At 38.5% G+C, this 123,678-nt stretch overlaps 8 protein-coding genes across 17 annotated transcripts in view; 3 read left to right on the top strand and 5 right to left on the bottom strand.

The window, feature by feature from the left end:
• Positions 1-13,111: 13,111 nt before the first annotated feature.
• On the bottom strand, positions 13,112-35,498 carry rnd2 (Rho family GTPase 2). Its single transcript, XM_047801189.1, has 5 exons — positions 35,076-35,498; positions 32,532-32,619; positions 20,072-20,181; positions 17,771-17,905; positions 13,112-13,587 (listed from the first exon to the last, which is right to left on the bottom strand). The coding sequence occupies exons 1-5, from the start codon at positions 35,187-35,189 to the stop codon at positions 13,327-13,329; spliced, it is 708 nt and encodes a 235-aa protein (XP_047657145.1). The 5' UTR covers positions 35,190-35,498; the 3' UTR covers positions 13,112-13,326.
• Positions 35,499-42,606: 7,108 nt separating this feature from the next.
• Positions 42,607-72,311, top strand: vat1 (vesicle amine transport 1). Its single transcript, XM_027139039.2, has 6 exons — positions 42,607-43,381; positions 51,740-51,947; positions 60,296-60,466; positions 62,298-62,387; positions 65,325-65,560; positions 67,791-72,311. The coding sequence occupies exons 1-6, from the start codon at positions 42,926-42,928 to the stop codon at positions 68,094-68,096; spliced, it is 1,467 nt and encodes a 488-aa protein (XP_026994840.2). The 5' UTR covers positions 42,607-42,925; the 3' UTR covers positions 68,097-72,311.
• Positions 72,312-74,724: 2,413 nt separating this feature from the next.
• Positions 74,725-80,261, bottom strand: si:busm1-163l24.3. 2 transcript variants are annotated; one of them, XM_027139161.2, is made up of 6 exons: positions 80,079-80,261; positions 79,675-79,858; positions 78,827-78,930; positions 75,935-78,700; positions 75,635-75,849; positions 74,725-75,185 (listed from the first exon to the last, which is right to left on the bottom strand). In XM_027139161.2, the coding sequence occupies exons 2-6, from the start codon at positions 79,853-79,855 to the stop codon at positions 75,110-75,112; spliced, it is 3,342 nt and encodes a 1,113-aa protein (XP_026994962.2). In that variant the 5' UTR covers positions 79,856-79,858; positions 80,079-80,261; the 3' UTR covers positions 74,725-75,109. The 2 variants fall into 2 exon arrangements, with proteins under 2 accessions (XP_026994962.2, XP_026994963.2); XM_027139162.2 differs by having other exon boundaries at positions 79,675-79,855.
• A 1,239-nt stretch (positions 80,262-81,500) lies between these two features.
• asb16 (ankyrin repeat and SOCS box containing 16) lies at positions 81,501-85,439 on the top strand. Of its 4 annotated transcripts, none has more exons than XM_047801022.1 (7): positions 81,501-81,731; positions 82,196-82,553; positions 83,008-83,275; positions 83,877-84,312; positions 84,564-84,647; positions 84,928-85,041; positions 85,120-85,439. In XM_047801022.1, exons 2-7 carry the CDS (start codon positions 82,217-82,219, stop codon positions 85,303-85,305), a joined length of 1,425 nt encoding a protein of 474 aa, XP_047656978.1. In that variant the 5' UTR covers positions 81,501-81,731; positions 82,196-82,216; the 3' UTR covers positions 85,306-85,439. The 4 variants fall into 4 exon arrangements, with proteins under 4 accessions (XP_047656978.1, XP_026994946.2, XP_026994945.2 ...); XM_027139145.2 differs by having other exon boundaries at positions 82,175-82,553; XM_027139144.2 differs by having other exon boundaries at positions 81,502-81,731; positions 82,172-82,553.
• A 967-nt stretch (positions 85,440-86,406) lies between these two features.
• On the top strand, positions 86,407-89,659 carry tmub2 (transmembrane and ubiquitin-like domain containing 2). The gene is made up of 3 exons (XM_027139151.2): positions 86,407-86,565; positions 87,853-88,332; positions 89,008-89,659. The coding sequence occupies exons 2-3, from the start codon at positions 87,863-87,865 to the stop codon at positions 89,399-89,401; spliced, it is 864 nt and encodes a 287-aa protein (XP_026994952.1). The 5' UTR covers positions 86,407-86,565; positions 87,853-87,862; the 3' UTR covers positions 89,402-89,659.
• Positions 89,660-91,039: 1,380 nt separating this feature from the next.
• On the bottom strand, positions 91,040-100,454 carry atxn7l3a (ataxin 7 like 3a). Of its 3 annotated transcripts, none has more exons than XM_047801024.1 (13): positions 100,276-100,454; positions 99,055-99,169; positions 98,836-98,968; positions 98,134-98,305; positions 97,644-97,741; positions 97,507-97,529; positions 97,376-97,421; positions 97,143-97,180; positions 96,144-96,212; positions 95,946-95,989; positions 94,734-94,757; positions 92,767-92,903; positions 91,040-92,183 (listed from the first exon to the last, which is right to left on the bottom strand). In XM_047801024.1, exons 2-13 carry the CDS (start codon positions 99,103-99,105, stop codon positions 91,897-91,899), a joined length of 1,122 nt encoding a protein of 373 aa, XP_047656980.1. In that variant the 5' UTR covers positions 99,106-99,169; positions 100,276-100,454; the 3' UTR covers positions 91,040-91,896. The 3 variants fall into 3 exon arrangements, with proteins under 3 accessions (XP_047656980.1, XP_026994949.1, XP_026994950.1); XM_027139148.2 differs by lacking the exon at positions 94,734-94,757 and adding an exon at positions 94,118-94,189 and having other exon boundaries at positions 100,276-100,453; XM_027139149.2 differs by lacking the exon at positions 94,734-94,757 and having other exon boundaries at positions 100,276-100,453.
• A 138-nt stretch (positions 100,455-100,592) lies between these two features.
• On the bottom strand, positions 100,593-114,986 carry ubtf (upstream binding transcription factor). 3 transcript variants are annotated; one of them, XM_027139138.2, is made up of 21 exons: positions 114,389-114,986; positions 111,642-111,693; positions 111,350-111,528; positions 111,108-111,191; positions 110,652-110,807; positions 110,426-110,490; positions 110,161-110,287; positions 109,933-110,043; positions 109,553-109,686; positions 108,496-108,637; positions 108,276-108,317; positions 108,058-108,168; positions 107,799-107,954; positions 104,572-104,718; positions 104,331-104,441; positions 103,982-104,070; positions 103,689-103,878; positions 103,264-103,311; positions 103,099-103,164; positions 102,900-103,004; positions 100,593-102,648 (listed from the first exon to the last, which is right to left on the bottom strand). In XM_027139138.2, exons 2-21 carry the CDS (start codon positions 111,676-111,678, stop codon positions 102,538-102,540), a joined length of 2,211 nt encoding a protein of 736 aa, XP_026994939.1. In that variant the 5' UTR covers positions 111,679-111,693; positions 114,389-114,986; the 3' UTR covers positions 100,593-102,537. The 3 variants fall into 3 exon arrangements, with proteins under 3 accessions (XP_026994939.1, XP_026994941.1, XP_026994940.1); XM_027139140.2 differs by lacking the exon at positions 114,389-114,986 and adding an exon at positions 113,458-114,299; XM_027139139.2 differs by lacking the exon at positions 114,389-114,986 and adding an exon at positions 113,863-114,298.
• A 2,127-nt stretch (positions 114,987-117,113) lies between these two features.
• Positions 117,114-123,678, bottom strand: part of slc4a1a (solute carrier family 4 member 1a (Diego blood group)) — a 12,784-nt gene continuing 6,219 nt past the window's right edge. The window contains exons 8-21 of one of the 2 annotated variants that reach the window (XM_027139153.2): positions 123,469-123,535; positions 122,828-122,870; positions 122,550-122,734; positions 122,017-122,224; positions 121,696-121,893; positions 121,446-121,594; positions 120,994-121,188; positions 120,614-120,790; positions 120,272-120,361; positions 119,316-119,482; positions 118,431-118,672; positions 118,064-118,233; positions 117,728-117,901; positions 117,114-117,282 (exon numbers count right to left, since the gene is read on the bottom strand). In XM_027139153.2, the coding sequence (XP_026994954.2) occupies positions 117,205-117,282; positions 117,728-117,901; positions 118,064-118,233; positions 118,431-118,672; positions 119,316-119,482; positions 120,272-120,361; positions 120,614-120,790; positions 120,994-121,188; positions 121,446-121,594; positions 121,696-121,893; positions 122,017-122,224; positions 122,550-122,734; positions 122,828-122,870; positions 123,469-123,535 (2,143 nt within the window). In that variant the 3' untranslated portion in view covers positions 117,114-117,204. The remainder of the gene's footprint in view (positions 117,283-117,727; positions 117,902-118,063; positions 118,234-118,430; positions 118,673-119,315; positions 119,483-120,271; positions 120,362-120,613; positions 120,791-120,993; positions 121,189-121,445; positions 121,595-121,695; positions 121,894-122,016; positions 122,225-122,549; positions 122,735-122,827; positions 122,871-123,468; positions 123,536-123,678) is intronic. The other variant, XM_027139154.2, reaches the window with a different exon arrangement.

The raw sequence follows: 123,678 nt of genomic DNA, 5'->3' as shown, positions 1-123,678 counted from the left end.
TCAGTAGGTGATACATGTTGGTGCAGACATCACTCAGCTGTTCAGTGATACCAGCCTGCATTTCACATCCATGGCTTCAAAAAGCAGCTTTCAGTAAAACAATATTGGCTTTAAAGACTGTCCCTTCTCTGCGACACCACAAATTTGTTATATTGTGACGTTTTTAACTTATTTGTACAAAAGATAAAATATTCCTTCCACTGACAAATATGTTCATCAGGTTTTATACAGACTTGTGGAGTCTGTGCCAGCTCAAGTGCAAAAAGAAAATCTAAAAGGGAATATTAAATTAACTGCTTTTCTAAAATTTGAAATGAAATAAATAATTAAAACAAAAGTCAAACCAAATACAAACTTTTCAAACGCATGTAAATGACATTTTAACGTTCACTGAAGTTATTGCTGATAATGTCATTCATAATTAAAAATTTTTTATTATATTTGTAAAAATAGTTTTCTTTAATGGTCTCAGACTTTTGGGTCCCACTGTATGTATTATTATGAGACCTTAACACAACCTTGAAGCCTTAAGAAACATTGGTTTATGGGTTGTTTTGTCTGAGTTATTGTCTATGTTTTTAATTAGCATTATATTAGCATTATATACCACTCTTACACAAAGAGGTGGAGTTTCTTTTCTTCACAGCAGGGAGAAGTACTGGTTGGAAACTGGCCACATTTCCATGCATGGGAGCAAAAACCACACACTCCCACATGTATGAGAGCAAAAATTCCAACTAACATGTATGAGCCTAAATACCACCACTCCTATATGCATGATATTTGATATTATAAGATATAATAACTACTTTCTCCCATCTATATGAGAGTAAAAACCATTCAATCCAACCTGGATGCATGAGAGTAAATATGGCCTCCTCTTACCTGCATGACAGTAAATACCACCCCCTCCTGCATGCTTGATTACTCCTGTATGCATGAGAGTATATTATGTTTATCATCATCACCCCCTTCCGACTGCATGAAGGTACAGACCTCCTGCTCATGTATCCTTTTTATTAGCACTAAGTTTGATGTGGATGTGGTAGTGTTTAAGGTGCTGGATTACAAATCGGAAGGTTGTGAGTTTGATTCCCATGTCCACCAGGCTGCCTCTACTGGCCCTTGTTGCTCAGTTGTATAAAATGTGAGTTGCTCTAGATCAGGGCATTTGCTAAATGCTGTAAATGTACCCTCAACATCACATCTTTTGTTTTTTAAAATGACAAGCTACATGACTTACAGGCGAAAATAAAGATCCAATGGTCATGTTTGTTTAAGGAGAAGCATCGACAAATATTCTAACTTTCAGTAAGATCCCTGGCAAAACTTACTAAAGTAAACGGAAAACTGATTAACAGATTAAGACACTGACTGTTCTTTTTGTGTCTGCAACAGTAATAAACAAACTGCCTCAAAAACACTAAGGCACTGACTGACGTTCACCACAAGGGGGCAGAATATACTTTCCAAGTTAACTGCCCTTTCTATAACTTTTTACTGTAATGGGCTTGAAATGAAATTCCATTGCTTTAAATAATGTCATTACTCCAAATACATAAAATGTATCTCTCTCTCTCTCTCTCTCTCTCTCTCTCTCTCTCTCTCTCTCTCTCTCTCTCTCTCTCTGTGTGTGTGTGTGTGTGTGTGTGTGTGTGTGTGTGTGGTGTGTGTGTGTGTTTGGTGTGTGTGTGTGTGTGTGTGTGTGTGTGTGTGTGTGTGTGTGTGTGTGTGTGTGTGTGTGTGTGTGTGTGTGTGTGTGTGTGTGTGTGTGTGTGTTTGTGTCCTGACCTTGCAGCATTTTCTCATTGCAATGTCACCATAAAGAGATGTGTGTTTATTCGAGTGTCATGTTATTCCCTAATCTCAAAGCAAATCAAACAGAAGTGCTTGTTTCAGCAATGCACTGCTGTAGCTTTCACTGTACTCTCTCGCCTTTGCAGCCAGCCGTGTGCTTTCGCAGGCATGTTATTTCCAAACTGCCATGTTAGCCATGTCCGAGTTCAGCTAGAAAGAGAACTGAACCGAGACAGTGAGAGCTTCTTGATAATAATCTGTCAGTGTGTAGACATTTGATGGCAGCTTTTGTATGGCTCCTGTGAACACACAGCCGTGAGATTAGACTAGATCATGTTTGTTTTATAGTGGCACTCAGCAGGCGTTGTGTATATGTGTGTGTGTGTTTGTGTGTATGTGTATATGTGTGTATTGCAGGGTTGAGTGGCTGCTGACTGTGTTCCAGGAGCTTCATTAACAGCCTAATTAAAAAGACAGACACGCACACAGAGTAAAAGAGCAGACAAGTGTCTTAAAGGAATACGCCAGCGTTTCTTCACCTGATCTCTATTCATCACGTGTGTAACATACCTGTGATCACCACAGACAGGACGTCTGTCCCTGTAATGAGAAAATAATGGAAAACATATTAACTAAAAATAGGAATCTGAGGTAAGTTTGGTTATTACAGTATATTTAAAACAAAAACTACTTTTTGAGACAGAACTCTTCTGAGACCGCGTCCTGTCTATGACTGGTCCAAATATGACATTCTTGTATACAGCCAGTTTTTCAGTTTATTGTTCCTTCCTTAGCTCACCGTTGACATGATGTGAACAGCAAAACCGTTGGAGGGGAATCATTATGCAATAAGCCTTTACATAAAAATCTGGCTCCATATTGACGAAATCTACCCTTATTGACCTTTTAAAAAACTAAAGGTTTCATATCAAATGTAGGCTATATTCAAACAGAAGTAGCTTTGGAAGGTCATGGGTTCAAATGCTGGCATTGTCAAGGTCCACTGTTGGGATTTTGAGCAAGATACTTAACCCATAATAGCTCATTTGCTTCTTTTACCTCTGGAGAAAAGCATTAGCCAAATGGGCAAATGTTAAAAGTTAGCAAAATATGGTTAGATGTTAGCCAGAGGTGAAAACACTATATAATGACATAGATAAAAGGTCAAGACGACAAACACAATGTACTGCACAATCATATACTCCTTTTAATTTATACGACTTCTTTTACTTAGTCTGGTATAAGGCACTAGCTAGCTTGCCATAAATGATTACATGATATTAGCTACCAGTCTGTTTGGTTAGGTTTCCATGGAATGGAATGAAAGCATGGGATTGTGAAACACACCAAAGCTTTTTGCTCATTGTATTAATTCATACAATTTTATTTGTAAATTGTTCGTTGTTATAGTTTACAATTAACAATACAGCTACATTCATGAGGAAGGAAATATTTAAGAAATTTAAAAAACCTTTTCCTATGTAGCGTCATCATACGTACACTGAAGCAACACAGTGAGAAAGTAATTCTGGTTATTTACATTTTGATAAAGGTTTTCTGTTGTCTATGAGCTATAAGGCAGAACCTGAGGCACTTCCATTGTTTACTCTGAATTTTGTAGCTAGTAAAACGTAAAATTCCTAGCAGTTCTATCTCCTAAAGAAAGAATTATACACTTTTGGTGTGACTGAATTATTCAAATCCAAAACAGTTAAGGGTAAGTGTTAATACAAAGCAGATAAATAATCAATAATTGTTTTGCATTATAAGTGAGTAAGTGTAAATGTGCTTCAGTTCTTCAGAGAAGAAGTTCCTATCTGTGGTAATCACACATACACTATACATGCGTAAGATTTGGTTGACACGAAGACAGGAATATTCTTGCTGTCTAGCTGTCTGTCACTAATTCCATCTCTGCTATTTATGAGAGAAGGGAGAAGACAGAGAAATTCTGATCACAATAATCATAGAGATGTGGTGGAACTGTGAGGAAAAGAGAGAGAGAAAGTGCGGGAGTGGGAATTGACTGAGATAGAATTGAGCGGTTCTTCAGCCGTGTATAAAGCCATCTTGCTACAAGTGTGAGCTTGCATGATGATAGATGCTCCATTGTTGTCATAAATTGCCTCACCAGGCAGCCACCTGCTTGGTGTGTGTGTGTGTGCGTGTGTGAGAGAGAGAGAGAGAGAGAGAGAGAGAGAGAGAGAGACTACAGTGGAGGACATGATGTAAAAGGGATTAGGTTGTAGTGGAAGACAGAATTAGGTGCTGTAACAACGTTTGCTCTTTAGGAAAAGAAAGCTGATTATCTCTGTGCAATGTGGGGTGGAGTGTCGGAGAGCACACCAATATTTCTAATCCTTTAACCTGTCCTACAAAGGTAGCATGTTAAAAAGCAAGTCTTTAATGAAAGAACAGAACAGCATATGCCTGTAAATAGACCTTGAAGTTAATAATAAAACACAATAAAATGTGACCTGGAGATGACATGTCCCATGAGCCGACATTGCTCAGGTCTTTTGGCTCATCATAGAAGACCAAACTTACCAGGGATAATCCAGGATAGTGAAAACACATATACATACATTATTTTAAAAGAGATACATGGAAATCCTTAGATCCTTAAAATGAACTATATATCCACTTGCCTATGCTGAATAATACAAGACAAGTCAAACTATCCATGTTTATGTCATACAGAGTGCATGATGTGGATGTCTTGTATTAATTAAAAACAATTGAACCCAATAGGGCTTTAAACTGAGTGGAAATTGTCTTTCAATGTTTGTCCATGCTGCAAGAATTGGACATTAATCAGTATTACACAGAATAACACCAGAAAATTGCAAATTAAATTGGCACGAGCCAATTTCCACACTCTTTCATTCAGTTGCTATTTTTGTGCTCAGAATCGAACATGCCTACATTGACTTTGATGGAGCAGTGCAACAGGAGGTGAGATTTGAAATCGCAGTGGTATTTTTAAACCCTCTTTGGTCCAAAATTGCATTTACATTATTCTCAATCAGGAAGCCCTAACCACTTGTGCCTCTGCACAGAATGAAATCTAAAAAGTCCAGTCCCAGTTCTTACTACTCCTGAATACACATTTGCACTTGTGACTCATTCTCTGCCACATAGATACCCTAAAGATTCCCCTTCCAGAATTATTTCATTGAGTCTGGCTCCTCCAAGGTATCTTCATCATGTCGTTTCAGGGAGTTTTTCCTTGATCTTGTTGCTTCTGGATCTAAAAGTAAATCTACATTCAACTGATGCTGCTTGGAGACCATGATGGTGGCTTTGAACTGCTGTTTCTGCAGTCGGCTTTACTCTTGGGTGTCTAACATTGAACATTTGATGTTTTTGCAATGAATTCAGAAATTGTGCTGATGCTTACTTATAGATTGCTTTGAAAACTCCTGGTTACATAACTGCACTTGACAATATACTGTTATAAAAGGGAAATTATTTATAATTAGGCACTCCAGTGTCACTTTCAGTAGGATGTGGTTTTTACCTCTGCCTCAATTTCCCTTGAAATTGCTCTTGCCACCATTGCCTTTGCCTTGCTTTTTAGGGATAAATATGAATTACTTTAAATTCATTTAAGGCAGCTTTGCAACAATGTCCAGTGTTAAAAGTGTGATACAACTGAACTGATACAATTGACCTGAATTAAATGGATTACCGGTATTACCATGGCAATCAGTAGTAGGAACAGGTACTGGCAACTTTATAGTAAAGAGATTTGTAGCGATCCGAATGCGTGAACACAATTTAAGTTGTTTTAAATGCAACATGGTAGTTGGGGCCAGATGGGCTGATTTAAACATTTCAGAAGCTGCTAATTTCCTGAAAGTTACAAACACAGCAATCACTGGAGTTTGCACAGACTAGTGTGAAAAACAGCAATAAAAACATACAGCAACAATCAGTTCTGTTGAACGCCCTGTTGATAAGAGGGCAGAGGATGAGACTGGTTTGAACTGACTGGAAGGTTATGATACCATTTGAGACCATGGTGAACAGAAAAAACATTTAAAAATGCACTATACATTGAACCCTGCATTGGGCTACTGACCAGAAGGTTATGAGTTTGAATCCTAGGATCACCAAGTTGCCGCTGTTGGGCCCTTGAGCCATGCTCTTAACCCTCAACTACCCAGTTGTATAAATGAGAAAATGCTGTAAATGCAAATAAAAATTGGTTACAACAGTACAGTATAAACCCACATCAGGTTTCACTCCTGTCAGCCAAATGCAGGAGAGAGACAGACGAGGAAGTGTCCAGAGAACTTCTGTTCTGTATCTGCCAGCTGGTCAGATGGCAAGAGGTTATATTAGGTACAGAGCAAAGCTTTGTGGTGTGAAGAAAACAGGTTCAAGGTTAGATTTGTTTCAAATGGTATGAAAATGCCTATGCCAGAAGGGTGAATTGTAGTGATCAACAACTGTGAGGGTACACTTGTGACATACTGACTATTAAACTGACAAAGCAACACTAGGATCAAATCAGGAGCTAACAATGCAAACCTTAAACTGCTAAAGACTTTGTTTTCTTTAATACTTTAATAATTTAACGATAATGCATCACAACAGAAGATCATTTATGGACATTTGAAGTGTGTTGTGTTGTGTGTGTGTGTGTGTGTGTGTGTGTGTGTGTGTGTGTGTGTGTGTGTGTGTGTGTTTTGTGTGTGTTGTCTAAACAGCTGCTGTCCACCGATGCGATGCTGCAGTTGCCATTCTGAAAGACCAGACACATACTGTACAATAAACAGTGTATCTGTCTTGTCTCATCTCGCAGAACTTAGAGCCAGAATTAGCATCTGTGTGTTTGTGCAAGAGGCAGCATGTGTGTTTAATATAGGTGTGAGTTTTGACTGATTTCCCTGGTGCCTTGTTGCTTTCTGAGATTTGCTGGATGACTGGCAGCTGGGAGAAAGAAAGATAGAGGGTGAATCACTGAGTTAGTGTGTGTGTGTGTGTGTGTGTGTGTGTGTGTGTGTGTGTGTGTGTGTGTGTGTGTGTGTGTGTGTGTGTGTGTGTGTGTGTGTGTGTGTCAGCCTACAATCAAGGATAAGAAAATTAATACTAAAATCAATACTAATAAATTGGGGGCTCAATGTTGTGACTGAGGGTGTCTGTTAGTTTGCAAAGGGCAGAAAGCCATATTGTAAAGCAGCAGGTTTTTTGGCTGGTCTATGACAGTGTCTGCACTCCCGCTGTGCCAATCACCAAGCACATGACAGCCGATTGGCTAAGAGCAGTGACGGACAGAGACAAGGAGCGAGATGTGCTGCCAGACACCCGCTCACACAGCACCTGGTCTTATACTCTTATGTAGAGCAGCCAAACATTTGCGTATGTGTGTTTTATGTGTCAGCCTTAGTAACAGATGCTACTGTGCTTCACAGTGCTGCCTCTTCTCACACTGCAGACTGAAAATGAACTGATGATTGCTTTCAACACTAGCTGGAGTGTGAGTGCTACACTTGTTAACTACAGATGCTAAATATTCTGTCTCTGTTTTTAGATTAGATTCAGAAACGACAAGCACACTTCTTTTCATCCCCACACGCCAGTCACAGTTCATAAGCCCTTAAGCTGTACTCTGGTGTTTTTCTAGCTGAATTGCCTCTGTAGTCTGTGTGCGATTATCATGAACAAGAATTTGGACGTGTTTTCCTCTTACTGCGAAAAGAAACGAAAACCTTGTTCGTCGAACATGGCTTGTACCGGAGGTCTAAGGGCAGGGGTTGAATTCTGTTTGTAAACACTTGAGAAAAACACAAGAGTTTTATAGAACGCTCTAATACATCGTTCAGTTAAATGAAGTTCAATCTTTCAGAGGGAAGAAATTGTGATAATGCATTGTACTTATAGACATGTAAACAGATCATGGAAAACATGTAATTAAACCAAATTATTATTTCTTACAGTGGCATTCAAATAGTAAAAGAAATCTAACACTAAAAAAAGTTAAATAAAGTCTGGTAGAAACGTATAATTCCCAGCTTTTATTTTATGGAGGGAGTTCGACGACGGCCCTTAGACCTTCACTGTAATGACGTTTTCACAATATTTCCCTGTTACTGTGAGTTTTTTAATACAATAAACAGATTGTAGATACTAAATCAATTAGTTGTTACAGATACATTAAATAAAAGAATTAGAATCCAGTTTGCAGAGTAGAGATATATTGGACTTGAGTTCAGTATCGAGATGTTTTTTGACTTCTCTGATTGTCTTAACATTTGCTCTTGGATTTCTCATGGTCATTGGTCTTTGTTAGGATTTAATGTTTTCAGTCTTGCTTTCATTTGGACTTGAGATTGACTTGAGCTTGGCCTTGTCTTAACAAGGTCTTGAGTTGATCTTGGTTAGTCCTGGTGTTGTATGGTTTTGTCTTGAATTTGAGATCACTAGTCTTGAATACAGAATCTATCTATGTCTTCTCTAGATATTTGTTTATGGCTCCAATAGCCAAGATGTCAAATCATTGATGAGCCTCACTTATCATTTCATGTAATCCAGCTACCACTATAGAGTGATTCTAACCATCTCGTATGAATATGGCTCCACCTTAAAGAAACCGTATCTCAGATATGGACCAGAAACTGAAACATCATTACATGTCAAAAACTATATAATTAGTTGTTTATATGTGGGTCATTGCCATAACCTTACCTTCATAACTGAACCATATTTAGCATTAATTATCTAAATTAGAACTAACATTAGTCGCTAATTCAATTGATTAATACAATACAGTATAAGTAATGTTAACATAGTAACCAATACCTCTAGTTATTGTCTGACGTCACATATACCCGCATTTTGTACTGCAGAAATGTAAATAATTTTGATTTATATTAACGATTTTTAATCCCGGAGAAACTCAACATAAGGTAATGTAGGTGTCAGTTAAGTTATGTCTTTCCCATTTAAATGAACATCAGTTATTAATGCAGATTTCTCAAACATTAATTCAAGGAAAAAGAGACATAAATAAGAATGAACTGAAATATAGAGAGTGGAAATACAGATTACAATAATACAAAGAGTTTTCCCTACCAAAACCACATCCGCTTCAGTATAACAGCTTGCCGAGTACGGTGACCTCCTTGTGACTTTTCTCCCAGGCACCAGACAGAATGTGCAGCATTCGGTTACCGCTGCTGTCCGAGAGAGAGCACAGTGTGAAAAACGATACTAATCTGTGCATAAACCGGTTTGTGTGTAATCTCCATGTGATGAGCTGGTGAGGAACATACATACATAGCTGAGGAACACTTTTCATGCGTGATGTTTCAGTTCATCCTAATTATGTTTAAAAAAAAATGCAGTTTATATAAATAGAGTCAAGAAAAAAATCATGATCAGTCTCAGACACTCATTTTTTCTGAACTCAATGACTTCAGGGTGCACACACACACATACACACACAAACACAGAGGCACTCACCTAGCGATTGAAAGTTTCCTTGGCAACACCAATTTCTAATTTTCCATGAACGAGAAAAGTCAGTGCACACACGGCATTTAATCCCAGCAAACACACACTTCACCAGTGATGTGCTTATACTGAAATCAAACGCTTTTAAAGATATATTAAAAGGAACAAATTGTCCTTTTCAACTCTCTAATTTTGAACCCAGAGTGAAGGTCAGCGCTGCACTTGACCCGAGCTTCACCCGTGTTTGCCGCAGTCAAACACTCATTCTGTGTGAACTGCATACGAACAACAAGAAGCACTAAATCACTGCATTATAACATAGTGGCCATGATTTTTAGGGTAAATGGAGATCCACACATTGGGATGGAAGTATACAAGGAGTGATTTTTTTTATTTTATTTTCTGTGTTCTGTCTGCAGGTGCAAAGTGTGTGCCAGACAAGTCACACACTCTTTCCAGCTAGGTGGGTTAGGTGTGTGTGTCAGGGGGTTTATGGGCTCCTTGGCTTTACCTGCCACTTAATATAGAGGTATAAGGTGTGTGTGTGTGTGTGTGTGTGTGTGTGTGTGTGTGTGTGTGTGTGTGTGTGTGTGTGTGTGTGTGTGTGTGTGTGTGTTCATGTGTATGCTTAAGGCACAGGATGGAGAAACACACATACACACAGAGTAATCCTCTTACTCTCAGTGTGCGCTGTGATGCTCTGTTGGTTCATGGCTGATGCTGCCAACCTCATCTACCCCCTGCTTTTACAAAACCACACGCCACATGTGCAGTAACCATTTTTCAAGAGATAACGGATTGTAATATGTTTATTAAGACAGAATATCTGCTGCATGGATAAATCTATTAAATCCTTCGGAATTTGCTTTTGAGTAAATTCTACGTCTCCTGTAGTTTTACGTTAAGACACTACCGGAAGTACAGATTTTTGGAGAATTATGTGACATATCTGCTCTTAAACTGTAATAACCAAAATGTCAAATCTCAGCAGTATTATGTTGATTTCATTCTCCACTCATGACCACCACATAGTTGAAAAGTTTGATAGTAACTACGAAGAAGGCTGAAGCTCCACACACTTTGCTCTGTCATGTCATTTTTTTCTTTAGTCAGGACCAAAAATTAGAATAGAGATTATATATGCAATAAAAATCCTTTTTTTAATCCTCCATTAAATAAAAATGAGAATCCCAACAAACTGTCTTTCCCTTAAGTGAGTGTTCACAGTGAAATGTGAACTAAAATTAACATCATCTAAATGCTACATTTTTGTTTTAGATAAATTAGATATGCGAATTTATACGGATTTAATTCGATAAAGAAAAAGGCATTATTTTAGGAAAAAGTTCTTATACAAACAATATATGTAAGAGCATCTGTAGTGTCTTGCCTTAACTACAGCATTTTTTTTTTTGTTTTCAGCTGGGATGTTACTCACATTACTTTGCAGACTCTTGTAACTTATAAAGGCTTTAACACGTTTATTTCTTCTTCAGTGAATTTACAGTGTTTGTATACTGTATGTATGTGTATGAGTTCAAGACAGAAAGATGAGTCACTGTATTTGTTCAATTTTCCAATTTACATCACTTAGCTCAGCTCACGACCATTATATATCCACCATTATATCGCCGGTGCAAAAAATATCCTAATGACGCTCATCATCTCTCAGTCCTGTGTCAAGATCTTACCTCATAAGACTGAATACAATCCTTTGTAAAGTTTCTTGTCATTTTAATTAATCAGTAATCACCAGCTGTCAAACTGTGAACCAGCTCTCAAAACAGTGAACAAAGCATTAAAATGAAATTAAAATAAAAAGTCATTAATAACAAAAAATAAGCCAACACACCTAATCAGAAACTATTTCCCTTTTAAGGTAAGTGTGAAGAGTTCGGTCAAGTGAAGGGATGACGATGAGGCTCGTGCTGAAATGTGCCGAGTGACTTTTACCTCAGGTGATGAGATATGTGGATGATGCTGATAATAACTTATTTCCCATGGGCAGTAATGTTATTTTTTTCTGAAATGTTTTGGTTATAATTGGAGAAGTAGGTGGTGCCATCTATCAGTGGACCGGGAATGCAATCTTTAAATGAAATTTTCTCTTTTCACTTTTAGGAGTCACTAGATGAGATGGAACGTTACTCTACGTTGTCTTCTCTCAAGGCTAAAACTTTCATTCTCATTGAGATACTTGCAAAAAAGAAACAGATTTCAGTGGAAACAAAACCATGTAGAATTAGAACTACAGTACACTTTAAAAAAAAGGAAGTAAAAGTGTCTTAAATGTAGTCAAGAATAAATCATTTATTCTTTATTAAAAGAATACGATCCACCAAATAAAAAGAATTTCGACTTTTTAAAAAATAATAATAAATGTGTTCTATCGGCTCAATCAAAAAAATCTTATCTAAAGTTTTCTAAAAAAAATTTTTTTCTGCCAAAAGTATGTAAATGTAAAGCTCGGTGAAATAAGTAAAAACGACTTGAAAGGTTTAATAACCTTAGATTTGTTTTATTGAATTTTATAATTAGAAATACCATATATATATTTGACTATATTTAAGAGTTACATTTACAACATTAATCCAGAGCAATTTACATTTTATCTCACTTTTATACAACTGAACAATTGAGGGTTAAGAGCCAGTGGACAGCAGTGGACCCTTGGTGGACCTAGGATTCAAACTCACAACCTTACAAGCAGTAGTTCAACACCGTAGCCACTAAGCTACCGCATCCCTCGATAGTATCATGGTTGTCATTATCATGGTTGTCATGATATTGTAGTTTTATTGTGATGTGAAAAGTTTTTATCAGTTTAATCAGTTTTCTTCCATCATCTTTTATCTGTGGTGAATCAGCCAATTATATATATAAAAAAAAAATATATATATATATATATATAGGTGTATTGTATGAGCTCGGCTGTGGGTGAAGCACTTGTTGATTATGTGATGATGTATACTGCAATTCTATAATGTATGACTCAATGGGTTTCGCGTCAAATAATTGCAAAGTGCTGTGGATGGTCAAACATCTGACTTGCAGTGTACAGTGTGTGCGCATTACTGCATTGCCGTTCATTAGCTTAAACAAGATGTTGTGTGGAGGAGCCGGAAACCACGGCAACAGCTCAGTTCCGCTGTGACATCACAACGGTAGGCGGGAGGCAGTTACTGTGGAAACGGCCGCCCGGTTGCCTAAACCAGCCTTTGTTTGCGTGCATGAGCACAGAATGAAACAGCATCACTTTTTCTTGACTTTTTCTCTCTCTTTTGAAAGAGTTTATTGTGGGCAGAAATATAAAATTAGTGTGAGCTCATCTTAAGCAAAACCATAGAGAGGTTTAAGACAGGATGAATAGAAAGTCATGGTGACTATGTCAGTCTTAATGCTTGTGTGGCCTTATAACTTGAAAGGCTTCAGGTGCATTGTCCATTTTAGAGTCTGAAACGAGTCAGTGAGTTAATCTCATGGCATGATTAGGCTTCAGGGCTGCTCCAGGCATCAGTAGTTCTGTGATTACACGTCTATCTTACTTTGGCAGCCAGTTCTCTTCAGGTCCTTCATCATGTGGCTTCAAGTGCAGGAATAAAATGACCTTTTTGGCATTCTGACCCAGTGTCGTTTTCTGGAGTGCATAATTCCGTACGAGTGAAGCGCTATCACCTGTGACAGCCAATTCCCATTAGAGTTACTGTGGTGAATAACGGAGTTACTAAGAATTGTAGTGATTCAGACATGTGCAAGTTAACTCTACGTATGACACTGGGACATTATGAGGCTGTACCACTGATATAAAACATGTTTCAGTCAAGGCTGAAAAATAAAATCCTGCTCTCACACATAATCCAATAAATTCTCTATTCTTTTTCCTTTTAGTGACAAAATAATTAACAACAACTGGTTAGTAAGTAGTCCTGTCTTGCATTCTTTAGCACATTTGTACAGCATAAAAGCATAGAATTGTAATTTCACAACAGACCACAGCTGTGAGAAATCCAGATTAGAAGGACAGGACACAGCTGTGTTTATTTGTTTTTGGGTTTGCTGCATTTATTTCTACATGACGTTGCAGCTCTTGGCTCTGTCCTTCCTGAGTGTAGGGGAGGGTTCGAGGGGTGTGGTGCGGGAGTTAATTGGCAGCAAGGGCTGATGGGATATGCGCTTGAGGGTGCGGCGAGAGGAGCTGCGTTTGAGGCCGGGACGCCTGACGGAGGCGAGAGTGGTGATGTGAAAGACGTCTCGCACGCTGTTTACGCACGTGCGAGACGAACACTCGGCGTACGCCACAGCACCAAGGTCTCGTGCCCTCAGACTGCCCTAAAGAGAGAGAGAGAGGGAGAGAGAGAGAGAGAGAGAGAGTGTGTTATTAATGTTGGTTTATTTTGTGTACATTATAACATTTCTTTGCACTTCAGGCTGTGTGAAATCTCTATCTGCTTCTGAAAGGCAACACAAGAATGAAAATTTACATGCACACGTTTTTTTCACTTAGCACATCGACTAATAGATCCGTAAACCTCTTTACCAAACCAACTTTCCTCTTTTCCACAGTAAATCAGTCTTGAAAAAGGCTTTACTGAACTCATAGTTACTGTATGGAGATGATCTGAACTTTTCTCACCAGAATGATGTAACTTTATAAACACACAACAACAATTAACAAGTGGGCAGCAGCTTCAACATTTATATGCAGTAGTAGGAATGCATTAAATAGGGGATTTAACTGTGTACATGCCAATGAAACATTCCCTATCACTGATAATAAAGTTTAGCAGCTGTAGGTGTTGCCATAGAAACAACTCATTTCCATTTTCGAGGATAAGAAATACTCGGAGTAGAATTTCTTAAGCCTTTATTCTTGATAATTACCGTAATTCTGGTGTGACCTGAACACGCTGGGAAATGAGGGCAGGCTGGGAGAAAGATACCAAAGGGAAAAAAGTGATTCTGGTTATCTGAAATGGTCGAGTTCTGCTACATTGTGAAGGTTTTTCGTGTTTATAGATTACAGTAATATTGTGTTTAATGTGACATTAATGAATAACAGGATTTGGTCTGATGCAGATGTTTATAGAATATTTTTTGGGTAAATACATTAGCCTCACAGCGCCAGTGAAAAAACAGACACGTCTTGGTTTTATGTGGTCTTCACACCGGGCACATTTCCTCTTGGTCTTGTTTACGACTGACTTGATTCTATTGAACCACATTTGCCTTCATCTTGCATCATCAAAAACATGCATGGAGAAAACAACATGACTCTTCATATTTATTGTTTTTCTGTTATGTGCAGTAAGGCTGGTCAGCTCTGTGTTTGACCCAGAATGTTCCCCTGTCACTCATGGTACATGTGCGTTGTGGAAATTGTGGATTTCTTCAAAGGCTAAAACACATGTGCAGGCTACATGGCTATCTGAACAAGCGCAAACCTGAATATGAGCTGTATTCCTACAGGTTGTCTCGGGTTCAGTATTGCGGTGAGCGTCCAGCTCCACATGACAGCTTTTACATGCAAAACGTGCTCTGATTCAGACTAAACTACCAGTGTGAAAGCTGCTTGTTTCAGACCCTGAGTTCCTGGTATAGGCTTTGAACCCACCACAACCCTGAACAAGATGTGAGTTATACAACACCACTAGTTATTGTACACGATGGGTCACAGCTTTTTCCCCCCATTTTCTCCCCAAGAACCTTTTCCCATTTCTTTCTCACCTCCTCGTTCTCTCTGCAACTCTCTCCATTCTAGAGGTAGCGAGCTATGAACTGCACTCTCAAGCTCCTACTATGAATGACAGGTATAACAAAAATGCTGCCTAGATAAAAATAAACGCTGCCTGGCTTCTTTTTTTTCTTCCTTTCATTTCCCACCAGCGACCTACTGCTGTACGTCCCTCTCTCCCTCCTACTCTCACTTTCCTGTCCTGTAATTATGAGCTTAACTGTCTGATTTCGTATTCCTTGGTGTTACAAAAAAAAAAAAAACAACAACACAGAAATAGAAAATTGATATATTGTTATGGTGGAATATTCTATTTTGTTGATCAAATTGTATATGAGCGCTAATGCATCTCTCAATATACTAAAGTTGGTATTTCGTTCCGTTGTGTAGTTCATCTGTGGTGCGGACCATGAACATGTCAAATGGATCAGTTGCGTTTGTAGAGCTGTGAACTTTTGTACGTTTATCTTAATAAATCCTTTGCTTCCGGCAGTCTATACCGACACATTGGTACTATTTAGTACTACTGATACTATATTGTAAATACTAATACTATACAGCACTACTGGTACGATACTGTAAATGCTAATTGATCAGCATGGTGTATTTAGGAATTAAAGATATTAGTGATATCTATTTGGACTAGTTTTCTATCGGAATTTCTTGCTCCGTTAGCCTTTATCCATGTTTATCTGCCTTGTTATAACAGGAAGCTCACACATGACTGAAAGACAATCCTGCTATAGCTTTTTGAGCCTGTGTGTGTGTGTGTGTGTGTGTGTGTGTGTGTGTGTGTGTGTGTGTGTGTGTGTGTGTGTGTGTGTGTGTGTGTATTAGCAAGCGCGTAGTTGTCAGAGCAAGTGTTACAGCTTATGCACAGAGATGAGTGCATAAGAAAACAAATTCCACTCTCTGATGTAGATACAGAGTTGACAGTTCTCCTAATGAAAATGAATCCTGTTTTGTTGGTGCAGTGTTTACTTTGGTGTCTGTTATAGTAACACTTTTGTTCTCACTAGCTTATGCCTCATGACACACTACTGAAACTGACAAAACTTTAAAAGGAAATCTGGTATTTATAGTGCAGAAATACACCATTCAGCCAGAACAGTAAAACAGTAAGAGATATTAGGTAGAAAGTTGTGCCTCAAAATTAATGTGTTGGAAACAGGACAAATGGGCAATAAGTGGCATTAACAAATCGCGATGAAAAGACGACTATGTCAGAGCACCTCTAAATCGACAGTTCTTGTGGACTTTGCAATGTTTAGTACCTACCAAAAGTGGTACAAAGAAAGATGATCAAAAGAGAACCAGCTTCAGGGTCATTGGCACCCAAGGCTCAATGATGCATGAGGCATGTGGTGATAATAGGAAGCTGACAGAACACACAGTGAATTGCAGTTTGCTCTGTATGGGGCTGCATAAACACTCACCACTCACAGTGCCCATGCTGACAATTGAAAGCACTTACAATCGGCAACTGAGCATCAGAACGGGAAAATGGGGAAGTGGAAGAAGATGGCCTGGTCTGATAAATCTAAGTTTCTTTAAAATCATATAAATAGCCAGATGTATGTGAGTTACGAGGATGGACTAGAGGAGAAGGCAGTGTGATGCTCTGGGCAAAGTTCTTCCTCTGGTCATGGCATTCCTGTGGATGTTACTTTGATGCACCACCTACCTAAACATTGTTGTAAACCAAGTACACCTCTTCCTTAATGCCAGTGAGCTTTTTCAGTCAGATAATGCTCCCTGCCAAACTGCAAAAATTGTTTTTTTTTTCAGGAATGGTCTGGGTGTTGACTTGGTCTCTACATTCCCAATCACAATCGGATCAAGCATTTATACGATTTACTGGGCAAACAAGCATGATCCATACAGAGGCTCATATAGAACTTATAGGACTAACATCTTAGTGGCAGATACCACAGCACACTTTCAGAGGTCTAGTGGAGTTCATTCCTTGACGATTGGCGATGTATCATTCCATAATAAAGTTAAAACTTACAAATGTTGGCAAATCACTTTGGTATTACATTAATAAAACACTATGGGACATAATCCACTTTCTGTCGGTCCCCAGCTCACTTCCCCTGCATAAATCCATTTTAATCCCCATTGATGAATTCTCTACTCTGATTGGTCAATATGTGTTGATAAATATTATGTAACAGCAGCGATGATAGTGGATCCAGATTCAAGGCTAATCACAGGTTTCTATTAATGCACTCAATTTAATGTTATCATCATTTCTGTAGTAACAATCTACAGAGGGACATGCATGACAGACTCTCTGTATATTTTTAAGTGTGTAATACATTAGTATTGATTGTAGATGTAGTGATGGCTCTGTAGAGACTTATTTATTTAACATTTGGAAGTAATAGTCAGGTTTAAGGAAGTTTCTCACTAACAAGTTGTATATTTTTGGTCTTGGCTGCACTTTTTCATCAAAGTCTGCTGTTGCTTTCCTTCTTCAATTTGCTAAATCCCAGGCATTAATATTAAACAGCCTGGATAGACTCATTCAAATCGAATCTAACACTACCGTCTGTCAGCTCCTCTCAGAGCATCTCATTTAGCTTGGTGTGTGTGTATGTGTGTGAGAGAGAGAGGGAAAGAAAGAAAGATGAGATTGAGCCATCTCTCTGGCGAGACCCGTTGCAGTATCTGTGTAAACAGTAATATTAAAAGCGATAGTTTTCCTCTCTCCTACTTATTGCAAAGCCTCCACACTTCTTTTTTTCTCATTTCCCTCAAGTGCACGTTCATTCTCACCTGTTCGTGTGTGATAGGTATCAGGCGCTGTTTGGACAGTTCTCGCAAGGTGCTGACGTCCGTCCTCATGTCGAGCTTACAGCCTACCAGCACTAGCTTAGCATTGGGACAGTACTCCTGAGCCTCAGTCTGCCACTGTGAGAGGGAAAAAAACAAACAACAGTTAGCAGCTACATTCCAATAATCTATAATTAATATGTGTGAGTTTTATTATTCATAAGTAATGTGCATATGCATATGGTTTATATGTGATGGAATATGTATGTAAGTGTATTCATCTTTGTATTATTATAACAAATATTCCAGTGTATTTCAATCCCATCTGTAATATATTTTGTCTGTACCATGTATACAACGGGAATCTTAATTAATTAATTGATTGATTGATTGATTGATTGATTGATTATTATTATTATTATTATTATTATTATTATTATTATTATTATTATTGTTGTTGTTAAATACAAAGTAAATTATATGGAATTAATACAAATTCTTTTTTAAAATAATTTAAATAAAATAAAATTAAATAAACTACAATATTAATATTATTAAACATATTGCTAAAGATCTTTTTTTAGTCATGCTTACCTAAGGGTACACAAACTTTTGCACCTTGTTCTATAATTAGTTATATCATGTTACATATTCAGTATGTGCAAGGAATCATTCAAATCTATCTAAACACTGTGTCTGGTGTTCTGTTCTGTTCTCTCTCTCTTTTTAGTAGCTTTTCATCCAATTTGTTGTTTCCTTCAGACATCTAAACAACACCGCTGTCCTGGGCTCTATGGCCAGCAGGCTTAGCTATGCCAGTTATGCCACTGTTCCCCTCCAGCTGAATGTGTTCAGCCATCCATCAACTCATCTCAGTGATCTTTTAGCCCTCGGCACCATCACTCACTGTGCAGTCAGAATACAGCATCACATTCCACGCCTTTCAGCCCCACCCACATGGGGAGGGGTCAGAGGTGACAAGCTAAAGTTCTTAGACCAGCACCTCAAAAAACCAAATGTGTGTTAGGAATCATCACAAACTCTCTAAACTCATGGGCTGCTCTGCCTGTGATTCTGAGCTCAGAGACAGGAATGTACTGTCTCTGTCATGTCATGATGTAAACACACGTGGGCTGAGGCACAATACAGGGCGAAGCTCCACTTGGATTGGACAAAAGAACGGCCTTAAATGCTAGGCATGCCAAAACAACTATTAGACTACCAAAGCGTGGGAATGTCCTTTCCACAGCTGCTTTTAAAGCACAGACACGGCAGGCCACACAGCTTAAACTCCTCTCCATCTTAAACCCTGCAGGGCCGTTCTCACACCCTGCGCACACCACATAATTGTTGACCTTCAGAGAAGAAAAATAGCAATTTCACTTAATCCTTTATACAAATAGAGAGATGTACACAAACCCATGACTTTTTGGTGGTGGAAGATTAAGGGCTGAATATCTGGAAATATTTTTTGAAGAGAGTGAGAGAAGAGCTTTTGTGTTCAAGTTCACATTTATAGCCCTTTGAACCAGATAATTCCTTACTCCCTAATTATTTAGATGTTTAGTTAATAAACCCATGTAACTATGATGACGTTGTAGATGATGAAACAGTGTAAAATTAAATTTAGTATAATTGTAGTAATAAAAGATTTGTAGTAATAATTAGTAGTAATAAATGCCTTACATAAATGTACATTACTTTATTAGACCCTTACATTAACTTCCTTTATACCGACATGAACAAACAAATAATTCAGCATTAATACACCATATGTAACTAAATAAGAAAACTACTTTTTTTTACATAATAAACTAATTAAGCCAAATAGTCAGTAAGCTGACAAAGTCTAAAAAACTTGTTTTTCGCTGTTATTTGCAAAATTCAGAACAGAGGCTGAAGCACATATCTAAAATTTACACATAGGGAGCAGAGTTAATGAATGTGCTGAAATTTAATATGTGCTTGTTTATGTGGACTTATTTTTAGTCCTGGATTTAGTGCTGGACTTTAGTAACTTTGTAAAACTACTTACACTTTATTAATTATTATTTTTATTCTTATTAACATTTGTTCATGTTCTTTAATGCAGGAAATGTTAATTGCATTAGTATTATGTTTATGGAAAGGAGAGAGAGAGAGAGAGAGAGAGAGAGAGAGAGAGAGAGACAGACAGAGAGAGAGACAGAGAGAGAGAGACAGAGAGAGAGAGAGAGAGACAGAGAGAGAGAGAGAGAGAGAGACAGAGAGAGAGAGAGACAGAGAGAGAGACAGAGAGAGAGAAAGCCTAGAGATGTTTCAGACCTTCTTTGTAACACTGTCCAGAGTCTCAGGCCTGCTGATGTCGAAACAAATAAGCACCGCATCGGAGTCCGGGTACGCCAGCGGCCGCACATTATCGTAATATGAAGAGCCTGTAGACACACACACACAAATATTCTTAAACAATAATAAAAGTAAACATCGGGAGGTTATACAGGTTTTATGACACTGTGCAGTTTAGTACACGAGAAAGTTTCTCTTAAAGCTTCCGGAAACAGACACTCAAGTAATGTAGAAGATGCTGCATCACTTATATATTCACAGTAATGAAGTATGAAGTAGACACTTTATTCTTTTGTAAATCCCCACACATAAGAATAAACAAAGAGACGTGGGAGAAAAACTGAACGATTCCTTTCTGTACAGAGTCAATGCAACCGTGCAGTCCAAAGAAATATTCTATTGTTTTACAATTTGCCTATTAAAATATGATATACACAACTGCAAAATGAATAAACACTAAAATGCAAATGCAGCCTGCAACACGACAACTCAAAACATAAGGAAATGTCAACAACAGCAAAAAGAAATAAAAAATCTAAACTACAAACAGATGGATTATAAAAGCAAAATCTTCCCCATGGCATTACTAGTTTTACTTGCACACTCATGCAAGAACAAGGGCACAAGCTATATCTTACCGAAGATACTGATTAAAACACAAAACACAAACACCGGGGGGCTTAAAAATCACAATAATAATAAAAAAATAGGAAAAAAGGAAGATAAAATGTTTTGTACTTGAACTTCATCCATATTTATAGGTGAACTCACAGCTTCTGTAGTCATATCAATAACAGAAAATAACACCACCAGTTGTTCCCTTCACAGATCATTTTAGCCTGTTAAAAGCTGGATGTTTTTAGAACAACATAAATTTCTCATCATAATGAACCGAACAGTAAGATTTAAGTATAGTGGCTAGATGATAACCTTACAAGTGTGATGGAATTATAAACAGTGCTACTAAGATTTTACTGAGATTCAAAATCACAAGTAGTTTATAGCATCTGATCCAGTTAGAAGGCTTGGGTTAGGATCCTGGCCAAAAGAAAGTTCAAATCCTGTCTGAGAACAGAAAGACGAGAGTGTGACCCAGACCCGTTGGCTCAAGGAAACAGCAGGCCGGGCATTTTTCACAAGTGACCCATGTTTCCACCAGTTTGAGAGTCATACAACGAGATGCAAAACGAGTTACTATTTTAAAGGTACTAGAAGAATGGAAAATAAATTATCATCCAATGTGGAGTCATTTAATGCCTATTCACACCATTCAAGTAAATGCTGAACTTGTTCACACTGTCCCTTAACCCTCAAGTGCTCAGATGTATGAATGAGATAAATGCATGTCTTTCTGTATAAGGGCTCTGGATAAATGAATTAAACAACAGTAAATTAATCAGCACCTTCCTACAAATCCACCAACTACTGTAACTTAACAGATCTGTGGCATGAAGTTTAATGAATATTAATCTTACTTTTACATTTACGGCATTTGGCAGACTCCCGCATACAGAGACGTACAAAAGTGCTTTTAAGTCTCTATCGATGAATACATTAATTTAAATTAAATTCATTTTCATCCCTTATTTGAATAGTGGCCAGATGGATAGCTTGTTGATGGTAAATCTGACCTAATGTTGCTTTTCATAAACGAGGTCAAAATTATCATGCGCTCATTTTGGGAAGAAAAGGATGAGACTGTAAGATAGGGAAAGTCCAAGCACAAGGGTAAATAAGGTTCAAGTCCAAGGAGGGCCAAAATGTTCAAGAGACAGTCTGGAGAGTAAGAAGGGAAACAGGTGCTGGTTCACCAATGGCCACTGCGTGTAAACAGACACCACCTGCTGTTAACACGTGTCTCTGGGCTGAACACGAGAACAAGGTTCAGATTCACAAACAAGTATCACGGATCTACATTTGTAACAAGGCATTGTGTGCATGCATGCGTGTGTGGTGTGTGGTTGAGTGTGTTTGTGTGGTGTGTGTGTGGTTGAGTGTGTGTGTGTGTGTGTGTGTGGTGTGTGTGGTTGAGTGTGTGTGTGTGTGTGTGTGTGGTGTGTGTGTGTGTGTGGTTGAGTGTGTGTGTGTGGTGTGTGTGTGTGTGTGTGTGTGTGTGTGCACACTTGCACAATTTTGTGTGATGTAGCCATTAAAGTAAGGCGGATGAAATAAAGGACTTTGGCTCTGCAGTAAGTGCCCTGAGTGAGGGGTCATTTTAATTCCACCTCAGGACAGATGGATGATGATGGATTGAGAGAGGGATAAAGTAAAGGAGGGAAGGTGACGATGGTGATTAGCACATCAGGTGCAAGACAAGTGTGGTGGGCAAGATGGGAAAAAGTGGTGAGAAGAGGCATTTTAATGAAATGTTTCAATTTTTCCCCCTTCACCAAACTTGTGGTTTTCTTGTGCTTTTTTTTCACAAACTACAGAGAGAGAGAGAGAGAGAGAGAGAGAGCTGAGCATCTATACACTGCAGTTAACCAAATTAAGCACAGCTGCTTCAACATCTGTATCAACCACAATTAAAAATATAGCTCAAAACACACACACACACACACACACACACACACACACACACACACACACACACACACACACACACACACACACACACACACACACACACACACACACACACACACACCCCAAAAGCCCTTCACAGATGATTTGTGACCTTCACCGTCACCTGCACCAAGGTGTTAAACCCAGCGGTTATTAGATTTATCCCATGGCTGTGATGACACTCACATTCCTGAGATTCAACATGCATTTTAAAAAGTCATTTTTATTCACATTGCTATGTATTTTATACATCATTAATTCTGGCACCACACTTAACAATGAATGTCCCAGTGACCGAGATCTTTATAATAAAATACACTGGCCACTTTGTTAGGAGAATGTATGTATAATTAAAAAAAATTATAATCTAAATTTATATTGAGTTAAAGACTTGCTGTCATTGCCTGGACTTTTTCCAGGGAAAAAAAATGCATCATCTAAATAAAAGAAAAGAATCCAATAATATAAACAGACAGATTATACAGGTTTAGGTTGATATAGAGTTCTTTACTTACAGTATTATAAAAGCTGAATATAAAACTAGTCCTAGTGTGTATGTGCAAAGGTGTGAAATTAAGTGAAATTTGAAACTGAGGAATGTGACAGGAAATAAAATCACATTTTGTTTCAGTTCTACAGATCAGCCTCATCTCATCACTTTTAATCGACTTCATTACTCCAGATAATAATAACCTTCACAGTGGCTCCGTAATACACTGTGGAACATTTAAACGTTTCTGAATCAATAGTAATATTTCATTTTCAAAAATGCACTAAGCCTCTCTAGATTTTTCATTTAAAGCTTTGTATTACATTTTGTCCAGCCTGGAAATGATGTAACATTTAGCTGATGCTTTCTGACCTCTGACAAAGACAAATTTTGGAAGGTGAGTCAAGACAACATGGCCATTCATAGTATCAGCGTTAATGTATAATAATACAATTTCAATAAATAAAATCTAAAATAATACATATAAAGTAATAAAATAGTATTTCTTATTTCAATACATTTATAGTAATATTTATTTTAAATTTATTACCCTGACCTCACAGTTTGCTTGTGTTGAGGATGTAAATACAACATAAACACAAGACCGTAAATGTTAGCATGCTAGTTTGTCGTTATGGCTCGATTACGCCCATCTGAATAATGACAGTAGGTTGAGATTAACTGCAGGCTAAACAGAGCAGTTTAGCCCCGCCCCTTTTGTTCAACTGAGGCTTGAGGTTGTTTGGGGAAATAAGAAGGCTTGTCTATATTTACATGAACTGCAGGTTCAGGGTAAAGATCAGCTGAATTCACTGGGATCATGGTGAAGGATAAAAGTCATATGTGACAGCTGACTTATCAATGTGATGTGATTTTTTTTAGGGGTACAGCGTTGACACTGGCCACCATGAGCATGAAAAAATAGCATGAAAAAAAAATACACATTCTAAGCTTTCAGCAGAGAGAGAGAGAGAGAGAGAGAGAGAGAGAGAGAGAGAGAGAGAGAGAGAGAGAGAGAGAGAGAGTGAGTCTTAAATGCTGATCAAAGCTGTTAGTGATTTAGCGCTAGCATGTCCATGTCGAGTAAGCCCCTGTGGAAAAGATCTCAAGGATGCCTGCTTAGAGAAGAAAAAGAAGATAGTCAGGGAGGAAAACAACAACCTCTTACATTTTAGATCGTTGTGATTGCTCGCTCAAAAAGCTGTCAAACCCAAAACCGTCCTCTGCCATGTGCATGTGTGTTGAAGAAGCACACAGATGTACTGTACATCATTGTGTTCTCTCAGCAACAAATCCAACACCCCCTGTGTGCATACACGTTATCCATGGATGACCCCAGCTGCTCCTTTTCCCAGTCTACACTTTTGTTTGTGTTTGTGTGACTCGTTCCGTTTCATCTTCTCTATCTCTGCCTTTATAATTAGCCAGGGAGTATCTCAGTTGTGCGTCACTGCCTGAACATGACAGAATGTAAGAGTGGCCAAAAAAATCTCACACGCATACTCATGGATCAAGCAGAAGTCAGTCTGATCCCAGATCTGCTCAAGATGAGCACATTGTGATACTGGTGGTGAATCCGATCTAAAAAAACATTCAAGCTATATAAATGCAGGAAACCCAATCAGTTAAACTCATGTATTAATGCATAAGTAGCATAAAACATTATTATAAATAGGACCTGAGTGTTTTTCAGAATGTACAGGAGTTATTGTCCTGGATACCAAATTTCTTATTTTGCAAATGTTGTAAACACAGTACTATTTCTGACTGAAAAAGGTTTATCCTTCTAGAAAAGCCTCACATATATTTTAGCATCTGTTTAAACTAATATAATGCTAGTTATCTGGAATTAGCATACCTGAAATCACATGTTTATCTGTTCGAATTTAGTTGAAGAAATTAGTTTTACATGACTATATAATTTAATATACTGTAAAGACTAAATCGAATTAAATTTATATCCAAAATTTACACTTAGGTTACATTTCTTGCCTGTGGAGGAATCTGTTTGCTCGCTAGGTCACAGAGTTCATGTTAGCGCTTAGCATTATCACACATGCATAAATGTTTTCTCATGACGTGCTCTAGAAGGCATGAATGTTTTTCAGGGTTCAAACTAAATAAAGTATGAAGAATATCGATATTATTTTGCACAGTGAAGAGTTTCAGTATACTGTCTGGGACAGCTGAAATTGAATTCCTCCATATATTCATCCATTTCAGCTGCTGTCAACCTCAATGCTACCGATTAGCGACATTTGACTGGTGGATTAAGACACGACCTTGTCCTGAATAAACAGAGATGTGAAGATATGACAAGTGAATGAAAGCTAAATAATTAAACTATCTTCGGTGGGAAAAAAAACATTTATAAAAGCAAATAGAAGGAATACTTGTAGAGTTAGGAACACAGCTGAAGTGAAACCTAGTCTTTCAAGTACAATTCGCTAATTTGTAGGAAAGATTAGTTAAACGTCAACAAGAACACGTAGCATGTTGATGCCCACCTCTGAGAATATGCAAGTATACTATAGATTTGCGTTGGTGGCTTAAATCAGTTCTAGCGAATACTGGAATTCTGTAAAAAGTAGTGCTAATTGTTATTCTTGTGTGTGTGTGTGTGTGTGTGTGTGTGTGTGTGTGTGTGTGTGTGTGTCTACAAGATGCTATTATAGATTCAAATATAAGCATGAATGTGTCACTCTGATTAGTTTAGCTGCAATGAGTACACCCTCATATCTCCACAATACAGAGAGAAACAAAAAATGGGTAGAGTGTGTAGAGTGTGTGTGTGTGTGTGTGTGTGTGTGTGCGCATGCATGCATGTTTGTATATACATGGTGTCATTTCCAATAGTCGAAGGTTCAGATTTAAGCATGAAAATGGCAGTTTGTTAACCATAAAAACAAAACACACACACACACACACACACACACACACACACACACACACACACACACACACACACACACACACACACACACACACACTTATCACAGATACAGCACGTCTAACATGAGATGCGAGTGCACTCGTGATTCGTGATACAATCAGTACATCCTGTTTTTTTTTTTGTTCAATCAGTCTTTTTCAACTTATTCAACCTATTTATCCGGTGCAGCTGAATGAAGGTCAAACTAAAATAACAACAACAACAAATCCTGTTTTCTCAGAACTCAGTTATATATGTATTATTATTCTTATTAATTCTGTTATTAAAACTTAATTATTAGTTCTATTTTTATATAATATATTTGTCTTTTAATTTTATTTAATGAATCAGAAAATTTTCAAATACATTTTGCATTTTTCTCATTCAATAACAATACTCTGTTTAAATATGTGCTGCAATAAATAACATTTTTATATTAATTATAAAGTTATAAATCCTATTTCTAGTCACTGTTTTACTAATTTTAAGTTTGAAATAGTTTGAAAAACATATCCATACAAAAAAAAATGACTAGATTTAATATGGGAAATATGAAATACACATATGACTAAATGATATTTTCACTGGTGAAGATTTTCTTAACATTTTTGCAGTGTATTTGTCTCATGGTTATTGTATTGTGGGCTTTAACTAGTTAACTGACATCATTTTAGATACAGAAACTAGGATAATGATGGACAAGATTTTAACGAGGTAGATTTTTAAAAAAGACTTTGCTATAAATATATTCTGATGACACGACTTAAAGCACAGGTCCTACATTTTGTACTGTATTTTAATGTTTTTTATTTCACTGCCTTTATCATGGCTTTTTTATTTAAGTATTCTTATGGCAGCACTGTGTGTCTTGTAATTTCAGGTCAATCGCATGGTGGCATGGTGGATTAGGTGTTGACACATTTGCCTCACACCTCTTTGGGGTTATGAGTTCGATTGCCACCTTCACCCTGTGTGTTAAAAACTTGCATGCTTCCTCCAAAGTTCTCCTGTTTCCTCAGGTGTTGTAGATCTCTACATTGTCCATAGTGTGTGAATTGGTGCGTGATTCTGCCTTACGTTGGGTTTGCACCCCGTTCAGGTTGTCCCATGTCTTGTACCCAGAGACCCCTGGAATAGACTCCAGACTCTTTGTGAACAGACAGAAAACGGATGGATGGAAGCCATTCTCGGAAGACCAAACTATGATTTTGCTTTTAATATAATATCAGAAAAAACTCATTTGAAGTTAAACGAATATTTGAGGTCACTTAAACACAAACAACAGATCACTAGAACTGTAACTAGTTGTAGAACAGCATATTTAACCTCATATTTATATTAAACATATAATGGATTTTAAAATCTTTTCAATAATTAATCATTGATATTGGCAGGGAAATAGAGAAACTGCTAACCAGAAAATAATATATAAGAATGAAAGTGGCTCAGTAGTTGGCGTTATCATAGTACATTGTCTGATAATACCATGTTTTTATAGTAGCTACCGCTGTGTGTTGCAATACCTTTGTACTCCAACAATAAAGGTTTTGAGGCAGACCTGAAAGTCTTACTAAAGTGCAACTTGTACCTTACAACTTTCCATCACTGGAGCAGCGCAGAAAAAAGTAATCTCAGTTCATTACACTTTGCCACATAACACTTCTGAGGTATTCATGCTCCAAAAGGACCACGCAGTTTATTGACCACACCATGTTACAGATCTCATAGAGACCCATCTCAGAAAAGCAACATTAAATAGAACTGGAGCTTAACAGGCCGTCAAATCCATGAAACTATTTTTTATTTAAAATAATAATAATAATAATAATAATAATAATAATAATAATAATAATAATAATAATAATAATAATAAAAAAATTAAAAAAGCAGGCCAACTTTTCATAGACCTCCAAGTAAATTTATATACTGTTGATAGAGGTTATGTTTAAAAGAAAAAAAGCAAATGGTTTAAATATAAATAAAAAAATAAATATTGAAAATGGAAGGACATGAGGAAGTGGGGAGGGACAAGGACCTCAAAATAAAAGGTCAGATAGTGCTTGGGAATCCTCTGAATTTCTGCCCAGTTAAGCAGAGACGTGATCTGGAACCCATAAACAAACTCCAGTGACAGAGAGAGAGAGAGAGAGAGAGAGAGAGAGAGAGAGAGAGAGAGAGAGAGAGAGAGAGAGAGAGAGAGAGAGAGAGAGAGAGAGAGAGAGAGAGAGAGAGAGAGAGAGAGAGAGAGAGAGAGAGAGAGAGAGAGAGAGAGAGAGAGAGAGAGAGACAGGCAGACAGACAGACAGGCAGACAAGGAGAGAGAAAGAGACAGAGAGAGGGAGGGACAGAGAGAGGGAGGGAGACAGGAAGTGAGACAGACTGGCCTCACCACTCAGCTGTTTTGGCAAAAAACATGCTCTCACATGGATATGACATGCAAACTGAAACCCAACACACGGGGACCTCATTAGTATGCAACAATATCGCTTTTTAATTATTGGCCCGATTCTCCAGATGGTCAGCACAGTCAGAAAAGGCATGCAAACACACACACACACACACCACTAAATAGTATAATATTGATTATAGTATACAAAGGGTTGTGTGTGTGTGTGTGTGTGTGTGTGTGTGTGTGTGTACTATAATATGTATACTATAATCATCCAAATAAACTCATTTGGAAATAATAAAAATACTAATTAATAAATAAATCTCAGCGAACGGAGCACAGCATGTTTCAAGTCTTCCCATAAGTTGTTCTACATTGATGAGGCATTAAAATTAAAACCTTTTTTTTCCAGCTTGGACCTAACACAAGGAACAACAAGCTGAATCATGTCCTTTGAGAAAAGTTGTAAGGTCGATTTATACAGAAATAATGGATGAAATATAAATAGGCAACAAGCCACATATTGATTTCTAAATAAAACATTACCAGTATGACTGCTGTCGTAAGTCCAGAGGAGGCACTTCAGCCAAAAGCATAGAGAGAGAAGTGATGAATTGTATATAATTTAGTGTAAATGTTTCAATCAGCCTTTACATATTTACAAATATTACATCTCTTGACTTTTTTAGGCATTATATATTTGTACAGCTTCGAACATTGAGTTATGGGACCCCACCATTAATCAGTGTTGTATAGTTGTACTTGTATAGTAAACACAGAATTCAAAGCCAGGTACCTCATATGGTCGCACAGTCCATTTTTTATAGACTAAGCAAAATTTGGGTGCTATCCAAGCCTACCTACTTGTTTTGAAAACTATAAAGTCTGTTCCCAAGGCCTAAAGGAGAAAGATTTATCCTCCGACAGACCGCTCCCAGGAGACAACCACAGAACCAGTTTTCCCATGGCAAAAAAGAGCACATAAAGGGGGAAAAATCAGAACAACATTATTACAGGGTGAGGAAATACCCCACTGGCTTTAAATGAGAGTTTTATATGTCACAGTCACTGAGAAACTTCTAAATGTCAGGACAAGTGTGTGAGCAGCCTTCCAATTTAACAGCCCGCATGCCAAGATCGCTTCTGACACACACACACACACACACACACACACACACACACACACACACACACACACACACACACACACACACACACACACACACACACACACACACACACACACACACACACAGAAAGCTGTTCCCAGTGTGCACCTTACAGACTTCTCCTGAGGTTCTTGTTAACACACCAACATGTTGGCAATTACAGGGTCTGAAGACCTGACTAAATCCATAAAGCCATATTTCATAATGAAAAAGTCTATTTAAAAACAATTATAAAAGACAACCCAGCTCATTATAGCTGTTTACTGCTCTTGGTAGAGTTAACCACTTTCCAAGCATAAAAAAAGTAGTAAGTGCTTTCACTTTTCAACTTTTTCTGCAGAAAATATGTTCACGAAGCTTTCACCAACTAATTAGACTCAACTTCTGAAAGAAACATTTAAACAACATTTACGCTTTAAAGCCAGACTGTTGCTGTATGGAAGATCAAGCTCAACCTTCTGTTTACCCTTCAGTGTCAGGTTCTCCCCCTCTCTCATTAATTTGAAAGCTTTCTTTTCACCAAGAAGTTCATTATTTTATTATTAGAAAGTCAGTGAACAGCTTCAGAGTGGCACATGTTTGACCTTTCATCAATAGATCACAAATTGGCAAAATTGGCCATGTTGTTTGGGAAGGAGAAATGATGTAAAGTACTCTCTCCTGTCAATCACAGTCACAGGCCAGTCATTGACATGTGTGAACTCATGTATGTGGAAGAGGGTAGATAGCATTCTCGTAAAGTGTGTCATTCTGCCTTGGGACATAATGTAGCTTGCTTCTTGTGCCTCAGGAAGCATGTGTTAGCACCTGAACTTTCCTGGTTGATAGCTATAATATGACGAGAAAACTGGTTGGTAGGGGGAATTCACAAGTGACCAGATTGGAAGAAAAACAGGGGCAAAGTCCCAGGAAATGGATAAGCATGATTAGGTACAACAATACAAAAAGGGATGTGGTAGCCTAGTGGATAAGGTGTTGGACTACCGACTGGAAGGTTGTGAGTTCGATTCCTATGTCCACTGAGCTGCCACTGCTGGGCCCCTGGGCAAGGTATTTGTATGAAAAAGATATGAAAATGTAAGTCACTGTGGATAAGGGCGTCTGCCATATGCCGCAAATGTAATGTATGTACCAGTGTTAATGCTCTATCCTTCAATGAAACTTTTACCATCAGTACAATTTTTAAGCAAAAACAAAAAACAGGAAAAACTTGATCAATGACAATTCTGTTTGAATTCATCGGAGTTAGTAAGTCAACACTTAGTCAGCAGATGCAATGACATGCATGAGCTTTTAACCAGCCAACACCCTTTTAACTTGTAGGAAACCATAATGTGTTACAGAACTAGCCATTTATCTTGGGAGCACGCTGTGTCTATGTATGAAAATGGGTGAATCCAGATAAAGGTGGAAGAAGAAACGTGCTCAAATAGATATTCATCAAAAAGCACAGCATTATGAACCACACAATTGATCATAAGATTATCTGGTCTGCTGTAAGGATGGACGTACAAACTTTGTTTAGCAATGCCTCACCGATTCATACTTTCTGCATTCACAATAGGAGTCATTAGTAGAAAGACGGTTTCAAATGTTTGTAATCAAAGCAGAAGTCTTGAAACATTCAAAGCATGCATTCTCTGTTTTCCCCAATGTTGATTCATTCATTCATTCATTTTCTACCGCTTTATCCGAACTACCTCGGGTCACGGGGAGCCTGTGCCTATCTCAGGCGTCATCGGGCATCAAGGCAGGATACACCCTGGACGGAGTGCCAACCCATCGCAGGGCACACACACTGTCATTCACTCACACACTACGGACAATTTTCCAGAGGTGTCAATCAACCTACCATGCATGTCTTTGGACCGGGGGAGGAAACCGGAGTACCCGGAGGAAACCCCCGAGGCACGGGGAGAACATGCAAACTCCGCACACACAAGGCGGAGGCGGGAATCGAACCCCGACCCTGGAGGTGTGAGGCGAACGTGCTACCCACTAAGCCACCGTGCCCCCCAATGTTGATTCAATTTCTGGTAATTAATCTGAAGTCTTTTAGTAAAAAATTACTTTCATATAAAATGTTTATTGAGAACAGCAGCATTATATCAAGATTATTGAGGTTTTGAAACAATAAAGATGATCTTTAGGTCATTAGGTAAGGATCTTTAGGTTGAATAATTTTTGGAAACACTATCAATCAACACATATTTAACTTATGATTAGAAAATATATAACAATCAAAAATCCAATGCAGATCATTCCACTGGTAACTAAGCTGGCATGTTGTTTTTTTCCTTGGTTTTCAAAATTCTCATCAGTTTGGACAAGGTGTATCATAAGCTTCCAATACTTTTGACCTTTACTTTTGATTAAAAGTCACTGGACCTGTGCTTACTACAAGTTCCAGTTAAGTCTTGTACACATACACACACTTAGACACTCATGGGGTTTCACAGGCTCTCAGATTACATTTATTACACCAACGACACAAACTACTCGCTTGCAAGCTTTTTATCTCAAGTAAGAGCATGCAAAAGACCCTTGTCAGTGCTAGTATTTCATCCATCCAGTATACTCATTCTTCCATCCATCCATCCATTCATCCAGTCTACCATCTATCTATCCATTCATCAACTCATTCATCCATCTATTCATCCATCCAATCTTCCCATCCCTCCATCTATCTATTCTACCCATTCATTCATCTATCCATCAATTTATACATCCATTTATCCATCCATCCATCCATCCATCCACCTATTTATCCATCTCCATCCATACTAGGAACACATTCACACAGATTTTGGACTTCACAGCTTCAGATCTGATGAAACTTCTCATTTTGCTGGCTTGGAGCTTTGCATTAGAGCTGTCAAATACACTGTACTCACCTGACGTGTCCCACATGTTCAGCTCAATCCGGTGTTTGTCAATCTCAAAGCTTGCAGTGTAGTTTTCAAACACTGTGGGCACATAGCTCTGCAAAGGCAGAAAACAAAGTGCTGTAATATACGTCCTCTCTATTGACCGTTTTTTTGTAATCATTGTTAAAAAAGGTCTTTCATGTATACAGTATTAAAGTGTGTGTGTGTGTGTGTGTGTGTGTGTGTGTGTGTGTGTGTGTGTGTGTGTGTGTGTGTGTGGCCATGTTTGGAAGGATGAGAATCATCATAACTTTATACTGATCCACAAACACTGAAGAAAATGTTTCAATTACTTTATTTAATTGTTTATTTATTAATTTGGCAGGGTTCAATGGACAGCAACTGTCCCGTAATTAAATGCCCTCTCCAGGCCTTTGGCAGATGATAAAAGCAGAGCATTCTAGATTTTGGTCCTTTTTAAGTCAGATTTGTAATTAAAATATTACTTTTTAAAATTTTTTCACTATAATACACTGAAATGTTTATGAAATGTTTTTATACTATAATACACTGAAATGTTAAGATCACATCTTTATTTCTTTTCCTAAAGAATCACTCAAACAGAAAATGACTTTCAATTGTTTTGAGTAAAAACAGACACTTGAACATTTTACATTCTCCGCACTACACTTACAGTCTCCAAATTACTTTGTGGTTATGTATTCATTACATAACAGACAGCAACATGTGGTTTAGCACCCTACTGCTTAAATGAACAAGCGACCTTGTAAAATTCTTCCTGTTTATTAAAGTCACAGGATGCAGGTCTGTTAGTGGTACACAAGAGTACAAATCCACAGCAGGAACAACTCTGGCTAGAAATCTACAATGTAAACTTCAAATAAAGATACTGTAATGATTTCTTTTATTTTTTTTTTTTGTCTAGATGACCACCAGAACAACTCCACTTGTTCACCATCATATGTAGTTATAACAGACTTTCCACATAATCAAACCGCTTTTAAATAATGTTTCATTTGAAAATATTGTTCAACATAATGATGGATTCTGTAAAGCGACATTTACAGAAGGAAAGGAGTCTACAGTGTTGCTGAGTTATAACAGCAGTAAGTTTTCCTCCACAGGGGAGTCTTCATTTTTGATATGGACTTGTAAAGAGGGGAAAAGTCAGGATGGTGAGGGAGTGACTATTTGTAGCTTAAGGAATTTGCTTCACATATGTTCCACAATATTAAATGTAACTATAAACTGTTAAACGTGCAATGTGCTTTTAAATATTTCATTGAAAATTAGTATCAGGAAATTGTTGTGGTAATAGAGGAGTAGGTTTCTTCAGCATGTGCTTTATTAGGAAAATAATAAGCTAACTATTTAAGCTTTAGTCCTCACTTACATGTACCGGATCTGTTTTGTAACTTTTTATTATTTATTTTTTTATATTTTATACTCCCTCATTTATTGACCTCATATTCTTCAGGTAAACTGAGACAGTAAAAATGCAACTTGAATAAATATTATAGGCCTTCAGTTCATTTGGTCTGATTTCTCTCATTAAATTGTGCCAGCTTTAAAGAAGACAGCAACAAAACTGGTCGGTTTCAACGGACATTACACCACTTCTGAAAATGATACTACTGACATTTATTTTAGTCTAAGCTATTTATTCTCTGGAAATCTGGAACCTGATAACCCATAATAATGCTAATAACTGACAATGCTGATTAGCTGAGAATCGTTGTTTACCTGAAGCCCTGGGAGCCATTTTATAATCCAAATCCATGACACACTGTATGAGTAATCTTACTTGCATGAATTTCCAAATAACTTTGAGCTGATGTATTAATGTAACAGAGACAATATGTGGTTTAGTGACATTCCATAATGCGCCTCATTTATTACAGTCACACGATTAGCCATGTGAACTCATAGACTATATTTCAGTTGTTCACTGATATATTTTTAGCTGATGTATAATGCTTTTTAATTAATTTTAATCTCTTAATGAATAAATGTTATTTTTTCTTAATGTTGTCATATACTTTGTCTTTATATGATACTGTAATATTTCTGAATTACAAAAAACTCTAAATTTTAAAAGATGAGATAGGGAACATTGAATAAGTGTCCCATTAGACATTTTGTTTTTGTTTTTTTAAACAAAAAAGCAAGTTTACTGAATTTTCACTTTAAAAATTAAATATATACTGTACAACACAGTAGATCTAATTATAGCATGCTATTACTAAAGCAGAATGAACAGGACTTGTTTTAAGGGTCAGATTGTTTCAGTACCAAGAATACACAATTCCAAAGTCAGCTGTTATCCGAAAAGACATTTTAGTCAAACATATTAAATCTCTTGAACCTGTTGACGCATAACGACATGCACTTGACCTGGAAAACTTTACTGGGTTTCCCCAAATACCCTAGGAGGCATTTAACACCTTAAGCACAAGGCACATCGTTGTGTGTGTACAGTAGATATGTTTGTGTTTGATAAGTTGTTCTCCTCTGATCAGTTTAATCCAAAAGAGAACCCAGGTTCCTTACCTCAGGATAGCTGTCTTTGGCAAACACGTGCAGCAGTGCCGTTTTGCCGCACTGAGTGTCCCCGACCACCACGATCTTACAGCGACTGATCTGTCCCTGTCCCTGTCCCTCCATGAGCGCACCGGTGATTGCGTCCCCGTCGGAGCCGCGCGCGCACAGCCGCAGTGCCGAGCACCATGCGCTGCTGACGGCCAGAATGCGCGGCGGTGAGCGAGAAACCGGGGTAAAAACGTACAGAGTCCGTTTGTGGAGCTCAAAACAGAGTGGTGCCTTCTGAGCGACTGAGAGAAACAGCACTACGACTCACTTAAACCTCCTCTGACTGTAGATCAGCCTCTTGGTTCCCACAGTGACGCCGCGCTCCCTGTAACCTCTTCAACATTCAGCCGAGCGCGTGGCTCACGCCTGTCACCTGCTATGCATAACCACGCCTTCAGAATCTCCGGCATCCAATCAGATTCCAGGGCGTGTTCGCTTTGTTCTCATTCATAACATGTATGGATGTGTAATAAAGGTTGCAGTTATACAGGTATCATCCCTTTGAGAAGAAATGGTTAAACATTAAACTTACAGTAATTTCTATGAAAATGATTATCATAGAAATTCCATTGATTTGATATCATTCGATCTGATTCATACAAAAGCAATGTTTTTTTAAATTTATTTATTTTTATTCTAAGCAAACAATAGGTGATTCAGAAGAAAAGGCTATTTAGCAGTGTCTTTAAACACAAGGGCCTCACCCATATCAGCCCAGCCCAGATACTGAACCAAATTAAGTTGAACAGACTTTCTGGCATGTGAATCTGTGCAAGAGGTTTTCTTCTAGTTCTTTCCTGAACAAGTTTCCTTCTAGAAGTATCTATGGCCATGCCTTCCACCCTGAATGTCAAGATTTTCAAGCATTTTTCATAACCAGTTTAGAAAGGGAACCTCTGGGTTTGTTCACTACAACACTTCATAAGGACAATAACATCGGTTGTTCATATGTGACCAAAGAAATCCAAGCAGACAATGCAAATAGCACTGCCTCACACAGGGTGGAATATAATGCCTTATTTATTGACTTATCTGTCTGAAGATGAAAAGGAACACAATGACTTCAGACATCACTGAAATGCCTCCATCTGTTCATTTACAAGACAATGTCTACTGGGCTGTATACAATGTAACTAGCACAATTCATCTTTATACAATGAACAGACAATTCAATCTAAAAGTTTTTGTTCAGTGTACCAGAATCTGAGAAAGAACAGCTGTGGAAATCAGTTTGTGTACAACTACTAAAGGTTATTTATTGAAAACCTCCAGAAGAAGAACAAAGAAGTCACATCAATATATGTTTTTCATATATGATGGAAGTTTGTGCCCAGAGACCCCTGAAATTGGCTACAGGTTCACTGTGACCCTGTGTAGGATAATGGATGGCTGGATTATGTAAGTGGAAAGTCATCACATTTGGTAAACATTATGTGGGATGCAGCATTTTACAAGGTTTATACCCTGAATCCATGCAACATGATATGACATGATATGACATATGACATCATGTGAAAATAAGATATTTAAGTGGATTAAATGCAATTGCATTTACATTAAGTAGAATTAAGTCATGTTACTTATTACTGAAAGGGCTCATAATATTACTAATAATTACTCATAATTTTATTAATATAACATGTATCCCAAAATGTGACAGCCAAATTTCTGGTCTGTAATCAAACCTACATACAACAAAACAACCTTGAATATACTCTCCTGATATTTCTAGAGGTTGTTACGTGTTAAGTAAGTTTTATTTTAACAATATTCTTTTAATATATTTTCTTATTATATTTACTTCCTTTCACTAAGCATATTGCACTGCCACAGATTCCAGCTTCAAGTTTAGTGTTACAAGAAAAAGAATCCAAAAGCTGTTCATTGGAACCAGTCCGGCGTGATATTCACATTTAGCTATTTGCATAGGACATCATAATAAAGAAACATCCAAGAAATCTGACACACTGCTTTATCATTTCTTCCTTTTGTCCTTAGGGTATGCAAACCTTTACACATAGTAGGCTATATCTGATCTTCACACCAAAAAAATTCTGAACTGAAGAGATACAAAAATACATCCACAGAGCAGTGTCTTTATTTTTACCCAAAAAAGTGCAAATATACTTAAATCATTTGAATATATAAATGGGATTCTTTTTGATTGTTGGTTTCTAGCCAAAGGTTAGTATCTATAGATTTTAAAAAGGAACTGTACTTACAAATTGTTTTAGAAAGTTCAGCATATATCCTGGCTGTATTGAAGTTAATACAAATAACAGCTTTCATAGTTATGTTTATTTTACTCTAAAAAGCCTGAATTAAATTGGATTACTGTTGTGTCATATATAAGCTGAAATTTATTTAGAATTAAAGGGGGGAAAAAGACTCATTTGGTGTTATTTCGGAAATGATTCAGCATTAACATTGTGTTATCTGAGTTACTTCAGTATCCAATTCCAGCTTCATATCCCCACCTGCTGCTTTGCTATCGCCATTGCAGATGTAAGCGACTAATCATTTTATATTACCACTTAACCGTGTTCTTTTAGTTTATTTCTGTGTAGAAGAAATGGATTAGTAGATTAATAATATATAATTGATGCACATATGTAGTTTTCAGTCTTTATTTCTGCAAATCTTCCTTTCACTGCAATATTAGTGTTTTCTCAGAAAAGACTGCCAAATCATTTCAAATTTATTTCTGTAATTTTACTTAGTAAAATGAATCAGTTCTATATAATGTACAGTACAGAAGGGAATATGCTCGATATCCAACTCTGTATTAGAGACTGGACTTCTTTAAGGTACAGTACAGACTAAAATCAAACTTCCTACAACCTCAAATATATATTTTAAAAATGTATGTATGTATGTATGTATGTATGTATGTATGTATGTATGTATGTATGTATGTATGTATGTATGTATGTATGTATTTATTTATTTATTTAAGCTACTTACAAGTAGTCTAATGGACTCTGCGATTTACCCAACAGGATAAACCTTGAAAGTTCTACACAGATCCCTGTAAGAAACCCTTTTCCTTACAAGAGAACTTCTAAGCAAGGCACAGGTGTCAGGGTCTCTGCTTCAAAACTAAACTTGGTTTACTCTCTGTGTAGAGCTTTGCATGTTCTCCTTGTGTCCTCATGGGTATCTTCTGGCTTCTTCAGTCTCCTTTTATCTTCCAGGAACATGCTGAAATGAGTGTGTGTGAATGTGTGTGCATTGACTGACATCTACTGTGTATCCACAGTATAGGCTATAGATCCAGAAGAATATAGTCAATCAATCAATCAATCAATCAATCAATCAATCAATCAAGACATGTTCATGGGAATATGTGTGTGTAAAATAACAAATGTGTAAACAAAGCTTATGTTAGAGCCAAAGAACAAAGATTTAACTAAAAGATATCACTTGGCTCAGTAATACTATTGTAAACATATAAATACATTAAAATAGACCGAATAACGATGTTCTTAAATAGTAAATAAATATTTCTCTAAATTAAACAAAGTGGTGCAGTGATTCAGCATGTAGAATTGCTGTCTCACAGCTCCAGTGTCCAAGATGAAAGGTTTTTCCAGCTGCACCACTTTGTTCAATTTGTATATTTGTCAGAAACCAAATAATCAAATCCTTTTGAGATACTGAACAACTCAGCGTGATTTAAGTCGAGTGTCTGATGGTTTAGGGTTGCAGTTTGCGCAATGCTAGACTGGAACCTTGAAGCATGCAGTATTTGAGGCAAATAAGCCAACAAATGATGCAAGACATGACTAACTGACAATATTTCTTGGTATTTAAATATTGTGTAACTCAGATCTTAGGCTAAACACTTCCTGTAAATGCTGACCAATTCACTTTATTCAGGACAAGTATGCAATCAATGACTTTTTTTTGTGTTTTGCGGAGGATTGTGGGTTTTGTAAAGTAAAACTTGGACGTCACTAATCAAAATCTGTCCAGGTTTGCAGCTAAAATTGACAGCAATTTTAACAGTAGTTGATTCACAAGATAGTGGGAGTTTACAACTTCCAAGATCCACAGTCCAGTGAAAAATTCCCTTCATGTGTTGATTCACCATATGGTCTTACAATTCTGACTGATTAGCAGACGTCTAATTCACCCTTTTGTTCTTTTTATGACCCCAGAGCGTCTTCAAAACTGTGAAATATATTCATTATTTTTTAGCAATCCTAATATTTCCTAATAACATAAGTTCCACTAACACATGACTACTCACATGTGATGTTTGGGGTCCTATTGACCCCACTGATATTTGTTACTGAGAGCAAGGGGTTTTCACATGCTTTGAGTCTGTTTGCTCTCTCTCTCTCTCTCTCTCTCTCTCTCTCTCTCTCTCTCTCTCTCTCTCTCTCTCTCTCTCTCACACACACACACACACACACACACACACACACACACACACACACACACACACACACACACACACACACACACTGTCTGGATAATTCCAGGCCTGCTCCAGGAAAAAAAAAAGTATTAAAACTAGCAAAAATTGTCTGTATTTGCACATGCACAAATGATCTCTTTTAATTTTCACAGTTAGACAGCTGAAGATAAATGGAACATTTAAGCAGGAAAAAAGGTTTATTTCAAAATTCTAATTTATAATAATAATTTTCACAGTTTAATCATTGAGTTCACATTGACTCAGTAAAGAGGAAGTAAAGCAAAGCTCAACAGAACATAAGGGTTAATGCAACAAATCCTGTTCTTGGAGTAACACTTGTCTGGCACATTTTAGTGGTTTCCCTGCTATAACAGATCCACTTCATTTTTTATAAAAAAAAAAAAAAAAAAAAAACCTGATAAGTTACAGATGTGCTAAATTGTGCTAAAATGAAAAACATTACACTGTTCAGACCAGAGTTATGATTAAAAAATCTCTTTATGTTTATGTTATGTTTAAAATATCTCTTCTTCTTAAAAAATAAGTAGAAAATAAAAAAGACTCCCTCATATTGTTATACTCACTAATCATTTTGAGTCACTTTTCCTGTTTATTCATTCAACATTCTTGCAGATTGTCGATTTATTAAATCACCAGCAGGTGGTGCTATTTTACAACTCTGACTCTTGTTAGTTAAATTAAAATTAAACATGCTGTTGTGTGGTTATATTTTTGACTGATACGTCATTGGAGTATAAAGATAATCATAACTAAGGTTCTAATAATTAAAAAGGATCAAAACAGGCATGTTAAATATAAATATATTTCATTGTTATCTGTCTATTAAGAAACTTCTTATGGTCATATGATCATGACTGATCCGACTTCTGAGACCTTGGATGCTAAGCAATCATGATGTAGTGCTTCTGACGCCCACACACTACTTCCTGTTTCTCTTTATTTCCTGTGCACATTGCTTCTTTGCACACTTTCCCTGGCCTTTAATTGGTGTAGTGAGTGCGTGCGTGTGGTTGCGCGCGAGCGCGCGTGCATGACTAAGCTCATGCATTTATCATTCAACAGCTGTTTGTTTCCTATAAGAAAGTGTTTACCAGCCTGCAGTTTTTTTTTTATTGATGGCACGGGGAGTGTTTTTAATGTGCACAACAATATTTGGATATACTGTACAGTACCTTAAACATGATTTAAGCTACATAATTGGACAATTTTAAAGGATGAGCTATATGCAAAAAAATAAATTAATTAAAAGATACAAACAAAAGGTACAAAAGGCCAGTGAAAGGGAATGGTATATGTATTTCTCATTTTCTTTATTTCTGTAGGTGTACTCGCAGTGTATAGTGCATGTGATCGCCTTCCTTAAATCACTAAACAAAAAGAGGAAGCTCAGTATTGCACTATACACCAGGCGGTGTACTTTGGGAATACTAAGATGTGCATGGTGACAGTAGGAACAATGGTTTATATGCTTTCTGAGATTTCCTAATCCAACCTAGAGAACTGGGGGAATAAACAGACATTTCCTCCTGACCTCTCTCTCTCTCTCTCTCTCTCTCTCTCTCTCTCTCTCTCTCTCTCTCTCTCTCTCGCACACACACATACCATTTCCATTCTGGCACCCAAATCCTATTTCCACCATTTATGTATTATTTCCTTGACAAGCTGATTTCTCCTCACCTGATGCAAATAATACACATTCTTCTCCACAGACCACTCAATTTTAAATTTGTTTTTCGACCACAACATGCGAAGGCTGCGCCTTAGCCTAATTACATTAAAATCGATGACTCGAGACAAATTGAATTTACAAATTTATACCTCATATGGAGTCAACCAGCCAAAACATGTTTGTGTACAAATTGTCTTACACAGGGGCCACAAGGTTAACCTGCCACCAATTAGCATCATGCAAACTGCATGACCAAATTATCACATGCTTCTAACCATGTCAAGCTGTTAATAATCTCAGTTCTGTTCTATAAAATGAACAAATTGAACCAGGATTTACTTTATTTATGTTAAATATGGAATTATTCCGCCACATAATAGAGTTATTTATAATATAATAATATATTTTTTTTTTTACATATAAGCCCTAGTGCATATCTACATAAGCAAAATAAATAAAAAAAATATACCAAAAACCTACTTTAGCAATTAGAATGCATTTGTATGTGATTGAAGTCTGTGGACTTTAAGGGTAAACCCTTTAAACCCTTAAAATTCACTTACCATCAACTGTTCAGATTTATACCTGTCAATACTTTTTAGAATTAGTTAATGCAAGTAAATTGATTAGGAATTTGACATAAGAAATAACGGTAAACAGCTAGTGGCTTATAAATACAAAGTTTGGTTAAATTAGCCATTAGTAAAATCTCTTTCATTCTCTGATAATGTATTGATATGGTTAATAAATGATCAGTTCCAACTAAATAGATCTTGAAGAAGGGATTTGGTCACATGAGATGACATAAGCTTATGCTTAACATTTATTTACTTTTTTAGTTTATTTACTGAAACACTTCATTTGTGTAAATAAATGAAATATTTTGGTTTGGGCATTCTGATTTACTTATAATGGACATCTAATCAAGTTAGATGTAGACTGTCATGATTCATTTTCTGCAACACAACATTTTGGGAGCTGTAAAAATAAATAAATAAATGAATGAATAAATAAATCTTTTTTTTTTAAATAAAGAATGCTCTCTTTGGACTCGTTTAATAATTTCTGTGGGGGTTATTTTTCTAATTATTCCTGTTGAATTCAGGCATATTAATTATTGGTCCTAATGGTCTTGATTTAAACAACTGAAGAGTTGTACAGTAGCCTATTTTCACCTAATAGATTAAGATATATAAAATATAAAACAGCCAGGAAGCCACTAGAGTAATTTCATAATGTGATCATTTATTTAGCACCAAGCAATAAACATTATTTTATTTTTATTATATTGTAGTAATTAGTAGCTGTCGCCTATACTTAATGGGGCGTTGGCATTCCTTGTTCCTCATCATAATGCTCTGTTCCGTGATTGCGCCTCTCCGGTTTTTTGCGCCTGTCTCCGCCTCTCCTTGTGCTCACACGCCCTTTTGTAGAAAGCTTGTCAGGCGCGGGGTCATTGTAGTCGTCGCGCACATCTCCCAGCTCTCCCTTCGCGTTCTCTCTCTCTTCCTCTGTGATTTTTCTCCACGCCCTCAGGCGTTTAGCTCACAGCCGCGCCGAACGCGTAAAGAGGACTGCAGGTCCCGTTTGCGTGCTCACTGACGACGTAAACGCGTAAAATAGACGGTCTTTGAGGCTTTTCTCAAACTTCAGCTTGCACCGCACGCGCACCCACCGACAAACACACCGTTTCTCACCATGTCAGGCGAAGACGCGCCCGCGCAGCAGCAGAACGCCGAAGAGCAAAAACCGCAGCAGCAGCAACAGGATGGCGAGTCCAAATGCGAGTCTCCAAAAACCGAGAACAAACCGGAGGCAACGCCCGAAGAACCTGCCACCGCTGCTGCTGCTTCAGGCGAGGCGGCTGAGGCTGCGCCCGCCGACAAACCCGCCGAGGAGGACACGTTCAGCTACCGTGCGCTCGTGCTCACAGGCTACGGCGGTTACGACAAAGTGAAGCTGCAGGTGAAGAAAGGAAAGCCGGCGCTAAAGAACGGAGAAGTGATGGTGCGCGTCAAGGCGTGCGGCCTCAACTTCGCCGACCTCATGGCACGCCAGGGGCTCTACGACCGTCTCCCGTCTCCACCGGTGTCACCGGGAATGGAGTGCTCGGGAATCATCGAGGCCATCGGTGAAGATGTGACGGACAGAAAAGTAAAACATTTTATTTCTCATCTTAAGCTTTTAAGGTTTTATGTTCAAAGTTGAACGCTTTGTCTTCGACGTTGCCAATAACACGTTGTTTAAATAGCTAATCATAAACTGCACGCTAGGCTTCTAAATAGTACATTTAACTAGTACTCCACCCCGGTAGCCATGGTAACGCATGTTAGCGTAGGCTGACACAATTCCTAGTGCTCTAGAAGGCCAATAGGTTTTAAGACGCAGTCCATATGTCGCTGGTGATTTAGGAGGAAACAAAAGACTAGTGGCGTGTCTTTTTTTTTTTTTTTTTTTTTTTTTTTTTTTTTAATATATAGCGTGAACGAGCAAAAGCAAGACTGGCAACGCCTAATTAAGTGGTAGACTAGGTGGCACGAGCATCCTCAGTCCTTACAGTGGAAATAAATGTGTTGCTTCCAACCAACAGACTTAACCTTTCCATGGTTATTTCAATATCAGTATGAATGGATTAAGTTTAATATGCATTGTTAGAAATGTGATTTGAAGTCAGAATATATGCTCAAATGCTTAGCTCAAGGGTTTCCACCCTGTTCCACTCATGTGACCACACCCCTGAGAATAGATAGCCCATCCGAAGCATTCTTTAGTTACATTCACATTTTATAGATATATATATATATTTTGTATACATATTGCATTGTTACAAGCTGTTATTCGGTCTATGAGACTGAAGCCACCGCCCCTCGCGTCCACACCTGTCACGCGCGAGTGACTGACAGCCTGTGCAGCATCCTGGGAGGATGTCTGATCCAAAAGACGGCTTTGTCTGTCACTGATAAGCGACTAAATGTTCGTTTCCTACAGGGAAATCGACATGCAGTTCCTCTTTACACAGTAAAGCGTAGTGATTGTCACGGGCTTGGCCCGGTTCCGGGGTTGGGGTGGTGGTGGGGTCAGAGGGTGCAATCAAGCCCATATAACTTTGTACTCCATGAAGCCAATGAGTGCAGTCATTATGCTGGGAAATAACTTCTCCTTCCTATATAGCGCACTTTGTGTGCTGAAGAGACTTGGGGATTCACTATTTGTCACCCCCACCCAAAAGTGGAAGAAAAGGGCGAGGCGCGCGTGCAGAGAGAGAGAGAGAGAGAGAGAGACAGACAGAGGGAGAGGGGGATATTATGCAAATATCTGCACGCGCCTTTTGTCATCTGCCTCGCGCGCCTGGAGCCAGGGGACGCTCTCAGACGTCATCAATCTTTTTTTTTTTATCCCCCATTTTTTTCTTTAATAAACGGAAACAGATTTTGTCCTTTCTTTAAACAACTACTTCCGCCAACGGACGTGCGTTGTTTGCGTTTGTAAGACTTTAAACACCGACTCACAAATACGGTCATTTAACTAAAATAAACCTTCTTTAGAAATTTCATTGAAATTGTTGTAATGAATGATTTTCTACAAATAGTTAATGTGTGTAATTTATTATGAGGCGTTCAGTCAGTGCACTCCATAGGAACAAATCCATGAGTCATTGGTGATGCGCGTTGCGTCGGGTTGCCAGATTGGGTCACCTAATTTACAGCAAGCCATGATTACAGGAAAAGGGGTTATATATGTTTAAGGTTTCACTTTGATTAGTTTTGTTGGTTATTGTCAATATGTAATGCTTATTCGTTGAATTCTTTATTGCATATCTCAATATTTTTTCTTGGAGCAATTGCAGGCATGATTTATTCATGTCTTCAGCAGTTTTATTGATTTAAAATTGTGTGTAAAACACATTATTTAATTAAATTTAATATAGCGACAGTGATTTGCAAACAATGACCTATAATTATTTGCATCTTGAATTTTTTTTTAAACTTGCAATACACAACATAATTGCTAATAAACCACACTGTCAATTAATTTGAGATGTATAATACTTTTTTTTTTTTTTTTTTTTGCATACATGCATCTCGCAGTATGATCCAGAGCAACCGTCTTCTATCATATTCATAAAGGGCAGGTGTGGCTTTCTTTCCAAACACTTCAGATTCCATGTGAACTATTAAGTGTGCTTGCTGTTTGGCTAGATTTAAAGACTGCAGCACCTCTGATCCTTTGTACATAAGATTTAAGAGACCTGATGTTGAGTGTGTAATGCAACTATAGGCTACACAAGTATGAAACGGTACAATCTGGCCACCGGGTTAGTATCCATGACAACACCTCATGGCCTGACAGCTCACCGAAAACGTCTGTTCAATTAGAAAACATGAACCTAGTGAGAAGAAAGATGGAGACACCTGAGACATTGTGTGAAGCATTGTTCAGCCAGAGTGTTTGTACTGAAAAAGGAGTGTGTGTGTGAGTCTATGAGCGAGAGAGGGAGGAGGGGGAGAAGATGCTGTCTCTCCCAGATGAGCAGATGGATATCAGACAGACCTGTTGCCTTTTGTCCGTCCCTGTCTATCTTCAGTCTCTTTCATTGTTAAAATCGGATTAAAATCCCATCTTAATCCATTCTTGTCATTCACACACCCAAACAGGTTATTGCTCAGGGACAGACAAGCCACGCCAGCCTCACACTGCTCATAAAACCCGCTCAGGCACACACACCATGTCAGACTGTAACACTTTCCTCACACCCTGCTGCTGCTGAATCGGTGCTGAACATGTGGAATTTGGAATTTGCTGATGCTAAGTGTAGCATAAAATTGCAGTTTTATAAGGGAGGAATAGAAACACACACAATCATATTCTTGGGATTGATCACATGACTTGGCAACGAAAGAATACTTCCTAAACTATTCTTGTCAACTGGTTTATATAAATGCGTGATCCACACGTATTTATTAGAAACCTGCTGCAGGGATCAGTCACATCTGTTCTCTATTATATTTTCCTAGCTTTCACTGTCAGGCTGGAATTTCCTCCTGTTTCTCTCTCTCTCTCTCTCTCTCTCTCTCTCTCTCTCTCTCTCTCTCTCTCTCTCTCTCTCTCTCTGTCTTGTCCACCCTCTCCCTTGTTTTACTGATATCACTCTCTCTCTCCTGCTCTTTTTGGGTTTCTATACACCTAGCTGATTAAAAGCTTAACACCCACAAGACCATCCATGTTAACAAATCTGTTCAGATCAATGAAACAAAATGTCAATTATAAAAGTCTGTTTCTGTGTTTTTTAACAGCAAGTAAACATATCACGTTACATCTGTTGAAACAGCACATCTGTTTGGTTAACCCACCATAGAGCCATTGCTATGAATAGTTTTGTTAACCCAACAACTGAGTTTTACTAAGATCAATTTTACCCAGTTTCCTTTAAATACACTACTACAGCTTTTACTGTGACTTTATAACCAAACATACTGTGACATGATTGTGATATTTTTCCTTAACTGACACCGCCAACAATGTTTGTCTGCTAAAACTGTAATTGAATTCAGAAACTGCATCAGAAGTAGGGCCAGCAGACATCTCGAGAACTGCTGTTCAATTTTTAATGCTGTATTGGCATTTGCAGTGCTGTTGTTGCAGAAGGTTGCAATATGCTAATTAGCATTTAACCAAATCAATAAATGTGGCCTAGAAGTATTCTTGACCTGCCTCATGCACTCCATATGAGTGGTTCAGCAAGCGCTGTGCATCGTGACCCAATAATCGATTCATCAAATCATTTAAGAAAAGATTTCTCTGTAGGAGTACGAGTTATAATCACTAGTACCTGTATACTTGTTTTAAATGAGATTTCATCTGTTATACTTTGGGATTGTTCAGGATTAACCCCAGCTGAGCGACTCTTAAGAGTACTGGGGATCTATGAAGCGAAACTGCAATGTCACAACAGTACAGCGGTGTCACTCTAGCGCGAAACTCTTGTTACATCTTGGCAATAAAATGTCAGAGCAGACAAGCTAGACCACTGAAACTGCAAAACTGATCTATCTAAGGAGTGATTTTACTGCCTGATATTAACTCCTTTCTAAAATAAATTGGAACCACAGTTAAATGAGGTCTTGTTGCACAGCAGACCAGACACCAAAGAAGAGTAACGTCTCTCCTTATTGATCTGCTGCTCAAACTGCTTGAACATATCTGATCTCAGTCCAATCACCACCATTAACATTATATTACCTATCAAATTTTATTTATATAAACTGTTCCATTCATTTAACCTTTATTCGGTCAGAATTTTGAGTCACCATTATTCTTTGACTAACACTAAAGACTATTACTAGTATGAATGAAGGAGGGCGTGGCTTCCAGAGTCTGGGTTATAGAAGAGACCAGAACATTGGTGCAAATTGGGTGTGTGCGCGTGTGTGCGCGTCTCAGAGCACATCCCAGAGTAAAATGTGGCGCTTCTACACAAAATGGTTGGCAGCTTAGATATTCAAGTATTTCTTGTTACTTTCAATCACTTCCCTCATCCATGTATCCCTGCTTTAGGTAAACCATGCAAAAAATCTACCTTAACTGAGTGATTCTCTGTCAGAAACAATATTTTTAAAACTTAATTAGCTAATTCTAATCTCATTTGTGTTGTCATTTGTGAAATGTCTAGAAAAATTCCAAGAAAAGCACAAGAACTCATCACCTACTTGATATAATGTGTAATCAGTAGTCTGTTATAAATCTGTTCCTTATTGTTCGGTATTATGATGTTCGCCTAGGAGGAGTATCTGTTGAGTTTGCCGTCATTGTTGGCTCTAGCTGTGTACACAGGGTAGAGAGTGTATGAAGTGAAGATAATTATTTCAACCCAGCATATGTCTTTAGAGCTGAAAGTGCATGTGACTGAGTCATGATGGTGGTTCAGTCGAGGCACCCACGTCTATTGACTGGTGCTGCCCAATTAGCTGGAGTAGAGAAGAACAGCACAGTAAAAGAGGAGAGGAGGAGGAGGCGATGGCAACGAGAAAGGTGGAGTGAGTGGGTGAAAGTGGGAGGAGGGACAGGGATGGAGAGATGGAGGGAGAGTGATTGAGGGGAAATGATGAGGAGAGAAGGATCAGGACAGGCTATGCTGGGAACAGAGAAATGACCGCTGTCTGTTGTGTCCAATTAAAGATTGAATCGTCTTTCAATCGCTATGTTGATATCTCCCTTGGGTCTGTTAGTGTGTGAGAGAGAGGGAGAGAGCGATTGTGTGGGTGTGTTAGAGTGAAAGGAGTGCACACGAGCACTCTATCTTGTTTGCCCAAGTGAATGTGTATGTACAGTATGTGCATAACCATGTAGTTGTGTGTGTGCGCGTGCTTGCTTGCTCGCTTGTCATCTTGTCTCGTGGTTATTGAGGCTGAAGAATCTGGCTGCTTCCCTGATGAGCGCAACTCAACCTATTAAAGACTGAGCAGGAGAATGAGGGAAGGAGACCTGAGGCTGTAATAAAGCAGAATGAAAGACAGGAAGTTAGGAATCTTTTCTTTTCTTCTGTATCTGATAAACATGCTGTATAATGAAGGCACCTTTGCTGGATGTCTAAATTTGGGCCATGATTAATAAGGCCATTTTGAGTCCTCTTGGATCATCTCACAACGTTCCGACTTTACGCTGATCATTCATGGTTTAATATCTAATCTTAACCGATCTGTTCTTTACTCTTTGCCCTGCTCAGTATTTATAACTCAACATTCTGTAATTTAGTGGAAGACAAGAAAATGCAGCTTTTCATGTTCACTTTGTATTGGAAGCTTTTTTGTGTGTGTGTGTTGGAAGGCTTCATTAAAGCTTTTCCTCCGATAGTTAGAAAACACTGAAACTGGAGACTCCTTTCATTAATTCTATTGTGGAGCATCATTATGGACACTGTTAATGAAGAACTACACCAAAGATGCTGTATCTTCTCACGCTCTAAAGAATTCTGCTGAATTCTCCGTTCTGATTGGTCAGCAGGTGTGTTCTTGGTACATCTTGTCTGAATATTTAAGAGGACAAAAAAATTAATTCTCTCTTCATATTGAAGTGCAGAGCCATTATTGTGGTTCAAAAGTGCTGCGTGTGTGTACGTGCATGCACATAGTGTTTCCTGTGTCTCCTGATTCCAAAGGAAATTGTGGAAGTTTGCCGAAGGCAGTTTCCTGTATGTCTCTCTTTTGTTTCTCTGATATTTTTCTTTACTGCTGTCAGATGGTCTCTTCTGAAATTCTGAGACAAACCTACTACAAATTTGAAACTTTCCTGGAAGAGTCTTTACTGTGGAACGACGTCGAATCGTAGGCAAGCTTTGATCGCTACTTCAGATAGAAATGTAATTGATATGGTTTTCCAAAGTAAAACAGTTGAGATGTTTGGTCCCTGATTGCTTCATTAGTTTTGGACTTGAACTATGAGCAAGCATGTATTGGAAGTTTTTAAATTACTTCAAATCTTCCTCAAACTTCCAACACATGCTTGCTCATACAGTAGTTACTTAAAATCTGACGCAGCTTCAAACTGCCTATAGATCTTCAATACAGTCTCACCGACTTGATGATGTGGTTTGTGACATACTGTGAGATTCCACAGCTTTTGTTCCCTTTAACTCTGTGTTTGATGGTATTTCTGTCTCACTTGCTCACCTCATCATTGCTAGGAGAAAATTAGCTTCCAAAAGAGAAATGAGTCGAGTTCAGTTATACGGAAGAGTTTTCTGGGGATTTTCCTCCATGGAGTGATGATCCATTCTGTCTCAGACACTGATAAAAGGTTCTAGTTTTACTTTGCGTTTAAAAAAAAAAAAAAAAAAAAAAAAAAGTTTTACTTGTCTGTCCATTTCTTTTCAGTTTCTTCACAGAGCAGCAGCACGTGTAGAGCACATTTTTGGAAATAGGTTGTGAACGATGCATCAGGCTTTTACACGGCTAACAAAAACAGTGTTGCTTAATCTTCCACCTATAAACTGATAGTGAGTGAATCTTGGCAGCGTTTGATTAGTGAGAACATGTTTCAACCTGAAATCGAGCAAGTTGCAGGAAGTGACCACCGAATGGCAGAAGTTTGTGAGTACGTCTCGAGCCCTTCCCCTTTTCCACACTCGCTAGTCCGCTTAAATGGGGCATGAAATTAAATAAAAGAAGATTGAACCGATGTGATATCCCTCTGAATCTGAATCAGAGCAGACTGATGGGTGAGAAATGTTCTTTCCAAAACCTCCTGCCAAAACCCAATTCAATTCAGTTTTTTTTTTTTTTTTGTTAACTTTGGAAATTAAACAATCAAACCACAAAATCAGCTGCTTTTTTTTTTTTTTTTTTATAGAAACATTACAATTCCAGGAACCCTTGAGTTGTCCCCTCTGTCTATTTCTCGAACACAGGAACAATGACCGTTATGTCTGTGAGAGTAGCATTATCATCAATAAAACATGCAACGATACTGAATTCGAAGTTCAACCTAGAAGTAATTGAACTTTTTTCTGAGCCATTGGTAAGTGAACCCGTTTGTATTCGATGGACTGGTCGTGGTGTTTCTAGCTTTGAGGACTTACAGAAAACTTGCAGAATCAGTGTTTCCTTTGCACTGATAGCGGAGACTCCTTTTCTAGATCTTGAATAAACAACTCCTTCTAGAAACCCTCACCATGTCAGTTATTTTGCATTTATTCTTTTATGTACAACAGCCCAGTTTTTAGTTTGTTAGACATAGAGAAGCGAAACATTATCATAGGCTCTTTTTAATGAAACTTGATTTAGCTTTCAGCAATAGTCAGAACGTCTGGTTTAAAAACATTGACACCTGAATTCAACAGCTCTGAGATAACGATCTACATTTGTTTACATAAGCCGCATTGTGTGTTTGTGATTTCAGGTGTTTCAGGTTTTAAGAGGTTGAGAAATAAACCAGTGTGTTTTTTTTTTTTGTGTGTGTGTGTGGAAATGGCATGATGTGTGATGAGATGTGAAATTTACTTCAGCTTAATTCATTTTATTTGTAAAGCAGCTTTTCAGAAATCCAGATGCAAGTATAGAGTTAGGTTCCTAATGAGCAGCGCTGGCGAAACTGTCAGCGAAACTTGAAACTGAAGAGGAACCAGACTCATATGCGAAGCCATCCTCTTCTGAGTGACAATAGACGGTGCAATTTTGAGTCATTGCTCTTCCACAACTGTTTGCTATCAAGTCAAGCAGTACTAGGTGTTTTGAACGGATCCTTCAGATGAGCATCAAGACCCTTCCCTGGAACTTTTTAAATCTTTAGTGTCGAATAATAAATGACGCTAGGCATAAGCTAACCAGTCTAATCCAGTACTTTAACATGTGTCTTCTTCTGGTGCCAGGCTTTTGTTCATGTTTATGTTCTTGTCACATTTTCTGAAGCACTCAGACCTCTGAAATGTACTGTGAAAAAATGCATCCTGTTTGTGCACATGCTGGACTCGTGATCATTTCATTAAAGTGCATGTTAATTTTTGTGTGTTTCCTGTAGGTGGGTGATAAGGTGCTGGTGCTGAACCGCTGTGGTCTGTGGCAGGAAGTGGCCGTGGTCCCCAGCTCGCACACCTTCCCCATGCCTGAGGCCATGAGCTTTGAGGAGGCGGCAGCTCTGCCAGTCAACTACATCACTGCTTACATGATGCTGTTTGACTTCGGCCACCTGCGTCCCAATCAGAGTGTGCTTGTCCACATGGCTGCAGGTGCGTGTGAGCGCGAGCATGTGCGTGTGAGTGTGAGCGCGCGCGCGTGTGTGTGTGTGTGAGCGAGAGCAAGAAAAAGTGAGATTGAGATGCACGAACTTGCACGCACCCTCACGTGTTCGCGTGTGTGTGTGTGAAAGTTGGACATTTTTGCTCTCTCGGTCTGCTGGCTGTGTGAGATACAGGGTGGGGTGTATTGCCTAGAGATGATTTTCTGCAGCTGTTGATGGTGACCTGATAACTTTGCTGTTGCGTATCTGCTATAATTTTTCAATATATTCCGTGTCCTATATAAACCTGTGTGCGCGCGTGCGCTCGTTGTAATTTGTTGCAGCTGCTACGATTTGATTTTTTGTGAGAATGAGAATATACAGTGTTTCAGATTAGCTCATGTGCATACATCATTTCTGAGCGATCAAGACAAAAAATGTGTGTGTGAATCTTTGGGTGGATCAGCACATCTTTGCCAAGGAATTAGAGGCTGTCTAAGAAAGTTCTAGGACCCAATGCACAAAGAGCAGGTGTGTTATTGCAGTTGTGTATTCGTATCCAAAATTGTCGCATCTCTGGAGACTAAAATGTGTAGTGCTGAAGTGGCCTCATCCTGTCGATGGAAGTAATAACCAATGAATCTCATTAAAATTTGCCATAGTAATAAAAATAAGAGGGGGGATGTTACAGTAAGAGTCTGATGTCTCTATCTGCCTTTTATGTCATTAATAATGCATGTTTCTTATTTACACTTGAGATATAAGGCTGGCTTTTAATCCACTTGAAACTAACGTGAGAAATTATTAATGGATTTGTTTTTTCAGAGACAGAGCCGACACATAGGATCTGCATCAGAGTGAATAGGTGCAAAAAAACAGATGGAAAAAAAACAAACAACTCATTTTAATGAAGCAAATGTAAATGATTCTTTCTGGGGATTTTTTATTTTTATTTTATTTATTTATTTATTTTGCTTAGGATTTTATTGTATTTTAGATTTTATACTTCAAGATATTAATTATTTGTCAGGTAAGTGAAAAGGTTTAACTGCGCAAGTCATCTTTTTAGCTTTTGTGTATTTTAATCTTAAAACAAATCAATCTTAATGTTTTTTTTTATGGAAAAGTATCAGTATTGGCTCATACTCAAGGTTTCAGCATCAATATTATCATTTGCTGAAAGCGGAAATTGGCAACAAAAAAGCATTGTGTGTGTGTGTGTCATTTTCCTTCACTCAACAAAGAAACTACATTTGGTTGAAAAACTCATGGAAATTTTCGGGCAGCTGTTGAACTTCATCAAACAACATTTAAGTGAAATGTTTTTTAAAAAGTTTCATGAATTATTTAGACTGACTTAAGTAAAGCGATAGATCAGTTTAATTCATCCTTTCCCCAGCAGGAATGATGAATATGGAAGAATATGTGGTTGTGTTAACACTGTAGATCAGAGTAAACGTGAACGTGCATCAGTTTTTTCTGTAAGTCCTGTAAGACTTTTTTTTTTTTCCCTCTCTCACACACGTCATACTAAGACCCAGAAGTGTAACTGTTACAGTTTAGATTTTTATATTCAGTAGGTAATTATAAGATTAATTGACTCAAAACCACTACCTTCAGATTTGTTAGAAGTGTGTTCTGTCCTTTTTTTACTGGAAGACATGTTAGTTATATGCTAATCACATGTATTCTGCACTTTAGTTTAAAACCACATGAGCTGCCTTTGGCTCGCACCAACAGCATGCGAGCCATTTGAAAAACAGGCTAGTTGTAATGCCCTGGAGTTTTTCCTCCCTTGTTCTCATGCTTAGGTTTGGTCTTATCTTGTGTTGTTAATGATGATTAAATCAAAAACCTAAAGTATTCCTTTCATTTCCTGGGACTGTCCGTAATATAATATTTGGACAGCTTATTATTGGATGTTTTGTAAAGTGTGAGACTCAGCAGCACGAACCCACATCTACTATTGTTTTTTATTCATCACCAAAGATCACTCCTGAAATTCCTGCTTTCTAATTGTGTAGTAAATACCAGTCTCTCCAGACCAGACTATGTTTAATTAATTATAATTCACAGCACTCTTACAAATCACGCTCAGTTTAGCACGTGACCCGACTGAGCTGTTCTTGTTGCTGGGAATTAATAGTGCTTTCCTTCTTCTGATTTAACGCACCATTAGTTAAAAAATGCCTTGCCACAATAATCAGCATTAACACAGATGTATGAAATGGGAACACAGCTGCTCTACTGCACTGTCAGAGTAGTCTTATTTGAATCATCAGTGTGTGTGTGTGTTTGTGTGTGTGTGTGTGTGTGTGTGTGTGGAAAAAAAAACAATTATATATATTATAATGTAAATTTTATAAGTAAAACCAAACCAAAAAACAACAGTGTTTTGGTTTTCTTATTTTCTTAGAAATTCATTTATTAGGACAGGACAACTTGTCTGTCAATCTCATTCTGTCTGTTTCTATGTTTTAATAGTCATTTTCTTTGTTATGCACCAAATATAATGTCATTTGGCTCCAAATGGTGGAGCTGTGGTTGACACCCACCCCCCACCCCCTTGCCCTGTCGGTTCCTTTACTTTTTTGCGAACAGTATAAAATAATTGAAGTAAAGAAGAAATAAGATCTGCTAAGAGCTGTCGTTTAAACAGCGCTGAATTTGTTTGTGCTGTTGGGATGGTCTTCCAGTGTTCACACTAATAATCAGCTAGAGAAGCCATTCTCTTAAACAATGCAGGGCCGGAGTACATACAGGAAAGACCTGATAAATGGGTGTAGGAACTTGAGATTCTACATGCAGCGAAGGACTGAAGGTGAGAGAAAGGCAGAGAGAGAAATGTAAAAGCTGGGTAGTGGCTAGTGGTCGGTTTAGGCTGAAACTCTGACCCTGCTCAATTGGATATTGTTCGACACTTATCCTTCTCACCCTCCCACTCTTGCTGTCATTGGGGTTACACAGAGGTTACACATCTGCATCCTCTGCCTGAATTCAGTACGTGGGATTGGATATGAACACACACACACACACACACACACACACACACACACACAGCAGTGTTGGACGGGGAAGTGAAGTCCTCCTGGCGAGGTGCACCTATGTGAGCGATTCTTTGGCTCGTGTCAGGAGGAAATACAGTGATCCATCTGGAGTGTCACAGAAGGCAGAACCTTGCTGATCCCTCCGACCACCACACCCAGAACAGCAGGAGGGAGCTGTAGAGATGGAGGGGAAAGAGAATGGAATATTTTCTATAAAATCTTACACTGATGCTACTAAACGTCTTACTAATGTGGTTTTAGAAAGAAGATGGAATGTTAATTCATTTAAAGTATGGTTTCTTCCACATTTCCATGAATATTCAAAAATATTCAAGATTTTATTTTCTACTAATTTTATAAACCTTTTGAGGGGATTTTATACAGTCTATATACGCTCACTGGCCACTTTAACAGGAACACCTAGATGCCTGATCATTCCTGTAAGATTTACTCAGCCAAGCGTGTGTCAGCATTTATTGGAAGAGCTTCCTCTTGGCTTTTTTGCCCAGTTTTCACTGTTCTCATTCTGTGATCCTGTGCCTTCATGCTATGCTCACAGTTCTGTTCTTGGTTGACAGGAGTGGAACACGATGTGGTCTGATACCACCGCAAGCTTTTTGTTGCTTTGTTTGTGCTTGGATGCTTTTCTGCTCACCATGTTTGTAAAGAGTAGTTATTTGAGTTAACACATTGTTCCCCGCAACTCGATCCAGTCTGACCATTCTCCCAAGACATCAGTTTTTTAGTTTAGTTCAGTTTGTCATTTATTTATTTATTTATTTATTTATTTTGCTCCATTCTGTTTCTAGAGAGTGTGTGTGTGTGTGTGTGTGTGTGTGTGTGTGTGTTTGAAAATCCCAAGAGATTAGCAGTTTCTGAAATACTCAAACCTGCCCATTGACTGCAAGCATGTCGTGTGATCATGACTGGCTGATTGGATAATTGTGTGTGGGTGTGTACACCGATGCATATATCTGTATATGGAACGAACATGTTAAAACATCCCAGCGTATTCTTTTATGAGACAGAACAAGAACAGAATTCTCAAGACTCCTCCCCAAACGTGTTTTTGTGTGCATGTGTTTTTCTCGGTGCTTACAGAGGGAGTGTGTGTGTGTTCAGGAAACACTTTGGAGTTCAGTTCACAGGATGTTTTTTTTTTTTACATTTATCCTGGAACTGAAACGTGTTTCCTCTTTCATGTCTTGACACACTCTCGGTTTGAAACCACTCGATGTATTCTGGCCACGAAGAAGCTGAGGAAGGGTCTGGGGGAGGGGAGGCTAGTGGCTGGGCTATGGAGAGTCAGGGTCCTTGTGCCATCAAGTATTAATGTGTGGCCAGAAGCACGTCAGCACTCATTACCAAACCCTGATGAAGTAAATGGTATAGTAAGAGCCCACAGATTTGGATGTTGACCCATGATTAGTTATAACCCGGAGTGTTTGACACCTGGGCCAAGATATATTCAATTCTCAGTGAATGAATGAAAACTTTAAATAGACTAATCAATTGTTTTAGCTTCTGACTTCATTTGACCAGATAAATCATCACACCCTTCTCTCCAACAGTTATATTAAGTCACGCGGCACGTCTTTACATAACTGTATGTCCATCATTATACACGAGTTTATCGCTGACTCACCCAACGGCTGCTGTATATTGTGGGGTTGATCACTTCCTTTTAAATTGTTTTCAGTTTGTGATGACTTGAAAGATAAGTATTTAAATGCCTTGAATACTAATGAACAACTACTGTTGTTCTGCTACACAGTGAGTAAACTTTAACAGATGCCCAACACATTGTGCTGATCTTACATAAACAGTAGAAAATGAAATAAAGATTTCTTTATTGTAATCTTGAATGTTACCGAGGCATTTATAAATGTACACAGTATTGCTTTTGATCGCTGATGTTCAGTTGTATTCTTTTAAATTTTGTGTACAGTATATACTGTAGGTACACTACATAGGGAGGAACATATCGACGGCGTTTACGTAGCGCTCAGAAATGGTCCATCTACAAACCTGGTTCCAGTAAATCTGAATACAAAAAAAAAAAAAGTGTATGAAAACAAATAATCAGCATTTATACAGTATGAAGAAATTTGTCTCGAGTCAGTCATGTGGCTGTTTTAGAAAGCTAATGTCTTAAAAGACCTGCATGGGGCAACTAAAAAGCAAACCTGTTTATTTTAATGCAGGTTTTATTTTTCATATATAAGGTTGTAATATTTGATAAGTCACTCTGCTGTACAATCAGCTGTATAGTGGGGATCATTTTTGCTGGTTACATTTTTAACATGATGGCTGGTCAACAGAAGATAACCTAACCTTACAAAATGGAGCAAAATCCCCCCCCCCCCCTTTCTCACTTCTCTCCTTCACTCTCTTTTTCTTTTTTGTCCTCTCGTTGCCCTCTTTTTGTGGGCTGTAACCGGGAATCTGTAGAATTCCACAATATTTTCAGGGAAATTCCTACCGAACACAACGGATCATGCTGTGGTGACCGAGCTGCCAAATCTCTGTGCGTATCTGTTTGTGGGTGTGAATGTGTACGCACAGGGAGAAATATAAAGACTTCACTTTGTCTTCACTGTGTGTGTTTCTCTCATGCACCGTTGTTTTATAATCATCCTTATCGGATGAGCATCGGTCTTCATTCAGCCATGAAAAATAATGGAATTTAATCCTGAGCAGAACAAATAGAATTAACCATGGAAATCTGTTTATGGCCCTGGAGACTCTTTATACCTCTCTCCTGCTCCACTTTTCTATTTTCCCATTTATTTCACCATTCTCTCATGCCACCATGGCTCTCTTTCTGTTCCCCTTTCTTGTTAGTGGTGCGTAGTTTTTTTTTCGTGTCAGAGGGCACAATGCCGGGTGGGGTGGGGGGTGGAAAATCCTTCCATTCTCGGTGTCGGATTAGAAATTTGACTGTAGGGTAAGTGGTTGTCTTCGCAATTTTGCTGCTGGTCTTGTGATTAAGGCTCTGAAGTCACAGGGTAGACTGACCCTCTGTACACACACACACAGTGTGAGGACCAGCAGGGAGGGAGCAGGTGAATGAGGGAAGAGTGTGTGTGTGTGTGTGTGTGTGTTGTGGACAGATAGAACAACTTGGCTGGGGTCTCCATGGCAACACAAACCAAATTCACCCCAGATAGCATGAACCTAAAAGAAGGAAATACATGTGGTCTCTTCTTCATAGTTTTTGACCTTCTACACACAGGCAACAAAACAAAGTAAAGAAAAAATGCTATGGCTATTTTAAGTCAAACTTTCTCTGGTGTCTAGTTCCTGGTAAATTTTTCACACTATGCAAATGAATCAACTCCAAAAAGTAACCGCAGTCATTTAATTAACACAAGTCAGCAGTAGCACATTTGAGCGTTAAATTTGTCACTGGCAAAGATCATCCTGAATACTTTTGATCATTTTCATCATGCCAATCGTGCATATGCCATTCATATGTCGTTTGCTTGTTGTAGGATACATTGCAAAGGCAACTTCTGCACAAACAAACAATATATTGTACAACCTTATACACCACTGACAGCATTTGTATGGTATGTTGCTTGTCCTTCCCCTGGGTGTGTGTGTGTGGGTGTGTGGGTTTTGTTTTTTTTCATTCTGGCATTCAATAAGCGCTGCCCTTTATGATGTTTGTGGTGACCTTTTACGAATGCATTCTCACCTCCTGCCTTTCCTGATCATTTTGTCCTACACATATATTTAAGCCAATAATTCTCTCAAGCACAAATTAGTGCTTACTTTCAGTGCTTTGCACGGAGTGAGTCTTCTTCTTCATGGAATGTTAATTTTGTTAATGAAGTAAACATGTTAATTAATTCATTTTTTTTTTAACTACTCAATCTGGACTCAAAAGCTGAATGAAACGAATTTTTTATTTTTTCGAGAATAATTAAAAACCATTTCTAAGAAGTAGCTTTCTAAGCTTGGTTAGAAACGTGACTCTGGCTCGCTCTGTGAATGAATTACTAAGCAACATGTTTGCTAAGAGATCAGGGGTTTTTTTTTTTCCCCCCATTTCTTTTAGTTTTGCTTCATCAGTTAATGGCACTCTTGTAGGTTTCATAGCACATTAGTGTCACTATGCCCAGAGCCAGTCTATTCCTCTTCTCACAGCACCGAGGACTGTCAAGCACTTCGACATGATGAGAGAGATGCAAATCACTTGACTCTGCCACTCGTCCACAGACTTTAGACGCTCAAGGTGGCTTGGATATCATGCCGAGAAGGGGAAGAAATGCACCACACTGACCCATGGTGGACTGGCACCAGAGTTTTCACAGTGTCGTGTCACACAGCACTGGTGCGAGTCAGCCCCCATGAGCATTCTTCAACTCTAACTGATGCTCTTTTGGCTTGGTGTTGGAGCCTGGGAAGAGAAAGCGTTCTGTGTTTGGTTGTGATGTGAGCAAAGGATGCACACGACCATGTACAGTGTTTAAGGTTCTTCAAGAGCTTGGATTTTACTTAAAATCTGTTCTGAAAATTAGATTTAATTTGACTTTTTGTGGTTAAATGGCCAAGCCTGGCATTTTTAATCCAGACAGACGGTCTGAACTGGCTTTAAACTAGTAGCTAGTAAAAATTGTTTGGCTACATGCCAAAACATTCTACCTCACTAAATGGAAGGGACGAAGAGTACACGGCTATAGATGATTCTTCTTGTAGGTGGTGTAGTAGATATGCTGCACATGATTGTATGTGAGTTGGAACACGTGTGTTTGTGCAATACTAGGTATTTTATTATGAATACAGACTACTGCCACCTGCTGGTATAGAAAGTTATTTCCTTTCACATAGGTGCAGTAGTTTATGCATGTTCATTGCTGTTCTCAGAAATGAGGCAGTGGGGGAAATCATTGGTTAGCCTAGGTTGATGCTGGCCCTTCAGCATCAGCTGAATTTACTGACCAGGACCTGAGGCACTACAAAGCACCTTTTTATAATTGATCTGAGCAGATGAGGATTGATAAATTTGTTGTACCAAGATTTGAATTCACAACTGCTAAGTCAGAAGTCCAGAGTCATATCCTTTTGAGACTCAACTGTTTCCATACAGTGTCTATGGTGTATGAGTGGCTTGTGAGGTCTCAAGGTATTTCTTCTTCTTCTTAGCTTCCCTATTTTTTTTTTATCTGAACTTTACATAATTTGCAGATGAAACGTGCTTGTCTGGGTAACTCTGCTACACTATGCATAAGCTGATTTTTTTTTTTTTGCTGTTGGTGTTTTTGCTCTTTACTAAACTGAAAATTCTGTAATTTGCCCATTGCAGGAGGGGTGGGAATTGCTGCTACTCAGCTCTGTAAGACTGTGAAGGATGTCACCATCTTTGGAACAGCCTCTGCCAGTAAGCATGAGGTCATCAGCGAAGGAGGAGTCACGCACCCCATTGACTACCGCACGCGGGACTACGTAGAGGAGGTCCGCAAGATCAACCCCAAAGGTGAACTCTGATCAAGTATTTTTTGGATCCCACAAATTATAAATACCAAGGCATGAGGCTTAGATGAGACCTAAAGATTACAGCTGGCTTATTAGTTTAAAGCTAAATCAATTGACCTCCTAAATTCAAGCTAAAAGGTAAAAGCTAGCTTACATTTTACACTTTCCCCAAAAATGAACACTAACTGAGCTAATGAGCTAACCTCATTGTTTATAAAATTAACTGATATTACCTTTCATCACTTCCAACCTACTAACTTTTATCATCCCTGTAATCTAAATCTTTAATTAGCCTGTTCACTTGAATTTAAAAGATTTAATCCAAAGTCAATACCTGTGGTATTTAGACCTATAAATGTCAGTTATAATCTAATTACTTTTTTAATTGGACATAAAAATGTAAGGAGACTGTTCCGGAATAAAAAGCTCCATGGCTTTATAAATTACAAACTGCTGTCTGGAATTATAAGAGTAATGGGATGATGACCTTTCAGCTTTCGTCAGCTTTAAAGTTACTACAACTAGTTTGAATCGCCATAAAGGTAAAAACGAAATGTACTACTTTGGATTAGTTGCACATCTGAAGGTTAATCTTCATGCTTTGATCCGGTGCTTGTACTTCTAACTTCAGTCTTTAAATATGAAGTTTTAACTACCAGCTTTGATCATTCAAGTATGAAAATTTGAAAATTCCAGAATGGGGGAAGCTCACGTCAGCATCATTTAGCCCCAAAGCAAAAGCTCCACTTTCAGGTTGAATTACAAGGAAACTAACCTGTAATCGCTCTATATTGCCCTTAAGGCTATAACTGACACATCGGTTTAGATCATTCGAAAGGTAAAGGCTGAGCTCACATTATACTTCAGCCTCAAAGGTGAAGGATAACCTACTAGACTATATTGTTCCAAATGGGAACTCTGTCCTGTGCCAGCTCTGAGTCTGAAGGATAAACCCGTCCCTGCAGATTAGAACATTTTTAAAATATGGAAGCTAATGCGCTCGGCTGGAACAGTCTCAATACAGTATATAATGTCTAATGTAGTAGCTTCAATTTATCTAATTAGTAACCAAGCCAAGCTGATGCTTTAATTGTTATATTGTAGGTCTCTGCTTTGTCCTGGTATATGTCTAGGTAAAAATCTATTAATGAAAATAGAATCAACGTTCAGACATGGAGCAGCTTGGTAGTCCGGGTTAATTCAGGATTTGAGTAATAAACAGTGCTTGCCTGCCGTGATCTCGCTGAATGCATTGCACCAGACTGAACACCATTGAGATTAAACTGCTAGACTTATTCAAAGACAACTAAGCACTGACATGACCTAGTTTACACAGACTTTAGGGCCTAATGGCATTGCTGTGGTTTTGCCCCAAGTGCACGATTCAAACAGTCATTAGGGTTCATAAGTTCACTGAAGGCTACGGGTTCAACTCCAATGAATAAGGGCCATTCTGATAATCTGTGACTTACGATGGTTGTAAATTTGAGAATTTCACTGTGAATACCTTCGTGTCTCCACCTCATGAAGTCAGTTAAAACAGGCTTTGGTGCCTTTTGTTGTTTGCACTCTGATAACTTGTCTGGTGTGTTATTTTGACCTTGAATTGTAGCGTTGCTATTCAGCTTTGTGTGTGGGAGAGGATAAATGGGAGTGAGAATGCACGGGTGTATTTTTAAACCTACGGAAAGAGTTATGTTCTTTATCTTTCAGGAAAACTGAAGAATTCTCAAGTGTGTTCTCATCAGTGTAAATAAGATTAAAACACTGTGGATTAATAATGGGCTTATTGTCATTCACCAATGTGAAATGTGTGCATGTTTCTTTTTCAGGCGTGGACATTGTCCTTGATCCCCTGGGTGGTTCTGACACCCATAAGGGCTACAACCTGCTGAAGCCAATGGGCAAACTCATCAGCTACGGTGAGTCAGAAGGCGCACACACAGATCAGAGTCCAATTCAGTTTGAAAAGTTTTTGGATGGAGTATTTATTTATGTTTTAAGTTTTGTAATATTTAGTCTTCTGTCAGTAAAATGTGGCTGAGCTAGATCACAAACCCCCTTATGACCCTAAACTACCAGCATTCACTTAATTTATTTTGAAAATGCCCTGGCACTGGCATATTGCACTGGCATTCAAGTGGTGTATCCGTGTGTGCAAAGATTTGGAGGAAAACACTAAACAGGAAACTGCCTGCTTCAGATATCATTTAGCCATTTTGGTTTGGCTTATCCATTGTTTGGTCTGTTACTTCCACCTCGTTTGTTACTCGTACACTATCAGCTGGTTTACCTCGAGGTTTTAGGACATTCCGATGTTATATACACAGTGCACCAAAGAGACCAGGCTGAATGAAAGTTGTAAGAGGTACAAAAGTAACAAAAATGACCTGCAAAAAATGGCTAAAATGCATAAACAAGAGTTAACAGAATCAATTCAATAAAATGATGTATAAAACTCATCTTTCCTCCAAGCTGTAATTAATCGGCTTTTTAATTTACATCACCACTTTTATATCAAGAAATATTTACATCCATTATTTTATGGTCTGTATAACACATGAAAAAATACATTTATTTAAAATATGTTAAACATATCGCATTACTGACACTTTCTTTTTTGTATTAACTTTTTAAGATTTTTTTTTATCACTACATCTGCATCTTAGTATTAATTATGATTATCACATCAGTATCATTAAAAATGAACCTTGACTTGATTACCTTATCTAATTCCATGTGGATTGTGGAACAGTTCATCTTGTTTAGCTCAAAATTGCCATTCTGCAAATATGAAATGACTTTTGTTGTGACCAGCATGGGCTCTTGGTTTGTAGTAGGATAATTGCTGTATGTTGTTTTTGCCCAGGTTGTACAGGCCTAAAGTCATCTATCTTCCATCTGTTTTGCCGATTCTTTAAACTCATCACTTCATGCTTGTGGTTAGGAATTAGCGAGAGCACACAGTGCTGCACTTCAGCGAAAAAGCTTATTGCAGCTGACACTCGGGCATTAATGCAAAGCGAGTGTAGGCCTCAGCTGATGGTGTAGGATAAGCATGCATGATCAGCACGCAGTCAGCGCCTCGCTTTCTCCACATGTTTTGAAACTTAATGCCAATGACAAGTTTACTAAACACAGCATTCTTGTTTCTCTCTCTTTTCACTAGTCTTATGCTCTTTCTCTCAGTCTCTCTCAATCTCTCTCTCTCTCTCTCTACCCCTCCTGCTTGGGCTTATCAGCATCATGGCAGCCAAGTGGAACAATGGAGCCTCTATCTGCCCCAGATCCCGGCCTGTGTCCGAATGTAGCAGACTGGGACATGTCCAAATCTCAGGCCAGCTCAGAGCCCACTTTGTGTGTGTCAGCATGAGTGTGTGTGTGTCTGAGTTTAGGGAGCAGAAAAGGGGTGGATGAAAGGGCAGATTTAGAGTACCTGAAATAATGATCGCATAAAGCTCTCTAAAAAGGAAGGTTGGTTGAGGAAACGTGAACGAGCCGACGAGTGGGGAAAGTGCTGACACACATGAGAACTGAGCTGTTGGACGTAAAGCCTGCAAGAAAGTGGGGGTTACAGGGTGCAATGCTGCAAACAGACAATGCTGTGACACTGAGGAAAAGAGGCATGTAATGTGCCACTAAACGGAAAGGACTCATGGATCTGTGGAACAGTGGCTCGTCAGTTGCTCAGAAACCAAACAGACACAAGCTCTTATTCACAATACTTTGAGAACATGCTTAGAATTCAGACCCCAAAATTCTTTCAGTAATACTCGCCCACAGAACACACTCGCACACACACAGGCCACAGTGGCCCCATTCATCCCAGTAATCCACTTTACAAATTAAGCGTAAAAGCAACACAATTATGAAAGCTGTATGTTGCTTTATATTTCTGTGCCCTCCTGAAAGCTCTGTCTTCAGGCTTCTTCACACTCCTCACACATTAAAATGTACCCCGCATTCTTAACTTAATTTTGCAAAGCATGCTTAATATTTCCAAATATTTTGTACTTGAGCTGTCTGTTTGGTAAACGTATATACATATGTAAAAATGTGTATTTTTTTACATCTAAACTAGCTGCTGCATTCTCAAATGTTATTATTCAGTATAACCAGTAACAGAGTAGTATTAGGTAGCTTGTTAGCAAAATATGGCTGCTGTTTTTGCGAGAGAGATTTTTAGCCAGCTGTACTGGGTTCTTACTAGCCTGCTACTACAGTGGATTTTACAATATTAACATTTTGCTTAACATTAGTTGGTGAACATCTTGAGAATTTGCCATTGTTTTTGACATTTTGAAGTTAGAATACTCTTCCAACGTGGCTATAAATTTATTAACCAGGATGAGAGTCTAACATTAGCTAGCTTGCTGACAATGCTAGTTAGTACAGTTAGAAGGATTAAAGAACTGTGCTGACTTCGGGCACTAGATTTATTCATTTAATAACATTTTTCTTAACCTCCTAAACATTCTTAAACAGTTAGTTTGATGATAGAAAAATAACACTGTGCATTGTTGACAATTTAGCTGGCTAACATTAGCACTGCTATGCTGTGTTTAGGAAGCTTGTTTAACTTAAGTCATATGATGTTAGCTGATCAATTTTAACTTCATAGCCTGTTGTTTCATGGTAAAATGGTGTAAATAGACACACAGAATAGTGGTCCTTTTGAAAATATGAGGAAAAAAGGGATAACACTTCCTTTACTCCAGGTTATTACAGAATGTTTTACCGCAAAACTCTGCAATGTGATGCAGACGTACACCACTGTAGATGTGGGTTAGGCCTTTTTTTTTTTTTTTTTTTTTGGTGTAAATGATTTGTCAAGCCTTCCGATGTCCTGCTTTCCACAGGTGCCGCTAATATGCTGGCTGGTCAGAAGAAGAACCTGTTTGCCGTGGCTAAAACCTGGTACCAGCAGTTCTCTGTTCACACCTTGAGTTTGTGCCAGAACAACCGCGCAGTCTGTGGCTTCCACCTTGGCTACCTGGAGGCAGAGCTCGTCACAGGCGTCATGAATGATCTGCTGGGGCTGTACCTGCAGGGCAAGATCAAACCCCGCATTGATTCCACCTACCACCTTGAGCAGGTGTGTGTGTCTGTGTATATAGCATTTGTTATATCAAAAATTTTACTTGTGTATATACTTTACTTGACTGCACTGGTTCCATTCCATTGAGTGCTGCTGAATTCTCCATTTTGAATGGTTAGAAGTTTTTGATTAATTTTCTCAAACAGCATTCTGTAATCACAGGTTTATGCTGATGCGCTCATTCTAATACATGATCTTGACAAAGAATTGTATGTTTGATGATGCAAATAATTTAAGAACTAATTTTAAACAGGTTTGAGTGTTCAGCAAATCAGAAATGTAGAATTGTTCAATTTGATAAAGCTTCTGTACGGAGACAATAATTCTCACCATCTTTTGACATTTTGAAGTTTTTAATGGTCAGTAAGTTTTCCACAAAAGCTATGACAGTCCTTTGTGGTTGTTCTGTAACATGACAATCTATTTTGTCTAGCTAGTCTTTGAATAGTTGCTAAAATGGTAAATAACAGGAACTAACATGTCTCAAAGGCATTGATCAACAGAAAATGTAACTATAAATGGATAAAAGATAAGTTGTCATTCAATAATTACTAGTTATTATATTCACTGGCTCATTTGTAGTATAATATTGAGACATGCTGTTATTAGAAAATCAACTTTGGGTTAGTAACCATAACACCACTGTGTGTGTGTGTGTGAGAGAGATGCTTAGGTTAAATACATCACCTTCTATATGTGTCATATGTAATCAGTTATAGTCTTTTGCTCATCTTTCGTCACAATGTGCCTTTTGATTTGAAGAAGAAACAAATTTCTATCTTCTTACCCATCATACTCGGACTATCATGCGCTCATCCTCTGCTTATTCAGTCTGCACTACTTTCTCCTGTTGCTATGGAGATCTTGCTCTGTGTTTGGTGAGGAGATGGTCAGACAGACACGAGTTTGGTTGCAGTAAAGCTAAGTGGTCTGCAGAGATCATAAGTATAGGCTTGTTTTCTAAAGGGATTGGGATCTGTGCCGGTTTAAAACCAGGAGTCATCAACTGCGGTACATAAGGAGTAGGATGTACCTACTGTACACACATACCAAACATAGTAATTAATCTAGAATTTAGTCAGTCGATTTAAAGAAAACTGTCCATGAACTACTATGAAATTATTCAGTAACTATTGAGTACCCTCACTATTAAAGTAAGAAATGTAGGATTGGACCATATGAGGTTCTGAGAGTAAACGAATGAATAAAATAGACTAATAAAAAAGTAAGCTGGATCCATAACTACTATATTACCATCACTGACCAGATGATATGATATTTAGTGAATCTGTACTGCTGGCATAGGCAATCGGGTTTAAACAGTGTTAATTTATTACACACTGTAGGATGACAGCTCAGTTTTTCCCATGCATAAATTATTTTAATCAGATTATGTTGACAGTTCCTGACCACATGATGTTTATGGGCTGTTTGTAGAGTTTCTCATTCTTATCATGATGGTTGTTTAAATATCTCACTAATAATGCCAGGAAGAGTAGACTGGTATTGCACAGCAATATCTTGGACTTTATGGTGTTGTTGTGGTCCATTTTCATTTGTACATCTAGTATGTTCCCTGGGTGGGTTTACAGTACCTAATGCAATTGCTCAAGAGTCAATTGTTAGGTAATCAGTAAATATTTCCTATACTCTTGTAAAACTGAACTTACAAATTTATATATAGAGTTTTTCCTTTTTCTTTTTTTTTTCTTTTTTAAGAAAATGTAGATAATTTTATATTCCTGTTGGATATAATATTTAGTAATAGAAAACTATTCTACTGGACATTTTTCAAATAAATCTGTATTTAAATAAAGCTTATAAACCCTCCCCCTTGCTCACCAATGTGTAATAGTAGTTAGTCATCAGGGTCAGGCTTTTTAGTTGCTAGGAGATGCCTCTCTGTTGCCATAGCGTCAGTTGCTGGGCGGCGTGGTGTGGGAGAGGTGAATGGCTGGAGAAGAACAGAGAAAAGAGCTGGAGACAGGCGTGGAGAGGAAAGGGTCCTATCATAAATCTTAATAGTTCACTCGTTCCTTTCTGTCTTTTATCTTTCGTTCTCATCTAACTTTGATTTTGTCATAGTGTGTGTGTGTGTGTGTGTGTGTACAGTTGAGTATTAGAGGCTCAATGATCTTACCCCAGCAGCAAATGGATTTACAAGCTGTTCTTTCTTTCTCCATCCCCCTCTCATTCTCTCCCTCTCTCCCCCACTCACTCTGAGCAGGTTGGTGATGCCATGCGTAGGATGCAGGAGCGGGGCAACATCGGCAAAATCATTCTCACCACCGAGCCCATGAAGGAGGAGCCCAAAAAGGAGGAGTCCAAGAAAGATGAGAAGGAGGACAAGAAGAAGGAGGACAAGAAGAAGGAAGACAAAAAGAAGGATGAGAAGAAAAAAGATGAGGCCAAGAAAGAGGAAAAGAAGAAAGAAGAGCCCAAGAAGGTTGACGAGAAGAAGGCTGACGAGAAGAAGGCTGACGAGAAGAAGGCAGAGGAAAAGAATGAAGAGGCCAAGAAAGAGGAGAATTGAGTTAGGCAGAAGCTAGGCAGGAAATAGGTGGCTGTGAATTGTTTGTCTTGGGAGTAGGGTGTGTGTGTGTGTGTGTGTCTGTGTGTGTTGGGAAGTACAGTACAGTCCAGCTCTCGGCTCAACCCCAGGCAGTTACTCTGGCCTTAAATCATCATCATCCTGCACTAAAATCTGTAACAGTTTATCCAGCCTTATGTAAGTTGAGAACTCAAGCTGCTCACTAATTGTGTGCACGTACACATGTAACAGGGATGTACCACTCTATTTTTGCCTCTCTATTTTACTTATGTTTTACCTTCCCTTCATTCATGCACTTTTGTGTGTTTACTAATCTTTAACGGCATGCCTTTTAAGGTCTGCTGGATCAGTATTACACTGCCAAATCCATTACTCCATTACCATTCTGCTCTTCATCTTTTCAACTGCATTACACTACTATTTCAAGAATTCTTTCTCTACTGTACCTTTTCAAATTTGGCTTAATTGTACTCAACATTTTTTGGGTCTTATGGGTAACTACCAGGGTTGAGTCCTGTTGCTATGACTACAGTGTTTCATATGTGTCCTGTCTCCCTATCCCAAACCCCTACTCATCTCCCCAGTTGCATCTGTTCTCCTTTTTGTGATACTGTTGTTTTTTTTTATTGGACCAGACTCTTTGATGGAGAAGTCGATCACTGAGCCCCACCCACATCATTCACCGAGGCACTAGGGACGAGTCAGTGTGGTTTGCTCAAAAATTCATATGTATCTATTAAAGCTTGAGAAAACTCTCCTAATTATGAATTCTTTAAAAACCTTAGATGAATCTTATGATCAAGCTGTTTTATTTTAATTGTCATTCCAGGTTTGTATAAAAAAAAATGCAGGTATTTGTGAGTCAAAGAAAGGAAAGAGGCTGTAATGTATTTCATGGCAAATGTTAGACACAAACATAAGAACGTGCCATTATTAGGCTTTATATGGTTTTATATTCTGACAAAGACGCTGCGGTTTTGGCTGTTGTGGCTTCCTCGTGTTTACAGTCACAATCTCTATCAAACTGTACACAAATGAAATCCTTAATCTGTCCTCAAACATGCTGCCTGCAAGGATCTTAATGAACTCTGCTACATAGCAGCTGTATGAAATGTCTCCCTCTACACAGGTATGCAGACGTACACACATTCCCAGATTATCGTATTAAAGTAGAGTTGCTGAAACACTGAGTTTGAGAGAAACCTGGAATGCTGTTTTATTCCAGAGCCTTCTCCTGGATTCCACATTATCTGGAGCATTCCACTCCAATCCTTATGACCGCTGGCCTGTTTCCAGAGTAATCACTGTTTTTCTGATTCTCTGCCTTTCCTTTCTCTGTCTCTTTCTATCTCACTCGCTTGCATTTTTCACCATCACTAGTTGTCATAGCAACAGGCAGTTGGCCAGCAAGTGATGACATGTTTGCCCCCACCCACCAATTCTAATCACTCCCTCATTTATATACCCGCTTTTTTCCCTCCAGCTTTTGTTCAATTAAATATTGTTCAAAAATCTCTTTATATGCTGATTTGACATCCATTCATGCTGCTATGTCGCAGGGTGTAACCTGGCAACCTTCCAACTGTGAAAGCCATCACTCAAGCCCACTGACTCCTCCTTCCAGTAAATTTAGGTATCTGTAGTGCTCTTCTGCCTCTTGTGGTGAAATAGATGCATTACAGCAATGTTATTTCTGTCCCTCTGTCACCGGGTCTGGTTTTTGTTTGTTTGGTGTGTGAACTGCAGTGTTTGTGTACAGATGTGGTTGAAAGGTTGTGTGGATGTATGTCTCTGTCCTCAGGTCAGCTGTCAGATGAAAATGTGGTTTGTGTTTTCTTTTCTTTTTTTTGTTGTTTTTTTTCTGTCTCTACCTCCCTTATGCTATGAGCTAGCCTCCCCTTGCGGTTTTAACTCTAACAAACATAACTTGTAAGCACCCTCCTCTCTTGTAAATGGCCTGTGTTTGGTATTATTTGCACTCTGCTTGTGAATCTTGATGCACTTCTAGAGATGGCAGTCCCATTCCCAGCCCCACTGTTCCTCAGGAGTCCTCTCCAGTACTTCTTGATGTTGGTATACACACTCTGCTCTCTTGCATACACATCTGCATGTACTTATTTTGTCTGATACAAACACACCAGTCACAAATAGTTAGAAATAAATCAACAGAAATTCATCTCAACCAGTTTGTTTAATCACTGAAAGCTTGTCCATACATCCATGGAGGAGGTTACCCAGAATACACTGGGAAGGGGGTGGCACTGCCATCCTTACCCTAAAGAGTGACAGTGTTCTGACAAAAGGCCGGCAACTGGATTCTGATGTGAATTCTGTTTCGGGATCTTTCTAGTTAATGTTTTGTGTGGTGTTTTTTTTTTGTTTGTTTGTTTTGTTTTGTTTTGTGTTTTTTGTTTGGTTTATCTCTGGTTTTCCCCCATTGTTCTTGTGAAAAGTGCTTCAGTTCCAAAGCACCACATGACCCATGACTAACACTCCAACGAAGGGTGTCCAACCTCATTCTCATTTCCGTTCTTTTGTTTTTGTTTTTTTGCATTTTGTTTTCTGTTGTTGCTGTATAGTCCAACTATTCATTTTGAGTGGTTCTAAGTTGAAGAGGCTTTGCTGCACTTTTGTTCAAATGTGAGGAATGACGTTGTGTTGATCCTGAATAAGTGTGCCAAACTGTGCTTGAGGCTCTTGCCTTTACTCCAGCTATCCTTACTACACCGAGCGACAAAAGAGAAGGAACGACGAAAAACGTTGCCAGTCACTTTTAACCCGACTGGCAATTTAAAAGAGAGAGAAATCTCAAACTGATGTCGTACCTGTCGTGTGTGGTTGATCGCATCGCAGAAATTTACTGGTGCTTAAGAACTCCTGGCTTTTTCGCTAATCCATGCAAACGCTGTTTAGGTCTCACTGTGCCGACCGCTAACAAACACTGGGATACCTCCGCGCACACACACGCACACACTTATTGCCCTCTCTGGCACACCAGCCAGCTCTGCTCAGATGGGCTGATCTGTCCGTTAATGCTAAAAATGTTAGTGTTTACAACTCAAAAGATCAGGAAGTGCAGAACTGGAGATAAGACTTAACATGTTAAGATCAAGCAGAAAATGCTAGTCCAACTGATGTGTGTGTGGGGGAAATAGCAGTGTAATATTTTTTTGTTTGTTTGTTTATACATACAAGTGCACTGTTTGGACTGGATTGTAGTAGACCCCAAGTTCAGACCAGATCTTCCGTCTCATTCTTTAAGCAGCAATTTTCTGGTTCTCAAAAATCTCAGCTATTCTGCAGTTCACTTAGAAGCTCAGTCCCAGCAGTATTTACATCTGCTTTATGACTGCATGCATTTCCTGGTATAAGGTTTTTACATTAGCACGCAGTTCACATTTTAGCACGTGTCCCAAGATGAGCTTAGCTGCAGGTGTGCATGTCTCTGGTGGATATGGAGTTTAGCTGTGTGAGCGGCCGAGGTTCAGATGGAGCTGCACTGCTTCCTCTCACTATTTCACAACCACTGTAACTTTCCCAGAACAGGAATCTCTCTTCAAGACCCTGTTCAGCTTTTCAGAACAGCGTTCGAGTGTGCAAGTCGTTTTTTTTATTCCTATTTAAACTGCAAACTGACAAATCGATAAGCGTATATTTAGCATTTTTGGATCAGAGTAGATGTGCTGGTTGACAGGGTACTTACCAAATGATAAATTTAGGATTTGGTCTTATAAATCGTACGACTTTTTTCCACCTTAGATGTGGTGCTTATTATTACAGCGATATATTTGTAAGAACCAAGATTTCTATCTAGATTCGTTAGGCATTTGTATATCAGGACCCCAAAGATTACCATGCCCTGACTCACCACTGCAGTTGCTAAATAGCGTCAAACAACAATCGCTCTCCTCTCGAGCTGCATTTGTCTTAATAACCCTTTCTTCCACACACGTCAGAGATGCGACAGGCTGTCTTCTTTGTTTTTCTCCGACTCCCTCCATCAGTGTTCTCTCCAATGTATTTGAGACCCTGTGAAGGGCCGCTGCTTCTGTGCTTGACTCTGGGTTGGATCACGTGTGACTCACACAAAAGTGGTCAAGAGGACCGTAGAGCTCGTTTAACGCTTCTGTGTGTGATGTTACCATTATGCCTTACATGTTTTCCAGGACTAATAAAAGAGCATAACAAAAAAAAAAAGGTTGTTGTGGTTATTACTTACTTGTGTAGCTATATAAGCACATTGTACTCCTGTAGGTTAAATATAAAATTATGGCTAGAAATATCTACCTGTCTTTAAATTAAAGAAAATATGCAATTATATTAATAATGTGCTTTTTTTTTTAGTTTCTAAGATATAATTCTGAGGTATAAATATTACTGCATCTGTTGGTAATTATTAGTTTATTAGTATTTTCATTCCATCATCTTGCCATTGATTACAGAGCAGTCATCCTGTGTGTATGTTGCGGTGGGGGTGGTTAATATTTGTTATCGTCCAGACTCCTGTGGCAGTGAAAGCTTGTGGATATTTAGTATGGAATCCTCAGGGTTCCTCAGACCCCATTTTGAGAACCATGGGTCTGTTTATTTGAATGCACTTCATTAATGTGTGTAATGTATTGAAACAGTCTAACATTTAAGAAGGCAAATGTTAATTGGATCAGACATGTAGTAATCACAAATCTTGAAACCGAAAATAACCTTTCATTGAGTTACACAGTTTTAGAAAAAGACTGTCAGTACAGGTCACTGTTACAATCAGCTAATTGTTTGGAAGAACCATTGGCACAGCTTGAAGACTTATAGGAAGCAAGTGGAATAAAAGTTCACATGGATTCATTCACTATTAATATCAGAACGTGCCTCAGTGAATCATATTCTACATTGTTTTAAACCACATATAGTGTAAACAGATTCACTATATACCGATAGACCTAACTGCTTTAAACACATTTACTAGATGGAACATGAAAGATTTCACACTGAAGACAGAATGTAGGTACAAAATTTAGCACTCAATAGGATTTAAAAACCATTAGAAAATCTAAAAAAAAAAACAAAAACCCAAGTATTAAGTATCTGCTGTTCAAATGGAGAATAACATTCCTTATGCCTGACCCTGTATAATCATGCCATATTCCTCACCAATCTCCTGATATAAATCTTTTTTAATATTAGCGTTGACTTCTCTCATTTCTGCTGCTCATGTGCCGGCTTCCATGTCTATGCCTAGGTTTGCTATTCATGTGCCCACCTCCTACACCGTGCCCATGCGTGATCATATTACTCCCATGACTTTCATGATGACTCACTTCATGGTGGTTTTTTAAACACAAGGTCTTTCTGGAGCTGCTTCTGTGTTTACCTCCATGTCCACTACCATGCCTGTTTCTTTTGTTTTTCCTCCTTCCATGCTTATGGGATGTGTGCCTGTTCCCATGCTCTGTATTCATGTGAGAAATTTTATGCTCATGTGTTTCTGAGCTTATTGGCGCGACTGAAACCGCATCATGATCTCTATGGCTTTCAGTGAAGCAAAGAGAACAGATCAACTGCCGATCAGTCCGACAATAGACCTCCAGTGGGATGTTGTGACGGAGACAGATATCCGATCGAGGCTCCCTGTTAATGACTATTACAATGTGTTTTTCTTCACTGTTTCCTTTCCCATTCCCAGTCGTATGAGCCTCACAGGATGACTCGACACACTCCGGGCACAATTTAACAGCTTGCCTTTTTCGTCCAATGCAAAAACTACAGTCCATGTTTGCAGGTCCAGGGTTGCAAGGTGAGGCATCCTGCAATCTTGCCTTTTTTAATTTCTTTACCACCTCATCAAACATGGTGTTTTTGTTGAGAGCAGGCCTGTGTGTGAAAGTCTCTCTGCATTCGGGACAGCTATAGGACTCCAAGTGCTTGTCCTCATTCCAGTAATCCTCAATACAATCCATGCAGTAGTTATGTCCACACGGAATTGTTACCGGTTTCTCAAGTGGATCCAGACATATAGGACAGCTGAAGTGGTCTTGGTCCTTGAAAGCTACATCAGCCATTTAATAATTATTAACATTAAATATTCATCAAATGGTATTTATGTCAGTCTTAGTCTCAGTTGAAGAGCAAAATAAGAAATCCTCCTGGTTATATTTTGTGTGATTGGGCGTGAGAGTATGAGGATAGATATGCAGAAAACAAGTAAGGAGGTGTGGTGTATAGAAGAGGTTGTGTCACCTGTTTTACAGGTTCATCAACAACCTACTCAGATGTTAAGAACGAATAAAAAAAAGTTACACATGGAAGTTTTAACATGGAATTGGTTAACGTGAAATATGACACTAAAAAGGAAATTATTTTCTGACACTGCTGCGTTCCAACAATGCTTTAAGCTAAAAGCATGAGTGCTCTAACAGAAGGAAATAAGTCATATTTGTGCTATGATGAGAAACAGAAGAAAGAGACTTGGAGTAATGTGGAAATAAAATAAACTGATGACCAAAACAGTCAGACTGGGGACTAAAGTGGGAAGAATAAGATGCAATGCTTTAAAGTTTGTGAGTGCTTTGTTACTTTGTTAGTAAATTTAAGATGTAAATAATTTAAAATCACAAAATGAATTACAAGCAAAATTTATTGACACTCGGGTGTTGAGATACAAGAATTAACGATTCAGCCTTTTATCTTCCTGTACAGTATGTAAAAAAGTCTTAAAAAGTATAATTTCATCTATACAAAGGGGGTAAAATAACAACATTTATACAGTACAATATCATATGCTCTTAACAATACTACAAAATAATTACTTCAATCGGGTATGAGAAATACTTGACCAAAAATGGTTAGCAGAAAAGAACTCATTTTCTTGTTCTTCAAACATTTATGTCACAGGTGTTACATAATTCAGTATAATACAAGTAGTATATGTATTAATTATTAATACTTAGGACTGGGGTTGATTCAAGATATCCAAATTTCACTTAATTTCCTTTCAATTGCAATTAAACCCCCTCAATCCCACAAGTCCTCAATGCCTCAGCCAAGTCTTTAAGATATCCTGAGTCGGGATATCCGTTCCTGTGGACACACAAACAAACTCATCTACAGCAACAGGATTTTTGCGTACAGAATAAGCATCATATGTCAGAGATATCAAATAATGACATCAATAACAAAAATTGCAATGTGGTGTGGGCAATAAATATTATTCCATGACCTGTAAGACCATTTTATGATATAAAATATGATATTGAGAATTAAAAGCACACTACATACACACACCCTCTGCAAAAAAAAAAAAGCTCTGATAAACATTTCTGGTTCATTTTCATTCAAATTTGCCTTCACTAATGAGACTTGTGAAGTGCTTGATCTGCTTGTTTTTTGAACGATTTTATTTTTAACCTCAGACGTTCCTTGACATGTCAATAAACCTGAATGCATTCTGTGCTGCTAAGATTTCTACCATATATCTATATTTCATTAATCATTATTTGTTTTTTTTGATAATATATGTAAAAACTCACCCACTCTTCCCTCCTGCAGTCTTAGTCTTATGTGGGATTCTGCTCCATGTTATTTTTGCTCTGCCAGTACTGTTATTTGGGCAAACAGTAAAGGTAAACCCTTGCTTAAAGGCTCTCTCCAGGCATTGCAGTAAGACCTGCCCCTTTGAAGTGAGTGGCAAATAAGCTTCAAATTCACCTCCTTTGAATGGTAACCCAGGGTTAGGGTGTTCCTCCTATGTGAGGTGCAAAGCAAATGTGAGTACAATAAAATCGCATTTTTAATACAAATATAAGATATAGAATAAGAACATAACATACTCCCTGGATGCCATCAGGTATAGAGTAGGTAATTTTGGCTGTCCTGTATTGCTCGTACCCTGGCAAGTTCATGGGCAGCTCTGTACATCTCATGGTGCCCTGAATGCCTTGTTTGTGTTTTTGTCTTGTGCCCGTTTCTTTTCCAGTGAGCTCTTCTGCATTCTGCTCCTCTTTGCATGATTGAGCTTGAATTGCCATTGATGGTTTTCTGGCTGCATTTATTTTAGAGCATACCATACACTGAGCATGAAATTCAATACATTTGGAACATAGGTAAACACCACAGCTTGTTGGTGAACCATTCGCTCCACACACACAAGACTCCAACTGCTTACTGATTGGCAAGTTGATCTGTTTCCAAGTCAGTGTTTTTTGGCTTTTCTGTGTAGTGAGTGATGAAGGCTTCTGCAAATCATCTCCCAGTCCTAAAAGCTCTCCACTTTCCTCAGAGGATTTGACAGGTAATGGACCAGTCTTGCTTATTTCCAAATCTGAAGCCTTCTTAAGCGTCTCTTTGGCAACTGGTTTTGGTGATTGCATATAAGCTACATTTCTGGACTCAGATTTGTATCCTAAATGTCTGCCTATAGCAGGATTCTCACTATTAGCTCTGATCTGATCTGGTCTATTCTGACTACTGCTTTTAATTGGCATTTGGTTAGCTGATGCAATGGCTTGACTTTGATCTACACTGCCCTGTAGGGTGAAGGTATTGACCAAAGATCCAGAATTAGAAACTTCACGAGGAAACAATTCTTTTAACGTCTCATTGGCTTGAGAACAGGGTGATTTTGGCCCCATCAGGATTATAGCATCCTTTGCATGCTGCAGTACTATTTTGCTGGAGTATGAGCATATGTTTGAGCAGCATTCCTTTAACATATCATTTCCTTCAGTCACTCCAAGATCTGCCAGTGGAAGGTTCTGAACACAAAAGTCTAAACCTATCACATCAACTAGCTTCTGAAGCTCACACTGACATTCTTCGACCTTGGATGATTCTGATCCCTGTAGAATAACCATGGTCTTATACTTGTCTACGGGGCTCTCAGACACTTGTAGATCCGAGATCAGAGGTTTTAGTTCTGAATCATACGCCTCTTTTATATAACTCCACATCAACGAAGATACAGTGACTGCCCTGCTTGGAAGGGTCTCCGCAGACACCCTACTTTTTAGGCTACTGGATCTTGGTCTTCTAAAAGAATTTGTGGCAGGATGCGACTTCTCATTAATCCCAGTCTTTTGTGTGTCCTGTTTTTGTAATGGACGGCCTGAGAAACTATTTGTCCTTCTTAAGGAGCAAGTAGAGGTTCTTGTAGATTCTACTGTGGTCTTTCCCAGTTTCTCTAGTCCTCTATAGGCATCTGCAGGTGTGCTGAGTGAAGCATTGAACGCAGGTTTTACTCTGGAGGTACTTACAGAATTTGTTCTGCTAACTTTGTTTGAAACCTGACAGCTGTTTTTTAATGTACTTGTAAAGGACATTGGTTCCATCGTTTGAAACAAGGTATCTTCATCTACGTTATTTACACCAGTGACTTTGAAAGCACTAACTTGAGAAGCCCTGGTATGGTCACTATTGACTCTAACTGCTGTACCAAGGGAGGAATTTGATGCCAGTGTTAACGTGTTAGTGCCTTTGGTCAAATCTTGATGCTCTCTACTTCTCCCTCTTTCTAAAAGGCCAAACCCCAGTAAGCCCATGTCAGAGTTCTTAAATCGAGCAGCCAGTTTGTATTCCTCCCCAGTCCTTACTCTTCTCTCAGCATCAGAGATTCTCATTTTAGGGGTCATTGTACTAGATTCACTACTTGCTCTGTCTATTTGCATTGACTCTGATTCAGATGTCGGGGAATAAAGGTAAGCGGGAGATGATGAAAGTGAGGTTTCTTGCTTTACTTTTAAGTCCTCATCAGTTGAACCAAACAGGAGGATCTGTTTGGCCTGGGAAACCTCACTGCTCTCACCTACGATATAAATGTGAGTCTGATCAAAGCTTAGCATCACTTTGGGTAGTAATGACTCTAAGTTCTTAAGTATAGCAGTTTGTTCTCCGTGCAATTTAAGGGCACTTCTTGGAATTTGAGCTCTTCTCAAATTACTCTCTATCTGCTGGTAAAGTTGACTCAGCTCCTTACAGGCATGGTTCATTTGTGTTTCTGCTTTTGACCCGGTCTTAAATTTTGCATTGGATTGCAAATACAGTGTGGTGACTCCTGCAGCTGTGACATCAATCACATGTACACCATGATTTTGCAATATATTCTTGTACTCCTCACTTCTGCTACATAGATATGCAAATACATCTGCTTCCATGATTAGAGACAGAGCCTGTGCTTCTACTGCATCTACCCAGTCTTCTATCTTCTCAGCAGAGCCTGTTTGTGCTTGTGATAGTTTTACACTATTCACTGTTGGACTTGGATACCTGGATTCCAGATGCAAAGAAGCATGTCCACCAAAGTGGAGTCTATGGGGATTGTCTGGAGAGTTGTCGTTTCCTTTCTGATGTGAACGGACTTTATTGCTTTCTTGTGCAAAGAACAAACTTTTTTCACTCGGAGGTTCAAAATCAACAATGAGTTTTTTCAACTGAGACACAGCATCATTGACCTCAGAATAACGTCCCTTTATGGTGCAGTGCCTCTGAGGCTTAATGTATTGTATACCAAGGCCAGGAAATTTTTCAGTGATCGTTTTTAGATTCTCTTCACCCAGTGGCAAATAGTTGCAATCTATGGTCACAGACATATCACAGATTACCTGGAGAAAAATGTATAAGAATGAAGAAACATGAGAACATGAGAAACATAAAATGGCTGCATTTATATTACTAAGCTACTATAAAACTATAAAAGCAACATATGGTTGTTTGTCCTCCTTGCATACCCTGTTCAGATGTACTGACTCCTGCCATGGAAAACTCAGAGAAAGTTCATACATCTTTCCATCCACCTCTAAAACATGTCTTCTACTGTACACACTGAGCGCAACTGCAGGAAGAGAGAAAAGATCGTTTTAAGCAAAAATGTACAAATAGATTGTACAAGCCTGATTCTATTTTGACAGTCATAGAGCCATGAGTTAGCATTTTACCATATAAGCTTCATGTGAATTAAAAGGAACCAAAGCTTATTAAGACTCATCATCATAGAATAAAATCATAGGATTAAAACACTTCTGAGAATATTCCTTCCTTGGAATATTCATTCATTCATTCATTTTCTACCGCTTATCCGAACTTCTCGGGTCACGAGGAGCCTGTGCCTATCTCAGGCGTCATCGGGCATCAAGGCAGGATACACCCTGGACGGAGTGCCAACCCATCACAGGGCACACACACACTCATTCACTCACACACTTCGGACAATTTTCCAGAGGTGTCAATCAACCTACAATGCATGTCTTTGGACCAGGGATGACACCGGAGTCCAATTTTATTTATATATATATATAGAGAGAGATATATATATATATATATATATATATATATATATATATATATATATATATATATATATATGTGGATTTTTGGTTTAAACTCATTTTCCAAAATGCACTTAACTCTCCACCATATTTCTGTACCTTAATGACGCAACTTGTGCTGGAAGGTCAATAAAAAGCACTATATTAATGCTCTATATTATTATATTCCCAATGAAGTAAGAATGATCGTAAAATGATCATAAAATCAACCTCCTCACTCGCACACACTCTTTTATAAATAAAGCAGAGACCTCTGCTATCTTCAAAGGTGATGATGGCACACGGATCTGATGCTTTAATGCTGATTGATGATATCTCTCCACCTCCGTTGCGCTCACGCAGAAAATGGACCATAAGTTTATCTTCTAGTCGGTCGTGTTCCATATAGTCTGGAAGCCCACGAACACACACCGTGTGTCTCATTTCTGCCATCTTCTGGAGAACCCAAATGTAAAAAAAACAAGAGTTGGGGACGGATTATTATTGATATTATTATTATTATTATATTACATTAGACTCTTTTTATATACTGTATTAAACTTGTAACTAAAACACAATATCTTTAATAAACTTGAATGGATTGAAATTTAAGAAAGTAGTCAGATATATGTGCTAAGGTTTGGTAGCAACAGGAAGTTTGGGTTTCAAGTTGTACCTTCGTGTCAAGATGATCTCAATTAGATTATTAACCGGTTCCTGAGGTAAATACAGGTCCACCCGTTGTCCTCTGTTTTGTTATCTTAGCAATGTTTACCATTGTTTGCATTTTATTCGTCCCACGCCTTTTCAATTCCTGTATTTTGTGAGCGTGTGCTGACGAAAAGAAAAGTGAAAGCTGTGAAAGAGTGTCGTAGTGTCATGGAGATTTAAAGAAATACCCCTTACTGGAGTAACAACGGTGCTAACAATTCAATTTCAATTCAAGTTTATTTGTATAGCTGTTTTTACAATAGACATTGTCTCAAAGCAGCTTTACAGAACATAAACATAGAACAAAAGGTTCATATAAAGAACGATATAAAGATTCATATAATACAAAATTCAAGATTAATATTAGATATATTTAGATCACAACGTGTTTGTATTTATCCCCAATGAGCAAGTCTGAGGTGACTCGGGTGACTGTGGGGAGGAAAAACTCCCTTAGATGCTGAAGGAAGAAACCTTAATAGGAACCAGACTCAATGGGGAACCTCATCCTCATATGGGTGACACTGGAGGCTGTGATTATAAATATACAGTCTGGCAAATGTTGTATTGATGGGAACTCCATGTGATCTTTTGCATCTCCTCTATAGTATCGCAGAGTCCAACTGGAGCTGGTAGATATCTAGATGTCTCAGGATTCTCAGAGTCGACCAAATCTCGGTAGAGGTCCAAAATCTTCATCGCACGGAAGACGATCTGAGCTGGTACAATTTCTGGATGCCTCTGGATGGGTAGAGAGAAGCGGTGGAGAGGGATTAACATATCTGCTGTTCATAATATTTGCAAGTCTGATATATATATATTCAGTGGATTATATTCCATGATTATGGTGGCAACAGTAGTCAACTGATTCAATTCAACTGGCTTGTCTAACTTGCTTTAAAAAACTTGTTGCAACTATTGTATATATTTCATGAACACATGAGATCTTGAGAACCATTATTTGTGCCCTTAAAATATTAACGTGTGACTTGTTTGACTCATGGCCTAAATATATTAATTCATGGCCACACCTTATTAAGAATAACCATGTCCAATTTAAAATAAAAACAATGTTGTGTCTGATGACAATATTCAATTTCTGTAGGCTTTAGCCCACAAAAAAAAGCTTTGTATTAAATGTATTAATTTCATTCCTTTTATTTACCACCAGCATCTTAGGATGCAAACTTTTAAATTCTATTGTTTCCAGGCACACGGGATAAGTTGTTGAACAGGATGGAAATCTGATGTAGGAAACAAGAAACTATTTTCACCACAAAAGTCTGGTAAATCTGTGACATAAATAGAAATATTTCTATTTACTGCACCCTCCACCAGAGGTTTGCTGATAGTGCAACGGTAATATATCAGCTGACATTCTTCTATTTATACCGCCAGCTTTAACTGGGAGTCAACAATATCTTGTGACAGGCTGTGCAGTTTCACAGAACGGACATTATATCGTTTACTAGTTTTATCGGGTTTCTTATGTATACAAATATCAGAGCCAGATAGTAAGAAAAACCTTAACAGAATTGTGGATCATTTTGAAAAACAAAAAATGTAGGCAACTTTCTTTGGATGAAAGGTAATAGACGACCTTTTGCAGGCTTTGAGGGTGAGTTAGGCCTCTTTTTCACATATATTTATTTTATAAATAAATTACACTCTATTGGTTTTAAATGAATAATTCTCAGAAATATAAAAGTGGACATGAGTTGTCTCAGTGTTTTCAGTGTTGATAGTAAATGTGGGCTCACAAAGGACCTCTGTTCTCTTTATTTCAACACTGATTAACTGTATTCAGATTTCTTTATAGCACAAAAGTTTACTTCTTTAGAACTCAGACCAACAGCTACATATAGACAGCAAGCTACTTAACTTTGACAGAGTTCATTTTTTTGTGTTTACATATGCACAAAAGTCCTTTATTGGACTACTAAATAGAACAAGTGTGAAGACCTTAATGAAAAAGAATAACGTAATAATTGTATTAAACTGTGTCTGACACAACAAGCAAGATTAAAATCTTCCTGATAAATCTCTTCTCTTTTATAGCAGTTTTCCCTTGTGTTGTGGCAGGCTGATGTATCACTCAGTAGCATGTCTCAGAACACGTTTGCTTTCACATCAGCCACACTGCGATCTCTGCGACTAGAAAAGGATCTGCAGGACTGGCAGGAAACACGGAGGGCACTGGAGCACAGGAGGGTAATGAGTAGACGGCCACTGCCGGCTGCACCCCGGCTCAGGCACGGGGCAGAGAGGATCCAGACAGTACGAGCCCCTCCACCTCAGATCCACTGCAGGGACCCGGCTGTTCACAACACGTTTATGTATGGAGATATGAGAAGTGTGTATGCTATACTCAAAGAACCTGGTATGGTGAATGCCCTAATGGAGATTGTACATGAGGAGATGGCATGGACTCCAGAAATGGGTAGGAAAACTCACACTTAAAGACACACTATCTATAAGAAAATGGGAACCTGTGGTGCTTGGGATTTTCTAAATGTCATACTGAATTCCCACTTCAGGGATCAGAGCACAGGTTGAGGCAGAATTTGCAGAGACCGAACAAAACAGCAGAATGCACTAAGAACTAGGAACTAAGCTAGTATAAGAAAAAATAAGAGCATTGCTGTATCTGTACACAGAAAGAGACATGGGATGGACAGGAAATAAGTTTTAAGGGTTAAGACTTAGAGTAAATTATATCACATCACAATATTTCAAAATACATGGTTTCCAGTGCCAGCAAAGGAGCAGTGCTTAAAGTTTAACAAACTGTGAATACAATAATAGGTTTATTTTTCTTAAACAAAATATATCTAATAATCGGTGCAATTGTAGCAGCTTAATCTTGCTTTAATAGTTTCTGCTTGAAACCCCAGGCATGTGGACTCTGTGTTCTAAAGTGAAGCAGACGTCTGCCCTGCGCTTGGCTGCCAGCACTGGTCACTATGGATGTGTGGAGGAGCTGTTATTCCGTGACGCGGAGGTTGATGCTGACCCGGGGGGACGATCGGCCCTCCACGACGCTTGTTCCGGGGGTCACCATGCCTGTGTAAAGTTGCTGCTGGAGCATGGAGCTGATCCCAATCTGATGTCAGCTGACGGCAATGCGCCCCTCCACCTCTGCAACACTGCTGAGACCTATGCGTGAGTGAGCACGGCTGGTACAATGGAAAAGTGTGCATGTCTTTTGCTGCCTAAAGATTGACGATCCCTGCTTTAGTGATTAATGTAAATGTGCAATACATCAAATGGATGAATGTTGTGCAAATATAAACACAATTTTTGCACTGAGAGGGTTGTATAGCAATACCACTATACATATGCCATAAATAACATGCATTCGACACTTGTTTCATGAAATGGAGAATTCACACACACACACACACACACACACACACACACACACACACACACACACACACACACACACACACACACACACACACACACACACATTTATGCATGGTTATTTTTATGAGGGTAAAAGTGTAACTACATTTTTTTATTTTAATATAAATCTATATTAAAAATGACTAAAACTAAATTGTGTGAAATAAAAAAATCTGCAGTGAACCTTTAGACAAGGTAAGGGCAAAGTAATTATTAAACAACTGATAAACAATTCAGACTTTGGAACTGCTTTGGCTTCCAGCACTTTAGGCTGTCTATTAATTATTGATTGTGATTATTAAATATTATTTGTTATATATTATTATTTACGATTAACAACCCTGTACTTTCTCAGCTGTACAGAACTGTTAGTCAGCATGGGCGCCGATGTGAATGTGGCCCAGCGTGACACATGTCTCACTCCACTGCACTTAGCATGTAGGAGGGGTTTGGCAGAACATGTGGAACTGCTGTTGGCTCACAGAGCTGATGTGACTGCACAGAACCGTGAGGGTGAGACACCGCTGAATGCTGCATGTGCCGGTGCTGAGAGGCCAGCTGAGGCTGCGAGATACTTGGGTGTGGTGCAGAGACTGATACAAGCTGGAGCACATGCACACACAGCAGGCAGGAAGCAGCACACTGCCCTACATAACGCCTGCAGTAACTGCAGCTATCAAATTGCTGATATGCTTCTGCAGCATGGAGCTAAAGCAGATGCTACCAACTGTGCTGGATACACACCCATGGACTGCCTGCTGCAGGTGAGGCAGAAGTACTTTATACCACAGGTACCATTTCCTTGACCTTATTACACAAACAGATTTTATTTAAGCACATTTAAATCTGATAATTGCAAGGCAATAAAGAAACAAATATTTTAGAGAAAAGTGCATAACTTGTGTGCAAATGCCATTTATGCTTACAAAAACTAGACAGTTGAAAATTGAAAAGTCAATTTTTATACTGGCATTTGGACCTTAATTAAAACAGGACCATTGATTGACTTAAACTGTTACAGCTATTGTTTCTATCTTTAAAGGTTGTAGAGGATTATCCAGACCAGCACCCTGAATTAATCGCTCGTTCACTTCTCAACCACGGAGCAAAGCCTCCTTTTACCAAAGTAAGTTGACACTCTGAGGTTTTGGAATGCTTTTCAACCGAATCATTTCAACAGGATCTTAATTATAATTACTATTGAATGAAATTGTCAATTTTACACTCCTACTCAATGGACCTATGATGAACTTAGCAACACACACAAGACCTGCTACAGCAATGCACAAATTTTAAATATTTAGGTGTGAATGTTAGCCTTAAAGTTTTCACAAAGATAGACGTACATATTATACTAGTGTGTGTGTGTGTGTGTGTGTGTGTGTGTGTGTGTGGTGTGTTGTTAGCTACTGAAGTTGTGCCTTCTCTCACCTGCTACTTTGGAAGTGATCCTGAACTGCTACCCATTGGTACCAGACTGTGAGGACTTGCTGCAGAAAGTCCCAAATGAAATCCTGATGGTATTTCCACTATATTTTATACACTTAATAATTGGATTTCTGATTTAATCCAACCATACATTTTCTCCTTACTCCCAGGAGCACAAGAGTTTCTTTGACTCAGTTTGCCAGATGCGTGGGCAGCCTCGTACACTCCAGCACCTTTGTCGATGTTCTCTGAGAATCAGTCTGGGTGCACAATGCCAGTCTGCCATCAATAAGCTAAACATCCCATGTGCACTTAAAGAGTACCTACTACTGCCCATTAAAGGAGAACTCCAATGATGCATGAACAGGAAATAAGTCAGAAACATAAACTCCATTAACCATGAACTGGCTATTTCTAATGCAAAAAGCTTTTATTGTCTTTATTTTTCATGGTGCCAGTCAAATGACCATAAAATTGACCAACGATTCCATTCATGGCTTTTGTCATTTTTGCATTAGTCTTTTTTGTCAGTAATAAGGTTATTTATTCTAGGACCACTGATTCATAGATGCTGTACTTAATTTTGCTATTATTTTAGACAATAACCAAGAGTGTAAAATATGTAATACAAACTTATCCTTCTTATCAGTTACATTATATGTAATATCTCTTGAAGGGGAAATATAACTTCTTGTAATTCTTGTAGTACTGAGAAATTAAATTACTGAAAAGGCTTTTCATTATTCCAAATCACTGACATTGGAGACTTTGTCTAATAAGGTTAAATAAAACCTTTACAGAAATCCAGCTAATAATACAAATTTAGTCACTAAAACATTAAATTACTTCAATTTTAACATGCAAATGTGCACTTGATATTTGTAAATAGAGTTTTTAAATCCTTGTGTGTTTAATACTTAATGCAAATTATAAGCTTTCTTCAGGTGAGCAGATGGGATAAATTTCATTCGAGTTAAAAGCTTATTTCTATATTTTTATGCAGGCTTTCACATACCTGAGTGATTTTTATCCAGTAGACAAATTAAACTAAGCTATTTATGTCTTACTAATCAACTAATTAAACAACACTGAGCTGAAATGAATGTGTTATAGCATGTGGGGAAAATAAACAACTATTAAAATGTGGAGAATTGCGAGTTGAATCCGTAGTGATCATGATTTCGAGTGTCGATTTATCTTCCCTTTCTAGGAAAATCCCTCACTTTCTCAAACGTATATGTGTATTTTGGGGAACAAACTCAGCTTATTATTATTATTATTATTATTATTATTATTATTATTATTATTATTATTATTATTATTATTAGTAGTAGTAGTAGTAGTAGTAGTAGTAGTAGTAGTAGTAGTAGTAGCAGCAGCATTATTCGTTATTGTATGATTATCTAAAGCGAAGTTAGGACAGCTTGCGGTTTTATCTGGCAACAACACGTTTCGCGGACTTTTTATGTTGTCGTAGGATCTGGCAACCCGAGCCTAACGGCCGGTGGTGACGTAGCGTCAGCTGTCCGTGTTTGTTTATTACACAGGGAGGTGTTGTGGCGGCTTTGGAGCTAAAATAGCATCATTATAAAAGTTTCAAGAATGATTTAATGACGGTAAATTTCTTTATCGGTTTCCCTGACACCTGTGTAAAACGTGTTAAATAAAGTGTACTTTGTATAAAACAACACAGTTTAAAAAAATACCCCAGTACTGTGTAGCAATGTCCGAAGGTCGTTCTTACCTTTCTGTAGCTAGTTAGCAATAGCAGTTAGCTAGGTAGCTTAAATAGGTGCGCTAACGTGTCCCTTCGGTGTTATAATCTAACTTTACTGATTTGTTTAGACGTTAAGGCTACATTCGATATTTCTTGCCCTACATTAGCTGGGGTGACGGAACTAGCCGTAATGCTAATTAGCCCCAAGTTAGCTGCGGAAGAATTAAATAGTTTAACACACTTTTGTTTGACAAACGCTTTTGTTTTACATCTTGATGCCACTTACAATGCTGTAAAGTTAAATTTGTATCAGATTGAGAAAGCTGTATTTGCTGTTGTCGATGTTGTAATAATCTGTAAGTTAAACCATTCCTACAAACATGCTTGAGTGAGTTATAGCTGTGTCATTAACAGCCCTTGTAATGAATGACAAACGAGCCCTCGGGCAAAGGCAAAATAAACATTCAGTACAGTTTCTTTTAGAAATGAAGGTGCATAGAAATATTCATAGTTGAAATTATTTAGATAATATTATTGTAAATGATCAAGAAACAGTCATATGTAACACTTTCCTGTACACAAGTAGGTAATAAAACAAGTTACTGGTGCTAAACCTAAACACTGTACTGACGTACTTTACGGCCACTGTAAATGACATCACATGCATATTAGGCTTTTTAGTAAGATATATACAAAGTTTTTTTTTTAAGCCATAATGGGTTTTTTATTTAATTATTTCAAAAATTAGATCAAACCTAGTTTGGATTAAACTTATTTAATTGACGTGGCCAGCCATACAATCATACAATTAGTCAACATTAAATACACTATCTTGCTAAGTTTATGGAACCTGACCATCACACGTATGTGTTTCTTGCACATCTCATTCCAGAGTCAGTGTCCCTTTGCTGTTATTTATAACCTTTACTCTTTCCACTCCAGACTTGGCATGTGTATTCATGGCTCTCACTTTTTTACAGTGGCATTATTATGCTGAAACTCATAGTTCCAGTGAAGGGAAATTGTTTTTTACAATTGTTTGCTTCCAACATTTCACTAGTCTGTATTTATGTGACAAATACAATTTTCTTTGGCATTTTTGGGAGCAGTTTGGGAAGAGTCACATGGGTACGATTTTACAGGTTGAAACATTGCGACAAATAGTAAAATGTTTTTTTCTCAACAGAGGAGGTGAGATGACGGTGTGTGCTCTGTCCATGTGGGATGGCCTGGGTGATGAGGCCACAGCGCTGGGAGGAATGCTGCTCCTGCTCCTAGCACTGGTCCTGGCCTGGCTCTCCACCCACGTGGCTGATCGAGGCGATCACATCCTCGGCACGATCCTTACCGTGGGTGCCCACGCTTCACTCATTGGCCTAGGCGGTCATGACAGTTATGCGGTCGCTCCATCCAGCTCAGAGTCAGGTGAACAGCAGAGTGACGAGACAACAGACGAGGAAAAACAGGAGGATGACGAGGAGGAGGGAGAAGGAGGAGACGAGCTGCTGGATATCCAGGGAGGCAGAAAGACAACGAGCCAAGAGCGCGAGGGCACAGAGGACGATGAGGACGAGGGTGCGAACATCACGGTACGACTGAAGTTTCTGAATGATACAGAGGAGCTGGCTGTGCTGAAGCCTCAGGATACAGTTGGAGAACTGAAAAGGTAAAAAGAAACACATCACTGACACTAGTTTATTTTTCACCAATAGTGTAAGTCTATTTAAAGCAAGTTATTAGTAAGAAGTGTGATACTCAGTATATCTGAGTATCTGTATAGTATAATTTCAGTTCGACATGGTATTTGAGCAACTTTTTAACTATTTGTTGGACATATACTTTGAGATAAAGTGGTTCCAAGTTTCCTTCAGCACAGATTTTGTATATTCAGATATACAAGGTAATATTTTGGATAATTATCAGAGATTAATTCCTAAATGTTTCACCAATAAATCTTTATGAAACTCGTTTCAGTCAAGCGAGCACTGATACTAATCGCTAATAACTATACAACTCAGTACTAAATGTAGGAGTTGTAATAATGTTGGGTTGCGATTTCTAACTCTGTGTCATAAAAAAATAATGCAATAAAACCAACAGACAAATAAAATTTACAGTTCCATGGGAAAAATTGGAGAACCACTGTATTGTAGTGGGCTGTATGACATACACGATTATAGTGTATCCTGTGTGTTCTGGTGATCATCTCTATAGCTTCCTGCATACAGTTCTTTTACTATTGGGAAATTTTTGGGTTGAATCTTTGGTCACTCCAGTCCTATGCATGTGTCCAGAGCTTGTATGTATCACTTCAAGACATCAAACCACTCTTTATCCTCAGTAAGTACTTCTCTGGGCGTGAGCGTCAGATCAAGCTGATCTATCAGGGGCAGCTGCTGCAGGACCCACGACGCACACTGCTCTCACTCAACATTACCCACAACAGCGTGCTGCACTGCCACATCTGCCAGGCTCAGAGTCCATCCTTGCCCCAGCCCGAGCCAGACGACGGGCAGCGCGCTCCTGCTGGAGCAGGTATCAGCAGCAGCTTGCGCTCAGCTGTTCTCACGTTCAGCACAGGCAGTCTGGTTGTCCCGGTGTTTGTAGTGCTGTTAGCTGTGGTCTGGTATTTCCGCTTCAACTACCGACAGCTATTCACTGCGCCGGCCACCGTCTCTCTGGTGGGAGTCACCGTCTTTTTCAGCTTCCTCATTTTTGGCATGCACAGCCGCTGAGGATACAGACAGAAGATGGAAAGGAGAAAGGAGGCAGGTTATTGGGAGAGAGGTAAAAAGGAATCAGGGTAAAAGATGACATTCATCTTTCTACTGAAATGCATTCAGTGGAAGGAATCTGAAGTGAAACAGCAGCTGTGTTATAAGGAGAAGAAATAGTAGCAGACAAAGTACTCAGGGAGCCTTCTGGCTTCTGGTGCCATTTAGATGCCTGGTGTGTGTGTGTGTGAGAGAGTGAGAGTGAGGGAAAGAGAGAGAGAGAGAAGGCAAGTGTGAGTATGTACGTGTGTGTGTGTGTGTGTGTGTGTGTGTGTGTGTGTGTGTGTGTGAGTGAGAGTGAGGGAAAGAGAGAGAGAGAGAGAGAGAAAAGGCAAGTGTGAGTGTGTACGTGTGTGTGTGGAGAGAGAGTAATGATGCTGTAATTATGCTTTAGATTTGTGTATTCTTTATAGTAATTTAATCTCGACATGAGGCCTAATTTGCTTAATGGTTGTTTCAGCTCTCTCTGGCCTTTTCATGGATTAACATCTATGCCAATTCTGTTGTCAGTATGATTGAGGAAAAGAAAAAATCTCTAACCTCATCTCTAATCTATCATATCTGCAGCATACAAGAAATTCAGCCTTTTTCTCTGCACTGAAAAAAGAGCCAAAAATGTCTTTAATCAAAACTCATTTATAATAGACGACTAAGATAAAATTATGAAACCATACAGTCTGAAATCAAATAAAATCAGATTTTAGGATGAGACAGACATCATAAGCTTTGTACTTTTTTGTTTTTTAGCTTTTTGTTTCTTTCAGCAGTTCAAGAGAGCATTCTGCAAGCCTGTTACATTTACATTGACATGTTGATTGATTTGATTCAGCATTTGCTCTTCTAATAGATGTGAAGAAAAAAAGATATGATAGATGGAAAGCGCTGGAATATTGTTAATGGCTGTTAATGACTGTTTTGTTTCTTTATGTGCATCACTTCGGCTGTACAGTTCACTTAACTAAACACACGATGCTGAAACTTTAACAATTAACAAATCTTAATTTCTTATGCTATGTGATATGCTAATCATGTAGCATATTTATTTTTGGATGATTAACAATTATGTGTAGCATACCAGCTGACGGTCCTTTGTTTCAGCTGACATCTTTCTTTCTTTCTTTCATTCGCAATCATTTTTGTTCCACAGTATTACCTTTGAAGGGGAAAATCCATCATCTTAGTTTTATACTAGGAAATGTTTGTTCTCTAGCAATACACATTGTGCTCCACGTGCACGGAAATCAAGTTGATATTATTAAAAAAATACAGGGATAACAAATAACTACATTGTGTATATAAATATTATATTCTGTAAATAAGGTGAAAATTAAAACTCAGAAAATATTTGACATCAATGGTCTTCTTGTAAATTTACTGTCCAAGTGTAGCAAATTTCTGGGTCTTGTATTTTGGCAGGACCTGCTACGTGGAGCTTTCTCATTTGTAAATCATGACTACAGCTACTCAGACGTTTTTAATAGTTTAAACAGTTTAAATTGACATGTTCGTGAGTTACATCTCTTTGTTACAACACTAATGGCTGTTGATGATATTTGTCTAGAAACAAAATAAGTCTCAAAATTAGAGACGAAAGACACATTCTAGGTGAGAAGTGGTCCTGAGACACACCAGGCTTTAATCACAATACCACATGATGTTCAGCAAAGAGTGCTGATGCCAGCACTAAAATTACAACATATCTATACACACAGCACAACTTCCTATGTACAGTAATAGTAATAGTGGCATCTTTTTTCCCTCCGACACAGAAACATTTTGCAAAGGCTTTAAATCTGCACAAATTACAAAAATAAAAGATGACAAAATAAATCCACTTTAAAAAGCAATAAGTCCTTATTTACTGTATTTAACAGTAAATAAGATAAGTGCATCTTTCGTTACTCGAGAATAAGTGCTTATTTCTTAGCAGTTCAGTTCAGTGTAAAATAAATCAGGACGTAACAAGTGCTCTCAAGATCCAAAAAAACACAACATGCAGAGACAGAAGCGCACATGTAGACCACACAAGGAACAATGACAGACTAAATTATACACTGTAAATAAATAGTGCAACATGTACTGAAAAATATTTTACCAGGAGGCAGTGGAAAATAAGTGTGTTGATTGAAATAGCATAATTTGGCCCGAAGCTTCAACAGTGATTATCAAAAGAGCATTATTTAGCAGGAAGCAGTAACTGTTCTGAAACCTCGATGCGGCAAAATCATTGTTTGTGTTTTGAAACATAACCATTATTCAAAAGCATCTACTACACACACACATCACAGTATTATAGATGTAGATGATGTATAGATGATGCTATAGCAAATTTATACCAATCACAATTCAGCTTAAACCCAAAGTTGACAAAAAAAAAACATCCTGCTCTGAAATAAGTTATAATAAAATAAAAATCAGTATAATGATCATGGTAAAGTTTTTTTTTGTGTTTTCTTTTAGTTCAGGTCATCGTAAATATTTGGGGCTGGTGGAGGTGGGGGTCTTGGTCTCTTCTTCCGATTTGACAAGGCAAGTGCACTCTGGGAGTTGCCACTACTGCTTGTGCCCGCTCCACCCATTCCAATCACACTGCTGCTGCTGTTCCCTCCTCCACCTCCTGCTGTTCCTCCTCCTCTCTCTCGTTCTCCTCCTTTTTCCCTCTCACACACTCCAGCACTACTCACGAGTAGAGAGCTAGGCTTCTTCTTTTTCTTAGGTCTTTTAGAATCTGAGTTATTGGTACCTGAGAGAATGAGAACAAAACAGAATGGAAAGATTCATTACAGGACGACTGATGATGCGTACATGGGTCGGTATCATGTTAATACAGAGTGTTTGGGTAATACAGGGTGTTGGATTTGTTTAAGTGAACTACTTTTTTAACTGCATATCAATTATAATTAAGAGGTTTCGTATTCTGTAATGTATTTCAGTAATTATGAGCCTGTGTTTACTGTCCTCAAATCTATTGCTGCTCTATATTTATACAGCGTACTGTTAAATTCTACAATTTTATATTTACATTTATAGCATTTAGCAGATGCCCTTATCCAGAGCGACTTACATTTTTTAGCTCATTTTTGAACGACTGAGCAATTGAGGGTTAAGGGCCTTGCTCAAGGGCTTCGTGGACCTAGGAATCAAACTCACAACCTTCCGATTGGTAGCCCAACACCTTAACCACTTTTCTACCACATCCCCCAGAGTATTTTCCCAGAGTCTGCCCAGGAGATCAGGTATAGCAACACTCATTATACCACGGTATAAACATAAATGTTCAAACCGTATATTTATTTTATTGTGTATTCGGAGTATGAATTACTTACTGGCTTTGGAGGAGGCAGAGTCTGAAGGTGAAATGTCAGATGAGCCATCCCATTGGAGGCGGGACATGATGAGCTGTCCATCAGGAGTGTCATACCCATCATTTTCCAGCACCGACTCAGGGTCTGGCAGTGTGGACCTGTCAACCAACAGGCCGAGATCACTACAGACTCAAAGCATGTAAACAGATCATAACAGTGAAAAAAATTAAAAGAATACTATGAATTATATTACCAGTAATAATACTGTTATACGTTAAGGCTGCTGTTATTTCTAGACTTGCACATCGATCATAAATAACACAACATTCATGTGCTTGTTCTCATATTTTAGTGTTTATATAGCAGCTAATTCAGAATGACGGCCGCTCTGCATACAATATGGCTAAAGAAAATAAACAGAATAAGAAAAGTTATTTAGAAATAAAAACAGTTACAGATAGGGTGAAGCTTTCTGTAAGATGTTAAATATTCATGGTAGCAATCTCCAGTGTCGTCATTTTTTCGACCTTACTAAAGAGCTTCCAGATGTCTTGCTAACTTGAAAAGCTCCACTATTAATTTGTCTTATTAACATTAACTTTATTAACTGAGGGAAATTGTGAAAGTCTGGAAAGGGAATGATTTTATATTAGGACCTTGTTTTGTAGACGTTCCACAATTATAAATGTTAAGCATCAGGAAGTACTTTACTTAATAAAGAACAAAATGTATTTGCTGGTGAACTGCTTTGGTATAAGAGGAATAAAACACTTCGGGATGTGTTATTTTTAAATAATTGTCCTTAATTATTGTTCTGTAACAGCAACCCTGATCATGTTTTATTCCTTACATAGAGCATGATTGTATTGTTTCCACTGTATAAATGCGAAATACATGTGAGCTCTTTGTGCAGGTCTTCACTCTTCATGCTTTGCACAGATTACAGTGTAACAGATGAGTTCAGCTTACTCTGTGCTGATAATTGGATGTAACTTCTAATAACTGAGCTATGCATGTAAGTCCTAGACATACTGTATCTCGCCGAGGGGAGCAGTATAATGGGAGAAAGAGGAGCAAAGGAAGAGGGGATGTAATATGTGAGAGAGAGAGACAGATCTCAATTCAGAAACAAGGCCATCACTTCCACTTGCTCTTTAGGGATTTTCACGACACAGAGAACAGAGGTCATTTGAAATAGTTTAGGCTTAACCAAAGCACCACATGACCGACCTAAACATATTTCAACATAAAAAAATGTTTGAATGCAGGGAAGAAAAAAAAAACCAAGAGGAAGTGAGCAGCTTTCCAAATTGTACACTGGGACTTTTTAAGCCTGAAGGCCATTAAGTCAGGGAGGGAGGGTGAAACTCACGCGGACGGCCCCAGGAGGAAAACTCTGACTGCCCTCCTCTGCTCGTCCGTGTGCTGGGGACAGCGCTGGGACCTGCCAGGACACAACGTGGCATTATGCACTGCATCACACACACTGCCTGAGGACCCAGACTTTGCCAGCAACCAACAGGATGCCACAGGGAGACCTCAGGTTAGATATTAGCGGTTAGGACCAGTCTTGGGTGCTGGCAGAGATCTATGGAGTCCCACAGTATGAACAACAGGCAGTGCTTTAAAACAACCTTGTCCTTTCCAATTGAAAAAAATAATGATTCTCCAATCAGAATGGAAATGCAATTGTTTTGTCAAATTTGGGGAAATAAAAGATAAGCCGAATGAATAATAGAGCAGATTAAATTGTCCTCTCAGAATCTTTTGTATTAAGAAATAAATTAAAGTCCATATTGAGTTGCCACTTGTGTTCCATAATATCAGTCCCAACATGGACACGATCGTTTCCATTTACACAAATGAAAAAGATCATGTCGTTACATGACATGCAAAATCACATAGAGCCCAAGATCTTAGTAAACATTTATACACACAAGCGCACACACACACACGCACGCACAGAATCTACACAATAGTACACTGACCTCATATGTATCTGTGGTCCCCACCTTTGTTAAAAATATTTTTCATACATACATATATAAGGTTTTTAAAGCATTTTCACGAAATACTACTAGAAGCACAAAAATGATCAGATGTAATATAAAGTCCTCTCAAAGCAAGGCCACTCCTTTTGTTTGTGCTGTGCACTAAAGACTTTTAAAGTCATCTGGATTAAAACCAGAAGATGAATATGATACACCAGGTCAAAATTTCAGCTTTCAATTCATTATATTTCAATCTAAATTTAAAATGATTAGAACCCATCGTTTTTTAAGTGATCAGAAATATTGGAACGTGCGACTGACGTGTTTCTTGTTGCCCTGGTGAGCCCTGTTGCATCTGCGCATTTAAAGATCGGATGGTCTCCCACCAAAGGTCCCATGTTCTTAGTTGTTTAACATCTAAGTGGAAATATTAGGACAAAAAAAAAAAAAAAGATTCTGATCTATCATCTAATCAACCACAAATTCAGTTGTCTACAGTGTATAGCAAAACAGTGCAGTGTTAGAGCTGCCGTTCCAATACTTTTGGATGGGATTCTGAACACCCCTTAAAATTATTATTATTTTTTTTTTTTGATGATTCTCACCCATTAACTATCTCCTCCTATCGCATGACAGCTACCATCCTGGGGCAACCATGTGCTTCCTCTGCAACATGTGAAGCCAACCACTGAAACTGCTGTTTATTTCCATAGTTCCGCATATTTGTGTTCACAGAACTCACTGAAGTCAATGTAACACTCATTACAAATGAGTTGCCCAACGCATTTAATGGTGGAACCGAGTTGATTCTTTTCTTCTCAAGAACCCGAACGTATTATTTAAAACCTATTGATTTTTTTTCAAGCTCCATGATGTAATGGATCATGTTCCTGTTAGTTAATGGGTCATGAGGCCTTCCTCATATACAAAACCACTTAGAACGTAAATAAATTTACTTGTGCTTGGTGTTCATGTATCTCTGGCAAAGAGGCATTTCTAGTGTCTCGCTCTCTATTCAGTGGTCTTATTACTGATAGTGAACTTTTAGACTTTTTTTTTCCCCCCCAAAAAAATAAAATAAAACAAGACTTCAAAATCCATTTCTCTGACTAATCTTAGTTTTTTGTTTTTTTTTTCATGTTTGTCCATTTTGTTAGAGCATGTGGCTCTTTTACATAAGGAAAGTTACATGACGAGTGTCTCACTTACCGTGTGCACATCTTTTTCGTGTGCTCTGATACCACCCCACATTGCTGAGAAGAGAAAAACCTCTGTTAGCAACACACCGGTTAGCCTTTGTTTCAACTCAGAAAACTCCAACAAGCTTTACATCACATCTCTTGATATGCAGCACATTCATAGACCGGCTGAAATCAGCCATTCTTCCTTAACAGCTGGAAAAGTTACCGTAGTCAGAAGAAATCTGAGATCTTCTGGCCCCAAAGTCTCATAACTGATCCCAGAATTGAAGTTGTACTATAGAAGGGCAAAATAGAACAGAGCAGTCAAACTCACGGCACATCAACAAAAACTAGGTAAGAACAACACAAACAATCAGAATAAGAATCAGGTTTATTGGCCAAGTGTGTTGACACACACAAGGAATTTGGTTTCAGCTGTTTGTGACTCTCAAAAGTACAGACATAAATAACACTACAGTGATTCCTCGTTTATCGCGGTTAATGGGGACCGGAACCCCTCGCGATAGGTGAAAATTCGCGAAGTAGGATTGGCCCTAAGTTTGACCTTTTCACTGATGGTCATCATCTTCCTCTTGGGCTCACTAGAGGAATCTTTCGCAGGGGCACGGCGCTTAGGAGGCATTGTAAGTACTTAACGAAAAGTTAATTTCGAACAAAGTACACGAGACACAGTTGACAGCGTGAACGAAAGTGACGAGATACAACAAGGGAAGAAGCTGAAAGAGGATGCGATGATGCGCAGCCAATCAGCTCAGATCTCGTGCCGGGAACCAATCATGTGCCTTGTCTGAGTGCCCGTGGGTATGTAAAAAAACTCTGAGAGAGTTTCTCTCTTTGTCTGGCATCCTGGGTAACCATTTTTATTTTTATTTTTCGATGAATATTTTTGAAAAATCAGCGATGCATTGAGGCCGCGAAACTTGAACCGCGAAGTGGCGAGGGATTACTGTATACTATACATTTAAGCTTAGACTATGCAAGACAAATCAGACTATACAAGACAATACAGATGATGTGAGAAAATATAGACAGTACAAGTATTTAATAGGAATACAGGATATATGACAGATCAGTAATGTACATAAAGTGTGAGCGTGCATAGTAGTGCAAATAACAGTATTGTGCAATATTATGCTTTTGTACAATATACAGCAGCATAGTGCATCAGCAGCAACAGTGTGTGTAACAAGATCCATTAAAATACCTTGTAATGGTCAGGATTTACGGTACCGCTGAGTTCTCCTGTGGAGGAAAAGATATAGGAGTAATTTTCTGAAAGACGTTAAATCGCTTCGTCTTTCCGGCACATTTTTACATTAAAAAAAAGTTTGATGATCCTTGCTTATTGAAGATTAACCAACACCTTCTGATGAAACCGAATCAGGAACAGCAGTGTGGTACAATCATTTCCTAATATCCTAAAATAGTTCAACTCACCATTTTTATGCTTCAGAGACTTGGACCTTCTGGGGGAATTTGGATTCTGTGGAATCAAAAGTAAAAATTCAGAATTATTTGTACCAAAGCATGTAGAGAGAACTGTCTAACATTTCAGATCATTTTAATACCTTGTCTGACTTCCTCTTCTTTGCTGCAAAGAACAAGATCGAACAAACAAAGATTAAACCAGCAAAAGTCATTTTTAATGGCTTCAATTCATAATGAAATCATCGTTCAAATAAAAGACCGAACAAAGTCAGCTCACGTTTCTTTTCTGAACCATATGACCAGTCGTTGTCATTGACGTCATCATTGTCCTCTTGGTCACTTTCTGACTTGCTGGTGTTGTTGCTGTTGGCTATCCTAAAGACAAGCAAGATGCATATAATGTCAAAAGGGAAGGAATTTGTGCTTTAAAGATAAACAGCGATGACTTTTATATCTAAGGAAGACTATGGAGATGGGATGTGATTGAGCTATGACGAATAGTTAAACTATTGCTTATTACTATTGCGTTCAGTATGTCTGTTCCAACCGCAGCTTAGCTAAACAGCTACATTTAATATTAATGAAAAAATGTGTCATTTTGATTTTTCAGGTTTGAAGTCTGAACTGGTGTCTGCAGTTGGTGAAATGAGAACAGGTTTCTATTGACTCTTGTGTCTGCTGCATAACTTGTTCTTGATTGTAAACCAGATTTCTCTTTTGTGACAAATACAATTTGACCTGAACAGAAGGATGTAAGATGAGCTGACCTGCGGTTGGCGATGCGGCTGCTGTTGCGCCCCATTCCCAAGCATTTCTCCAGGTGAGGGGCGAATCGCGAGGCTGCTATGCTCCTGTTACAGTTGGGACACACACACTCCTTATTCTTCCACTGGTTGTACACTTGCCCGAATATGTCTACTCCTGGCTGGTCCACGATTTCTACAGGACAGAAGAACAAAGAAAAAAAGAAATCTTCTCGTTAAACACGTATGAACTGGACTGAAGTGCAGAGACAAACATGGAGAATTGGCAAACTCTTGTGGAGAAGTGCAGGATCAGGGACTGAGTCTGTTCTGTTCTAATGTTCAGAAAGTGCTGACATTATCACGTAATCTGATCCTTCTGATGTTTCCATTCACATTTCCCTATTCAAAAAGTTCAAATAAATGTAAATATGGATGAATGAAAATCGAATTCTACTTTTTCAGCAGTTAATTAACGGCTGGGTCACAAAGGTTTCATATTTGAGAAAAATTACTGTCCTAAGGCCTGGATAAAAAAATTTTTTTTTAAGATACAGGACAACCGTATTTTAATACTGTGTCTAATATTCGGATAACTGCATTATGTTGAAAAAATAAAATGGTGCCTTGCTGCAAAGAGTTTCAGGGCCCCTGTACAAATGTTTAGGAAAAATTTAAAGACCCCTAATGAAAAGTTTAAAGACTTTTAATGACTTTTCCACTCACCAAAATCCTTCATGCTTTCTTGGTCTGTTTCATCCAGGAAAAAGTAGCCTTGCTTGACGGCTCGGTGCACTTCGAAGCAAAGCCCCAAACATGCATCTTCCACCAAGTCTGAGTAGATGTCATGAGCCAAGGCCTAAAGAAAGAAAGACAGGATCTCAGCTTGGAGAAGGCACTTACTTGGTTTAGTTGATAATATTTGAACAATAAGAACAACTTTACCTCTAGCTTGGTGTTATCCAGGCCTGACAGTGACATATCATCCATTTTCATTTGCAACGGCTATTGTAGGACGACTGGCATAGTTAATAGGTTAAACAGCAGGTGGATAGCCACACTATAGAGAAGAAGAAAAAATACAGAAACAAAGCATATTTAATAGATTGTAGCCTCTTAGGATAAGGCTCTTAAAATGATTGAAACAGTTGCAGAAAAACACAGCATGGTTATACCAGCTACTAAAACACAAGATGAACTGGTCTAACTGGTACACCATTGGCAAGGTCTTAAGCCCTGGTAGAAAGAATACTGACATTTCATTCTTAGAAATGAAACTTTCTAGACACATTATTCTTAGAGATATGATAATGATAGTGCAGTGGTTAAGCTATTGGAGCTCGAAAGGCTGTAGGTTCAAATCATCTGCCATTTTGGGGCCTGTAAGCTAGGCACTTAACACTCTGTGTGTATTTTAAAACATAAATGCTGTAAATATAAAGCTATCATTTATTATTAATATTATTCAATTCATTAGGAAGCTAGAAATGAAATACCAGGTGCACAGATGGTCTGTTAGTTTCACCAGTTTTAATAGGCCAGATTAAGCTGAATTTTCTCAGCAGTGATCATGAACAAAATATAAAATAAACTGGAGTATATTAAACTTCAAAACCAATTGTTTATTTTTGTATTATATAAATATATCAGTTAACTTAATTCACGGTGGAAACTTGGATAAAAAAAAGAAGCTCTCCTTACTGGTTGACTTTACCAACTGGAAATCATATCACAGGCTATTTTTGCATTTTTATTATTAACATGTTTGCTAAGTGTTTAGCTACAAAATTAGGCACTTTATCACATTGCTAACAGGAAATACGACCACAACTAGCGGGTTATAAGAAACTACAGACTTTCTTAGCTCGCCGTGACAAATACAACATTTCAAAGCTTTACCTAAATCTTTATTAGCAATTAAAATAAATATGTAAACATGTCGCTACGAGCAGGTGAATTCAGACAGGAACAGCTAGCTGTTAGCTAGTCAGTGTCGCAAACCAGTGAGGTCACACAAGACCTACACAGTGTTACATTAGTAACCAACACGGTCAAAATTAACAATTTACTACAACAGGCAACAAAAGTGCAACAGTTACTGAGGTTTGTAACGCTATCGGGTTTATTGTCGAATATGTAACAAAAAATTAATAACATTAAACCTACCATCAACTTCAGCACCGGTCCTTCAAGCAGGTTTTTAAAACACCTCAGCAGGCTACAATAAATACAGTGATAGTTTACTAAGTATATATTTCTACAGAAATATCTACTATATGGATGAAAAAGCCGCTGAATATTTAAACATGGGAGGATGATAATAATAAAGTGCAGCCATTTTGACAGACGCAAGGCATCACTAATCAGCTACCGATCACGACACCGCCGATTCCTGAATTGCATTCAAGAGGGGAAAAAATAGATTACGGATTTAAATATTTTATAAAGACAATGTTTAAAAAAAAAAAAAAAATAGTCAGACATTTTGCTAAAGACAGTTTTATTTGTTCAAATGGTATATTCCAGGAATAGAACACCTCTGACTATAGAAAACATCCAAATGTTCCAAATTAGCAGTACAAATTTCATGTTTTTTTTTTTGCCATTTCTACAAATAAACAAATAGCTGAGGGGTATAAAAACTAAAACAAATTTAAAATTTTCCCTCCTCAGAGCAAATGACAAACTAATCCAGACCAGTGGCTGCTGCAAGCAGCGCATAGGGAAGCTTGGTCAAATGAGAATACAAATTAAACCATGGTCACTCAATAAAAATTAAAAAAAAAAAAAAAAATTATATTTACAATTACCATACAACAGCAGTGAACCAGATCCATCCACACCGATCTCATCAATTCTAATCCTATTGCCAAATCTACAGTGGGTTCCATAGAGCTGCTATGCTCCTCAACAAACGTCATAAATAAGCAGTTTCATTTAGGAAGATAGATATATAGACGCGCATCATGTCTTGTTCATTCGGAGGGGAACAGACACAACAACTCTGGGCCTCCTAATGTGGTGTTGGGGCATAAAACAGTGAAAGACATCAGTGATCTGAGTGGTGTGCGCACACAGCTCAAAAACTAGCAACATCTTAAAATGTTTATGCAATTTTTTTTTTCTTTTTCCAAATGCAGGGCACAAATGAGAGGGGGAAAACAGCTGCCCCATACTGTTCATATATACAGAACTTAAAGGACCTCTTCCTCTATTAAATAAACCATTTGTTTACATTCCTTGAGCTGGTGTGTATCAGAATGCATCAGTAACTAGAAAAAATACAAATGGGTTAAAGGGAAGAAGACAACAGGAACACCGAGAGGACCGTCAGCTGATGAGGCTGTTTGAGATAAGTGCAAGAAAAAAAAAAAATCAAATACATACTAGACATTTAAAATAAACCAATATATTTAAAACAAACTATTTTTTAAAAAGAAAATGTATAGCCCTGAAAAACAAATTAAAATAAATAAAGCTAAATAGGGAAAAAGTTGGACTAAACAAACCAATACCAATTACAATCCCTAAGTAATAATCTGATTTTGGGGAGGAGATTCCTCTCAAAACTGTACCACATCTGGGCAAAATATAATATTTTGGCTATTCAATTTTTTATTTTAAAGACTTTAAAGCAATTACTTGAGAATTGTTAAAATCCAACAACAAAAAGGAATCTCTGCCATTTATACAAAAGGAGGGAAAAAAGAAAACATGGATGGAGGAGATCCAAGCGCCAACACCTAAAAAGCACCAGAGATGGGTGGCTTATTTACAAGCAATCCACGTGGACTGGCATTCAAAAAAATAATTCACTTCACTGTTCCTAAAGTTACCACATAATGAACCAAAAAGCAAAATTACACCACTACAGCAGGACAGGGGGGAAAAACATATTAAAAAAAAGTGATGTAGATTAGGATAGAGAGTAGGAGAATCATTTGTTTCACTTCAACTCCTCAGAGAAACCCACTGAGCTACAAGATTCTTTGGCTCATGGGTCCTTGATTCCCCTAAAAAGACTGGAAAAGAACCCATAACTTTTCCTTCAAATAACCCTTCAAAACAGTGCCACAAAATGTGATGGTAAGAAAAAGGTTTGAAATCCTCAAAGATCTTAAAAGGTAAATCACTCATGGGATCATTTATCTTTGACTAAACTTACAATTGTGTTTTACCCATGGGGAATTTAGAAATCCTCTCAGTCCTCAATAAACTCATCAGGCAAGCTCAGCCAGGCAAGTAGGTGGGGTGAGGAAAAGGCTAAAGCAAAAGGAAGGCGTGTGAGAGATGCAAATGGACGAGATGGTGCAGTGTAAAACTCCCCATGGTGGCTGGAGGAGTGCACTGCTGGACCAAGGCTCTGCCTCATGGCTCAGTTCACAGGGTCTGTGGCAGTCTGTGGGCTTGCACTGCTCCAGCTCCCCCTCACTCGGGGTCAGAGTCAGAGGAATCCTCTGAGCTGGACGCACTGCTGCTGCTCTCAGATTTATTCTCCTTATCCTCTGCTTCTTCATCCTCTTCATCATCTTCCTCATTCTGTAATACATAAATCTCAAAAATCAGCAGGTTTTGCAAAAGTTTATGAAAAACCAACATACATAAAAGCACAGATTGAGCTAACACAAAAGCAACAGATTCTTTTTTTTTTTTTTTCAAATTATTCATCATGTAAGAATTTTTTTCTTCTATTACAATATTGTTTTAAAAACCCAGCAATTTTCAAAAACCTGATTGCTTGGGTCTTGTAAATATAACAGAATACCAATTCATAATTCTAGATTTCTCACATCATCATCTTCATCTTCTTCATCATCCCCTTCTTCACTCTCCTCTGCACTGGATGATCCCTCCTCAGACTCCTTCTCCTCCTCTTCATCTTCCTCCTCTTCATCCTATACATTGTAAAAAAATAACACAAATGTTGCATCACTGGTATTGCATCGTCCTACGAAAGATCTTTATTAGTAAGAATGTTAAGGTACTTACCGAAGTCTTAGGCTTGGCTTTCTGTTTAGCACGGGTACCACCTGGTTTACTTGTGCTTCTCCTTTTCTAAAAGGGGAGTAAAAAGAAAATAATGTAGTCCAATGAGAAGGTCAGCAAAGAGAGCTAGAAAGACAAGTATACCAAAAAGGGTTATTACTAACTTACCAAGGTATTGTATTCCTTATACGCAGTTCTCACTTGAGAGGATACGCTCTGTAAAAAATGATTAGCATTCAGTGCAAAATCCATCAAAATGAATGATATACAATAAGTCTGACTACTCAATATCTGTTTTAAGCAATCCCTTAATGTTCCACCACCTAGCACATATTTCAGGTAGGCAAGTATATTTGACAGTGGTTTTGAAGGGAACATGACTGACAGGCAGGTGGATTTGCTTCCTTGTGATTTGTTAGATGCTGATAGTTCACACCTTTTCTGATCATTTTTCTCTCCCATTTAAAGAGGCAGCACAGAAGCATTAGTAGATATTTTATTCACAGCCACTGGAATATGATAAATATTGTGTTTAATAATCCTAGTAATTGCAACCCCACATTTGAAACTGAAAACATGGGAGAAGGAAGTACCGCTAGCCACTGTTCAAGCTGCACTTTGTATTGCCTCTGTTTCTCCTCTGCAATTTTCTTGTAGCAGTCTTTCTCCTTCTGTGGAAGGCTCTGCCATCGGCCACCAATTTCAGTCATACGCTCTTTCATGGGCAGATGGTTCAGCTCCCCATTAGAGAGCATTTCCTGAGAAAACTTCTGGTAGCCGTTTCTGAAAGAACAAAATTTAAACATCAGTGACCGTGTCAGTCTTAAATAGCGGATATTCCAACAGCTGATGACTATATTACAAAACACAATCCATAAATACTTACGATGGTGGCTTTTTAGGCTCTCCTTCAAATTTTATCTTCTTCCCAGAGGCAACCACACCGGCAGGAGAGCGCATCTCACTAAGTTCTCTCTGACAGGAAAAAGACAGGAAACTACGTTGTTACTTTTAAATTCTGCATAAATGATCGAGTATATCAAGAAGCTTAATTTCTCAAGTAGTTAAACTGTCAAAATAACTGTCGAAAAACACGAACATGGATAACATTTTCCAAGATTAAGATGCTTACTAGAGACCTTATTTTGTGAAGAATGATTGTGTTAAAGTTAGTAATCATAACCTTCTACATAACATAAGTTAGTCTAATTAAACTTTGAGGAAGTCTTGCTTACTTCATATCTCTTCTGGTCCTCTGCAGCCTTTTTGATCCACATGATTTTCTCTTTCTTTTCCATGGTGGTCCAAGCTGCCTCCATGGTTTTTTGTGCCTTTGACCGATCGTTCTACCAAAAAAAAAAAAAGAGAGAGAGAGAAAATTGACAGAAAGTAAGGTTTTAGGACTAATGACATAAATCATACCTCTAGTTGGGGGGGGGGGGGGGGGGGGGTTTTGGGAGGACTACATATTTTTACCTTAAACCTGGCCAAGTAATCACCAATGACGCTGTGCTGCCAAATTTCCTGTGCAGTCTTTGGTGGATCAGGCAGTTTGCTTTGCTCATCTTTCCCTCGTTTCTCTGAGTCTGCCTTCAGAACTGCCTCCAAGTTCTTGTATTTTTCCTGTAAGATAGAGTTTTAAATCCCCCGGGTGAAGACCTGTACAGCAATGCTGTATCATACTTTGAGTATTGTTGTCAAAGAAATGGTGCTTTAAACCTCTACTCTTCTCTAATTTAACCATCTCTTCTTTTGAATTTCATGCCATTTCAGTTACCTCTCCTATCAACCTTGTTATCATTGTTGTCTACCGCCCTCCTGGTCCCCTAGGAAACTTCCTGGAAGAAATGGACTCACTGCTTAGTGCTTTCCCTTCCGATAGCTCCCCCATGACAGTGCTTGGTGACTTCAACCTCCCCTCTGACAAGCTACATTCTTCTTCCCTCCTGTCTCTTCTCGACTCTTTCTCCCTCACACTCAACAGCTACATCCCCACACACAAAGGAGGCAATGTCCTGGACCTGGTTTTCACCCGTCCTTCTCCAGCTACAGATGTGACTGCTACCCCACTCCACGTCTCTGATCATCACCTGGTATCCTTCACCATCACTCTACCTATCTTACCTAAAACTACCTCTCACCCCCTTGCTCTTACTCGCCGCAACCTTCACTCTGTCTCACCTTCATCTGTAGCTTCTGGCACTCTTTCTTCCCTTCCTGATGCTAAGTCTTTTTCCTCACTACCCTTGGACTCAGCCACAGATACTTTCCTCTCATCTCTTTCCTCAACTATGGACTCCCTCTGCCCTATGTTCGCTAAACCCAAGAAAACTTCTTCTTCTGCTCCTTGGCTTTCAGATGTGCTGCGCAACAATCGAAGAGAGCTAAGATCATCAGAGAGAAAGTGGAAGAAATCACAACTTGATGCAGATCTTGATTTTTACAGAACACTTCTTGTCAAGTTCTCCTCAGATGTGACTTCTGCCAAGACTTCCTTCTACAAGGAAAAGCTTGAAGCTTCCTCACATGACCCTCGGAAATTCCACAACATCATCTCTTCTCTGCTCAACCCCCCGGCTCCACCTTCTTCATCCTCCCTGACTGCAGAAGACTTTGCTTCTTTCTACCAGGAGAAGATTGAAGAAATCTGCCGGACCTTCACTTCAGCCCCGACTGCACTTACATCTCAGAGTATGGATTCCCCTACACCTTCGTTGTCACATTTTTCAACTGTGGCAGCAGAAGAGATTTTACAACTCATCCAGTCCTGCAATCCTACCACCTGCCCATTGGATCCACTCCCTACCACTATGCTCCAGACCATCTCACAAGACCTCTTGCCCTTCATTTCCACTATCGTCAATAGATCCATAGCATCTGGTCAGGTACCAACTACTTTCAAGAGAGCAAGGGTTATTCCCATCCTAAAGAAACCTGCTCTGGATCCATCAGACATCAGTAACTACAGACCGGTTTCACTTCTCTCATTTCTTTCAAAAATTCTTGAACGCATTGTCTATAATCAACTGTCTGTCTATCTCTCACAGAACAACCTCCAAGATCCCAAACAGTCTGGCTTTAAAGCAGCTCACTCTACAGAGACAGCCCTTCTGGATGTCTCTGAGAAGCTACATACTGCTAGATCAGCCAAACTATCATCCGTCCTTATCCTCCTTGACCTTTCAGCAGCGTTTGATACGGTCAACCACAAGACTCTCTTATCCTCCCTCAAGAGTCTTGGGATTTGCGGATCAGCTTGGGAATGGTTTGCCTCCTACCTGGAAGGACGCTCATATCAAGTAACATGGAGGGGAGTGACATCTGCTCCACGCAGACTCTCCACTGGCGTCCCACAGGGCTCAGTACTTGGTCCTCTTCTTTTCTCCTTTACTCACTCTCTTGGTGAAGTTATTTCATCACATGGGTTCTCTTACCACTGCTATGCTGATGATACACAACTTATCTTCTCTTTCCCACCCTCAGATGCCACAGCTTCTGACCGGATCTCAGCATGTCTGGCAGAAATTTCATCATGGATGACTGCTCATCAGTTAAAGCTCAATCCTAGCAAAACTGAACTGCTGTTCATCCCAGGTGATTCATCCCCAGGTCACGATCTTGCTATATCCTTGCACAACGATCTGATCTCCCCTTCAGCCACAGCTCGCAACCTTGGGGTAACCATGGACAATCAACTGTCCTTTTCCTCTCATGTTGCAAATGTGACTCGCTCATGTCGGTTTCTTCTCTACAACATTAGAAGGATTCGGCCATTTTTGTCCACACAGACTGCCCAGGTACTTGTTCAGTCTCTTGTCATTTCTAGACTGGATTACTGCAATGCACTGCTGGCAGGTCTACCTATGAACGCAATCCGTCCTCTGCAAATGATCCAAAATGCAGCTGCCCGGCTTGTTTTCAACCTGCCAAAGTTCTCGCATACCACCCCGCTACTGCGATCCCTCCACTGGCTTCCGGTAGCTGCACGCATCCGGTTCAAAACACTGATGCTGGCCTACAAAGCCAAAAATGGACCAGCCCCCTCTTACCTCAAAGCCCTCATCATTCCTCGCACTGCACCCCGCAACCTCCGATCTACCAGCACTGCTCGACTGGTTCCACCATCTCTCAGGCTAAGAGGCAAGTATACTACAAGACTCTTCTCTGTACTGGCACCAAGGTGGTGGAATGAACTTCCCCTAGAGGTCCGGACAGCCGAGTCACTGGCTATTTTCAAGCGGCGGTTGAAGACCTACTTATTCAGGAAGCACTTCAACTAGCACTTCTTTCCTTATCTTTTGCATTTAAAAAAAAAAAAAAAAAAAAAAAAAAACCTTTGACACTTTTTCATTGTAACTTTGAACAAATGTTTTAAACTCATGGTATCTTAAGTATGTAACCTAGTGAACCAGCATTAATGTATTCAGTGTTAGAGATTTAAGCACTTATGTACGTCGCTCTGGATAAGGGCGTCTGCCAAATGCTGTAAATGTAAATGTAAATGTAAATGAGTATACTTGATTTTATGGAGTGTATGGTTTAAAGGTGCTTTATATAAACATTATATTTGATTAACTATTCTCAAGATTAACTGTATGGCTGCAGAAGCTTTATAGCTGCAGAAAGACCATGCAATAAAATCCATTGCTGATGGTACCAGCATAATCAATTGCTGTTTTTTTTTATTAAATGCAACATTTTACCTTCTTCTTGTCTGAGAGGTCATTCCACATTCGGGCCAGAAGTCTAGTTAGTTCACTATCAGACAAGTCAGGCCTCTCCTGCTGAAGTTTCTGCCTCTTTTCCTCAGCAAATATAAACATGGCAGAGATTGGTCGCTTTGGTTTAACAGGACTACTCTGTATACATAAGGCACAAAGGGGAAATGATAAACATAAACCACAAAGGATAACAAAAGACAGAATTATGCATGGAAGGCAAGATAATGGCAAATACACTGACCTTTGCTTTAGAGCTCTTTTTGGAACCGGGGGCGGTAACACCAGTGGATTTTTTAAATCCAACCATCTTTTGCTCTGACAAGATTCTCTGCTGTTCTTCCTCTGAAATGCTCTGCAGAACAGAGAGTATTAAAACAAAATGTTTCATTTAAATAAATGAATCAATTCATTAATAAATGAATAAATAAACAAACAAATATAATAAATGTATTCACTTACACACAGGAATCGGTTCATCTCAACTTCATATTCTTTCTTTTTCTGAAATAAAAAAGTGAAAGGTCATGAAAGATGAGTGCAAAAGCTGAGTTTGTTTTCTAGTAGGGTATGTACATTTAGATAATTTGGTACACAGAGCTATTAATTATAACAGTACATTGTCTGCACTGCGGGTCTTGTATGTGAGCAGTCTGATGTATTCTGTAAATTACTCTCTGACCTGCTCACAGCGTTTTTGATAGGCGTCTTTCTCGTTCTGTTTGAGCAGTTTCCAGCGCTGACTGCACATGACCATGCGCTCAGTGCTTGGAACATCCTTCATGCCAGACATAAGCTCAGCACAGAACAGAGAGTAACCATTCCTGAAGGGAAAGCATGAGAAATCAGTAGAAGAGTGATTATCAGAAACCTGATACAGAGTAATGGAGAAAGATAATGAACGTAAACTTTGGATCTACCAACTACTGCAATCTCCTAAACTAAAGCCGCCTTCACACTGCACACGACAAACGGACACGACTGTCGTATTTGGCCCCCTTAGTGACACGTAATTTGCAATATGATCGTGCAGACGTCAACATGGAAGAGAAGCGTGATTCTCGCGGTCTCCGAACACCAGTTACTTTATGATCCAACTCTTGAATCATACAGAGATGCTTACAGGAAAAATGAAGCGTGTTACCGAAATGGGCTAAATGTTTGCAAACTTAATTAGCATTTATCATGGTGAATGAAGTTAGGAGTACAAACAATCAATGCAATCCAGAAAGACCGTGAATAATTTTTGAGGAAACATGGGAACAACATTAAAAATAATACATAACACATATCATAACACAATATAAGTATTAATAACTTTTTTTATCAATAACACTGTATTTAAAACAAAAAGATTGCTTTGGATAAAGTTTAAAAATTACTAAAGTTTATGTTAATACTTTTTAATACTTATCACCTCACGCACACGATCTTGATTGGACAACATTGGAATACATCACATCCGGTCGGCATATCGGATGCGGTGTAGTCGCACAAGTTAAAATTTTATAACGGATCCAACGCTCAACAAAAATTACGGATCCGCAGATGGTCGGCACCTCACGCAGCGACCTTGTGACTCTCCATAGGAAATGAATGACTTCCGGTTTGTCGGCGGTCGTTTGTCGTGTGCAGTGTGAAGGCGGCTTAAATGACAAACAATCCAGATAATCTGCAGCCCGAGACAGACAACGGTGATCATACATTCTCAATTCATAAATGGAATTCTGCAAACTTACGATGGGGGTTTGCCTGGTCGCCCATCAAACTTGTCCTTCAGCTGTCTTTCTGCTTTTGTCAAAGTGGTCTTGACGATATTGTCTTCGGTCAGGTTCAGTTGCGGGTGTTGTTGAATAAACTCCCGCATTATCTCCTAAACAAATGTTAGTGTTCACAGCTTTACAACCCAGAACTGGTCCAAAATGTAGCTTATGTATAGCTTTTGTTGATGTTTATTGATGCTCAATATAATTTAGTGCAAGAATAAAACCAAAAAGTTCAAAAACACATGCATACACAAAATAAGCAAGACAGCACACATTGCTGATAATCTATCATTTAAAGCACTTGTCCATCTGAATTAATTCAAACAGTAAGTAGATACTCAAGCTCATCGCACCTCATACTGCTTATGCTGCTCCAGAGATTTAGTGATCCACTTCAGTCTCTTTTTATCTGGAAGCTGTGTCCACTTTTTCCCCAGACTGTCTTTAATGTCTTTGGTGGTGGCCTGGACAATGAAACACAATATCCAACACTTTACATTCATGCTCATATAACAAATGGTCTCTGAGTTAATTAACTATATTACTAATATGGTATGAAGGGATGGGTCGATGGAAATTACCTCAGGATGAATTTTGAGATAAGCTCTTTTCTCATGATTGTACCACAGCTGCTGTGGAGTCATAGGTTTCTCTGGTACATTGGACGCTTTCTTGCCCGTGTTCTCCAGCAGGTCTGGATGATCTTCCCTAAATAAATAGATAACCCTTAAAATCATAAAAACTGAAGAACACAACCCAGACACAGGCATAAAGAAATCTAAACATCACACACATCTCTAAAAGAAATTGCTTTTCAGTAGTTATTTTACAGACATGTCCACTTACCTGAATTTTGACATGTTAATTTCAAAAGTTTCCTTTTCTTTAAGAAAATCATTCACATATTTTTCCTGAAAAAAGAAAATAAGCAAATTTCAGTTTTGTAATTCAAATAGAAAACGTAATCTTACAAACCATTAGTATTAACATTGTATTCTAGAAACAGATGTCTCAAAAGTCTCTGCATGTATAATAATAATAAACGTCAATGCATGTAATCATGTCCTTGCACCTTTTTACGTTCAGGCAGCTCCTTGTACTTTTTGGAAAGGATCTTTGTAAGGTCCAGATTGCTCATCTCGGGGTGAAGTTTAGCATACTTTGCTCTCTTTTCCATGAAGAAGCGGAAGTACGGGGTCAGTGGCTTCTTAGGAAAGTCTGGGTGTTTCTGGTGAAGGAACGAAAACAAAGCTGAGTTTTTTTTTATTTTTTTTTTTACAAACCCTGATTAAAAATAACACGTGCGAAAGTTATTAAAATGTGGAGTGTAAATTTAGCAGCATACGAAGGAGCTGTTTTATAACAATCAAGTGTCCAGTGTCAAAAACTCTAAAGATAATGGAGAAGTTAGGCATGTAAAAACAATTACATATGACATGTATAAAACCCCCACATGTACTGTTGATCCAGGAAATAATGTTGCTTAGACGTTTAGGAATTCTGTAGAAAGCAGAAAACATCGAATTACCTTCAGCTTTTTTCCTTTATAAGGATTCTTGATGTAGTCTTGAGCATCCACAATTAACTCTGACAGTGTGCGGAATTTACGGATCTGAAAAAAGAAAACATTGACAAAAAGTTACATGGAAATTTATCTACACCTCTTTCTAGTTGCTAAAGTTAAATTACAATATGCCCTGATGAAGGAAATCATTACTAATGTCTAGTATATTTTCCCCCATGTTATCCAGTGAATGACACAATCCTCACCTCTCTTGAGACCTCAAGCCACTTCTGTTTGCACATCTCGGCTGAGTACGTGTTAAAAGCAACTTTCCCCCAGTCAAGATGAGCTTCAGTTGTTTTATACTTGGTTAAGTCCTTCTCTGGCAGATTCACTTTCATACAATCCAAGAGTTTCAGTAAATCATCCTGGGCCCAAACTGCAACTGTGAAAAATTAAGGTTGGAAATAAGCAGCAATTTACAATTTGCACGCAGAAAATAGATGCACATTCCTCAAAGCAACACTAAAAACCTGTGAACTGACAGCAATATCTTACCTGGCTCTTTACTGGTGGAATCCATGCCTCCATTCATTTTTGAATATCACTTCTAGAAACACAAGAATATAAATGAACAATAACGTACATGTTCTGCAGCACTTTCTTGACTCGTTTCAGATGCACAGATCTACCAAAAACGTTGCCTGCAAAACAGTCCAATTCAGGATCGAATCGCTTTCTCTGCGATTGGTGCTAGACGTCTCTCTTGCAACTGACCACTCTTTTTTGTTGGCGGGCACCATCATCGTTCTCTCCTGCCAAAATAAACTAAGCCATGAGGGAAATCCTAACCAAATCCTGCATAAATAAATAACCAAAAGCTTGCTAGTTTAAACCCACAACAGGCTCGGACCCCAGAAAAAGACCCATACAATTTTCTATTCTTTTTCAACCTTTAAAAAACATGCATTCTTGTAATTTTTGGAGATATAGTTTAAAATATATATATATATTTTAAAAAAAATTGCGAGGACGCATTTCATCTAATTACACGTGGACTAACTTCTATTTTGTAAGGTTGATTTGAGGCATATGACGCAGTTTAAAAAACCATTATAAAACACCCTAAAGGAATGAGGGCTTAACTCTATGGAGTGGAATTAAAACCCAGCCCAACACATAATAGTTGTTCATTACGCCGCCCCTAACCGTTTACACGCTGCATCAGGAGACAGAGCCGGTTGCCTCAAATAACTCTGCACTCGATACGAAACACAGCAACCAAATCCGTCTAATCTTCCATTTTGTGTCCCCGCACTAAGGCTTTTGGGAGAATGCACAAGTCTGCGGACATTTTGCGTCGACCGTTTCGCCTACCGGTCGTTTCTCGCCGCGGAATGGCGTTTTTTCGGAACAGACTGGATGCTGGGAGGGAACGTTACAGCGGAAGGAGGAAGGACGGGCAGCTGGAGGCGACCAGCTGATCACGGAATGGATCCGCTTTCTTTCGCTCTCGGTCGAGGCGGGAACGGAGACCAGTGAGGAGACATGACTACAACGTGCACAGACTCGAGTCCGCCTCAGTGCTAACGGGGCGCGAGGAGCTCCGCTTCCGCCATGGAGGGGGTTTCTGCGTCGCGCTGCTGTTTATTACACTACCCGTCTGTTTGAATGAGTGGGGGAAAAAATCCATTTTCCGAACTTTCAGTCGACGTTTGAAAACACCACGTTGTGTGTTTTGTATGTGGAAAGGTTGATTTAGCCACAAAGTGACTCGACAGATTTTCCAGGGCGAGGCGCTGCCATTACTGAAGCTGTAACGGTAATGGCGACGTCTGAACCGACCCGACTGAGTCGAGCTCTAAGCAGACACCAAGGGAAGACGAAATCAGCCCAAATGCCACAAATCGACCTGATCGTTTGCTCGATCTACACATTTTCGTTTAGAGAAAATGTAAAAATGTGAATTTTACTTGTTTCATTTTTTTTATTAACCAGCATTAACTTCCTTTTAGAATAGATTCCTTAGAACCAACACAGACTGTGAAATGGAGCTCGAACGAGTTGTGAAAATATGGAAAATATTAAATTAAATACACTGCGATGATAAATAAAAGTCGATGATATTGTATAAATGATACTTTAAATGACGTGTTAATGGACAAAAACGCGAGCTAGCATTCGTGGCGTGCTAAGCGACCTATCACTGACCTACACTAGCAAGGCGGCTAAGGACCTGTTAGCTAGCTTGCTAGCTTCGGGTCTCCTCAACCGAAAAACAGTGCAGCCGTAATTCGTTAAAACACCACAAAATACACCAGCAGGTTCTGCAAAAGCCCTGATTGTATTCCGGGTGTTCCGTTTACAGCCTTACCGTAAAAACCTGCTTGTTACCTCGACGTTCTGTTGACGTGGAGACTAACCGGAGTGAACGCGGTGTCGGTCGCCGTATGGCGGCGTTCGGGAGCTGGTCCTTTTAATAATGGCTTGGACAAGAATAAAGAAAAACAAATTTCACTAAGCTCCAAGCGCGATGTCGAAGTCTCAGTAGTGTCTGGTTTAAAAAGCTGTGATAAATTCTTTATTTAAAGAGCCGAACGCACACATTTTAAGCGTAACACGAAAGGAAAAAAATGAACAGCCGAGACTGAGAGCAGCTCGCTGGCGTGACGACTGTTCTAGAGCCGCCATGCTGCTTCCACCTCACGGTGCTCTCAATCACCCGCGCTGTCGAGGTTGGAAACGCGTTAAAACGCCAAGCCGTGGCTTAGGAACTTACCCGGTTTACTTCTGTAACATCAGCGGATGATAGAGAGAGACGAGTGTGAGCAAGAGCTCGGATTTCTCGGTTGTAAGAAGCCGCGCGAGTGAAAGACAGGACGAGCCCGTGGTGAGGTATTTAACCGAAGCTCCCTGATGGCTAACCGGAGGCGGCCGGTTCTGCTCGCTCACAGACAGCCTCATGGAATCCTCACACGGCGTGTAGATAAACGATTTCACACGTTTTACCCTTATAAACCGTTTTTTACGATCAGGTTGTACAAATAAAAACAAAACCCTCTTTTGAATTAAACTGTTTTTTGGGGTTTTTTTGTGGTTAGAGTCTCGCGCACGGGAAATTTCGCTAACGCGACCTCGGAATGTACTTTAAACACCCTGCAGCAGTCAAGTCAGTCTGAAAACAACGGGTTTTTATAAACATAAAAAAAATAAATAATAATAATCTAAACAAAAATGTTTTGTCTGGAATCTGGATGTAAAGACAAACAAAAACACATGTAAATGTAAACTATGCTGTAGTTTACCTCACGCAGGCGGTTAAAAACCCAGCGGTTGTTGTTGTTGAGACGAAGACGACGACGAAGAAGAAGAAACAGGCGGCGGCGAGTTCGACCTGTCGCAGCGCGCGCGTGGTTGGAAACTGCTTGTGTGGAACGAGGGGAGGGTTGAACGTTGGCCAGCCGCGCGCCGCCGGTCCAGGGCACGAGGCTCCTCCAGTCCCCGCAGAGCCGCGAGACTTTTTTTCCCCCCGCCTCCATCTCTCTCGCTCTCGCGCGCTCTCCCTCTCCCCCTTTTCCAGTCAGCGCGCGCTCCGACCCGAACATTTCTCTTTCGCAAGCGAGAGACATCCGTCTGCTCCTTTCTTCCCTTCCCTTTCCTTTCCTTTTCTTTCACCCAACCTCGAGCTTCAAGAACCTTTTCGCTTCTCCGGTTGCACGAGCTGACTGATCACGACATCCAAACGGAGAGTAAGCAAATAAAACCGAAATGTGCTTTTTAACTGCATTTATAACCTCATTAATAAATAAACACTGTCGATGCATGTAGTGATGGTTTGTGTGTGATCCTTATGAACGGGGGAAAGGGATAATCTGCAATATTCCTACACTACAAAGCTGAAAATCTCATAAGTAATGCACTTTTACACACAGATCCAATCTTTCCCCTCTTTTTTTAACAGTCTGTTTGACAGCTACATTTTTCTCCCAGCCTTTAAAATATCATTCATCTCCACCTTGCGTGTTTGTGGGCGTCCCTCCACTCTGACCAATCAAATGCTCTCAGATTTGGTCAAAACAAATGATTTACCAATCAGCGATCAGCTTCCTAAAAAACATAAGCACTATATAGAGCACTTACAGCTCTGTGTCTCATATAGCTCTCATTTCTGTATGACATAACGGTCCTGTCAAACAATTTCCTTGAATTGAGACCAAAAGTGTTTCATACCAATGAAAATGGCAAAGAATATATTTGTGCCCCAAAGTTGTAGTATATAATAATTACGGAAATAAGTCATTATAGTTATAGTAAATAATATTAGTGCCAGTCTTTGCACACCCTTCCCTTATTGTGGTATTCTCTAGCAACATGGATGTCCATCATGTGACTTTATAATTGTCTTAGAACAACAGACAGGTTAACTCTTTCATATCTTCTGGGAAACCTCTGAAATTAATATTTTAAAAAGATCTATTAAAAAGCGTAACTACAAACATTTTCACTTTTCTCAGTGTTTAGTTCAGTTGTAAGTGTATTCACCTAGTCATGAATCTGTATATTTCTATATGTAATCTACTTTGTTTTTGAAGATGAAGATTTATTTACTTTTAATAATACACACACACACACACACACACACACACACACACACACACACACACACACACTATTGTTACGTGATCTTTGACATAATCTATAAACTCACTTTGCTGTTTCATATGCTTTACATTAACACAACTCTAGAGTATAGACTGCTATACTGCACCTGTACCGTCTTATCTCCTGGTCCACTTTTACACATCCCACACTATACATTTAATGTTGTTAATGTTGCTTTTTTATTTTTTCAAGATTTATTCTGAAAGTTTCATTAGATTGTTGTTTCTTTACATTTATGCTTATTTTCTTTATTGATACCTGCACACTGCTACACCAAAACAATTCCTTGTAAATATAAACCCAAGGTAAAAAAGGCGATTCAATTTTTTTTAATGCATTATTTCCACCACTTTTGCATGTTTTTATGACACAGTTTATTACTTTTAATTCCCTTTATTCTTTTTCCCCATAACATTTGTCTGAAAATAACCATCATATCTCATTTTACTATGTGTCTTCTAATGAAGGACAATATCGATTGAAATAAAGATTTTCTTCAGATCTATACTGTATGTAGAAAATACAAACTGGTCAATAAGATTATTTTAGTAATATAATTTTAATAGTTACATAAATTGGAACACAGGATTAAATATAATAAAACAGAATGTACATTACTCTATATCTATATCACTATTCTATATCACTCAGATTTCTAAAATATTCAAGATTTTACTGCAACAACAAGTCCTAGACTAGAATAAGAAAAAATTACAGACATGACTTTTGAAACAAATATCAATCAATCAATCAATCAATCAATCAATCAATCAATCAATCAATCAAAAAAGATACAGAGTGATAATGTAGCTTCTGTCAATGTAGAAATACAAAATTCGCATAATACAATGTTCAATCTCAAACATTGGCTGCATAAAAGATAGCTTTTGCATAGAGCATAAAAAAGAAGTTATTACACTATTAGCTAATGGCTTTATATATATATATATATATATATATATATATATATATATATATATATACACACACACATACATACATATATATGTATGTGTGTATATATATATATATATATATATATATACACACACACGTATATATGTGTGTGTGTGTGTGTATATATATATATATATATATATATATATATATATATATATATATACACACACATATATATGTTTGTATGTGTGTGTGTGTATATATATATATATATATATATATATATATATATATATATATATATATATATATATATATATATATATAAACAATAAAAAAATCTAATTATCCAAAAATGAAAGCAAAACAGTCTCAGAAAAAAGGTATTAATGATCTACTCAGTAGTGGAAAATGATTAAAATGAGACCAGAAGAGCCAGAAAAAGATTGATGAAGCTTGGTTCCATGCTGTAATTCCTGTGATACTTTAATGAAGGCACTGGACAGACTTTAAGGCATGATGCTGAAGCTCACAGGTTCCATGATATGCAAGAAGTCATTTATGAGAAGGGACACTCGTCATATACATCCACTCCCTGCTCCTCCTCAAATGTCACCTTGGCATCATCCGAATCCAACTATGACAGGACAAAACACAATATTTGCATTCACAAAACACTACATGAGACAGAAAGCTATTAATGTAGGTGATACAATGACTGTTATAAATACAGCATACAAAATGAAGGAAATTATAATTTAAGCAGAAATAGAAAAAGGTCATGGAGTTAACCTTTAGATATCCAGTCTGAGAAAAGTTCAATTGAATGCTGCATCTAATATTAAATATGATAAATATGCTCTATTAAATAATTTGTTCAGTCCGTTCCTTTATAAACGTCTACAATCTTTTCCATCTGAAGTGTAATATACAGTAATATTTCTTATGTTGTTTGTTCTGTAGAGTGATGCAAACTTTGCACTTAAAAGTGTGTAGCATGTGTATGAAGTGTACACGTTTTTTTGACTATTCTTGTCTTTGTCAGTCACTAATGACATGTACATGACTGCTAAGCCACTTACGCATTTCATCTCTGTGGTAGTGTAGAGGCGCCCAGTCAAGAGAATACGAAGAGGGACGGTAAGAATGAGGACAAACGGCAGAGCCAATGAAGCTTTGGTGGATTTCACCGCCCAAAGGACGCCCAAACACACCAGCTGGATAAAGGTGAAGAGGTTCATTCTCCAAGTTTTTACCTAAACAGGAAACAAACAGAGAATCAATATTGAAAACTATGAAATTAGAGCATGTTTAATGATTATTTTATACTATAACATTATGTACAATTTTTTCCAGTCACAAAAAATAAAAAATAATTTTATGAAGTTTTAGAATAAAGAATAAAGGTGTTGTCATACTCGAGTGGCGTAGGGATGAGACGGGTGGTATTTTTTGGGCACAATCAATAGCTGAACGCGATCCCACAGCTGAACACCACTTAGAGAGGTAATACCCATGTAGAGAAAGATGCCAAACAGAGCTGACATGGGAATCAACTTGAGGACGGGCTCCATAAAGATGGACACACCTGGCAAAAAATGACAGACACAAACCCCTTTTTTTTTAAACAAATACATAGTTTTTGGTACTTGTCAGAAACTAACATGATTATCTGGATAGTTTTAAGCAATCAGAAATCAGCAATCAGCTGCGTGCTGCTAGAAATGATGAAATTTGTATGTAAGAATAAAAAAAAACACAAAGCATCATCAATCCAGTACTCACCAACTAATACAGCCACCAAAATCCCACTAATCCTCTGCTCCAGCACCTTACTAATCTCTGGTTTAGGGCCTTTGGACATGACAGTGAGGGCATTAGCATGGGTGACAGATCGCACCGTTGCAGCACTAAGCCAGGGGGAACCGAAAAGGGAGGCAATTCCACCCATCACCACTATGAGAAGCAAATCCAAATGGAAGCCAGAGCCCTTCACCATCTTCCTCTCTGGTTTACTTACAATCAGCCTGCAAGGTTGGGAAGAACATCCAGTTCCAGTATATTGTGTTGCAAGTTAACAAATAAAACAAGATTCTGCTATTCTATTAAACATGTCTACAAATTGTTAAGTTTTATGCATCTTTTTGTTCCCATGAACTGATCTTGTTAGTTATAGAGTTAGAAGAAAAAAGCATATGTAATTTTTTTCTGCTATGTTAAATGTTTTCTTTTTTTAACGCTTCCAATTGCCATCGAATAATTCCCACCCACTAACCGATTCCTCCATATTACACGACACCAATAGAGAAAGGAATGGGCCAACGTATGCTTATTCTAAGACATACTGTATGCAGCACTGGAAGTAATTAAGAGGTAATTTCCTTTGATCACGTACATGCTTCAAACTGTGCTAATGTGTCACTTGACTGAATCAAACATCTAATTAACAAGTTTGAAATGGATGAGATAGAGGACAAAAGACACCAATATATATGCAGACTGGGGGTGCTGTAATTGTAGTTAACAGTGGGAAGAGAGAGAGAGAGAGAGAGAGAGCGAGAGAGAGAGAGAGAGAGAGAGAGAGAGAGAGAGAGAGAGAGAGAGAGAGAGTAAAATGATTTACTTTCATTTGAGAGCTCCCAACTATTTTGTATACAAGAAGCTACTCACGTGGTGATCTGGGACTCAAGGAATATGAGAATGAAGACCAGTAAAGCTGGAATGGCACTGCCAAACATGAGCCAAATAGGGAATGTATTCTTTACTCCCAGTGGGTTGATAAACCAGCCTCTGACAGCAGTGTTGGTCACACTCAGACCCTTTGGGACAGTCAGTTTCTAAAGATGGTTGAAAGAAAATGAACGTATATATAAGAACAGACTTGACCACAAAAATTGTTTATCATCTTATTCTGACTGAAAAAAATGCATAAAAATCCATATAGTTCAATTATGTAGATGTGTTGTGATTACTTACTGTACTTGCAAAAAGTAATATATGACATACTGAGACCGTAAATTTGAATTCAACACTAGAGGTGTTAACACTGATGCCTCACAGTGATGTGAGACCCTGACCCATTCTGGATCAATTCCAAAATCTAACCATTACCTTCTTGATGAGAATTTCATATAAATCCTACAAGCATGCAACACTTTATTCTTGAGGCATGGTGCTAACAAGAATCTCTGACAAACAGAACATACAGAGAGACACACAGACAAACCTGAAGACTTAATGAATTAATGCCTACACCACTAGAGGCAGAGGCATAAAATTCTCAAAAACATTGTAAATATGTTTAAAATCTATATTTAAAAATATTTTTTATTAATAAATAAGTAAATAAATAAATAAATAAATAATGTATTAATGTAAAATAATTATCAAATAAAATGCAGTCTGTTAATAATTTTTTATTGAGTAATTCTCTCTAACATTTTATTTTTAAATAAATGTTAAAACAGGAAGTGCCTTTTTCCACTGACACTAATCCAGAAGATATAGAATCAATAGATTTATGACAACAATTTTAAAATTTGATTTATTGACTGCACAGTGGGTCATTAATGCTGAAACGAACCACTTTTACAGTGGGAATATTTAGAAATGATGCTTTCCCAGACCTGTGTTTCAACATCATTAATGCTGAAGTCAACTGCAACCATGAGAAAGAGGGCAATGGGAACACCAAAATCTCCAATCATGCGGCGAATCTGGGAAAGGCAGATTATTATTATTATTACTATCGTTCTCTGAACAAAACAAATACAACAGCTATAAGTACACCGCACCTACACACATAGTCAACTATAAAGAGTCGTTCTTGAAATTAAACAGAAAAATGTGACTTAAATTTGGATATCAAACATAGCTGATGTTTGAAACGTTGTGTTAATGACATTTTGTTATGTATTAGATCACTGTAATAATTTTATGTATGATACCAAACTGGTGGTTACACGTACAGGGCCTGGGAGGAAGATGCTATTCTTGAATTGACGGAAGAAGTAGGCAATGAAAAAGCAGCCCAGCATCAGGCACATAGAGAGCAGTGCAGTGTTGGCGTAGGGTCCATTCTTGACTTTTGTGGTGTTGTTTGTAGGATCTGGGTAGTTTAGCTGCAGAGGATGAGCTTGGAAAATCTGTACAGAGGAATTGGATAAAAGTTAAGAGAAGAGCTGACTACTGATGGTCAGTTAAAGAAATGTTCAGTTAATGCATAAAAATACATAGGACATGCCAGAATTTAAGATGTCCAAAGGTGAGAACTTATTTTAAAAAATATTTTAAAAAACAAATGCTTTAAATGAAATATCACTGAACACCCTTTAATCTTTATGTTTACCTTGAATAGCTTGTAAAAGGTTTCATAGATGAAAATCAGGGAGATGAGAATGGAGAAGATCTCTTGTGTAAAACGAGAGATGAAGCGGACGAGGAAACTAGCCTCAGCCGCGACGACAATCAACACAATGATGATCAGCCACATTCCAACCCATACACGACCCACAATGTACTCGTAGCCCTGCGACTTACAGAACTGACAGACAAACAGGACAGCATTTTATGAACCTACTTCATCCCGTTTAGGAATTACATCTAATCTCCTGTATGTAATCTTTTTTCTATTAATGTGCTATCATAGCGGGATAGATGTATACACAGTCATACAGTGATGATTGTACAGGTCTGCATTTGTCGGCAGGTCGTAGAAGGTATTTTACAGAATAATTATGTTTGATTATAAGTATATCTCACTTAGTCTCACTCAATCGTTAACTTAAATTGGCAGCCTACTTCAAAGAACGCTTCTTCAAACACCAGCAGTGGCCCACTAAAGCCGATGACCAGCACTGGTTGGGCAGCAAATAGGCAGAAAAAGATTCCCTGTGCGCTAGTGGAGATCAAAAGCTCTGACACTCCCATCCATCCTTCTGTCTTATCCGCTAAGAACAGCAGAGAGAAAGAAATGTCAGAATGTGATAACAGTTGAGAATTGTGGTCTAGATCTAGAATGGACAAGTTCTACATGGAAATGGATACTCACCCAGAAGTCCTCCAAAGGTAATAGCAGGAGAAAGGGCAGCAAAATAGATGAAAATTATGGCAGAAAACACCTGGGGATTTAAACCATCGATGAAGTCACTCAGGTAATGGCGGTAACGACGCTTGATATCCTTGACCATTCCACCAAATGGAATTCCAGTTCGCACCAATGGATCATCCCGTGGCTGCTCATGCTCTGCTTATATTTGTACATAAAGGAAGGCTTATCATCAAAAATCATTTTATTTTATAGCTTCCAACATATTACCCTAAAAGAAATCTCAGATGAGGTAATCCTCTACTTATCCTCTTAAGACCTAACCTTTAGGTTTTGCTCCTAATAGGATTCGGGTGTCAGCAGGGCGGAGTCTTTCATGTAGCATCTTCTTTTGGAAGCGGATGATTGGCTGGAGCATGGTCTCGCTCTGGATCTCAGTGGGCGGGATTACAACGCTGCAGTCCATAAAGTCAGCAATGGCATTGGTCAGCTCTTTTTCACTATCAGCAAGATAAGCCTCCAAGCAAAAGACCTTTTGGTGAGAGTCAAATAAGGAGACGAGATTGAAGTCCCAACTGCAACTGATTCTCACACAAGACCAGATAGGAATTTAATGGCAAAATTTTTCCTGATTGTTGCTCAATTCTTCATTTTTCCCCTGTCACAATCATGCATTGCTCAAAATGCATATTAATGAATTGAATATTGAGACAATATTTTCTGACCAACATGTTTTGATCAAATTGACCTATGGATACTCTAGTCCCAGACATCCCACCCCTCGAACCAGGCCACAAGAGAACTGCATCACTCTAAATTAGTGTTCAATAAAATTTTCTATCCACTTCCACTCTTACCCAGTCAGCCAGGAGTGTACCCATGGCTCGTCCACTCTCGTGGAAATCTATGCCGCTCTCAGTAGGGCCTAACAGGGCAAATATAAAGCGCACAGGCAGTGCAGCCTCCATAATCCCGTCCATCACCACAGAATCATGCAGTCGCACAAATGCCACGACCGGCTTCTGCAGAAAGTCCACCGCACCTACACACACAGTCATAAAGTAAGAGAAACTCTATTCACAAAGGATAATTATGTTTTATGTAAATGTGTTGCTAAATTAGCCTTCCTCCTCACCTGATAACACAATAGATGCCTCTATGTCATCAGATGTGTCTCTCTGATTGAGAAGAATTGAGAGCAGAATCAATAGGAGGGACTGGTATTGCAGATTATTGCAAGAAGCTACACTCTTTAAAAAAAGTATTCAAGGAGTGTTTAACAATTTTTTTAAGGGTTACAATTAAAACCTTTTATAAAAAGGGAAATCCCTTGTTATACATAAAGATTTTTAAGGCTTTTGCCAGAGAGCCAAAATGAAGCATGTTTTTTGTTTAAAGAAATTACATTGCATATTTCCTGTGGGTAGAAAAACAGGGTGGTGAATTAACCATTATCAGAAGGATGAATGTACACTTAATGGAAACTTTTTGAAAAGGAAACTTTCTGATTTAGAGTCTGACACCTTTAAGGGTTCTCCTAGAGGGACAAACAAACAAAAAATCCTAAATAAAAGCTAGTCCATTGTAACAGGCTCCAATGGTATACCAGATGGATGCTTGATGTAGGAATCAGTATTCACCCTAGATTCTTTGGATGATTAAGGGCTCAAGCTTTAAAATCTAACCTCTAAAACTAAACCATTCTTTTTGTCATATGAAATCCTTTAGGCCCTTGAATGAAATTTTTGAAAGAGTTTAGATGGATGAACCTGTTACCTGTTTGGTGACAGAGAAGGTCTGCATCTCAATGCCTCCTGAGGTAACCTGGGTGCCATCAGCCTGACTGTGAACCAGCAACAAAGTAAATATAAGTTAGTTCTCATGGTTATGACCAATTTTCCCAATATAAGTGAGTTTATCCATCTGGTTTATCCATATGGTCTTTGGCCCATAAACCAGTCAAGCTCTCATGACACACTGGACTAA

This window comes from Tachysurus fulvidraco, chromosome 15 (assembly GCF_022655615.1).
Source record: "Tachysurus fulvidraco isolate hzauxx_2018 chromosome 15, HZAU_PFXX_2.0, whole genome shotgun sequence".
Classification (NCBI taxonomy): domain Eukaryota; kingdom Metazoa; phylum Chordata; class Actinopteri; order Siluriformes; family Bagridae; genus Tachysurus; species Tachysurus fulvidraco.
This window is presented reverse-complemented; position numbering and strand designations above follow the sequence as displayed.

Bases quoted from the DNA above. Each gene is read 5' to 3' on its own strand.
- rnd2 (XM_047801189.1), bottom strand. From the start codon at position 35,189: ATGGAGGGACAGGGACAGGGACAGATCAGTCGCTGTAAGATCGTGGTG. The intron at 32,620-35,075 runs GTAAGGAACCTG...CTGCCTTTGCAG, and splicing joins CCAAAGACAGCTATCCTGAG to AGCTATGTGCCCACAGTGTT. The intron at 13,588-17,770 runs GTGAGAATGAAC...CTCTCTCTTTAG, and splicing joins TACCTATCACACACGAACAG to GGCAGTCTGAGGGCACGAGA.
- vat1 (XM_027139039.2), top strand. From the start codon at position 42,926: ATGTCAGGCGAAGACGCGCCCGCGCAGCAGCAGAACGCCGAAGAGCAA. The intron at 60,467-62,297 runs GTGAACTCTGAT...TTTCTTTTTCAG, and splicing joins CCGCAAGATCAACCCCAAAG to GCGTGGACATTGTCCTTGAT. The intron at 65,561-67,790 runs GTGTGTGTGTCT...CACTCTGAGCAG, and splicing joins CCACCTACCACCTTGAGCAG to GTTGGTGATGCCATGCGTAG.
- si:busm1-163l24.3 (XM_027139161.2), bottom strand. From the start codon at position 79,855: ATGGCAGAAATGAGACACACGGTGTGTGTTCGTGGGCTTCCAGACTAT. The intron at 78,931-79,674 runs GTCTCTGCTTTA...CTCTTCCTGCAG, and splicing joins CACCTTTGAAGATAGCAGAG to TTGCGCTCAGTGTGTACAGT. The intron at 78,701-78,826 runs GTATGCAAGGAG...ATTTTTCTCCAG, and splicing joins AGTCAGTACATCTGAACAGG to GTAATCTGTGATATGTCTGT.
- asb16 (XM_047801022.1), top strand. From the start codon at position 82,217: ATGTCTCAGAACACGTTTGCTTTCACATCAGCCACACTGCGATCTCTG. The intron at 82,554-83,007 runs GTAGGAAAACTC...TTGAAACCCCAG, and splicing joins GGCATGGACTCCAGAAATGG to GCATGTGGACTCTGTGTTCT. The intron at 83,276-83,876 runs GTGAGTGAGCAC...GTACTTTCTCAG, and splicing joins AACACTGCTGAGACCTATGC to CTGTACAGAACTGTTAGTCA.
- tmub2 (XM_027139151.2), top strand. From the start codon at position 87,863: ATGACGGTGTGTGCTCTGTCCATGTGGGATGGCCTGGGTGATGAGGCC. The intron at 88,333-89,007 runs GTAAAAAGAAAC...CTTTATCCTCAG, and splicing joins ACAGTTGGAGAACTGAAAAG to TAAGTACTTCTCTGGGCGTG.
- atxn7l3a (XM_027139148.2), bottom strand. From the start codon at position 99,105: ATGAAAATGGATGATATGTCACTGTCAGGCCTGGATAACACCAAGCTA. The intron at 97,422-97,506 runs GTATTAAAATGA...TTGATTCCACAG, and splicing joins AGAAGAGGAAGTCAGACAAG to AATCCAAATTCCCCCAGAAG. The intron at 92,184-92,766 runs GTAAGTAATTCA...TCATTCTCTCAG, and splicing joins CTCTGCCTCCTCCAAAGCCA to GTACCAATAACTCAGATTCT.
- ubtf (XM_027139138.2), bottom strand. From the start codon at position 111,678: ATGAATGGAGGCATGGATTCCACCAGTAAAGAGCCAG. The intron at 108,169-108,275 runs GTAAGTGAATAC...TCTGTTCTGCAG, and splicing joins AGATGAACCGATTCCTGTGT to AGCATTTCAGAGGAAGAACA. The intron at 103,005-103,098 runs GTAAGTACCTTA...TACAATGTATAG, and splicing joins AAGCCAAGCCTAAGACTTCG to GATGAAGAGGAGGAAGATGA.